Raw genomic sequence first — 138,510 nt, 5'->3', positions numbered from 1 at the left:
TCATCAAATCTTCCCTCAGTATTTGTTGCTTCATAATGATGAAGTGAGCAAACTTTGGCATGAGCGATTTGGTCACTTAAACTATTGTCCTCCCTTTAGAATCTATGTAAAGAAAATATGGTGACAGGTCTTCCAATGGTATCTTGCAGAGATGGTGTTTGTTCCGGATGTGTACTCGGAAAACATCATCGGGACATTTTTGAAAAACGTGCCTCTTGGCACGCCTAAGCCCCTTTACATCTCGTGCATAGTGATTTATGTGGTCCACTTCCAGTTGCTTCATTCTCTGGCTACAAGTATTTTAACTTTCATTGATGATTTCTCCAGACGCACTTGGGTATACTTCTTAAAACTCAAGAGTGAAGTATTTAACATGTTCTTGGCCTTTAAGGCCTTTGTTGAAAAACAATCTAGACATCAAATTCTTAAGCTAAGATCTGATAATGGCGGAGAATATGTTAAAAACACATTCATCAACTTTTGCACTGAGAATGGAATTCAAATGCAACATACTGTTCCATATACTCCACAACAAAATGGTGTAGCTGAAAGGAAGAATCGCACCTTAAAGGAAATGGCTAATTGTATGCTTCAATCTAAAGGACTTAGTCTTAATTATTGGGCAGAAGCAATTAACTGTGCAAATTACATAATAAATCGCACTCCTACTAAGGTTTTAAAGAATATCACGCCAAAAGAAGCATGGAGCTCAATTAATCCAGATGTAAGTCACTTTCGTGTTTTTGGAAGTGAAGCATGGGCCCATATTCCAGATGAGAAACATAAAGCTTTAGAACCTAAGAGTGAAAAATGTATTTTTGTTGGATATTCTGAAGATGTCAAAGGATATAGACTTATTCCACTTAAGTCCAAAAATGTTATCATTAGAAGAGATGTAAAGTTTGCTAAAAATATATCGGCCTGCGAGCCTAGTTCGGCGGATGTGCCACCTCTCCCTACCTATTCTACTTTTGAAAATATTTCTTCTTCAAATGATGAAAGCGAGGATGAAAATCCTCCCCCACCTTCTCAGAATCCTCCTTCAGCTCCTCAACTTCCAAAATGGGTCCGTGCTACTCGGGATGCAGCATGTGATCTTGCCGGTGATCCTACAGATCAGCGACGTACATGTTCTCAGTTCAAGAGAGCCTCTTCTTTACTGGCTCAAGATTTAGTGAATTATGATCCTGACACCTTTGCATAAGCTTCAAGCCATCCAGATTGGGAAGCAGCTATGTATGAAGAATATCATTCATTATTGGCAAATGATACATGGGATCTTGTTCCTCTACCAAAGGGACGAAAACTTGTTAGATGAAAATGGGTTTACAGAACCAAGTATGGACCAGATGGGAAAGTTGATAAACATAAAGCTCGTCTTGTTGCTAAGGGTTTTTCACAAGTTGAAGGCATTGACTATACTGAAACCTTCTCCCCTGTTGCCAAAATGAACTCTATCTGCCTTGTTCTTTCCCTTGCTGCCTCTTTCAAATGGGAAGTCCATCAGATGGATGTTAAATCCACCTTCTTGCATGGGGACTTGCATGAAGAAATCTATATGGAACAACCTATTGGCTTTATACAAACAGACTCCAGCCTTGTATGTCGGCTTAAGAAATCCCTTTATGGTCTCAAGCAAGCTCCTCGAGCTTGGTATGCCAAAATGGATAACTTTCTTTGAGAAAATGGCTTTTCTAGGTGTCATTTTGACAATAATGTCTACACCAAGAAAGTGGGCAAGTCTCTTATCATTCTTGTTCTTTATGTTGATGATCTTATCCTGACTGGTAGTGATCCCAACCTTATAAACCATGTGAAGTCTAGCCTTAAAAGGAAGTTTGAAATGATAGACTTAGGACACTTACTTTATTTTCTTGGTCTTCAAGTCTTGCAATCCAAGGAAGGTATTTCCCTTTCCCAATCCAAGTATGCCTGTGATATTCTACACCATTTTCACATGGAAGACTGTAAGCCAGCCCTTTCTCCCTTTCAATCTGGAGTCAAACTTTCAGTCACTTGTACTTCTCCTGAAGTTGATGCTACCTTATACCGTCAACTTGTAGGAAAACTTTTGTATCTAACCCATACTCGTCCTGACCTTTCCTTTGTTGTTGGCCTTATTGCTCGGTTTATGCAAAACCCACATGAAAGTCATTGGTAAGCAGCTAAAAGAATACTTTGTTATGTTCGAGGTACAGTTCAGTTTGGGATTCATTACAGTGCCGAAGCATCTCCTCTATTGGTTGGTTTCACTGATTCCGATTGCGCTGGTGACCTTGATGATCGGAAGTCTACTGCAAGTTATGTGTTCACTCTTTTTTCAGGACCTATTACATGGGCTTGCAAGAAACAAGGTGTCATTTCTCTTTCTTCAGCAGAAGCAGAGTATCGTGGTGCTGTAGAAGCTAGTAAGGAAGCCTTGTGGCTTCGTCAGATCCTGTCAGAGTTTGGCTTTCAGCAACACCATCCGACTACACTTTGGTGTGATAATCAAAGTGCCATTCAACTATGCAAAGATCCAATCCAACATCAGCGCAACAAACACATTGAACTGCACATGCACTTCATTAGAAAGCTCATTCATGACCATGTTCTTGAAGTGCAATATTGTTCAACAGATGATCAAGTTGCAGACATCTTTACAAAGGCTCTCACAGAGGCGAAGTTCACTAAACTTCGATTTATGGTTGGAGTTCAGGAAGTTGTCACTAAGGGGGGATAGGCTCTAGTGCCTCCTTCCTTCTCCTATTGTGTCATATTTGTAAATCCTTCAATCCTATCCCAAGTTGTTCTTAAGGGGGGATGCTAGGATATTTCGACACATAGGAAATAGTTAAGTACAACTTGGTCTAGTGTAGAGTTAGGTAAAGTGTGTTTCTTTACTATGTACATTTTGTAACTTACAATCCGACGGTCACAATATGTAGTGATCCAACGGTTCATTCTCTCCTCGGTATTACCGACACTTGATCCGTGGCTTAATACCCAATTGGTCCATGATCTCTATTTAAAGAGCATGGAGGGTCATTTGTAGGTTAACCGTTCATGAGAGAAGCTTATGTAAATTTTTATTCTTTTATTAATAAATTGCCTAAAGTGGCCGCATTGGCTCAGGCCATGGACTGTTTCCCTCTTTGAGGGTTTTAACCACGTCAAAAGTACTGGTGTATTGATCTGCGATCTGTTTGTGAGCAGTGTCCTTTGGTGTTCTGTCTGAGGAACTTACCCTGTAAATTTCTACAAATATTAATAGGGACGACGACTGGAAAATTAGTAGTTGTTGGATTCTCACCCTCTCTTCTTAATTTTCTCCGGCCTATTGTCTCCCCCCCCCCCCCCGCCTTTTTTTTGGTTATCTATAATTGGTTATTTTATATATATATTGATATATAAACATTAATTATTAACATGCTGACAGAAATTGTTCTTGCATTATAAATAATTTTGTGGTTATATTAATATAAACATTAGTAATTTTAATATTAATATGAGTGTTTAATTTTTATACATAGGATTTATATATATTGTTTATATACAATTTAACATTAATATTATTTATTAATATGAATAGGTGTTTATTAAGAATCCTTTATATATATATATATATAATCGTTATCATTAGTTATAATTTATATATATATATATAAAAAAAGTAAAAAATGAATTGAATATTATTAACCCTAATATTAATTTAAATTAATATTAAATTTTATACCTAATGATTTATATATATATTGTTACTCTATATATATAATTTAACATTGATATTATTTATTAATATTAGGTGTTTATTAAGAATCTTTTATATTATTTTATTTATATATATATGATATATTTAATCATTATTATTAGTTTTAATCTTTAGTTATATATATATATATATATACTTTATCCAAATAAATAAATAAATAAATATATATATATATATATTTATTTATTTTGATTATATATATATATATATATATATATATATCGAATATTATCAGATATATCGGTTAGTTAGTTAACTAAAAGAATTAAAAATTATATATATAGATTATCAATCTGTCCCCTCTCCCTCCCATAGTCAAATATAGTCATTTTCTTCTAGCTGTGAGGTTGACCTATCTTCCTAACCCTCTCCCCAGATCAGTTTCTTCATCGTGTCCTGAATATGAACCACACTAGTTGGTTCGAAACGCATCGACCCAAATCTTCAATGTGACTTCTTCCTAAAAAAATTCTTATACCTTATGATATGGATCACAGAAGCTTGAATTCGAATATCACTACCTTGCACAGGAGGGCCATTACCATTAAAGTTCATATCTTTGAACGAGCACGCTTGCAGGTTTCTAAGATGAAGACAGATCTTGCTTCCTGAAGAGGTGTAGGGATTCGTCAGTTGTTCCTCTCTTTTCCCAGATTAAACATCACCTTAACAAGTCTGATACTCATCGAATATTTCTTAGTGCCAGTCTCGCCTTGATTCGTTCTGAGATTTTTAGGGTTAGAAGTAAGCTTGATTTTCTTTCTAGAAATCTTCTCTCATTACATCTAGCGCTGTCTAGTCTGTTGTCCCTAGAGCTTTGGGTCAGAATTGAAGCCTGCTTTGCATTAAAATCTAGGCGGATTGAGGAGATCTGGATAGAGAAGCAACGTGCTAAATTTTCCAAACTTTTGAACAAATCCTCTTTTGGCGGAGATTCTTCGATCCGATTTGGCTTCTACATCTTCTCCTCTAATAGTAGAATCAATAGTGATCAAGTTGCAGCCCTTAGCTCCTAGGTCCATGGCAATTCTAGTACTGATCGAACTACGCCAGCTTCCAGATCCAGAGAGGAAGACGGATTGGTATTTACAGGTTTCCCTTCCAGCGATGGAGTTGGTTCTGGGACTAAATATCAAACCCATCCTGAGCGCCCTACTTCTGGTTCCCTCCCCTCCGCAGATCTCTCGGCACCCCTTGTCTCAGACTCCTCCCCGATCTCCGCATCAAGGGTTGTTCCCCTACAATGGTCGTTGGCCTGTCCGTCTTCCACCTATGATCATATCACTACTCTAGCCGAGTGCCACTTCCCCTCTCCATCACGCTTCCCCATCTCCCACCGGTCTCCGTTGACCCCCCCGTCCAGCCTTCACTTCCCCTCTTCATCTTGAATCCCACATTTCCCCTCACCCATGCCCTTGACCTGGTTGCTTCCTGCGAAAGCCCAACTGAGGTCCCTCCCTCCCACTTGTGTGTTCCTCACTCGGTTCCCTCTTTGGCACCCTCCCCCCATCTCCCACCAGTCTCTGTGCCTCTGAACTATGTTACAACGAGGCTCAAGGGCCTTTTTATTGTTCAACATAAGAGCAAACCCTAAACAACCAAAACCCTAACCAGAGGAGATGTAAAACAATGATTTTATGGGTCTCGTTGGGGTTAGTTGGACAGCCAACTTCACGGAGTCGCAACTTGGTCATATTATCTCCGTTTGACGCTCATGATTCCCTATTAGAAAGATCTCTCTGAGGACTATGATGGAAAAGACAATTTTAGACATAGAATCAGTGATGGTAGATTTCCAAAAAAACATCATTTAGGGCCTCAAAACGGCTCCGGAAGTTTAGGACCCGAAAAACTGCTAAAAATAGTAAACTACGCTACAATTAAGGAAACTAAAAAGCCGAAAGAAACAATTGTGGGGGTCCAAGTGGAATTGGTGGGTGGCCACCAATATCCACCTAGATCATTCCTCCCTCCTTAGGAATCAATTGTCCCCATTACGTTGAGTTCCTCCATGAGATGAGGACACTTCTACTGAACTTGATCCCTGCTGAGCCACTTGCCTTGGTGAAGGAGTTGGCCTGCTTTGACAACTTAATACAGTTGGATTGTATGGAAGGTATTAGACAGTTCTAGGCTAAGTCATGTGTAGGTTTTGAGATTTTTATTTTCTAGGATTAATTTTGTAAATTTCAAAAAAAAATAAAACGCTACCAAAATTTTTGGTAGCGCCAGATTTTCTCGTTCACACAGTCTCCCCTATTTTTCGGACAACATTTCTGTTCTTGTTTTTTTTTTTTTTTACCTGATGCTACTGGAATTTCTGGTAGCGTTTTTTGTTTTTGTAAATAAAGCTAAAAACACAACCTTTTTCAGTTGTCCACGTGTCATAATGGTGGAATATCTAATCCAAATCATGAGGTTTCGTGATTGGATAGGTCTCAAACTTCAAGTCAAGTCAAATGGTAGTGGTTAATCATTTGGGTTGATCGTGTTTGCTAGGTGTCAGTCACATTCATTTCCTACCCCACACATCTTAAATAACTTATGTTTCCCAAAATTTTAAGTGTGTCTGCAATGTCAGTCTCAGCCAGTTGTTTGAATTCCGACAAGCGTTCTTTCTATTTCGCATGATGCTCTACCAGAATTTCTGGCCAATCCAAATTAATGCAGGAAAAGTTCCAAATTTGCAAAAAATCTCGTACAGCCACCTGTAGCAAATAATTTGGACTCTCCAAGGCAACTCGACTTCATCATTACTACTATGTGCTATCTATTATGACATGAAATATTATGTGATCATGAAGAATTATATGCATGGGAGATTGAACCATAGCTTCATCTCAAATATTCGATGTGAAGGAAATGTCACCATTTCGAATTTCTGAAGTGCAACTAAGGAGACACTGATTGAGGAAGTTAAGAACACATCCCAGATTTTCAGGTAGCCTAATTCAAGATAGTTGCAACAACGATTTGATAAACTTCCACACTTTGACACCTATTCTTCATAACCAACAAGCAGATATTATATGGCACCAAAGTCTAGGAAAGGTTGAAAGCTTAAAAGAATCGAACCTCAAGGAGTTGAGCTAGTTGATGTTAATCTGAAGGTCAGAAGGTTGTTTATTCAGGCAGGCTGGTATCCACTCTACACAAGGTTAGTAGACTCACATCAAGGTGTAGCCCGAGAATTTGCTCAAACTTTTGATGGACGGGAAGCTACTATATTCGGTCTCAGGTTGCAGGTTTTAGAACAATCAATTGCAGATGGTTTTAACCTTCCCCGGGAAGGAGAAAAGTGGTTTAAAGGACAGTTCATTACAAGAGGAGACCTCAATGCTTTTATCAGAGATGAATAAAAAGATCCTAATTGGGCCAAAGGAATTCCCAGTAATTATCTTAAGAAAGAATGGGAAGAAATAGTCAAACTGGTTAAGGTTTCTCTCACTTGTTAGAGAAGATATACAGTAGTTTTTCTTTACCATATGAGGTATATTTTTCATTTTGCAAGTGTGAGGACTCTTCATCTGCCTTATTTCATATTGAAGAGCCTGACCAAAATGGCAGCCAGGATTCAAACACATCAAGAAACATCAAAATACAGCCTGTATCATCAAGTAATTATCAAGGTTCTGGTTGAAGAAGAACTGAAAAACATAAACCAAACCTGGGACCATTTCTTGGTTTACAGGGTAGGCCAACCTCCACCAAAACCCCAAGAAATTTCTAAATATTCTTCAACATAGGTTCAAATAAAGAGGACATCAACTGTATCAGCTAAAGGAAGCTCCAAAAGAAAGACAAAGAGGGAAAGTGTGAGCAGAGGTGCCAAAAGCAGCAAAGAGAAACCCTTAGTTGCTGTATCTGAAAAGAGAAAGGAGCAAGGTGAAATCTCTTCTTCTCAGAAAACAAAACACTCAAAAATGGTTCCCCCTGTTAGACCTTTTCCTAAGGTTTACATATGAACTCAAAGAAAAAATCTTGCTATTGAAGAGAAATCTAAAGCGTAGGTGTTTCCTGAAATTCCAGAAGCATGTGAATAGCAACAAGAAAACCAGCCTCTTGATTCTGAAGAGGAAATATTGAAGGAAGCAAGGTATACAAGAACTAGTAAAAATAAGAAAGAAGATCTAAAACTTGTTGTTGGAACTAGGAGGAGACATACTAGGGAAAAGAATAAATACAGACTGAAATCAAAGGCCCTAAATAATCCTTGTTTACTTACTGAAATAATAGTTATAGAAGAACATCCAACAGAGTTGCAGACTGAGGATCCTTCAATTACAGAAATCAGAAGATCCTTGAAGAAGCAAAGAGGTAAAGCTCCCATGGACCAGCCATTAGAGCCTTCCAAAAGAAGAAAGATCCAAAAAGAAGCAGAAAAGAAAGAGGCCATCATCAAAGGAGAAACAACCAAAGTCACAAGGTCTAAATCTGCTACAATTAAAACAAATTTGGATAAGCTTGCAGACGCTGCAGCTCACATGGAATGAAGGATGAAGAGGTTTTATGTTACACCAAAACCCGCAGGTGTTGGTAAACGTTCCAAACCAGTAACTAGGATCCCCAGGGTGGAAATTAAGATTCCATAGAGGTGTGGTGATTCTTCCAACACCCCCCGCCCCAAACGCAACTCGGGGGAATCGAACCTGGGTCCAAGCTCTGATACCATGAAGAGGTTTTCCGTTACACAAAAACCCATAGGTGTTGGTAAACGTTCCAAACCAGTAACTAGGATCCCCACGATGGAAATTATAGATTCCATCGAGGTGCTATCATTCTTCCAACAAAAGGTATTTTCGAAGCATATCTGTTAAATTTTTTAAGTGGAAACGTTATCCTACCAAAATGTCGGAAGTGTTTCCATTTTTTTCGCTATTACAGGTATTACCGGAATTTCTGGTAGCACTTATCTCAACAGAAATATACAATTGTCAGCAGAAAACCTACGGGCTAGTTTTGGAAAGATAGCAACCCATAACAATATGGATAAGAAAGATAATGGATATGATATATTCAAGTGGTTGTTGAAGGTTGTATTTAATGAAGCCATATGGTCATTCAATAGTGAAGACCATAAAGAGAAAATTCAACAGCAAAAGGGGTAGCCAGTCAGTTTTTCCAACAGCAAAGTGTCATTCTACATCGTCTTCTCATATACACTTGTACTTTCTGTTGCAATTGGATGGGAGATGTTTTTAATATCTAAAAGACACCCATGTAATCAAGAAATAGTGGAACCACCAATTTAGGAGAGTTGAAGTTGGTGCCTCTCTCCCTATATATATCTTTTGTAAATATCATTTCCGGGTTGGATTTTGGTTCACCTAAAGACTCAACTTAATAAAATAGCTTTTTTTGCACTTCATGCTAAAGGATTTTATGATTCAAGTCATATCTAATGTGTGGTTTGTCTATTTCCTTGTTCCAATTTTCTAAATTATAAATTTGCAGTATCTAGTATAGTACGAGTGAGAATCATTAAGAGTATCTGATGATGACTTATCTACTATCCAGTTTTCTGTAAATTATAATATATGTTCAATTAGAACTTGTTAGTGAAGGTTTCACAAAGGATTTGTGAGATACTTTATATATGTTTTCTACTTTCTAGTTGTTGTCTCGTTTGCCAAACCTGTTTTAATATTTTAAATGACAAATTACAACATCTAGTATAGTATGAATGACAATCATTAAGAGGATCTAATGATGACTTATCTACTATCCAGTTTCCTATAAATCATAATATCAGTTCAAGTAGAAATTGTTAGTGAAGCTTTCACAAAGGATTTGTGAAATACTTTATACACTTTCTCACTTTCTAACTGTTATTTTATTTACCAAAAAACAGAGTTTGTTACAAGGTTTTATGTAGTTGAAGTGACTGCCTTAAGATACTTAGTTTCTTAGGATAATTATCAGCTACATGTTCCTTATCCTCTGCTCCCCTATATTACTCACTTAACCATGCAATTTATTATTGCCACAACTTGCCAAATGCATGAAAGTTAAAGAGGAACACAATCATTTCAAAAACTCCTTTAGAAGCCATCCCACCACTCAAAAAACCCTTTTAAATTTTGAAATGAAATCATGATGTGTAAGGCTTACTCCTTTTGTAGTATAGGAGTAATTCCTTGTGTTAACATCTTTGGTGTTGTTGCCGGGGAGGCGAATTGAAGTTTATCCCTGGGTAAATGACAAAGTTATAAGTCTGGTTTTGAGGTGTACAGTTCTAGTTGTGTTTTTAGACTGCTTTACACCTGGTGACTCCATTGTTGAAGTTATGGATCCAAGAAAGGCTAGAACCAGGGCAAACCCACATTCTCCTTTGAAAAACCAAGTCCCTGATCCTGAGAAGCTAATCAAGAAAAAGAGTAAGTGAAATCTTATTTCTTCTGCTTCTAGTTTTTCAAAAGCTATTCCTGAAAGTATATCAAATTTTGTCTCCTGATTTTACAAAAATATTTGTAGCTCTCTCGTTTTCCAGTCAACAAATAGCCTTTACATCGAGTGTTGGTGCTTCCTCATCTATTGTTCAAAATCCTCATATTGTTATTCCACAAATCCCAGTAACTCCAATTGTTATTCCACAAATTCTAGTAACTCACACTATGGCAGGTCCTAATCCACCCCCTAGCCAAATGGATGCAATTGTTGCTTCTAGGTATGCTCCTTTAGTTTTACCTCAGCCTATGAATGCATTACATGTAGAAGATTATCTCAAGTATATGCCTAAATTTAATGGTGAAGGGGAGGTAACAACTAAAGAAAATCTTGTTGATTTTTATGCTTATGCTGATAATCTGAACATTGACCATGAAGATGTTTGGATGAGAGTTTTTGTTCAGAGTCTGGAGGGTGATGTAAGGAAATGGTTCAAATATTTGACAGTTAGTAGCATCACTGGAATTGAAGTCCTAGATGATACATTTTTAAGAAAATTGGGTGACAAGAAAGATTTTTTGTATTATATCACAGAATTTGGTGTAATCAATAGAAAAGAAGAAGAATCAGTTTTTGATTTTTCTAAGAGATTAAATAAAATGTATAGAAAAATACCTACTGAAATCAAGCCTACTGAAGCTTAAGCTAAAATCACTTATGTTGGTGCTTTTGATCTTGACTTTTGTTTATTGTTGAGAGAAAGAAGATCTACTCTGCTATCACAAATGCAGTACAATGCACTGGAGGTAGAATCAAATATATTAGCAGCTAATAGACTCAGAGGAGGGATTGACAGAGAAAAAAGAAAACAAAAAGCTAAAGTTTCTACTTCGGGAACTTCTGACATAGATCCTAAGCTAGATGAGCTTACCAAGATGGTCAAATCATTGACTAATGATATTTCTAAGTTGAAGATGGAAGCAAGATCATCTACTACTAGAAAAGTTTCATTTGATTTGTGAAATAGACAGCAGTTTAGAAGACCTAATGCTCCTCAAATTCTGCAGATAGAAAGAAGAGATGTTGATGATCAAAAGGTGCAACCTCCTTTGTAGAATGTTATATTTGAAGATGAAGAAGAAGTTTAAGGATTGGAAAGAGGTGATGATATAAATTGTCTTAGAGACAAAGAAGGGATTATTCATCTTACACAAGCACAGTATGAAGACTTTATGTCATCTACTCATAATAATGAAGTGAGTCCTAATCATTCCATGATTGTAGCGAATCATCAAAGAAGATACAATCTTAGATCAAAGAGAATTGATGACACTTCTAAACCTGTTGCACAGCCAAAGAAGAATAAATATGTAGTTAACAATTTAGCTGAAAAATATGGCAGACTGGAAATTCCGGTACCATCTAATATTCCAACAAAGAAACAAGTGACCGAACTTGACAAACTGGAAATTCGGTAGAGTCTGATTTTCCTTCACTTGAGGTAAAAATTGCTCACAAACCACGCTTTGCCTTCAATTTTGAAAATGAGATTCAGAAGATCAAGATTCCTATTCCCCTTGCAGAGCTCATAAAAAATCAAGATTCCTATTCCCCTTGTAGAACTCATGAAAAAAATCAATATTTCAAAAATACTTTTATGAAAGCTTTGCAGCCTTCACCTACTAAAGTAGTCTCTGATTTTGTTAACCTTCAAGATGATAAGCCCACTATTATTTTAGGTCCATTGGTAGAAGACAAAGATGACTTTACCCCTCCCTTCTATTTGTCTCTAAATATTCATGAAAAGACCCTGCATAATTGTCTTATGGACTCTGGAGCTTCACATAATTTAATGCCCAAGGTAGTTATGGATGAACCAGGTCTTGAGATAACTGGAGAGCACCAAGATCTCTACTCTTTTGATTCTCAGATATTCCAATGCCTTGGTGTCAACAAAAACCTTGCAATAAGTCTTTTTTAGTTACCTATGAGAGGGATGGTAATGGATATTGTTGTAGCTGATATCCCTCCCAGATTTGGTATGTTACTTTCTAGGTCATGGATTAAAAGGTTGGGAGGAACCTTGCAGATGGATTTAACTTATGCTATTGTTCCTGTTTTTTGAGGAGAACAAATAAGACTTTACAGAGAAGCTTAGCTGGCATATATCATTAGTGACAACAAATGCCCTACTAATCATCTGATATATGATAGAGCAACTGGATTTGGTTAATCATTCTTCATATGGATGACTCTGCCTTGCCTACATAAAGTTTTCATATTTTAAAGCCTATTGAAAATCAAATCAATCATGAAGGATCAAGGTATGGTAAATGTTTTTTGATGGCTCATGTTCCAAAGAAGGTGTTGGTGCAGGGATTGTTCTTATTTCTCCTTTGAAGGAAAGTTTCACTTTTTCTTTAAAACTTGAATTTGAGACAAGTAATAATGTGGCTAAATATGAAGCTCTGTTAATTGGCTTTAAAAAGGAAAAAGATATGAATATATCAGAAATTTCTGTTTTTGGAGATGCTGAACTTATTATTCAGCAAATCAGAAATCTTTATCAGACTAAGCATCCTAGAATTAGAGATTACTGGAATGCAGTATGGGACATTGTAGAAGACTCTTCCTTGGCCTTTAACATTTCTTTTGTTCCAAGAGAAAGTAATATTCTAGCTGATTCACGCTCTATTTCGGCCAGCTCATTCAAAATTCCAATGTCGATAAAGTTGAAATATGAAGTGGAAGTTAGGTTTAGACCTAACATTCCTGATAATGTTAAGCATTGGAAAGTTTTTGAAGATGACCAGGAGATCAGAAAATTCATTGAAGTTGTTGAAGAGTTTGATGTTTTAAATATTGATAAAGAAGAATACCTACCACAAGTTGATGTTGATCATTAAGATTCCAGAAATATAAAAAAACAAATTTCTGATCAGCCTATCATATAGCTGCCTACCAATCATATTCCCAAGGGTTAATTCCACTTGAGAAACTTTTTGATCAAAATGATGTTGGTGTCAAGCAATGGTTAGATGAAGCAGATGTTGAATTAGAAGATTACAACTTGGGTACAACACAAGAACCAAGGTATGTAAAGTTTTCAAAAGATTTACTAGATGAAAGAAAGATGGAATATCACAAGTTGTTTTGTGAATTTATTGATGTTTTTTCCTGGAAATATGAAGATCTTAAGACATATGATACATCTATCATTGAGCATAGAATACCATTGAAAGATGGTACTAAACCTTTCCGACAGAAGTTTAGGCAAATCAATCCACTATTGCTACCAGTGATGGAAAAGGAAGTGAAGAAACTGTTGGATGCTAAAATCATTATTCCATTAAGATACTCAGATTGGGTTGCCAATCTAGTGTCAGTAAGAAAGAAAAGTGGTGAAATCAAATTGTGTGTGGATTTCAGAAATCTTAACAAAATCTGCAAGAAATATAACTATCCATTGCCGAAGATGGAGCATATTCTTCAAAAGGTGACTGGGTTAGAATAATTTCCATGTTAGATGGTTTTTTTGGGTATAATCAAATATCAATTTGGCCAGAAGATCGAGAGAAGACAACATTCACTACTCCTTGGGGTACATTCATGTATGCAAAGATGCCATTTGGGCTCATGAACGTCAGAGCTAATTTCCAACGTGCTATGGACTTTGCATTCATTGGAGAAAAGGACAAGTTCTTGGTCATCTATTTGGATGACATTACTGCTTTTTCAGCGTCAGATCAAGAACACCTTTAGCACTTGGGACAAGTATATTTTAAATACATAAGATATGGTATATCCTTGAATCCAAAGAAGTCTCATTTGGCTCTCAAATAAGGTAAGATGTTGGGTCACAAAGTTTCTAAAAGTGAAGTGAGGATTGATCCAAAAAGAATGATTACAATTCAAGATTTAACACTTCCAATATCCAAGAAAGAGATTCAATCTTTCCTTGATAAGATCGATTTTCTCATAATATTCATCCCAAATTTTGTTGAAGTGGTGAAACATATTACCTGTATGCTAAGGAAGGACAAAGAAGTCAAGCAGACAGTTGAATCCAGAAATTCATTTGAGATGATAAAAAAGGCTATCATTGAAGCACCTCAATTGGTAAGTCTTGAATATTCAAAACCTTTCTTAATCTTCTCATTTTCTTCTCAAGACACCATTGTTGCTATTTTGTTACAAAAATATTCAGAAAATAAAGAAGCACCCATAATAGTTTTCAGCAAAGCTCTTAGATATGGAGAATTAAAGCATGAAATGTTGGAAAAGCATGCTTATGCATTAGTTAAAGCTCTGAAAGCTTTTAGAGTTTATATTCTTCATGCTCAAGTGATATCGTATGTCCCTTCATCTGTTGTTAGAGAGATACTGCTTCAGCCTGATATTGATGGAAAGAGAAGTAAATGGGTGACTAAAGTTCTTGAATTTGATTTAGAGATAAAGCCTACTAAACTAATCAAAGGTCAAGGATTAGCTAAACTACTTGCTGAAGAAAATTGTAAAGTGTTGGGTTTGAATTTCATGGATGATAATCTAGAAGGGCAAATTTCAGAACCTATTGACAATATGGCAGTAGATTCAAAGCTTGCTGAGTGTAGCTGGTACAAAGATGTTGTTTATTTTATGAAATATTTTAAACCCCCTACAGAGTATGATAAAAGCAGAGTGAGATCTTTGAAGTTGAAAACCATTAAGTATTGCATCAAGGATAACTGTTTGTATTGGAAAGATCCTACATGAGTTTTTTTGAGATGAATTGATCCAGAGGAATCTAAAAAGGCCATATTTGAAATGCATAGTAGTGTTTGTGGAGGTCATCATTATTGGAGAACTACTGCATAAAAATATTGAGAGCTGGCTATTTTTGGCCTAGCTTATTTTATGATGTATGTGCTGAGGTGAGAGCATGTGAAAAATGTCAAAGGTTCATTGGTAAAAAGCATCTGAAGTCTTTACCTCTCAAGCCCATAATTTTTTCTGTTGTCTGCACCTTTCTAGCAATGGGGATTAGATTTCATTGGTGAAATTCATCCACCTTCAAGTGGGCAGCATCATTGGATTTTTGTTGCTATTAATTACTTCACCAAATGGATCGAAGCAATACCTACCAGGAATGCCACTCAGAAAGTTATCATTAACTTTCTGGAAGGAATCATAACCAAATTTGGATGCCCATCAAGACTAGTAGTAGATAATGTAGCTGCTTTTAAAGCCACACCATTGGTAAATTTCTGTGAAGATTATGTTATTCAAATTACTCATTCTACAGCTTACTATCCACAAGGGAATGGTTTAGTTGAATAATCTAATAAAAGTTTGGTAAGAATCATCACCAAGTTGCTTGAGCAAAACAAGAAAGCTTGGGACTCAAGGCTCAAATTTTATTTATGGGCTGATAGGGTGACAATCAAAAAGTCTATTAATACATCACCTTTTCAGATGGTTTATGGGATTGATGTTGTTTTTCTAGTCCAATTAGCTATTCATGTAGCCAAACTACTGCAATATCATGAAGCTAAACCAAATGACATGACCAGAAGAATGTATCAGATCATAGAAGTGCAACAAAAGAGAGAACAACAATATGATTTGGTAAGAAAATGTCAGCAAGTTGTGAAGGAAGTCTTTGATAAAGGGACTAAAAAAGAAGATTCTCATATTGGAGATCTGGTGTTGAAGTGGGATGCAAAACACTAAGATCCAGGTAAATACTCAAAATTTGATGCTTTATGGCTTGGTCCTTTCAAAATCTCAAATGTCTTGCAGAACAATACTTTTGAGTTGCAACATCTTGATGGGATAGAACTGTATGGAGGCCCATTTAATGAGTGTTTTCTCAAAAAATTCTTTTACTAAGGTTGTTGGTAGCCTCAGTTCAATGTAAATACCAGTGTGATTTCATAGTAAGGCTCCATAACCCAATGACAAGGCACTGAAACTGCAAAAAGTTCTTAGAGAATCGCAGGGAGAGCTATATCCCCTATGGAGCCAAGTTAGCACAGTTATAGGCTAAGTCATGAGTAGGTTTTGAAATTTTTATTTCTTAGGATTAATTTTGTAAATTTATAAAAAAAAAAAAAAACACTACTGAAAATTCCAGTAGCGCCCGATTTTCTCATTCAGACAGTCTCCCCTATTTTTTGCACAGTCTTTCCATTCTCGTGTTATTTCTTGTTTTTTTTTTTTTTTTTCTAATGCTACCGGAATTACCGGTAGCGTTTTTCGTTTTTTAAAATAAAGCCGAAAACACAACCGTTTTCAATTTTCCACGTGTCATAATGGCAGAATATCTAATCCAAATCATGAGGTTTTGTGATTGGATAGGTCTCAAACTTTAAGTCAAGTCAAATGGTAGTGGTTAATCATTTGGGTTGATTGTGTTTGCTAGGTGTCAGTCAGAGTCATTGCCTACCCCACCCATCTTAAATAACTTATGTTTCCCAAAATTTTAAGCGTGTCTGCACCATCAGTCTCTGCCAGTTGTTTGAAATCCGACAGCCATTCTTTCTGTTTCGTGTGATGCGCCACTGGAATTTCCGGCTAGTGCGAATTAATGCAGGAAAATTGCCATATTTACAAAAAATCTCGTACAACCACCTGTAGCAGATCAGCTGGACTCTCCAAGGCAACTCGACTTCATCATTATTACTACATGTTGTCCATTATGACATGAAACCTTATGTGATCATGAAAGATTATATGCATGGGAGATTGAACCATAACTTCATCTCAAATATTTGAAAGTGAAGGAAATGTCACCATTTCGAATTTCTGAAGTGCAGCTAAGGAGACACTGATTGAGGAAGTTAAGAACACATCCCAGATTTTCAGGCATCCTAATTCAAGATAGTTGCAAAAACTATTGGATAACCTTCCACACTTTGACACCTATTCTTCATAACGAGCAAGTAGATATTCTATGGCGCCAAAGTATAGGAAAGGTGGAAAGCTTAAGAGAATCAAACCTCAAGGAGATGAGCTAGTTGATGCTAATCCGAAGGTCAAAAGGTTGTTTATTCAGGCAGGCTGGTATCCGCTCTACAAAAGGTTAGGAGACTCACATCAAGGTGTAGCCCGAGAGTTTTCTCAAACTTTCGATGGACAGGAAGCTACTATCTTCCGTCTTAGGTTGTAGGTTTCAAAATGGTGAATTGCTGGGGATTTTAACCTTCCCCAAGAAGGAGAAAAGTGTTTTAAAGGAAAAATCATTGCAAGAGGATATCTCAACACTTTTATCAGAGATGAATATAGAGATCCTAACTTGGCCAAAGGAATTCCCAGCAATTATCTTAAGAAGGAATGGGAAGAAACAATCAAACTAGTTAAGATTTTTCTCACTTGTGAGAGAAGATATATAGTAGTTTTTTCTTTACCATATGAGGTTTCTTTTTCATTTTGCAGGTATGACGACTCTTCATCTGCCTTATTTCATATTGAAGAGCCTGACCAAAATGGCAACCATGATTCAAACACATCAGGAAGCATTAGAATATAGTCTGTATCATAAGGAAATTATCAACGTTTTGGTTGAAGAAGAACTAAAAAACAGAAACCAAACCTAGGACCATTTCTTGTTTACAGGGCAGGCCAACCTGCACCAAAACCCCAAGAAATTTCTAAATATTCTTCAACACAGGTTCAGACAAAGAGGACATCAACTGTATCAGTTGAAGAAACCTCCAAAAGAAAGACAAAGAGGGAAAGTGTGAGCAGAGGTGCCAAAAGCAGCAACGAGAAACCCTTAGTTGCTAAATCTGAAAAGAGAAAGGAGAAAGGTGAAATCTCTTCTGCCATGAAAACAAAAATCTCAAAAATGGTTCCCCCTATTAGACCTTTTCCTAAGGTTTACACAAGAACTCGGAGAAGAAAACTTGCAGCTAAAGAGAAATCTAAAGCACAAGTGTTTCCTGAAATTCTAGAAGCACATGAATAGCAACAAGAAAACCAGCATCTTGATTCTAATGAGGAAATACTGAAGGAAGAAGGGTATACAAGAACCAGTAAAAACAACAAATAAGAGCTCAAACTAGTTGATGGAACAAGGAGGAGACGTACTAAGGAAAATAATAAATACATACTGAAATCAAAGGCCATAAATAATCCTAGTTTACTGACTGAAATAACAGTTATAGAAGAACAACCAATAGAGTTGCAGATTGAGGATCCTTCAATTGTAGAAATCTGAATATCCTTGAAGAAGAAAAGAGGTAAATCTACCATGGACCAGCCATCAGAGCCTTCCAAAAGAAGAAAGATCCAAAAAGAAGCAGAAAAGAAAGAGGCCATCATCAAAGGAGAAACAACCAAAATCACAAGGTCTAAATCTGCTAGAATTAAAAAAAAATTGGATAAGCTCGCAGAGGTTGCAACTCACATGGAATGAAATGTATTTTTGAAGAATTTCTTTTAAAGTTTTGAAGTGGAAACGTTATCCTACCAAAAATGATGGAAGTGTTTCTAGTTTTTGCGCTATTACAAGTATTACTGGAATTTCCGGTAGCACCTGTCTCAACAGAAATATATAACTGTCAATAGAAAACCTCCGGGCCAGTTTTGGAAAGATAGAAAACCATAGCAATATGGATAAGAAAGATGATGGATATGAGATAGTTATGTGGTTGTTGAAGGTTGTATTTAATGAAGCCATATGGTCATTCAATAGTCAAGACCATAAAGAGAAAATTCAACAGCAAAAGGGGTAAGCAATCAGTTTTTCCAGCAGCAAAGTGTCATTCTTCCTCTTCTTCTCATCTACACCTATACTTTCTGTTGCAATTCGATGGGAGATGTTTTTAATATCTGAGGGACACCCATGTAATCAAGAAATAGTGGAACCACAAATTTAGGAGAGTTGAAGTTGGTGCCTCTCTCCCTATATATTTCTTTTGTAAATATCATTTCAGGGTTGGATTTTGGTTCACCTGAAGACTCAACTTAATCAAATAGCTTTTTCTGCACTTCATGTTGAACGATTTTGTGATTCTAGTCATATCTAATGTGTGGTTTGTCTATTTCCTTGTTCCAATTTTCTAAATTATAAATTTGCAGTATCTAGTATAGTATGAGTGAGAATCATTAAGAGGATCTGATGATGACTTATCTACTATCCATTTTTCTGTAAATTACAATATATTTTCAATTAGAACTTGTTAGTGAAGGTTTCATAAAGGATTTGTGAGATACTTTATATATGTTTTCTACTTTCTATTTGTTGTCTCGTTTGCCAAACCTGTTTTAATATTTTAAATGACAAATTACAACATCTAGTATAGTATGAATGAGAATCATTAAGAGGATCTAATGATGACTTATCTACTATCCAGTCTCCTGTAAATCATAATATCAGTTCAAGTAGAAATTGTTAGTGAAGCTTTCACAAAAGATTTGTGAAATACTTTATACACTTTCTCACTTTCTTGTTATTTTATTTACCAAAAAAACAGAGTTTGTTACAATTCTTTATGTAGTTGAAGTGACTGCCTTAAGATACTTAGTTTCTTAGGATAATTATCAGCTACCTGTTCCTTTTCCTCTGCTCCCCTATATTACTCAATTAACCATTGAATTTATGCTTTCCACAGCTTTCCAAATGCATGAAAGTTAAAGAGGAACACAATCATTTCAAAAACTCCTTCAGAAGCCATCCCACCACTCAAAAAACCCTTTGAAATTTTGAAATGTAATCATGATGCGTAAGGCTTACTCTTTTTGCAGTCTAGGAGTAACTCCTTGCGCTAACACAAGGCAACATTTCTGGCTCACACGAAGATCTCGTCTTTGGTGAAGCCACCCGATGGTGTATGGTTGTGGATGTGATGTGGTTGGTAAGCTCAAATGCTTCACGACCTCTGCTGAAATGAGGTTCTTTTGGCTCCCGCTATCGACAATGAACTATAGCGAGGAACCCTTTACCCAAATCTGGGAGTGGAAGAGATGCTCCTCCTCCTCTGGATCTTCGAGCTCCTCCTTCTAGATCTTCATGGTGGCAACGATGGTGTTGGGCTCCGCATCGATAATCTGCGTCCCTTTGTCATTCCCCTTGTCGGGTTCTGACTCAGAGTCAGAACATGCATCTGATTCCAAAGCCTTTAGCTCGGCCACCAGTGACTACTTGGCCTGACACTCACTTTTGTTGTGAGTGGAGCTCTTATGGAACTCACACCACTTTCTTGTGTCCTTCTTCGACTTCACGATGTTGTTCTTTGCTTGTGGATTTGGCGAGTTGTCTTGGGCCACCTCACTTTGGCTTTGTCCTTTGTTCTGCGGTTTGGGGGCACCTTTCCCTTACTTTGGATTCACAGATCCAAAGTCTTGCTTCTTTTGTTTAAACTTCTACTCAATCTTTACAGTGTATCGATACGTTGTGCCGAGCAAGGAGATGTCTAGGAACTCCATCTCGTCCTGGATGTACTTATGTAGGAAGCCGCGGTATTTAAGTACCAAATGCTGCTCAAAATCCTTGATAGCCAACTTTATGCGAAGGGTATGAAAAATATTGGTAAACTCCGACACGTCTTGGTCCCTTCCCTACTGCAGTGTGGTCCACTTTATGTATTTATCCTCATATCTTCTGATAGGGTAGTACTGCTCCATGATGGCATCCCAGAATGAGTTCCAATTGGGTGCCGCTGAAAATAGTGAATTTGTACTTTCATCCTTCTACTCACAATAGGTTTCCCACCAGTCCTTGACATGGGGGGTTGCTTTGAGAAGTGCAAAAGTGATATTTTCTCGACTGGAAAAATCATGAACGGAAAAATGTCCTTCTAGAAGATTTAACCATTTATCTACAGTGTCTGCATCTATCTGACCCTCAAATATGGGAATGTCAAAGTTAACTTGTACCTTAAAGGGTGTGGTGCTTCCAAAGTAGCTGCTAGAAGTAGATGCTTTTCCCTTGGGTAGCCATTGAAGGATCTGGGGAAAGTTGTCCATCATCGTGTTTCTTTGTCGCTCGAGCGCTTCTTCGAACATGATTTTGATAGGATCTCCTAAACCCTCGTCTTTCTTTTCATCTACCATGGGAGGCCGTCGAGATTTGCAAGGCTGGTCTTGCAAAGGTTCGACCAGTTCAAGCCCTAACTCCTTATATCTCGACCTCGTTGGGGACATGCAGAGAAAAATAGAGAAAGAGCAGACCGCTTTGATACCACTGATCCGGATTTAAACAAGAACGCAACAAATTACAGATATAACCATAAATACAAAGATGCAATAGAAATAACACTTCATTTCATTAATATCAAATACTGAAATATGCTTACAAACAAAATGGACATAAGATTAGCTCAGGCGATGGTAGCTTATCTTTGAGAAGAGATGTGGCGGCTACATTCCTCTGAACTACGTTACAATGAGGCTCAAGGGCCTTTTTATTGTTTAACAATAAGAGCAAACCCTAAACAACCAAAACCCTAACCCGAGGAGATGTAACACCAAGAGTTTATGGGCCTTGTTGGGGTTAGTTGGACAACCAACTTCCCGAGGTCACGACTTGGTCATATTATCTCTGTTTGACGCGCATGATACTCCATTGGAAAGATCTCTCTGAGGACTATGACGAAAAAGATGATTTTAGTTAGAAAATCATAAAAAAAACGTTGGTAGATTGCCAAAAAAAAAAAGTCGTTTAGGGCCTCAAAACGGCTCCAGAAGTTTAGGACCTGAAAAACTGCTAAAAATAGTAAACTGTGCTACAATTAAGGAAACTGAAAAACTGAAAGAAACAATGGTGGGGGTCCAAGTGGAATTGGCAAGTGGCCACCAATATCCACCTAGATCAGTAACTCAAGCATCTTCCTCTATAAAGTGGTTTTGCATAACCTAGTACAAGACTATGACACCTTTCATGAAGTCTACCCCAAGTCATAACACTTATCACTTACACCTACCATCTTAACCCAAGAATTGTTCCTCCCTTAAGGTTGGAAGTAGCTAATAGCATCATGTGATAGCCTTCCCATACCTAAGTAGAGTAACATGTATATAATCATAATCTCGTAACAAAAAATTGTGAAGATGATACTTGTGTGAAGTACTTTGATGACTTTACATTGAATATGGTCGTCCTTAATGCTTTTATGGCTCTTGTACCCATGATGTTGGTATCATTCAATTACTAGAATATGTGTTACATGGTGTTCCAAGTGTAGACAAGATCCCATGACAGATGATGTTTGACTTCTCCAACACTTCACAAAGGCTTCTCCACCACCTGCATTAATGACATTAGACACTTGATGGAGGACGTTGGGGTACATTGGAGTAGCATCGACTTTAATGACAACTTGGCATAGTGGATGACACCCTCCTCCAAAACCATGGCCATGGATGTTTACCTTTCAAGCTAGGGTATTGACTTGGAGACCATGTGCACCATAAAGATGACAGGGCACCCCTAGGCTAGCATTGTCCCTTCTTGATGGATTTTTCTCCTCTTCATGGTGATTGATGATGATTATCATTTGGGCCCCGTTTGAAGGGGTGAAACCACTTTCTACCTTGATGACATGAGCTCCTATCTTGGCAATGCCATCCTAGCACTCCATTTAACGATGATGTGAGATTTAGGAGGATGAAATAGGGCTTGAGAGGGATATTTGGTGAGGAGGCACCTAGTTTGGATGGAGAGGCATGACTGATGGGATAGCATACATCCCTTCAGCTATTCTTTGCATCGTTTCATGGAGAGATGTGCCTTTTAGATGATGACCTCACCCTTGAAAGTTTCTCTACTCGTGTGTGGACTAATTGAGGCTATTTTTCATGTTATATCATTTTAGAGGCTATGCTTAGGAGTCACCTTGATGACTTATCCACCTTGTATCATGGATTTAGGGATTTTAGCCTAATTGTGGGTTAAGTCACTCAGTTTCCCTAATATATATAAGGAAGTGATTTGTCTCATTGGATTCATTTGTCATACTTGGATCGTACATTCTCTTAATTAATATTATTCTCTCTTATACACTATGGATGCCTAGTTGAGTGACTTATCTTTGGGGGAATTGTGATGCAATGCGATCTCTTTTCATGGATGCTTATGGTGGATCTAGGATATTGCATGGTGAAGTAAACTAGTCTATTTGATTTAGCTTGATATTATGTTTCACGGGATGGACGTTCTTGTGCTAAGTTAGTTTATTTAGTATTCCTTTCATTGTCCCTTATTGAACTAAGTTTTTATTTCCCTTAATAATCTGGAAAATTGAAAACCTAAATCTTGAACCCTAAGGTAAGTTAGTTTATTGACCGTAACTTGTTTGGATTTAGTTTCACTCCAAGGAAACACTAGAATTGTTTGTATGCTAGACTCCATGTGTCCTAGATTGAGAAGGCACATCTAAGGAAACACTAGAATTGTTTGTATGCTAGACTCCATGTGTCTTATGGCATTCTTTTAAAATATAAAAGTCATTTTTCTTTTTTGTTTCATATTAAATTAGAATTATATTACAATAAAATCCTATATTTTCAACATTTAATGAGTCATTGATATATGCCTTAGAGTTAGATACTGTGTAAAAGTGCATTAGAGAAGAAAATTTGAAAAATTTCATGCATTTTTAGTCGTTTTATAGGATCGACATTAAGGTTACAATTGTTATTATATGTCTTATTAACCATTAAAAAATATTGTAACTTTGTCCCTAGTTTACTTTCTAATTAGACTATATTTTACAAAGCTTATTCACAATTTTCACAACTAAATTTGCTATTACTATAGACTATTGTGTTGTTGCAATTCACTAATTTAGATCCCTAGTTTATAGTGTCTTTAAGTAAGTTTATTGATTTGGTGTGTTCAAAAACCTATTTGAAACTCTTTAAGTCAACCATAGCGTTTAGATTGTCACATAGCTCCCTAAAACCCAAATATGGAATTTATTGCTTAATTCACCTCAAACCCTAATTAATTATGCCTTCATATGGTGGATTTATATTCTAAGATTCCTAGAGGGCAATAAACTTAAGATACTTGTATTAATTGATCCCTAAGAACTACCATGAAAGCTCCCTGTGTTGGATTGAAAGGTCACTGGTGTTGGATTGTATCCTTCACTAAAGAGAGGGAAATTGGTGTTGGATTGTATCCTTCACTAAAGAGAGGGGAGTAGGTATTAGGGTGAAAGTATTGACATTCTCGTGTGTTTGCAATAGCCTTCTAGATTTTGTTGTAACAAAGAACACAATGTAGTGGTTGAGATTAACAATATTAATATACACACCTCAATTAAAAATCTAATTAGACATTTTTTGGACAAGACAAATACATTGTCATGATAAAATTTATAAATGAAAATACCCATAAATGTAAATTAGCTGGTTTCTATGTGATGTAGATAATTAATTGTTATAAAATTGATTTAAAATTCAAACATTATAAAACTAGATCGAAAATGAAAATCACTTAAAATGATAATTTTATATTATTATGGTCAAAATTTGTGAAAAAAGTAATGGAGTGCTAGGATGGATGACAAAACAAATAGGGTATTATGACCAGGTTGATATATAAAACAATGGGGTACAAGAATGTTAAACAAATACAACGTTATGGTCGGGTTCCAATTGCAAAGCTGAGGCGATGACTCTCGTGGGTCTTCTAACTTTTTGCCTTTTCTTTAACATTCAGTCCGTTTCAATTTTCAGAGATTCCAAAGTCATGGTTGATTATGTATTGGAAAAGAACCATATCAGTAATCCTCACCTTGCAGGCTGGATGGACAGAATCATGTTCTTTTGGAGGACGATGGAAGGATGCTCCATCCAGCACATTTACAGAAAACCAACAAGCAAAAAACTTATCAAAGGCAGGTCTTCTATCATAAACAGGTATATGGAACTTGAAGGTAATATTTGACGAGGATATCTTCTCTATCCAGGAATTTTCCATCCTTGCCACTTAATTTCAATTTTGCTGAATCCAGGTATGCACTGTTATTTTGTTCTTTTTGCTTCTCTCCTCCCTACTGAATATTTCGGTCTATGTATGGTCAAAGTATGATTTGAAAATTTTTGAACAGTGTTGTTATAACTCAGAGGATCTTATTTTCCTTATTTCTCTTTCATGAGCTATGTAAAATCTTTTATTTGCAAACCTCTAGACAGCTCAAAAGGCTGTCTATCTTGATGGACATCTTATTTCTTTTTGCTTCCCATCTCATCTAGATATTTCTGGCACAGGTTGCTCCAACTTCCTATAGCCCTTATGATGTACTATATGTTCATGTACTATTTGTACCATTATATACTTTATATAATATAATTATGCTTTTTTCGCTTTGAAAAACTGTAGCAGTTATAAGGACAGACCAACTACTCTTGTCTTGAAGTGTTTGTATATAAAATTTAAGAGATATTGAAATTTATGAATGAAATAATGTTAATGGAAATTTTGCGTTACAGAGATTTTACTCCAAGTCGGGACTCGGAAATACATATTAAAAGATATTTAATGATATTCATCAAGTATTGAAAAGTTATTTAATGATACCAAAGTGAGTGTAAAAATATTGACTTGTCCTGAAGGTGGTGAACGGGGCAGACTTTTATATAATTCCCAACCATATATGCACATTGCATATTTAGTAGTTTATTTTCTTTAAGTTTGAAGTGCTTTTTGGTATATTTTGGGTATTATTTTGAATTAAATGTGTTTAGAAATTTCAGTTGTTATTTAATGATACTAAAGTGGCCATATGTTTTGAAAGTGGTGAATGGGATAGATTTTTATATTATGTTTTTTAAGATTTAGTAGTTAAATTACTGAGCAGAGGTGAGTTTTTTGGAGTCTTATATAACAATGTGGTGTCTAGCTTCACTTAGCAGTGACGTTAAAATTGGATAATAATAATAATAGTGAATCCAGTCTACTTTTTAAATGTTTTTGAACATTTTATTAATTTTATTTGACAGTGACCTTAAAATTGGATGATAATAATAATAATAATGAATCCAGTCTATTTTTTTAGAATGTTTGTGAATATTTTATTAACTTTATTTGAAATTTAATAAAATTAATTAATTAAATTTAAGTTTAATTTGTATAATATCTAAAATCTTCAATTTTCAATCAATTCAATTTATTTATTTAAAATAAGTTTCAAGTAAATTCACAATTTTGTGAGAATTTATATGGAAGATTTTGCAAAACAAATTGTTGGAGGCTACAAGATTCTTGAAAACAAAAAACAAAAACAAAAACAAAAACTTCCTTGAAATGTACCATTTTAATGTCTAGTCCATCATTGTACAGTGATCTGAAAATTAAATAATTATAATAATAATAATGAATCTAGTCTAATTTTTAAATATTTTTGAATATAAATTTTATTTGAAATTTAATAAAAAAATAATTTAATGCTAATTTGTATAATATACAGAATCTTAAATGTCCAATTGATTTAAAAATACATTTTAAGTAAATTCATGATCTTGTGAAAATCTGTATGGAAGATTTTGCCAAAAACATTTGCTAAAGCCTGCAAGATTTATGGAAAAATACATTTTTAGTAAATTCACAATCTTGTGAAAATCTGTATGGAAGATTTTGCCAAAAAAATAGCTAGAGCCTGCAAGATTCTCGGAAAAAAGAAACAAAGACCAAAAAAGCGTCCTTGGACTGCGCCCCTGTAATGTCCCGTGTCCATTCTTGTAATTATTATGTTTTCTCATCTGATGAGACGCCTTCTGTGACCTGTTACGGACCGTAGAGGTCTCAGTGAACCTTGCAGTGCCCTGCCCGTCCCGTCATCATCATTTTCCCGTGAATTTTCCCTCCCCGTCTTCCTCTATATATACAGCTCTATTATAATTCCTTCCACCAGACTTTAGATTTGGAGTTAAGATGGGTAGGTTTCAGGCTGGTTCTGCTGCTCTGCTATTGACAACGTCGCTACTTTTGGTTATGCCACTATTTTTCGCTGTAGAATCGCTTGCTTTCAAGCGCAGTATGCTATTAGGTACGTATGAGTGCACAGGCTGCATATGTTCATATTAGATATAGTTTCTAATTTATCATTTTCCCTGTTTAATTGAGATTGCAGATGTGGAGGGCCATGAACATCCAGTTTTGCATGGCACCCAATCTAGCAAATTAGCAGACCCTCCCAAGGTAAAGAATAATACACTTTTAATAACTATCATTTGGCCAGAAGCCAGGTGATCTGAAACCTTGATGAATATATGATACCTTGTTTTATTGTCTATGTGGAAAGATGTCAGATAGCTTGAGTCTTTTCTTATTATAATGAAGCAGATTACCTTTAAATGCTAGGAAAACAACCTTTCATCTTACAATGTGCAGATTACATTTAAAAGCTAGGAATGCACATTTAGGTTAAGAAAATTTATTTTAGGATTTGAAGCTACACTATTTTTTTCTCAGCACAAAAAAAACGTTATTTCTTTGCATTAAGAAAAAAAGTAGTACATTGTCATAGGTCTTTTTCTTCTCTATTTACTTACCAAAAAAATCTGACTTAGCTATTAACCGTTTAGTAAAGGACTGTTCAGTCACTTTTTTATCTTAATCATTTATGTTACATGTAACGTTAAAATTACATATTTCACATACTAGTATTAACTGAAAACAAAACAGATTATTATCATCACTTAAAAAAACAAAAAGTTCCATTGTCCTCTTTATGCCTGTCCTTCTTGGGTGGAAGTGGCATCATGCCTTTAACACTATGCAAAACAAAAAGTTCCATTGTCCTCTTTATACCTGTCCTTGGGTGGAAGTGGAATCCTGCCTTTAACACTATGCATAATTGATTCTTCCTGACTTGATCATCCACTCTGTTCAAATGCTGAGAAGAAAAGTTCCTCTGTTGACTTTTTCATCTCTCTTTGATAGCATGTTTATTATCCAATTCTGTTCCTTATATATGTTCAAAATGTATTTCTCTGGACATTGTAGTTAGCACTCTAATCTTGTTAATTCAATTTTTTAGAATGGATGGATTGAAATTTATATTATGTATTACCCATTCTATAATTTCCTTTGCATCCTCAAAGATCTAAATACTGTCTATCCTTTGCATCCTCAAAGATCTAGATACTGTCTATCCTAAACCATTTTGCTGCAATTAGAACTCCCCATAATGCTAAAAGTTCGGGCCTGCGATTTAATCTCTTAAATGAAAAGAACTTATCAGAACAGCAACCACAAAGTCTCTCTTTACATGCACCGTCAAAAAAGCTGACAAGATAACTGCCCCATATGTCTTTGTTCTTTGTATACCTTAAGCTTTTGTATCTGTGTTTCAACCCCATTTCCACATAGACGAAGATTATCTTGTATATATCTGTCTGAAGCTACACTATTTGCACCTGCAACAACATGTATACATCAATGTTACTTTCTGTTTTTCACATTATAATGAAGCAGATTCCCTTTAAATGTTAAGAAAGCATCCTTAGCTTCAGTAGCTGTAGCTGGGGTTTACAACTTTATACATGTGCATTTGGAAGGCATTTTTACGGAATAAAGTTAATGATTTACTTTGCACCTTACTCACTGGATACTGAAATCTGCAACAACCACATAAGCTCAGGATTATATGCATATTTAGGCATGGTACTTGGATATAAAGAAAATGGAGATGTGAATGTTTTAAAGATTCAAAATAAATTATTTTAAGGTAAGGAGTTGCTTCAATTGGTCAATGTTGAATTACAGGGAGATCAAGATTGAATTCATATAAATTAGAAACATTAATGTTTCCCAGTACTCCTCAGGAAGGAAAAAAACAGGACAATATTTTACTAATATATTAATTTTATTAGGATATTATAATAATAATTTAATATGAAATATGGATTATTTGTATAGCTATCTTGATCTTTATTGTAGATTTTCCCAAAATCATTTTGAAAGTTTGATTTTGTGGGGGAGGTTTGAAAATATTTTTAGATGTATGGTTTAATTTAATTTTTATTATCTGGTTAAACTAGTAAAATCTAATTCCAAAGGCTTCTAGGAGATTTGGGTTTAGAAAAGATAATAGCAACAAAAATTCGACTAACTAAACTACCCCTAAAACTTATTTAACTAGACTCCTATCCATCACATATCCAAAATATTCCTGGATCTAAAATTTATCCATAATATTCCTAGATCTAAAATTTATTGATGTTATTTGCCCAATCCTTCCCAACTTAATAGATTTAAGATGATGAATCTGTGCTAATACATAACATTGCTATGACATAATTCCATGGCATCATGGGATAATATGCAGGCCTTTGAGAAAGTTGGAGGCAATGTGCCATGCGAAAGCGTGGAGGGGGAGAAGGAGAAGTGTGAAGTTGACAGTGATAATGAGTTTGAGAACAGCGATTACATTTACACGAATTACAAGCCAGGCCATTAATAGAGAAGTTCAGTCAGTGTCACCAGTTTTACCGGCTATTAATAGAGCAGATCAGTCCGTGCCAGTAATAGAGAAGATCCGTCCATTTATGTTGAGTTCTACACTGTTAACTTGGTAGTTGATTGTTAATTTCTGTTGACTGCCGGATTGTTAATTTAATTAAAAACAATATTAACTTGTTTTTATTTTATAAATGGAGAATGGTGATTTATTATGTTATTAAAAAATATATATATTTAGCGATGTAATTGATTATTAATTTTTAGATTTCAATTTTTTCCAATTTTGTTGTTATTAATTTTTAGATTTGAATTTTTGTTAATTTTGTTGTTATAATTATTTTTTTGATTAGATGGTGCTTTATGCTAATTGAACATTTATTTACTTATTTATTGCTTTTAAGTAATGGGTTGAATACTTATGAATAATGAAAATTTTATAATTCAAGTTGAGATATTTTTTATATATTTAAATTTATTTATATATTTAAAAATTTATTTGAAATAGTAATAAAAAATTATAATTTCATCAAAGTAATTAAATTATTTTATCTTTATTTAATATGAAAAATAAGATTAAATTATTTTATCTTTATTTAATATGAAAAATAAGATTTATTCATTAAATATTGTTAAAAAATAAAATCTTTAATATTATTTTTTATTGTTCTATATAATTAAATATCTTAAATTGTTAAAATAATCATTTTTAACAAATTATATTGCAGAGTAGGAAGGAGATGTGTAATTCTTTTTGTGCCCAGTATGAGGGGATGTGTAATTCCTTCTGTGTGAGGGGATATGTAATTCTTTCTTGCCCAGTATGAGGGAGATGTGTAAATTCCTTTTGTGCCTAGTATGACGAAATGTGTAATTCCTTTTGTGCTGAAGCTCTAATTGATACTTATCCTTTTTAAAATAAAAATAAAATATTCTCAAAAACTTATCTATAATTAATAACAAAAATGAATATACATATTTGATTATTTTAATTAAAAACATTATAGACATAAATAATCTCATTCTTACTCTTATATATCACTGTATTGTTTATATTACCATTCTTACTCTAATGTATCATGTTATTGTTCATATCATAATGTAGTATGAAAAAAGTGTGGTAAAACTATATCAAAAAGAGATAAAGTTATATATCTATACAAATATATAATAAAATATTTCAATGACCAAGTAAAAAAGTAATAGAAAAAAAAATCAATATAATTCATTTAATTGTGGATTTTTTTTTTTTTTTTTTTTTTTTTTTTTCCGTAGAAAAAGTCGTAATTTATATTCATATTGAAATAAATTACATTTTGTAGATGCTTATAGATGTCCATGAAAAGGACCAGTATACTGATAAAAATAAAAAATGTTTACAAATACATCAAGCCTATACTTTTCTGCCCTTCTTCTTCTCCACCCTACGCCAACCTTGAGAGTCAGAAGGGGGGACAATGAGGGCCTGCGAGTACTCTTGTGTGTTCACTGGAGGTTCTTTGTCGGATTCTGATCCTTCAGATCCATGAGTTCTTTTGTTGCCACTAACTTCCAGCTGTGGAGTTTTCTGCTGCTTTAAATGGCCCTCCATTTGAGGGTCTGGTGCTTTTTCTTCCTGTGTGCCATTCTGTTCCATATTTGTATCGGGTTCCTCTTGGTTCACTGCGTGCCCTGGCTGAATGTCCTCTTCTTCCAGCGGTTCTGTATTCTGCCACCCATTTGGCTTTTTTTGTTGTTTCTTGTTTCCTTTTGGATTTTTTCTGGCCAGTGGGCAAGAATTTTGGAGGTGTCCTGTTTGCCGACAGCTGCGGCATCTGAATGCAGTGTTTTCATAGTCTAGGGGTTGTATCCACTCAGTGTTGTTATAGTTTAATGAAATTTTATCAGGCAGTCCCTGACTCAAATCCACTTCAACGCAAATTCTGGCAAAAGTGAATATTCCTCTGCTATATCTGTCTTCATCAATTTTTAGGAGTTTCCCCAAGGAATTCCCAATGGCAGTTAATACTGTATGGTGCCAGAAATGTAATGGGAGGTTGTGAAGCCTCACCCAAACAGGTGTTGTTGAGATTTTCATAGTGTTTGCGTCAAATTCAGCAAACCAAGGGGTAACAAAGAGGCCTGCATTACCCCAAAACCAAGGCCCCTCATTGATGATACTATCCCTTTCTTCCTCTGTATGGAAATTTACAATGAAAAAACCTTTTGAACATAGGTATATATCACATTCTGGTGTCCAGCGGGAATATATCCATTGATGTAAAGCATCGGATTTTGGCCAGTAACCATTAAATCTACATATGACAGCATGTTTAGAGAGGTCAGAGTGTAGTGTAATTACCTCTGGTATAGTTACTTTGAGCATGTAATATTCCAGTTTTTGTTCTACTATATGTGGCCCTGGTTGCTCTGGTGGTGACTCTGGTTTGTTCTGCTTTTTTCCTTTCCCCTTGACTGCATCACGAAAGGAGCCTGGAGTCTGTGATCCACTGGCTGCTGCACCTCCCCGAAGCCTCATGTTGACAATAATGTTAGATCCTTGCTTAATGTTGTAGTGGCCAATTGCCCTGTGATCTTGTATCGATCTGCCTTCTGAGAGCAGATGTTGATATCCTTCCGGGAGGCCGATGTGATTGGTAATGATTTTCTTCAGTTTAGAGACTTTATCTGAAGCTTGAACCCAGATTAGGGTTGATTTCCCAGAGGGGGGCTTTATAAAGATTTGGAAGCGTGGATCTGATGAGGATGCCGCTATAGAAAATGTGGGAACTATTCTCCTCATTTCTGTATTGAGGCTGTCATCCTGCCGTATAGCCCCTTCTGAAATCAGGGGGATCAGATTGTTGAGGAGGACCTGTTCAGGACCCTTCCCCGCTACCAAAATCGGTTTCTTGAATGCACAGTGTTTTGGGTTTTCCGCATCCCGGATCGGATAGCGTTTCGCAGGCCAGAGTTCCTGGGCATTTGGATCTTGTCGTTTCCTTTGTTTGTTGGGTAGATCCAGTCCAGATCTAGTCTGTTTGTATCTGATCTCAGCAGGAGGGGGTAGATCCGCCGCATGCAGCCAGCCTCTGTTGGTTTTAGCGCTAGATCCGGTGGAGAATCTAAACTCATCTTCAGACTTCGCAGTGTCTGCCGTCGTATCAAGCCCTCGACAGCCATTGTCAACAGCTTGAGTATTCCTCTGTACTTGGGCGAAAAAGCAAAGTCTGCTACCTTTGTAAAACACGTATTCCGGGCGCCGTAAACCAGCCAACTCAAATCGGCCTGACGGCGATGTGTTGGAGCCGATAACAGGTTTCCTGCGTCCAATGCAGACTGTCGCAGGGCTGGTGTTGTTTGTCATGGCCGCCATTCCTTCCGTTCCCCGTAATATACCCGTCTCTAAAAACCTGTAGCATTTAATTGTGGATATGGATATGTATAAATGATATATAGTATTTAAAAATATTAGCAATAATAATAATAATTCAAATTATGCTATAAATAAAATATTTTAACATTTGTTAAATAATATTAACATGTATTTAAAAATATTAATATTAATAAAAAAGATATTTTAATATGAACAAATTGTTTCATAAATAAAATATCTCAATACTTGTGTTAAGTAAAATATTTCACTATCAACTAGTATATCATTCAAAATAAATTAAAACATTTGTAGTAGTCTTACTATTTTAAATTTTCGTTTTTTCAGTGTATTTTTGTGTCAATTTTATTTAAGATTTAGCTAACATTTTTTAGAATTGTATTAAGGCATGTAGTTTAGAAAATCCAAGTGCTCAAGGACATTTTTGAGGTGTTTAATCTATTTCTGCATTCAAAAATGTAATTTAAATAATAAAAAATTTACACTGTGTATATAGAGTGTATATAGAGAGAGAATCCATATAAATCTATTTTAATCACAAATTTATCAAGAACTCAGGGATCAAATCTCTTCAAATACACTTTAAAAAATGTTTGCACCTCAAAAATTGAATCCCTCTCAACACTAACTAAATTCATGGTTAAGATGGATCTATATTAATTTTAATTTGCAAATCTTCATTATATAGGCTCTACTCTCCTATGTATACAACATATACAACCATATGGCTCACAACATAAGATGATTGATGCATTTTACTGGGTGATTAGACTTGTAATTAATAAAAACACGTATTAATGTAATAATCTTAAAATCCACCATTGGAAATTTAATTTATATTTTATCCTTCCATCTTTAATATTCAAAAACATATAATTTTGAGTTAATGTGTAAATTATTGTTGTAATGTCCCAACACATCCATCCAAAATCAATAGAGTTCTTTAAAATTATTAAACATTTTTTATTTAAATTAATGTGTATATACTAACTTTATGGTTGAAATGATATAAGATGCTCTACATTATTGCTCTAACTATGACAAACCCTCATGCATCATAAGATCAATTCAAAATTAATTAAACTAGCACAACCACATTAGTAAATGTGGTTGATATACGTTGAAGGCGTCATTTTCCACCATTTATATGCCAATCGGCTTTTATAAATGAGATCAATTAGTTTTTGAATTTTGAAAAACTTGTTGCTTTAGGTTTACAATGACATATCCATATCAAATTATTACCTTGTGAGTATGATAATAAGTAAATGTAGTCACTAGTTTTTTTCATGAGGAGAGAGAAGACGAAGCAGGAAGGAAACTGCGCAGAACTAGGGTTTGGAGCATAATACTGGAGTTGGGTACCATGGAGGGGCGAGAAGGGGAGAGTTCTACTCCCTCCTACAATCATGTAGTCTCTAATCGTTTCAAGAAGCCCATGGAAGTGGAAACTGGGTATACAGAAAGAGAAAAACAGGTAAACAACAGAGAACAGAAAATGGTAGCAATGCACGAGAAAGTAAGAAGGGAGAAATGTACAGAAGTAGACAGTAAGAAAGTTGACCCCAGAATTCGGACAGGACCATGTAAACCCAAAGCTTCCATCACACCCCGAGTGGTGTTAAGTGACCCAGCCCTCCAAGCGCACAGGGAGCACATGGCGAGTTATGCAGTAATTTGCAAATTCATGGGGTTATGGCCTACAGAGAAGACCCTACACGTATGGATAAAGAACCATTGGAAACCTAAGGGAGATATAGATCTGCACCTTGGATCCAATGGTTTCTTCACAGTTGTGTTTATAAAGCTCGAGGATAAGGACAGGATATTTGAAGGAGGACCCTACTTCTATGCGGCTGCAGGTCTCTATATGAGACCTTGGGTGATGAACTTCATCCCAGAGTGAGAAACATTTACTTCGGTGCTGGTATGGATAAGAATTTATTCCCTACCTCTATATTATTGGCTGTCGGAATCACTAAAAGCCATAGGTGATAAACTAGGGCATTTTATAAAAATATCAGAGGCCACACTACATAGGAAATATGCCTCCTTCGCCAAAATATGTGTGGAAATGGACCTTTCTGGGGCTTTGCTGGATGAAATAATTCTAGAAGTTTTTGATGAAGATTGGGTGCAAGCGGTGGATTACGAGCACATGCCCTTCAGATGCCGCAAATGCCATGAACACGGGCACCTCTCAAGAGACTGTCCTTTAAATAAAATGGAGAGCAGTTTCAAAGCAACCTCAAGTAAAGAGACTGAAAGCTTTACCAAAGCGGGAGGCAAAGGAAAAGGAGGAAGAAAGAACAAAAAAAAAATCTATGAGGAAAAACAGCCTAGTCATAATAAGTTCAAGATATTAGAAGAAGAAGAAGAAGGGGAGGAGAAAGTGAAACAAATTTTGAAGGACAATCCAACAGAGAAGGAAAAGGAGGACAACATGGAGGATAGACTCGACAAAAGTCAAGAAAAGGAGGATCAGCCCAGCATGATGGAACTTGATAGGGACCAAGAAATGACCTCAAGTGAAGTGGGAACGGAGGAACATGAACTGCAGGACATACTAGAAAGGGAACATCTCAATTTAGAAAAGTTCCTGGAGGAAGGAACTACCAGAGGAGTGGACTCGGTACCTCAAGAGGAATTTAACACAGTACAACAGCTCTTCCTCTAGAGAACTCAGGCAAAGGGATATGGGGTAAAAAGAAACCATGATAGTCAGGATAACGGAGGGGTCAAAACTATGGAGGCAACAGAGGGACAAGCTCCCAAGAACCCAAGAAGAAAAAGAGGAAGAAAAAGACAAAATGAGATACTGATTGAATGTAGAAAACTCATGATAAACTCAGGTAAGATGAAAGACCTAACTAGTTACTCATTCACAAATATTTCTTCATGAAGCTTACAACATGGAATATTAGAGGTCTAGGAAGTAAAAGGAAACATCGAAATCTCAGCAATAGAATGAAGGAAAAAAAACCATATTTGGTTTTTATCCAGGACACAAAATGTTTTGTAGACAAAATAAGGGAGATACACAGCAAGTGGCTTATTAAGTATGAATATCTAGAAGTTAAATCAAGCATCGCAGTAGGGGGAATTCTTATAATGTGGAACCCTAAAAAACTTGGCATCCTAGATGTTGATGCATCCAGGAACTACCTTTCAGTGGTCATCCAACTTTTAGGGGACAAGGAAGTTTATCTGATCACGAATGTCTATGGTCAACAAAAGCTTCAAAGATAAATTTAAGCTCCTAACCTCTCTAGAGCAACTAAGAGAAAGACATATGGGCATCCCTTGGATTCTGGGAGGGGATTTTAATATGATCAAATTTTTTTCAGGAAAAAAAAATGAGGGACTAGATCTCTAGGTAGAGATTTCATAGCTTTTAAGAACTTCATTACGAATATGAGGCTAGTAGATACAGAAACCTCCAATGGCATCTTCACCTAGAACAATAAAAGGGGAGGGGCTGCTCAAGTGGCCTCTAAACTTGATAGATTCATTATCTCTAAGGACCTCATCCTCTCAGGCCTTGACTTGTCAGTCGTGATTCTCCCTTTTGGAGGCTCAGACCACTGGCCCATTCAATTAAAAGCATCCTTTATAGGAACACCAAGAAATAGACCTTTCAGATTTGAAAATATTTGGCTTACCCACCCGAACTTCAACAACAATATTGAAAAATGGTGGACAGAAGATTTGAATGTTCAAGGTACTAAAATGTTCCTTCTGCAATGGAGGTTGAAACACATCAAACTCAGGCTTAAAGATTGGAACAAGAATGAGTTTGGCAATATCTTCGAAGCAAAAAAAATAGTTGAAGGAAAGCTTCAGGAAATTAACCAGGAGCTCATCACAAAGGGATTCACCGAGGAGGGTAAGAAGCAAGCTGATTTGCTTCATCAGGAATGGGAAGGCTTATGTAAGAAAGAGGAAATCTTCTGGAAATAGAAATCTAGAGTTCAATGGTTAAAGGAAGGAGACATGAATACAAGGTTTTTTCACAAATCCACTATGGATCATCGATCTCATAACAAGATTCTAAAATTGAAAGATACGTAAGGAAAATAGCTCAATACCCACAAGAAAAATAGAATCTGCTCTGGTTCAACATTTCCAAGGCATAGCAGAGGGGGCCCTCATAGATAGATCACATTTTATCAATAACTTCACTAAACAAATTCCTAGGCTTGTGACAAGAGAAGAAAATTATAATCTAAACAGGCCAGTGAATCAACAGGAGGTCAGCAAAGCCATCAAAGAAATGCAAAATGGGAAAGCTCCTGGCCTGGATGGTTTTAATGTTGACTTCTTCAAAACATGCTAGAACATAGTGAAGCAAGATATTTTGGAGGTGGTAGAGGACTCAAGGAAAAACAAAATTGTTTTGAAAGCGCTCAACACCTTTTTCATAGTCTTGATCCCAAAGCAGGAAAATGCTATGACACCAGATAGATTCAGACCCATAGAATTATGCAATGTGGTGTAAAAAATTATTTCCAATATAATCGTAAATAGGCTTAAGCCCCTTCTTCCAACTCTAGTGTTGGAGGAGCAAACAGGATATGTGGAAGATAGAAAAATTCTAAATAATATCGTTCAAGCTCACGAAGTGATCCATTCTTTGAAGAGCAATAAGCAGCCAGGCATGATCATACAACTTGACCTTGAAAAGGCTTATGACAATCTTAGTTGGGCTTACATCAGGGAAGTTCTAAAAGCTTATGGCTTTGACCATAACTGGATAAGATGGGTAATGGCCCTCATTTTTACCTCAAGCTTTTCAATTCTACTGAATGGCTCACCATCCAAAACCTTCAAGCCTACAAGAGGTCTTAGACAAGGAGATCCGCTCTCACCCTTCCTCTTTATTCTCATGATGGAAGGGCTGGGAAATGCAATCAAAGCTGCTAGAATAGAAGGAAAAATCCAAGGGCTCGAACTCACCATGAATGGGGATGCTTTGACTCACCAACAATTTGTGGATGACACCATGTTGCAGGGGACTCCTACGGTCAAAGAAGCTCTTGCATTCAAACAATTTCTGAAAGACTTTGCTTTGGCTGCTGGTACTAAGGTAAGCCTAACCAAATCAAAGATTTTCTTTTTTAATACTAATAATGCTATACAAAGAAATCTCACCAAAATTCTAGGTTTTCAAAGAGAATTATTACCCTCCAAATATTTGGGAGTTCCTCTAACAGACATACCTCTAAGCAAGATAGTTTGAGAGCCCGTTATTAATAAACTTCAGGACAGAATTCGGAAATGGACAAACAGGGCTTTGAATTTGGCAGGAAGACTAGTGCTTACAAAAGCCATCCTTCAGACTGTTCCTATTTTCATGTTTTTAGCACTTCCAGCTCCTAAAGAAGTGATGTAATGCATTAGAAATATTCAAAGAGATTTTCTTTGGGGAAGAGGGGAAGAGAAAAATAAATGGGCTTTGGTAGCCTAGGAAAAGATATGTAAACCTAAGACACATGGAGGTTTGGGACTAGATGACCCTAAAATCCTAAACAAAGTTTTGGGGGCTAAGCTCTGGTGGAGATGGCTAAAGGAATCAAATGCCCCTTGGACCAGGGTTTGGAAACATAAACATGCAAAAAATTGGCAAGAAAGGGAGCTCATTAGAATGTCTGGAATAATCAAAGGCTCCCACATCTGGAATAAAGCTTGGGAGAACAGAGCTATTGTTCAAAAACACAGTTTTTGGGAAATCAGAGATGGAAACCTTGCTTGGTTTTGGGAAGATAATTGGCAGCAGGAACCAAAACTGTTGAGAGAAGAGTTATACAATATTAAGATTGATACCGATGACAAAGGGTTACACAGAGTTAATGACTTTTGGGAGCATAACAGAAATGAAGGAAAATGGAGAGTATGGAAGACTCTGTTGTACAGTGAGGACTCTCCATTGAAGGCCCAGGTAGAAGCTCTCACAGCTATCTTGGAATAGAGAAATATTCTGATTTCAACTTCTTCTAACCAACTGAGATGGGGCAGAAACAATGAAGGTAACTCTAACCTTAAAGAGGCCAAGCGAATAGCCCTTGGGCTTGACTTCCCAAACCCTGATATGGTCTGGAAGGAATTGGGTAGCTTCAATCTTCAAACAGTCTGACGGGGACATTGGCAACATCAAAATCACTTTGAGGAATTGGAGGAGTAATTTCTCTGCTAATGATATCATCAACAAAGCTGGGGAACTCATTCCTGGCTTTCTGATTTGGGATGTATGGAGAGAGTGCATCAATAGAATCTTCAAGAATAAGAGTGGTTCTGCCCAAAGCATTATGGATCAGATCATAGGACAAATTAAAGAGACTGTCGGTAGCCTTATAAACCCCCCCTGAGAACTAACCTCATGAACAGGATAGGCAGATTCTGATCCAGTTGGGCCTTCAAGGGCTCTTCCCCCAGGGAATAACCAAGAATTTAAGTCATATATCAGCTGATAAGGATCTCTAGAAACCCCCTTGGATACATGAAGTGCAATATTGATGGGGCCTCAAAAGGAAACCCTGGCATTGCTGGATATGGAGGAGTAATAAGAGATGACCAGGGATTAATAAAAACCATCTTTCACAATCATCTGGGTAAAGCCACTAATAATATGGCAGAGCTCATGGCCCTGGAGCAATGCCTAGGTATCTTAAAGAACTCAAACTTACATAATACCATAATTGAAGCTAATTTTGAACTGATAATCAACTCAGTCAAGAAAATATGCAATGGATCAGGGCTAGACAAAGTCTCGGAAAACTGGAGATTACTGCAAGTCTATCATCTTATACAATCCCACCTGCGCACCATGAGAACCCTTAGGTTCACTCATGTGTGAAGAATTGCCAACAGGTTAGTGGATATTATGGCTAATGAGGGCGTTCTATGTGCCAAAAGCAACAAAATATATAAATGGTCAGAGACTCCACAGGGCCGATTGAGGGATGAGCGCCACAAACAGGCATCAGCAGACAGGGAGATCTACCAGAACAGAGGAAATTAGCAGGATGAGGTATAAGCAGGGTGTTCTGCATGTACAGAGGAATTTTAGTCAACATGAGGAAAAACTTGAGCAGGAGGTCAAAAGTGAACAGAGGGGTTTACTTTGTTTATCGGACAGGGATATGGTAGAGGAATTCTACAGTTTTCAGTTTAACAGGCGGGAAACTACTTACAGAATAAGTCTGCAGTTGAACAGGCGGGATACTATTGATAGAACAAGTCTTCAAAGCCTTTTAATGTTTAGTGCTGAGAACTTCACTAAAGAGTGGGCAGGTCAGCATAATCGCAAAGATATAATGCATTTCACACAACAAAATGCTCGGTGGTTAACCCTCCATTCAGACCCGAAATGTATTTCAGATTTAACTCTATAAGACTTCGGGTCTGAAGGCGTAGTTAAGCTCCGCGCTAGCTGGAGAGGCTTTTTGTGTCCGCTTGAATCTGGTGCATGTCGAGCGAATAAAATGCTTAAAGGTTATCATTCCATTCGGACCCGATATGGATATTAATGTCATTTATTACAATTTCGGGTATGTTTTTGCCATTATAGTGTGAGCATGTTGTTCACCCCTGGACCGTTAGATCTGCGGGGCGTGATCGAACGACCGTGTTTGGGCCCTAGGCTTGGTGTGTGGGCCCGGGGCATGGTCTGTAGGCCCGAGGCATGGTCTGTGGGCCCGAAGCTTGGGCTTGGCTTTAGCTTGGGTAATTGCACCCTTTTTGTATATTTTGTATCTTTTATTTGAATTGAAATAGAAGGACCTACGCTTGCTTTAGCAAAAAAAAAGTAAATGTAGTCACTATGTTCTTTTCTTACAAACCAATGTTTTTGCATTTATTTTCTTATAAACCTGTCGCTTCAAGTTTTCCATGACATATCCATACCGCTTCATAGTTTCTTTCTACTTTTTACAAATCCAAAATATAGAGAAGAAAAACAACATGGATGTCGATAAAATTAAATTGTCTATACCTTAGACTCCAATTTGCATTGTAGCAACTCTAGCTCACATTTTGTGCAACATCTGAATAGCCATCAATTGCAATGTGCGGATACTTAACTCGAAAGTATACCTTATAAACTTCACTAAACCCTCCTTTTCCAAGCATGTTGTTTCTATCAAAGTTCCCAATTGAATCTCTAAGAACCTTGTAACCAAAAGAGACTTGCCCAAAATCCACTTTGCATATAAATTATTATCTTTGCATAGCATCACGACAACAATTTTATTTAGAATGATTAAATCCAACTAAGTTATTTAAAAAAAAACACTAGAATTAAACATGGAAGTTATAATGCAATCATATATAATGACATGTTCTAACAAAGCTCTTCCACTATACACATCGATGGAATACCAAGCACAACATCACAATTAGAGTTGTTCTAACGACGCTTCCCAATACAATAGACATTATTTTCAATGTTGTTTTACCATAAGGGTGTGTCAAATTCCCAGAGTACAGTGTCAAAGGGCGTGGAAAATTCATTGATTTCGGTGGCATTGTAAAATTTTCCAACGACATTGTGAAATTCCTTGATCAGTGGCAACGTTGTCAAATTCTTTTATGTTGCCATTAAAATGAACCAATACCCACAACTAACATACCAATACTTGTTAACATCCCAAAACCCACTACAGCACCAACGAGAACGGTTGGAACATGTAATTATAACCCTCCAGGTCCCTACATGAGGATGGGTAGACGATGATGGTTGGAATCAAAACGCATATATTGTCCTTTCAAAACAATTGACATCGATGTTGCTGAAGAAGTTTAAATAAATTATAGTAGATTGTAACGACAACCACATTTCATTTTTTAATAAATTATAACACCATGTTTCATGAATTATTTTTTAATAAATTAAATAAGGAGTGGACCAAAGAAACTGCAATATTATTCACATACCTTCTATACTATTCATTATATTGTGTATTAGATGAATATTATGTTGGAATTATGGTTAATGTGTTGGCCTTGATGTCAACCTAGATGTTGACTTAGATATTGAACTTGGATACCTGGATGTCAACATTAGATTCTATCATCATGTTTAAGTGCAGAATTGTTATGCAGTGCAAAATTGATATGAATTGCAAGATTAATATGTCAACTTGTACATGTTTAGAGTAAGATTAATGGAAGATGTCATCTCAGTATGTCTACATGAAGGGTTATATGTTTATATACATGGATTGTTTGGTCATCTCATGAATTGTTTGTATGTTTACATGGAGTGTTCTTTTTAGAATTTGTAGTACAGGAAGAGATGCATGAGGTTACATAGGTTTATTGGGTGTTGCAGAGGCTACAATATATTATACAGGTGTTGTAGAGAAAGAGGCGGAAGTATGGAAAAGTTATGAATTGAAAGGAACAACTTTGGCTTAATTTAAGCCATGATTGTTGGGAGGTAGACCTCAACAATGCGACTATAGGGTATCAACCCATAGCAAGCCCATATAAACAAAGCGATTATAGTCGCTTACAATTATAGCCACAAAATCCAGTTATCGTCCTTGTAGCCATGCATGTAGGTGATGAAAATAAAAAAACAACGAGCCCAAGGTTTTTCCCATGGAATTTGTGCATGTGGGGTTGTATTGATATGGTCAATAATACCATCAATTAAAACCAATGGAAATTCCTGTGGTATTTTGGAGATCATATGGCTATAAAAGGAGGATTGATCTAGAGCAATGTGTGTATGCATTCGATGAGTTCTCTCTTGTTATTTGTCTTGAACCAGAGTGCACAAAGGTGCATGAGGAGGCTCAAATTTGTTTTTCATCAAGAGACCTGAAAGTATGAGCTGATGCTAGGGGGTACGATGGTGGATTTACTTGTATACTCATTCATTTAATTGCATATCTTATGCAAATCGAATTGATTTAAGAACAAAGAGATAGAGCAGCAAAAATCTTGTGTTATGATTTGTGTTTTTGCAGTGATTAGTAAATGAATTGTGGGTGCCATAGATCTGAGCATGGCAGAGAGTTATGTGATTTGAATTAAATAGATGAATTTTTATAGGTCATAGATGCACTACTAGAAGATATGATAAAGTCCATAGAATGGATGATTGTTGAATATTTTATAGCTACCAATAACATGTTCTTGCAGAAGTTATTCTTCATTGAAGTCTATTCATAGAGCCATATGTGCGCACTGAACATCCTTTCATAAGTTTACAGGGCAGAAATCTATGATAGAATTTTGGCAGAGATGAGTGGCTGAGACAAAGATTGTTTAATGTTAATTTGACATTGTGTTTTTTTAGCAGAGATACATCTTTGTTCAGATTGACAGGACCATTTGTGCTCTTTATTATGATCTTCTTAAGGGGTTATGCTACAAATACATAGAGCTTCCTTTATTAATGGTTAATTTTTCCTTGAATGACTGAGATAATCCTCTTCTATGTAGCAATGACTTGATAACTTATGTAGGGATCCATAATCAGTGAAGTCTTTGGTTGATTAACAAGAAAAAAAATTATGAGCATAATATTTGCTTGACAGTCTCGGCTTGTCATTTGACGAGGGTTTAGAAGTGATTGATGTAGGACAAAGGAAAAATATTTATGAGTCTAATAATATTGTTGCTTGTCTTATATTGAAGTTATTTTTCTATTCCTAAGAATTGTCCTTGCATTAGGGTTTGATGTAGAATTGCCACATGTCTGTGGGATGTATTTAGTTGTTGCATTGATTGAGATCCTTGTGACTTGATGGTTCATAAATTATATGATTTTATGCTTCATGGTGGTAATTTGGTGTGTCTAACCTATTTTTTTATGCAAAGAAGGGTTTGACAGTGTGAGTATGGCAGATCTAGTTGTTTTCTATATATAGAGAAGACTTTGATGAATATGTTGATGATTGATTTGAGTATGGTGGCTTGGCATTGATTAAGTAGACGATTCCTTATGGTTATTTGTCCATGAGAATTGCATGGTGAAGTATTGAATGGCTATTAATGCTATGGATCTATCAATTAAGAGGTCTTGTTGATGGTATTATGCTTGACAATGATGTTGCATATTGTTGTGATGGTTTCATTCAGTCCCATATTTAGAAATGATTTTGATATTGTTGAGAATTTAATGGCTTGTTGCAAAGATTTTTTAGATAGTCTTGGATGATTAGTTTTGATACTTGAAGCATGAAGAGCTAATGTTAATGGTTGGATATTATTGCACATTTAGAGATTATGTTTACAATAGAGAAGGCTTCGCATTTTGATGATACAATGAAAGTGATGGCTGATGTCTTATTAGGTATGTTGATGGATGAGATTTGTTTTTGAACCAAGTATATAGCTATGCATTTGACAATGTTGGTAAATTAGGGTTTGATGAGCATAAGTTTTGATTAGACTCGGTATTTGAAAGTGGTGATTTGGCTTGGTATGGCTTGACAATGTTATGGTTTGGTTGACTTGGCATTGATAGTATTTTTGAGAGGATTTGAATTGGTATATTGGTTTGATAAATGGTATGGTTGCAAAGGTGTAATTGGTATTCAATGATTCGGTGATTGAGATATTGATATTCAATTCTTTAGCTTGACAAGTGTTTAGTTTGAGCATATTGTTGGGTGTGGGTTCAGTTTGAAATTTTGATGAAAGGTGGTCTACAGGTTTTTGATGGTTGATTAAGATAGGTGGATCCAGTATGAAAATTTTGAAACATGGTCCACAAAGGTGTTTAAGGTTGGAGCCTTCAATGAGGGAGTAGTAGCTTCCTTTCAGACAAAGTTGGAGAATTTGTGGAGGTTGTAGCATCCTGCAGGTGGGAACCTGCATACTGGTAAGAGTCTGCTCCTATACAAGATGTAAAATATTTCTTTATAATAAGAAATAAGACAAAGATGACAACAATGGTGCTTTTCTCCCACATTGGGTTTCCACCTAAAAATTCGATTTCCTTATGTGTTGATGTGTTTTGCATTCTTAGATTCTTTTATACTTAATGTTTCTCAGTTGAAAATAATTAATATTATTTTGTATTACTGGAAATATGGTTACATAGTTGTAATGTATCTCCTTAGTTTAGGATTTGTTCCTCGAGTTTAGGAGTGTGGTTGCAACTTCCTGATTTCCAGAGTTTTATTTAATGATGTAATCTTTTCATTGATGATAATAGAGTGTACGAGAGTGATCTCTATGTTTTTTGAGTGTAGTCTCCGGGTGCAGGCCACACCTGTGAGCTACATCTCCTTCTTTTCAATTCTGTTCACATTTTATCTTGTTATCAGAGCTCAGATTGGGTGAGCCTGATATTTTATCACCTTTGTGGTTGAAGTGCCTTTGTAGCTAGCTTGCCTGTGTGGTAGAATTCTCTATGTGGCTTGAAGTGCCTTTGTGGTCACATGTACACAAGAGCTCTGTGCTCAATTGAGCAGGTGGACTGCAGAACACCTGGCTTGGACTCGGAATTTTTTTTATTTTTATTTTTTTTTTCTGAGTAGAAGGGAATTGGTGCGCTTTTCGTGCTGACAGTAGTGCCAAGAGGCGGAGTTGGTGCGAATGTTCAGGGATTAATCGTGCCAGAGCGCCAGAACACCCGATTGGCGCGGAATTTCACAGATTAATCGCGCCAACAAATTTACTCTAAGCGATTTTTAATTGGCACAGATTTTTCACTCGGGAAAGCGCCAATACGAACAGGAACGCGCTAATCTACCTTCAAGGGGATCTGCGGGAAGCCTCATCTTCGTTTGGAGATTTGCGACGGGTGCAGATTGGCGAAGTTGCAGATCTACCCGGGAGAGGCAGATCGGATCAATTTTGATTAGATCAATTCTTCGACTGTATTGAAAACACCGAATTTTCTCATCGGAGCGGGATTTCTAGACACTGTAGATCGGTGGCAAAGGTGACAGATCGATCTGACAGGTATCATTTTTTGTTGTTGGGTAGATTCATTTTGTAGATATGATCAGAATGAGTAATATGATGGAATCTTACCTTCACGATTCTGGTAAACTTGATGGATCTAACTTCACGAATTGGAAGTTTAAGATACAAACCTTGCTTGAGGATGCGAATGCTTGGTCCATAGTTACAGGCGATGAGCAGAAGCCGAACACAGGGCCACAGGAGCAAGACTGGGATAAACGAGAGAGTAAGGCGAAAGTTTTGTTGAAAATGTCTGTGAAGGACAACGTTATTGCACACATCAAAGACTGTAAAACGTCCGCGGAGATCAGGACGACAATAAAAAATCTGTATCAAACCTAGAACACAAGCCGAGTCTTGGCACTTAAGAGCAAGCTATTTTCGATGAGGATGAACGAAAATGAGATGGCTGCTGCATTTGTTGCGCGAATCAAAGATGTGAAAGACGGATTGGGGAACATCGGAGTGACGGTGTCTGACTCTGATCTTGTCGCAATCACACTGAACGGGATGTGAGATGAATTTCAAACGTTCATCACTGGATTGGCGGCAAGGGAGAAAGCGCCCACATTTGATGATCTGAAAGGGATCTTGCAGCAAGAGGAGGAGCGGCGACAGAACTTGAACCCCCAGAGTGATGATCTTGCACTGATGGCGAAACGACGATCATTCAAAGGAAAGCAGTCACAACAACAATCAAATCAGAAAGGAGGAACATCACATAAGAATTCACATTCACATAAAGGTATGCTTGCAAATCATTATGAAAAGAAATGTTATTATTGTGGAAAGAAGGGTCATATACAGAGTGAATGTTATAAGAAGCAGGCTGATGATGCAAAGAGGAAGCAGGAAAATGCAAAGCACAGAGGATACTTTGTTGAAGAATTTCGACTGTTCACAGTTGACTGTGCCCTCTCAGCATCTAATGAGGATGATATTTGGTATGTCGATTCCGGAACATCCTCTCACATGACAGGTAAAAAGGAATTTTTTGATAGTCTTGATAGTGAATAGTGGGTACGAGATTAAAGGTTATGGGGTGATTTCAGCGAAATTACCAAATGGAAAAATTAGTCACCTTAAAAATGTTTTATGTACCTGGAATTAAGAAAAATTTGATATCTGTATTCATGATGGTTGATCAAGATATGCAAGTCGAGTTCTTTAAGACTCATTGTGTGATAAAGGATTACAGGAATGAAATAGTTGCAACAGGCATGCGAGTTGGAAGCCTATACAGACTGGATGCAAAAAGTATACCAAAGCAAGCCATGGTTGCAGGAGGATCGACAGCCGAACAACTCTAGCATCAGAGGTTCGGTCACTTGAATTTGCAGGACCTCATGTTATTTCAAAAGAAAGGTATGGTTGAGGGGCTCCCTATCTTTCGTAATATTCAGTTAAATTGTGATGGTTGTGCCTTAGGAAAAATGCATAGAGAACAGTTTCTTGTGCATGATAGGACGAAGGAAACAGATATTTTAGAACTAGTGCACACTGATGTATGCGGACCTATGCAGACAAGGTCGCTAGGAGGAGCATATTATTTTTTGTTATCTACTGATGACTGCACTAGATATTCATGGGTTTATTTTTTGAACAAGAAAAGTCAGACTTTCATGTGCTTTTTAGAATTTAAAACCCTGGTGGAAAAACAGTTTGGTAAGAGTATAAAAATTCTCCGATCTGATCAAGGGGGAGAATACAAGCTAAGGGAATTCATGAAATTTTGCAAATCTCATGGGATTGTTCAGCAGTATACAGTGCCACACACACCACAGCAGAATGGAGTTACAGAGCGCAAAAACAGAACCTTGGTGGAGTGCGCAAGGAGCATGTTACAAGGTAAGGTTTTGTCTAATAGTTTTTGGGCAGAGGCTATTAACACTGCTGTATATTTGAAGAACAGAAGTCCTACCAGGTATCTTGGCTTCAAAACCCCTTTTGAGGCTCTATATGGATTTAAACCAACAGTAAACCATCTAAGAGTATTTGGGTCAAAAGCATTTGCCCATATACCCAAAGCTGATAGGAAGAAATTAGATCCTAAAGCAGTTAGATGCATCTTTGTTGGTTATGGCACAGAATTTAAAGCATATAAATTATACAATCCTATGAACAGGTACAGGAAGGGAAAGATGATGTTGGTGATGATTGGCACATTTCATTGTTGTTGGAGGAAAGCAGTGAGGATGAAAGAGAGTAGGAGCAGAAAGAAGAGCAAAAAGAAGAACAACAAGAAGGTGATAATGCAAGCCCAGTTGTAGCAGAAGAAAACAAATTTGAGGTAAGTCCCCTACCAAGGAGATCAGGTATGAAGACTCAATTACCATTAAAATTGAGAGATTATGCTTTGATGTCAAAGGTTTTGAACATTTTAGAACCCTCTAATTACAAAGAAGCTAGTCAATTTAAGGAATGGAGAGCTGTAATGAATGAAGAAATGGAATCAATTCTTAGAAATGATACTTGGGATTTAGTTGAGCTGCCTAAGAATAAAACACCCATAGGATGTAAATGGCTGTTTAAACCAAAAATGAATGTAGATGAAAGCATAGAGAAATTAAAAGCTAGGCTGGTTGCAAAAGGATATTCACAGCAGGAAGGTATAGATTTTGATGATACTTTTGCACCTGTAGCAAAGTTAAATACAATCAGAATGTTTATTGCTTTAGCTACTAAATGTAATTGGGAATTACACCAGCTTTATGTTAAATCTGCATTTTTAAATGGCGATTTAAAAGAGGAAATTTACTTAGTACAGCCAGAAGGATTTGTAAAGCAGGGGCAGGAACATCTTGTTTGCAGATTGAAAAAGGCTTTATATGGCTTAAAGCAAGCACCCCGGTCTTGGTACGAAAAGGTTGATTCTTTCTTTTTAGAGCATGGCTTTCATAGAAGTTTAAATTACCCAAATTTGTATACCAAGTACAATAATCAGGGGCAGATTATTTTGATTTCTTTGTATATGGATGACATGATTATAACAGGAGATGCAGATGACTTAATCAGAGGAATCAAAAGGCTTATGGCACAAGTTTTTGAGATGAAAGATCTCGAAAGTCTTCATTACTGTCTGGGATTAGAAGTATGCAGAGATACTGTGCAAACTTTTCTTACCCAAGGGAAGTATGCCAAAAATCTGTTAGAAAAGTTTGGTATGGATCAGTGTAGATCAGCAGCGACACCTTTGCAGCAGAGTCTGAAGTTGAGCAGTGACGATGGCACTAAAGAGGTTGATGATACAATGTACAGACAGCTGGTTGGAAGCTTGATATATATTACAACAACCAGACCTGACTTGGCATACTCTGTTAGTGTGTTGAGCCAATTCATGTCGAAACCGCTTGCAAGTCACTAGGTAGCAGCAAAAGGCGTGTTGAGGTATCTTTGTGGTACTATTAATTATGGTATTTTATACACTGACGCATCTGATGCTACTCTAGTAGGTTTTTAAGACTCAGACTAGGCAGGTAACTTGGATGATCGGAGGTCCATCATAGGTTACGCATTCAACATAGGATCCTGGGTCATAGCATGGAGCAACAAGAAGCAGAGTACTGTAGCTTTGTCTTCATGTGAAGCTGAGTATCAAGCATTGTGTGCAGCGACGTTTGAAGTGATCTGGTTTAGAAGTCTTCTCAAAGATGCATGGAAAGAATAGAAGAATCCCACTTCCATCAAAAGCGACAACCAGAGCACCATTAAATTGGCATACAATCCAGTGTTTCACAAAAACACCAAACATATAGACACTCAGTTCCATTTTGTTAGAGAGAAAATACAATCAAAATAAATTGTTGTTGAATATTGTAAAACTTGTGACAATGTGGCTGATATTTTTACAAAGCCTCTTGCACGAGTGAAATTTGAATTGTTTAGAGGGGTGTTAGGAGTTCAGGAGAACCCTTTCTGCATTAAGGGGGGGAGTTGAAAATAATTAATATTATTTTGTATTAATGGAGAAATGGTTACATAGTTGTAACATATCTCCTTAGTTTAGGATTTGTTCCTAGAGTTTAGGAGTGTGGTTGCAACTTCCTGATTTCCAAAGTTGTATTTAATGATGTAATCTTTTCATTGATGATAATAGAGTGTGCGAGAGTGATCTCTCTGTTTTGTGAGTGTAGTCTCTAGGTGCAGGTGACACCTGTGAACTACATCTCCTTCTTTTCAATTCTGTTCACATTTTATCTTTCTCATGGTTTATAAAACAATATCATCTTTGTTGTACCTTAAGAAACCAATTTCCTGGCTGTGGAGAAATTGTGCTTAAGACATTAATGATTATTGTTTGTTGTCACTTTATTGTTTGTTGTATTCTTAAATGAAGGACCTGGAAAACTTGGTCTTTAACCCTTAATACATATGTGACCAGAAAATCTCAGAATGCCATTTGTTGCTAGATATAAATGATGAATGAAGAAAGCTTGAAGGAGAAGTTTAAGATAATATGCTGCTTAACAAAGAACCTGCTATCCACCACTTAGAAGAATTATGAAAATGAGAACTAAATCATAAACAATATGTTGCTTGACACAGAAACTATTATCTGCAACCCTTGGAGAAGTTAAAGATAATACGTTGCCTTACACAAAAACTATTATCTATAACTTAGAAAGGAAGATGAAAACTTCAAGTATAGTAGGGATCTTTTAAGGAATTTTAACTTTATCTACATAAGCAAATAAAGACCTACAACTTCATTACTATACTTGAAAGAAGAAAACATAAGATGGCACATGACAGAGAAGTTACAAAATTATACCCAACAATTCATGGAAACTTCTGATTCTTTCATTAATCAACAGTTATATCAAGAATACAGTGGCCCAATCTCCAGGTTCTCCAAAATTCGAACAACACCCTTTACAATTCCCTTTTCAGGCTTTTATCTCTTCTATCAAATTAGTTTTGGAAACTGATTTCTTGAAACAGCTAATAAACTGCTTTATAACTATTATAAAACTACTTCCTATTTGAGATTATTCAACTTTATTGCATATAAAATATTGAAGCTCATAAAAACTACGCCAAAAGCTTTGAAAGGGGGCCGTATATATGTCGGGAGCGTTCTGATTGGCAAAACATAAATAAACCCGACCAATCACCTTTTCTTCGGATTCGGCTCTAACACTGCTTCTTCCCTTTACCCAGCGAAATTAATGCAAACCTTTGGTAACTGCGAAACTGAAAAAGAATTAACTCTGCTTCATAAATCCATCAGATCTGCCCATTCAATGTTCCCATATATACAATATCGCAAGTCGCAATCAGCGGAAGCGTTTTACCGCGTATAAATGCTCCCACTGCAATTTGCAATTGCAATTTGATTGCATCACTTTTACTGCTTGATCGCGCCTTTTAAACTCAAATGCCTTTTAAATAATGATGAGACTCATAGAACTGAAAATGAATCAATAATGCTTCAAAAACTTATCGCGTCTGCCCTTTCGCCTTTTTAATACGCCTTAATACCCTTACAAACTCAATTTGTCATAAATGTTAATTTAATAATTCATCGGGTCTGGAATCATTATCGTGGATCGTAATCAACAAAAGAACCAAGACATATGTGTTTGGTGCTTTACGAACCCACAGGCATTATAAAACATGGCATATATAATATCGGGTCCGGATAGCCATCGCAAATCGCAATCAGCGCTTTCAATTGGTGCTTGAACTCAAACCTTGCGATATTGCAGACCCGCCAAACTTATAAAGCACATCATATATAAACTATCGGGTCTAGCCATCGCATATCGCAATTGGCGTAAATCATATACATATAGCCTAGTCTTTCTTTTCTATCAAGACTTTATAACCCCTCTTCATTAATCCTTCAATTAATGTTTATTAACCCTTTGATTATGCTTTATGCCACATATATATATCCAAACCCCATAACCTTATTACTTTGGACTTAACTCACATAAACCTCCTATCACTGCTTATTTCTATTATAAACCATTCAAAAGGGAACTACACATAATACACACCTTTTTCCACTTATTTCGTGTCTATGCACATTTCTCGATGCAATCTTTATCGCTAATTGCAATTGCATCCTCTGAGGGTCACATTCACATACACCCCTCCAACTCCTCCTATATGCAAATAAACATAACCTTCCGGATTTCAAATATATCAAAGCCGCACTCAATATTTATTTTCGTCGATACAGGCCCCATGGATATTTGCGATGCAATCAAACTTTAAACAATGATTTAATTTTCCATTTCTTTTGATTTTTTGCTTTGTTTTGTGATAAAAATGATAAATAAAGCTTAAACACAATATAAGCTACAACATCTGGCTCCACTTAGGGATAGTTCTTTTGCCACAGAAGCACTACGAACCGTAGATCAGTGCCTTATCCATTGGGCATGGAGTCATATATTACTTCACCAAACTTAACTATGTGAAAATTTTGTACAGTGAGCCTACACCGATATCTGCAATAATAGGATGATTGTGCTTTGATAGAAAAATATTGAGAATTGTAGATCAGTAGCCTTAGTTGGGCATGGAGTCCAAAACTATGAAAACCCTGAAATTTGACAAACTGGAACCTGACACTCTAGAAGTCTAAAACCTCTGCAAACTGGTTTCCAACTGGAAAAGTCACCCTTATTCATCAACTAATATTAAACTGAAGAACTGCAACTGGAAACCAAATGCTCAACACCTGAGCTTATTTATGTACAAGTTCCTACATATGGACATGATTGATCTCCATCAGGTGAAGTCAATCTTCCAATGGTCCCAGGTTAGCATTTGGGTGCTTAATCTAGAACCATTTTGCCAGTGAAATTTTAAAAAACAATTCATCCTGAACGGAAAATAAACTATGCATAAAAGCAGCTCACAAGAAAAAGAAATTTTTTCTCATTACTATACGACATATGATCAACTTCAAATAGATTGTTTACCTCTAATCCATGGGCCTCATTATGTTCTTCAATGCAATGATACACAATCTCTTTATCAACTTTCTTTTTACATAAGATAACCTCTTTTGCTGATAGATGGCTCAATATATTGTTGTCCAACATATCCCACTTGTTGGTTTCTTCTAGTATGTTCAACACCTAACTGATGAACTTGAAGAGCTTCGCCCTGTTCCCCATTTAAACCATTTTCATTATAGATAGGAGGATCATCAAATTTAATAAAATAGGAAATCTGGGGATTTATTTGCAACTTAATTATTTCTTCTTCTTCTCGACTTCTGAGCAGAAATTCTTGATGCATTTTTGAATTTTCCTCCATCTGAATACTCTCTTGATTTCCTTTATTCACTTGTTTTGCAAGCTGAGATTCTTGTGGAGTTGCCTTTGGTGAGGAAGTTAAAACTTGTTGCTCACTTTCATTTTCTTGACTTCTTGATATTTTCCTCAATCTCAAGTCATATTTCTTATGTAGTTCAGTGTGCTTAAAATCAGAGAATTTCTTCCAATATTCATCAATTTTATTTTCATCATGAATGCCATATGTTTCGTCATATTCATACTCTTCTCCTTCGATACCAAGTTCATCTTCATCTACTGCATATAACATAAGTCTCTAAGAATTCTTATTTTCTAACTCTAGCTTATTAAACTTATCTGACAAAGTTTTAATTACATTACACATATCCTCCAATGTTTGACTTTGAGAGGATTCCATCTTTTCCTTTCCCTTGTCTTGGATAGGCTATTCTCTGGTGTTTTTCCTGCAACCACCAGATTTTCTTCTATCTCTAATGTGTTTGTTTTGATCTGATTAGTCTGGCTATAACCTCTCTGAATGCTTGATATATTATCAACAAAATCATTAGTTTCATCAACAAGATTATCTTGAGCCTTTAAAGTTTCTTTAGCATCATAATATTCACAACAACCTTCAAAAAGAAACTTGTGTGGATAATAAGTTCTACAATAAGAATTGAATACTGAATGGAAATATTTCAAAGATGAAATGCTTGAATGAGGCAGAGACCTGAACCAAACCCTAGCTTCTAGGTCCAAAGAAAACAAAAAAAACTTCATCTTCACGTCTTCATGAATGACGCCCTATTGCTCCATGCATTCATGAAACTCTTGGAGGTGTTGAGTTGGATCTTCATATTCCTTTCTACTGAGTTTTGGAAGATACTCATTCTGGACATAAAATGCAAACATATCATGAGGATAGCCAGTGATCCTAGTAAAATCAAATGGATCAAATTCATGGACTAAGAATGTAGGGAGAGCCATTAAAACCCAGAAAAGAAAACTTCAAAATGTAGTGGAGTCGCTAATCAATGTTGTAAGTGAAAATCACAGGTGTGAATGTACAACCAACTGCTGAAACTTGTCATTCTCAAGAATCAGCTTCAAACTTAATAAACCCAAGGAAAAGTGCTCTTATTCAATTGTTTTTATTCAAAACATCCAAATATTTCCTCCTCACTGAAAAACCAAAGGAAAATATTGAAAACCCAGGGAAAAATGTTCTTGTCTTCTCTCCCTGGCAGCGGCGCCAATTAATGTTGTACCTTAAGAAACCAATTTCCTGGCTATGGAGAAATTATGCTTAAGACATTAATGATTATTGTTTGTTGTCACCTATTTGTCACTTTATTGTTTGTTTTATTCTTAAATGAAGGACCTGGAAAACTTGGTCTTTAACCCTTAATACATATGTGATCAGAAAATCTCAAAATTCCATTTGTTGCTAGATATAAATGATGAATGAAGAAATCTTGAAGGAGAAGTTTAAGATAATATGTTGCTTAACACAAAACCTACTATCTGTCACTTAGAAGAATTATGAAAATGAGAACTGAATCATAGAAAATATGATGATGGACACATAAAATATTATCTGCGACCCTTAGAGAAGTTAAAGATAATATGCTGCCTTACACAAAAACTATTATCTATAACTTAGAAAGGAAGATGAACAATTCAAATATAGGAGCGCTCTTTTAAGGAATTTTAACTTTATCTACAAAAGCAAATAAAGACCTGCAACTTCATTACTATACTTGAAAGAAGAAAACATAAGATGACACATGACAGAGAAGTTACAAAATTATACCCAACAATTCATGGAAACTTCTGATTATTTCATTAATCAATAGTTATATCAAGGATACAGTGACCTAGTCTTCGAGTTCTCCAAAATTTGAACAACACCCTTTACAATTCCCTTTTCAGGCTTTTATCTCTTCTATCAAATCAGTTTTGGAAACTAATTTCTTGAAACAGCTAATAAATTACTTTATAACAATTATAAAACTACTTCCTATTTGAGATTATTCAACTTTATTACATATAAAATATTGAAACTCATAACAAATGTAAAACTGCGCCAAAAGCTTTGAAAGGGGGCCACATATATGTCGGGAGTGTTCTAATTGGTAAAACATAAATAAACCCAACAAATCACCTTTTCTTTGGATTCGGCTCTAACACTAATTCTTCCCTTTACCCAGCAAAATTAACGCAAACCTTTGGTAACTGCAGAACTGAAAAATAATTAACTCTGCTTCATAAATCCATAGGATCGACCCATTCAATGTTCCCATATATACAATATCATAAGTCGCAATTGGCGGGAGGGTATTACCTCGTATAAATGCTCCCACTGCAATTTGCGATTGCAATTTGATCGCATTGCTTTTACTGCTTGATCAAGCCTTTTAAACTCAAATGCCTTTTAAATAATGATGAGACTCATGGAACTAAAAATGAATCAATAATGCTTCAAAAAATTATCACGTCCACCCTTTCTCCTTTTTAATATGCCTTAATACCCTTACAGACTCAATTTGTCATAAATCTTAATTTAATAATTCATCGTGTTGAAAAATGTGCAACAAGAAATGTTAAATTTAGAATGTGCTATAAATAGAAGTCCTAAAAATAGCATGTACTAAAATAGCAATTTGGCTAGTGAGGTCATTGGCCACCGCAGGTATGAGGTGAAATTGCTAAAAATAGAAAGTTCTGAAAATAGTAGTTTTGGGTCCCTTCCTATTTATAGCAGTCCCTGGTCTATCTATAGGAAGTAAATTCGATTTTGGTCTCACCAGCAGTTTGGAATATTAATTAATTAATTCTCCATGAGTTAATTAGTTAAGAAAAAGCAAACTGAAGTCTTTGTGTGAACATGTAGTAATTTCTCCACTAATTGAGGAATTAAGGATGAGTTATATATTGAGAGGATGAACACTGTGGATTATCCGAATTCTATCTCTCAAAAACCACTCCACAGAAACCTGCAATCCAAAAAAAAAAAAATTGAGAGGATGAGTTGACTTAGTTTAAACTAGTCAAGTTCAGTTAGATTAGTTTAACAGGTTGTTAAATTAATGAGATATAGTTTGTTGATTCTTGCATGCATGTGACAACTATTATTTAAAATCATTGTGTATTCACTCATGGATAACTAATGCATGTTAGTTCTGTCAGAGACCCAGTTGAGATCAGATGTGGGACAATGTACTATCGATGCTTAGATCTTCCTTTGGAATATTCCTTGCATGCAGGAGGAACTAGTGTCCTCAAGGATTGCGTAGTAGGACCTGAGGTTGATAGCAGGTGTGATTAGATCAATATACATGTGTTTTGTAATTGAATTCCAATCAAATCTGGGCAAGGAAATAGGGGATTGGACTAGAGGAGCAGCCTTTATATACAGGGCTAGATTGGTTCATGATATAGATCACCAGAGTACAGAAAGAGCAGGATAGCTATTGAGCTGATTATTTTTGTATGTTGTTGAGGATTTCCACTTGATTGATAATACAGTGTTTGGTTTTTATGTTGGTGCTTTCCCCAGTGATATATTCTGTGTTATGTGATTGATTCCTTCTTATCAGTTATATGTGTTCATGCTTGATGTTTCTCATGGTTGATTAAGCTTCCGCTAAATTGTTTGTAGAAGTAGATCAAGTGTTTTTCTTTAGTACATTTCATTACCAGGTTGATCTACAGGTGGGAAATTTCTACATGGTATCAGAGCTAGCTAATTTGCAGAAAAATTCTACAAAATTCTACACATCGGGTCTGGAATCATTATCGCGGATTGCAATCAGCAAAAGAACCAAGACATATGCATTTGGTGCTTTGCGGACCCACCGGCATTATAAAACATGGCATATATAATATCGGGTCTGGATAACCGTCGCAAATCGCAATCGGCGCTTTCAATTGGTGCTTGAACTCAAACCTTGATATATTGCGAACCCGTCGAACTTATAAAGCACATCACATATAAACTATCAGGTCCGGCAATCGCATATCGCAATTGGCGTAAATCATATACATATAGCCTAGTCTTTCTTTTCTATCGGGACTTTATAACCCCTCTTCATTAATCCTTCGATTAATGTTTATTAACCCTTTTATTATGCTTTATGCCGCATATATATATCCAAACCCCATAACCTTATTACTTTGGACTTAACTCACATAAACCTCCTATCGTCGCTTATTTCTATTATAAACCATTCAAAAGGGAAATACACATAATACATACCTTTTTCCACTTATTCCGTGTCTGTGCACATTTCTCGATGTAATCTTTATCGCTAATCGCAATCGCATCCTCCGAGGGTCACATTCACATACGCCCCTCCAACTCCTCCGATATGCGAATAAACATAACCTTCCGAATTTCAAATATATCAAAGCCGTGCTCAATACTTTATCAGGTCCGCCATATCACATGTCATATGTATGTCCGCTGATACAGGTCCCATGGATATTTGCGATGCGATCAAACTTTAAACAACGATTTAATTTTCCATTTCTTTTGATTTTTTGCTTTGTTTTGTGATAAAACTGATAAATAAAGCTTAAACACAATATAAGCTACAACAATATTAATGAAGTAATGTTTCAAGATAAATGTGAAATGAAAGCATAAGTTAAGTAAATTTAAATTGGGCATGAAATATTGATTCACCCCCCCTACCAAAGTATTTCTAACAATTGATATCAAAGCAGGTCTCTCTAGTAAAGCTTAACCGCTTAAGAGTAGATTAAGGACAATGGGAAGGAAGCAAAAAAATAAGGAAACACAAAGGAAGATATCAAGTCAGGAAAGTTGTGACAATTATGTATCTGATGTCGTAGCAATATCAACAATAATATGCTAAGGACAACCAGTAGCGGAACTAGACAAGTCAGAAAGTATGGATAATAAAGGTATGCTCATACTTGTTGATGTTAATTATCAAGATTGGAAAGAAAACATGAAGTATAGTATAATGTTCCTTGGATCTGATGTTTCGCATTTATTCTGTAATGGTTATACTAAAACTCTGCCATTAGGACAAGAACTTCAGAAGAATAGTCAAGCGTTAAATGAAATATTTTGTAACGTACCTGATTCAATGTTAGAGAAAGTTATGCATTATGAAACCGTAAAGGAGGTATGCAGTAATTTGCAGGCCATCCATGAAGGATAAGGAAAACAAGTAAGGGAAGCTTGTTTAGGTAAACCAATAGTTAATTTTGTTTTTGAAACATTAAATTAATCTAAAGGACATTATGGTCTATCAGAAGATGAGAGTGATCATGAAATAACCTTTATTATATCATATGGAGTTATTGATTTAGAAGAAGACATGTTAGAAGAAGTATTTAAAATTAGAAGAAAACTTGGTTATGATTTCAAAAGGATTAACTTTTTTAGAATAAGTTGCAGGAATATGAAAACAGGTACCATGATGAAACAATACAACTTAAAGAAAGGAAACAAGATTGTGAAGGACTTGAAGCTGAGATCATATCCCTAAGATTGAATCTTGAAAATTCAAACAAATGAAATGAGGAGCTACTTCAAGTATTTGAAGAACAAGAGAATGATCTTAAAGAAAATATTATCAAATTAAGAACACAAATGGAAGAAGGAAGAAAGATTGAAGAAGGAATGAGAAAGCAGTATATGGAAAAGGAAGATCAATGTCAAACTCTGGAGGTTGGAGGCTGAGGTAAGCATTCTAAAAGGTAAATTAGAATAAAAAGACAAACATTTGAAAGTTCATGATTGTACCAAGATATTGGACAATCTTCTTAACAATGAAATATCCCTCCATCAAATCAAGCCTTGGCTTTCATGAAACTGTTAAGGGAGAATCTAGCCCACAAGCTTGTGCAAGCAATTTTGAGGTTAACAAAGCAAACTATGAAAACCTGGTAAAGAATTAAGAAGTCAATCAAACCAGCAACCGAGGAAAGTGAATATTCAAAGGAAATCATTTGCTCCCAATAATAGAAATAACAATCATTTCTCTCATTTGGTCAATGATATTAAATGTTTTATATATCATAACATTGGACACATTGTAGCTAATTGCATAAGCAGATTGTTCAGATCTCAAGCTAATAGTATCTCCACTAATAGATCATTGATTCCAAGGTACTCAAGCTTCTTTAAGGGGTATTATTTTACATGCAATGTTTTTGGCCACAAAGCTATAGATTGCAATAAGTGAAATATGAAGCAGGAATATTATGATTCTCTTGTGCCCTTCTCTGGTTATGTAAGGTTTTATACATGTAATAAGTTTTGACATGTAGCAAAAGAATGCAGGAATAAGACAATGAATTCATACAGACAACAAGTAGGTTCTCTTCAAAGCAAGCAACCAGACAAGAATATTGTTATCAAAATACCAAAAAGATGGATCCACAAGCACTCATATTAAGCAGAAGGAAGAGGAACAAGTGAGTGGCCTTTCTTTGTATGCATTTGAAGAAGAAGATCAATGGTACATAGATAGCAGATGGTCTCACCACATGTATGGAAATAAGAGAAAATTCATTTATCTCAAAAACAAAAGTGGTAAGGTTATTCTTGGAAATAGTTCACCTACAAGGGTGCTAGGAAAGGGTAATGTTGATCTTGGTGTTAAGGATAGAGAAGAAGCTACCGTATTATTGGTTGAAGGGATAAAGCAGAACATTCTAAGTTTAGACAAAATAGTTGATAAAGGTCATGTAATTGTATTTACATCAATTGGATGAAAAATTATATAATAATACATTGGAAAATTATAGCAAAATGATTCAAAAATGAAAACAAAATTTATATGTTCTATAGAAAAATCCAGGTAGGAAAAAAAAGACAAGTTCCTCCTCTTCAAATTCAGAGTAGGGGAAGCTAGTCCCCACTACAATCTATTATATCTTATGCTTATTTCTAAAAATACTGCAAAAGTTCAGATGAAACAAATGATAGTTTAATGACAATGACATCCACAAGATCATAGGTGCATGATCTTAGGGGGGCTATGCATTGCATTAATTTGATTTCATGTGTTATACTTGTGTTGGTAATGCTACTAATGATGCATTTGTGATTAGGCTTTGTGACGAAGAGTTGTCACAGGTTCAGGGGGAGCATCTCTTATGCTTCCAAGAGCTCATTGTTGGCATCATATTTTTGACATTGGTTTATTTCAAATTGTTGATCTGATGTTTGGCTGTGATGAGTTATGCATCTATTGTGATCAAGAATGAAGATGAAGGACCAACACAAGTTTAGGGGGATCATCTCCTATGCTTCCATTGGATCATTACGATTAGCATGAGCACTACTTATCTAATATGATCTATGGTTATTATTGTGGTGATCAGTCTTCTTATATTGGTTCTTCGATACATTGCTTGCTTTTGGAAGATAAATGTTGTTGTCACTATGTCATGGCTGGTGTCGATCTATAATGAGTTCATTGTTGTTGTTGTTCGGTCTTCTTGCATTTCTTACTCTTGATTGGCATCTAAGTCCTTGATAAGAAGGATATAATATGCCACTATTAATATGCCATGTTATTTGGGTTATTGTTATCTCTATTGTTTTTGGTTGGCATATTACTATGTTGATGGTATACTACATGGTTATGAATATTCTAGATGCTTCCAAGGATTTGCATTGAGATTACATCCATATATATGTCGTGTTGGCACTATGTCATGATCTTGCTTCAAAGAGGTCATTGTTGATGTTGATTGGTTCCTAATGGATTGTTAATGGCTTGAGATGCTTCAAAAAGTATTTCTTTCTATGAAGAAGCACCACTATGTTGATGTTGAAATATTGTGAATAGTCATCATGTATTTCACTTCTATTATTGATGGATACCATGTATTAACCATGCATATGTCAAGAAGAAACCCATGTTGGAAACAATGTAGAATTCAATCATGTTGCTTTGGGAGATTAAAGGTAAAATTGAGTCATTGGTTATGTTAGTCATGGTTATGGGAAAGATGTGCTTATGAATCATTGTACTTTTATTGCATATCACAAGAAGGTCTAGTATATGCTCAAGGGGAGCATGGTTAGTATGAGGAGTGGTCATAACTTGCAGTCAAATTCTTTGTTTCAGAAGAACAAATTTATAGTGTTGTGCACGTTAAGGGGAGTATTTCTCTCAACTTGGTCCTGCCTTTTGCCTTTGATGTCAAAGGGGGAGAGAAGAAATTGATGTTTTATAGGAGGTTTACATCAAGTCCAAAGTGGGAGATTATTGGCATTATGTCTAATGTTTTGGACTTGATGTCAACCTAGATGTTGACTTGGGCATTGAACTTGGAGACCTAGGTGTCAACATTAGATTCTATCATCCTGTTTAAGTGCAAAATTGATATGCAGTGCAGGATTGATAAGTTAACTTTTGCATGTTTTACTACAAGATTGATGGAATATGTCATCTTAGTATGTTTACATGGAGGGTTATTTTTTGTATAGATGGATTGTTTGGTCATCTTGTGAATCGCTTGTATGTCTACATGGAGTGTTTGTTGGTTAGCATTCGTAGTACATGAAGAGGTGCAGGGTTTGAGGCTTGTAGGGTGATACAGAGGCTACAATATGTTATACAAGTGCTACAAAGTAGGAGGCAGAAGTGTGGAAAAGTTATGGACTAAAAGGAGCAACTTTGGCCTAATTTAAGCCATAACAACTGGGAGGTAGACCCTAACAATGGGGTTGTAGGGTATCAGTAACTGGGAATCCCATATAAACAGAGTAGTTATAGCTATGAAATCTAGCTATCATCCCTGTGACCATAACTGTAGGGTGATGAAAATAAAAAACCATGAGCAAAACCAAGGTTTCACCCATGGAATTTGTGTGCGTGGGGTTGCATTGACATGTTCAATAATACCATCAACTAAAACCAATGGAAATGCATGTAGTATTTGGGAGATCATATGGCTATAAAAGGAGGATCGATCTAGAACAATGTGTGTGTGCATTTGATGAGTTCTCTCTTGTGATTTTTCTCGAACAAGAGTGCACAAGGGCACACGAGGAGGCTCATATTTTACTGTCATCAAGAGATCTAAAGGTATTCGCTAATGCTAGAGGGTATGGTGGTCGATTTACTTGTATACTCACTTGTTTAATTGTAAATCTGACACAATCGAATTGATTTGAGAACAGAGAGATAGAGAAGCCAAAATCTTGCGTTATGATTTGTGGTTTTGCAATGATTAAGAAATGAGTTGTGGGTGTCAGAGATCTAAGCATGGCATAGACTTATGTTATTTTAATTAAATAGAGGAATTTTTATAGGTCATATATACACTACTTGCAGATAGGATGAAGTGCATAGAATGGATGAGTGTTGAATATTTTATAGTTACCAATAACATGTTCTTGCAGGGGTTATTCTTCACTGAAGTCTATTCATAGACCCATATGTGAACACTGAATATCCTTTCATAAGTTTACACAGAAGAAATATATGATAGAATTTTGGCAGAGATCAGTGGTTGTGACGAAGGTTGTTTAATGTTGATTTAACATTGTGTTGTTTTCTATAGAGATAGATCTTTGTTCAGGTTGACAAGAGATTTTTTTCTTTGTATTATGATCTTCTAAAGTGTGTATTCTACATAGACAGAGAGCTTCTTGTGGAGTACTAAAAAGGTATGTTTTTAATGATCATTTTAGTGGCTTTTCAGCAGGACTTATGAATATTTTACATCATGAATGAGGAAAACAATAGAGAATTGTGGTAGAATACGTGGAATTAGTATACAAAGACTTATCCGCTGATAGTTGTCATTCTCCTGTGCAGGAAAGGGTAAAAACGAGGAGCTGATGTTCCAAAGAAGAAGATAAGAACAGGGTAACTGTTGTCCCTTTGACGAAGGACCGAGTGCAGACGAGGCAAAGAAAGCTGAAGCAAATCGGTCCGGAAAAGGAGGAGAAGGCACCAGCTCGGCGAAAGAGAAAGAAGTGATTAGGGATTAACAGTTTTGCGAATCCCTCAGGATCTTCGATCCTGAGGGATCGCTGCTTTATTTATCTCATCAATTAGACATCTTTGTCGTTACCCTTATATAAAGGGACGACACTGTTAGTCTGGAGGAGAGATGCTTTTATGTAACTTTTTGTTAAAGACTTAACTTTGATCATCGAGTCTCGTTGAACTTGGCTCATTGTACTTTCTGTTTTATGCATTAATATAAACTTGGTGATTATCTCATCTTCACGTCTGGATTAGCTTAAAGCGGTGTACCCTTGAGGCTAAGGGCCCGGCCCCGGAGGATACTTGCTTTTGTATCACTACAATTTGATTTCTGCGTGGTTTGCTTATCGTCACTAGTTGGTAATCTGATATGCTTTATAAGTTACATCACATGCTCTGCTAAGATTCGTTCATTAATGTTCTTTCCATTGACTCTGCATTATATTATCAATACTTTCAGAGTGGATGAAATCTTATTAGACTCAACTGCACATTGTTATCCTTGTGTTATGAAGCTTCTATGCTAAGTATGTGTGTTAAGGTAATTATCTGAAAGGTGTGTTCTTTATGATTCAGGATTCATGTTGTTCCATTTTGAAACACAATTATAATTCCTGTTGATGATTGGTATTAAATCAGATTACTTCCTTAGAGTGTTACGTGTGTATGATTTTCACATGCTGTTCCATAATTGAGAGTTATTGTTGTTCCTTTAGTTGGTTGTGTGATTTGCTTGGAGAATGAAAGATTGGAGTTTTGATTACAATGAGAGCTTTTGAGTTGATAGGATAAAGTTTGATTGTTACTCGCGAGGTTTAGTTATAGTGATTGCTGTTCCATTTCAGAATTGTTGTTCCATTTTAAGCATTGTTGTTCCTTTCTAGATTTACTGTTTAATTTCCTATTTGCCGTTCCATTTCTATCTGCCGTTTCATTTACTTGCATTTGGTGTGAGAGACGATCTGTGGCTGTAGTGAGCCTCCGCATTTACTGCCTTGCTCCCAGTCCGTGATCCATGCTCTAGTTTCTTTTCCATCAGTTTCCAAAGGGATGGACTACTACTATCGAACCCTTGACTGATAAAGTTGCTTAATGTTAAGAGTGTGTGCTTTAGTCATTTGAAGGAACTTAGTTATAGACAAGCATCAATTTACTCTTGTGTTTTGTAGGACGTTGTACTACTAGCATTACTCTGACAAATAGCCTCGGATTGAGTCACTCTTTGAAATAACCAAACGTTCTCGGATTGACATATTAATGTGAGGTAATTAGAGGTGAAAGAGACCCTTTTTATAGCTCTACATTTTGGCGCCGTTGCTGGGGAAAGAGTGTAGCCATTTGTTTTTTTCAGAGTAGTGTACGAACCTGCTAGGAAAGAGTTGGATTTTAAAAACGAAAGGTAAGAACCTACGTACGGAGCATGTAAAAGCCATGCTCCACTGTCCGCTTTCCTAAACAGATTTGCTTTTGCTTTGATTGAATAGAGTTTAGCAGTTTATTTGAGTGCATGACTAAGTAGAAAAAACCAGAAATGAATATCAAGCTTCCATCCAAACCTGAAAAAGCTAAGGGGTCGGTGACCCTTGGCCGAACACCTTTCATAGACGAAATCTATAAGAAAACATAATCTCAGCCATCAGTAGGTTTCAGGAAAACCATTTCTAAGTAGCCTACTAGTTCCCTTTAGGCCACAGGATCACCATCTGTAGCCTTTAACAATGTAAACTTTGAAACAAGAACTGATACTGTTACCTGTTTCATAGAGATAGCAAAAAAATGACCCGATTTTCAAAAGTGGTGATGCAGAATACACATGTTTTTTTAGAACATGGTTTTTGGAACTTTAATTTTTTTCATGTTCAAGGATGAAATCAAGTTTTAGAATGGTAGTGATTTTCATGCTAATTTTAAAAAGTGAGTATTTTGCATCACACCCTTTTTTTAAAAGACCTATTTTTTGACTTTAAATTTTCTAGTGTGTGAAATGTAAATAATTATTTCGTAACCCTTTTTTTAAAAGACCTATTTTTTGACTTTAAATTTTCTAATGTATGAAATGTAAATAATTATTTCGTAAATTTAATAATTTTGGAAGTAATCTTCTTCTTCAAATTTTGTATTTTGTATTTTTTTATTTTTATTTTTGTAGTGGGGCTTTTATTGATTTGCATATTTAAAGAAGAAGGTGGATATTTTACATTTTCGATATTCTACATATTTATACATCATTAATTAATTTTTCAATCCACATGAAATAATTGTCTCTAAAAAACAAATATAATATATATATATATATATATATATATATATATATATATATATATTAACAAAAACTAGGGAAAAAAAATAGAAACAAACTAGTTTAAAGAAAAAAATAGAAAAATAACGAAATTTTTTTAAAAAACTAGCGAAATTAATATTTAAAAAAAAAAAAACAAAAAATGTAAAAAAAAAAAAAATCTCATAAACCATAAAGAATTTGGAAAAAAGAAACAAAATTAATATATATATATATATATATATATATATATATATATATATGATGATGATGATGGTTAACGTCCGCTGAGACCAAATAATGATCTATCGGACCTAAAAAGATAAATTATTTATTTTGATTTAAGATTTTATTCCTATGCTCAAAAAGCTTGGAGAGAAGCCTCCCGAGTTCACTATAATTTTGGCATTGTAAAAGGCTAGGAAGGTCAGTATTGTAACAAAGGTTGTGAAATTGAGATCTAATGTGGTTGTATGCAGGGCACTCTAAGAGGAAGTGGTTTTCATCCTCGATGCTCCTATTCTCACAAATATGACAGATCCTTTCCATCCATGGTGTTTTAGGAACTGCCCAGCGGCCAGTTTCACTATGGAGCTCATGAGAATTCGTTCTAATCTTTGCTATATTAATTTTCTTTTTTGAGCTAGTTAGAATAGAGAGATGCTTTTGATCTTCAAGGGTGGGGTTGATGACCTTTTTATAATAACTTAATTTTCTTTTAGACGCTAAATCTTTCTCACACCACAATTTTTCTTTGAACTTAGAAGTAACAATATCTTTAATGTTATTTATGTTTTGCAAAGCATCATTTTCATTGATCTCCAATAGTTTAACCAGGCCCTTGTGTCCTTATGCCATCCTCGGTTAAGCCTTAGGTGATTTTGGTTGGATTTTAAAGCTAGCTTAGGAAGTCTATGATTGTCTATGTTATTGAGCTTGTGCTTGTACATCAGAAACCTGAGCATAGCTAGGCTCTCAATAAAAGTAGAAATAGAGAAATTAAAAAAAAAAAAAAAAAAAAAAAAAAAAAAAAAAAAACATTAGAAAAAACTAGGAAAAAAAATAAAAATAAAAACAAACTAGTTTAAAAAAAAAAATAGAAAATTAACGAAAAAAATAAAAAAAACTAGTAAAATTAATATTAAAAAAACAAAAATGAAATTAAATTATAAAAAAAAATAAACCAAAAAAATGGTTATTTTTTATTACAAAAAACAAAAATACAATTATCTTTTATTAAATATAGCTATTTTATTTAAAACTAAATAAATAATATTTTTTTTAAACAATCTTGTCTTTTATTAAAAAAAAAAAAAAAAAATTTAAACAATTTTTATTATTATTATTTTTTAATTTAAAAATTCAAATTATTAAAACTACATTTTATATTTTCAAAAAAAATAAAAAAAATTAAACCTACATTTTATGTTTAAAAAAAAAAATAATTTAAATTTACATTTTTTTTTAAACCATCTTTTTTAATTAAAAAAAAAATTATAATGTTTTTCTAAACAATCTGTTATTTATGTCACACAAAAAAAAAAAAATTAAACCAATTTTAATTTTTTAATTTAAAATTTATATTTTTTTTTTATTTATTAAAACAAATTTTTTAAAACATATTAAATTTTTTTAATTAATATTATTGTTTTATTTAAAAGAAAATTAAAGAAACAAAATCCCCGACCACCCGGCCCCCTCCGTCCACCCCTCCCTCCTTCCGCCCCCTCCCCGGCCTCCTCCACCCGCGCAGGGCCACCCCTGGGCTGCCCCGACCCGCCCTCCCCCGCCGCCCTGACCCGCCCTCCACCGCCCCCTCCTCGGCCGCCCCGCCCTCCTGCCGCCCCCTTCGCCCACCCCTCCCCCTCCACCCCCTCCCGGCCTCCTCCACCCGCGCAGGGCGACCCCCGGGCCGCCCCGCCCCGTCGACGAGTGGGCGGAAGGGGCCGGGGAGGGGGCGGGGTGAGCGGGGGGTGCCGGGGAGGGGGCGGGGGGAGGGAGGGACTGTGCGCACGGTTTTTTTTATTTTTTTTTTTAAATAAAACATTAATATTAAAGTAAGTGGCTGGGCGAGGCGGGATTAAAAAATTTTAATATGTTTTCAAAATTTTGTCTTAATAAATAAAAAATAAAAAAAAATTAATAATATTTTTTAATTTTTTTATACAACACATTATTATAATTAATTTTTTTAATATATTAATTTAAAAAAAAATATTAATTTTTTAAATTTTAAATTAAAAAATTAAAATTTGTTTTAAGAAAATTAATTTTTTTTTATTAATTTTTTTTAATAAATTAAAATTTAATAATTTTTATTGCTATGGTTTAATGAATTTTTTCTTTCAAAAAAAAAAAAAATTACATTTTAAAAAAAAATTATCTTTAATTTTTTTTTTTAAATAAATAATGAAAATTTAATAAAAAAATTTATTTATTTATTTATTCTTAAATTAAAAAGAATTTTTTTTGTAAGTTGAAAATGTTCTTTAATTTTTATTTTTAAAATTTCAATATTTTTTTTTTTTTTTTTTTAATAATTTGAACTTATTTTTGTCTTTTTATTTTTTTCTACATGTTTTTAATATTAATTTTACTAGTTTTTAATTTTATTTTTTTGTTAATTTTCTATTTTTGTTTAATTTAGTTTTTTTTTTTTTTTTTTCTTGGGCTAGTTTTTGTTAATGATTTTTTTAATCTTTATATTTTTACTTACTTAAATTTATATATATAAATTTTTTATTTTTTATTTTTTTTTCGAAATTCTTTTATGATTAAACAATTTTATTTTTTTTTTAGATTTTGTCTCATATATATGTATTTTTACATTTATTTTTTAAGTAATCATCATTTTAATCTTAATTTCACTAATTTTTATTTTTTATTTTTGGTTAATTTTCCGTTCTTTTTTTTTAAATCTAGTTTGCTTTTAATTTTAACTTTTTTTAGTTTTTTGTTAATGTTTTTTTTTTTTTTTTTTTTTTTACCTATTTAATTTTATAGTTTTTTAAATGTGTTTTTTCTTTTTTTTCCCAATTTTTTTTATGGTTTACATATTTGTTTTTTTCCCCAATTTTTTTTCAGATATGTTTTTTTACTATTTATTTGTTTATAATTTGTAATTTTTTTCTAGTTTTTTAATTCTTATTTTTTATAGGTTAATTTTGTTTTGTTGTTTTTTTTTTTTTACATTTTACATTTTTATGATTGATTTTATTTTTGATGTTTGATTTTTTTTGTTTTTTGTTTTTTATTTATGTTTTGTTTTTAGTATATATTTTTATTTATGTTTTGTTATTTTAATTTTTTAATTTTTTGTTTTGTGTTTTTTCATTGTTTTAATTTTAATTTTAATTTTTATTTTTATTTTTATTTTTTGAAATTTTAATGTTTTTCGGGGTCATGATAAAATATTTTATGCTATTATTTTGAAATGTTGAAATTTCACTCTTGAAAAAAAATTGTTATCCCAGCATCAACACTTTTTGTTTTGAGGGTGTTTTTTGCACAAAATTTACCATTGAGAAAAAAAAATGTTATTCGAACATCAACACTTCGTTTTGAGGGCGTTTTTTGGACAATTTTTGCACCAAAAATTGGTTTTCACTGTCATTTTTAAAACATGTTGAAAATTTAGCTTGGAAAAAAAAATGTTATTCCAGCATCAACACTTTTCGTTTTTAGCACTGTTTTTTCGGGGTTTTTTTGCCAGAGTTCCCGTTTTGAGTTTATAGTTCCCGTTTCAAAGTTTACATTGTTCTTTGCTGAGGTGCATAGTCAAACTGAAGAGCAGGACTTTCAGGAAATTGAAAATTCTACTCCATAACTATTGCATGAAGGGAATTTCAGTAACTTTTGTGAAGGAGAAGGAGAAACAGGGGAAACAGAAGAACCAAAATCTCCCATTGGAACAGATCAGCCATTAAACAGCCCAAATAAGGGGAGTGCTGCGAAAATCATTGTTGAAAGAATTCAATCTCCTCAGACATCAGGTATTCCTCTTATCCCAGATAAAGGAAGTGCCATTAAAACTATCCCTACTAAAATCGTTCCCTCTCAACCTAGGAATACCCTCCTAGATATCCCTTAAGGTTATTGGCACATATTTGATCCTAAGGCTCAGAATCAGCCAAATACTCAAACCTCTACATTACATTATCCTATAGTGGATTCTGCAGCAAATGCACCCATGAAAGCTATCCCTCTTCAACATATTCCAACCTTTTACGGTCTTACATCAGAAGATCCGGATGCATTTTTATTCGAATTTGATGTGTTGTGTAGGGGATATGATTACACCACCGATCCCCAGAAATTAAAATTATTCCCCTCAACATTAAAAGGGGCTGCTCTAAGATGGTTTATGGGACTAGGTGGTGGGGTCATCAACAATTGGGATCAGATGAAAGAATCCTTCTTAAAAAAATATTAGGATTATTGTAGGTCTAGAGAATTGAAAGATGAAATATTTCAAATGATAGCCAAACCAAACGAAACATTAGAGGAATATGTGGAACGTTTTCAATATAATTTACAAAGATCTCCTTATGCATCATTACCTTTACCTGATAATGTGTTAAAAAATGCATTGATAAGGGGCATGAAGGAACAGTTGATCGAAACATTAAACATTATGGGAAAAGGGGATATTTATCAAGAGAATTTTGCTGACATTATTGATTTATGCATCAGGAGTTCGAGAGGCAGCACAAGAATAAAACCGGCAGAATATGATCGGTTTGCAAGAGATAATAAGATAGCAACAGAAGGAGTAACGCATGTGGAGATTGGAAATTTATTAGAAAATTTTAAAACTGATATTCTAAGGACACTAACTACACAACTTGATATTATGCAAGCCAAGCAGAAGCAGATGGAGGCATAATAGAATTTGGCAATCTTCTGCCCCCGATGCAGAAAAAAACATAGCCACAAGGAGTGTCCACTAGATACAGTCCAAACATGTGCCATCTGTACAAACGATCATCTTACGGAAAGCTGCCCCTCACTTCCTGGATTAAAGGCAGTATATAAGGAAGCAGAGGAAGAACCAGAATCAATGTATTTGATCAACCAACGCCGCTAGTGGCAGCAAAGACAATCTAGTATGTTTTCAGACCCAACCTCTTCTTTTCAGCCTCCACAATATAACGCTCAACAATATAATATGTGGCAAAATCAGCCCCCACCCCCATTCCCAAATTGGTCACCACCACCGTTTCCTTCTTCAAACCCATGGCTGAATCATCCAAATCAATCTAGTTGGCCGAATTTCCCTTATAATTCACCATATTGGCAAAATAGCCCATATCCTCCGCAATGGACCCCCTCTACTTCACAAGGTTCATCCTGGCAGACAAACTGGCAAAGACCGATGCAACAGCCAGTAGGAACTATTCCGCTCCCTCAACCTACTCTGCCAGCTCTACAACAAAATCCCCAGTCTAATTTGAGACCGCAACTCCCAGCCCAACCCAACCCTAATCCAAATAACAGACCAGTTCAATCTCTTCAAATCATTGAATCACCAGAAATAGGACCTGACCTGCGGGAGTGCAATGATATTCAATTACGATCTGGACGTATCATTCAAAATGAGGGAGATAAAATAGTTCATAATGAAGATCAATTAGTAAGAGAACATCAGTTGCAATGAGAGGATGTAAATAATCAGCAGTCTCATAATCAAGCAACCACATCCTCTCCCCCATTCCCAGAACGATTAGTCATACCTCAACCTTTACAGTATCCTGACTTTGACATTCTGGGGGAATTACAAAATTTGTACATAAAAATTTCGTTCCTCCAAGCCATTCAAGATATTCCTATATATACAAAAACTATTAAAGGATTGTGCATAAAGAAACCAATGAGGAATATAACAACTAATCCAAGAGTCCAAGTAGTCGGTACTTTATCTAATATCTTATCTGGGAAAGAAACACCCATCAAATATGAAGACCCAGGAAACCCAATTGTAACTGTTCAAATTTACAGTCAGACCTTGTCTAATGCCTTAGTTGATCTAGGAGCTGCAATCAATATTTTAACAACCACCACCTGTCAAAAACTCGACATTACATCTGTAGAACCTACCTCTACTTTGTTAGAATTAGCTGACCGATCTGTGATTAGACCAGAAGGTACTCTACACGATGTCATGGTCTCTATAGACTCTTGGGAATATCCGACCGATTTCCTGATAATTAATCCAAAAACCCGACTTGATGGACACCCGCTAATCCTAGGAAGGCCTTGGCTTGCCACCGCCGATGCTTACATTGGTTGCCGGCAAGGAAATATGACCATAATGAAAGGACCCGATATTAAGAATTTGGTTTTATACCCTCCAGCGCAGCCAAGTCTTACAATAATTAAAACTAACAAGTATCCTGTATCATACCTTACTGATAACATTAGGTCTCCATTGACGTTGCAAGAGGCACTTGATTTTAAAGATCAAACAGAAGATGATGCCATTAATAATTTCATCAGTCAAATTGAAGCTGAATCCTGCACACAATGTCACATGATAGAAGCAGCATTTGATAATGAATTAGAAGAAGATCCTCTGAAAGACACACATGATCAAACAATACCTGTTACTTCTATCGCAAATAGTAAAATGGTGGAAATTGAACTGGGAAAAACTTTAAATATCAATGCCAACCTCACATCTGAACAAGAAACTAAGCTCATCCATGTATTAAGAAAATATCAACAGGCATTTGCATGGGATTACCCTGATATGAAAGGAATCGACCCACATTTGTGTACACACCACATCTATATAAAAAAATATGCTAGACCTGTCCGTCAACCGCAGAGAAGACTCAATCCTCATTTAAAAGATGTGGTTAAAGCGGAGCTTCAGAAACTGTTAGATGTTAATTTTATTTATTCTATTTCTGACAGTAAATGGGTCTCTCCACTCGTGGTCATACCAAAAAAGAATGGGAAATGGAGAATTTGTGTGGATTACAGGGAACTCAATAAAGCAACACAAAAAGACCATTTTCCACTCCCATTCATAGACCAAGTGCTAGATACTTTGGCGGGGAAAAAATTATTTTCCTTCCTGGATGGCTTCAGTGGATACAATCAGATTCAGATTGCCCCTGAAGACCAGGACAAAACAACTCTCACTTGTCCTTGGGGGACATTTGCCTACTGAGTCCTACCATTTGGCCTATGTAATGCTCCCGCCACATTCCAAAGGGCTATCCTTAGCATTTTTGCATATTTAATAAATGATGGACTTAAAGTGTATATGGATGACTTTACACCCTATGGAGATGATTTTGATCCAGCACTAAATACCCTAGAAAAAGTCCTACAACGCTGTATAGCTACCAGGCTTTGCTTAAGTCACGAAAAATGTTACATGATGATGACTGAAGGACTTATTCTAGGACACTATATTTTAGCAGCCAACATTCAGGTAGACCCGGCCAAAATCCAAATACTTTTGCTTATTCCCACTCCTACTACTCAAACAGAAGTACACAGCTTTCTTGGTTTTTCTGGATATTATAGACGATTTATAGAACATTATTCACATATTGCTGCACCTTTATATGCACTAACTGGTAATGTTGATTTTCTTTGGACAGACAAACGTGAACGTGCTTTCAAGGATTTAAAGAAGCTTGTATCCACAGCCCCAGTCCTGCGAGGACCAAACTGGGACCTGCCATTTCAAATATCAGCTGATGCCTCAGATACCGCAATTGGCACGGTCCTTGGGCAGGAAGAAGATAAAAAACCATATGCTATCTATTACATCAACAAAAAATTATCTCCTGCTGAATTAAATTACATTGTTACTGAAAAGGAATTCCTAGTTGTAATACATGTTGTCAATAAATTTAGACATTATATTACAGGCTATCCTGTTATTTTGTATATGGATCATTCCGACATAAAATACTTAGCAAATAAGTCTGTCACAAATGCCAGAATAACTAGATGGTTGATTTTATTGCAGGAATTCGATATCACAATCAAGGACCGACCTGGCAAAGAGAACCCTGTAGCCGATTTTCTCTCAAGAATGCCAAAGCCAGTTGATGCAGCAGCAGTTGAAGATCAATTTCCAGACGAACATCTGTTTGATGTTGCCGTTCGAACACCCTGGTATGCCGATGTTTCCAATTACCTTGTAGTAGGTAAACTACCAAAACACTTAACCCCTGATGAGCGAAAACAGATTGTTCAGAAGAGTACTCGATTTTCCTGGATTGGGGGCTATTTGTTTCATACATGGGCAGACATGCATATTAGGAGATGTGTTCGAGAAGATGAAATCTTTGACATCCTAAAAGCCTGTCACGATGGACCATGTGGGGGACACTTCGCTAAGCGTAGAACGAGACACAAAGTATTACAGACATGATATTACTGGCCCACGATTTTCAGAGATGCAAAGAAATTTGTCCAAGCCTGTGACAGCTGCCAGCGAGCAGGACGTCCTGGTCAAGCTGATGAGATGCCTCTCAAACCTCAGTTAGTCATCGAACCATTTGAGCGATGGGCTCTTGATTTCGTTGGACCCATCAACCCCTCATCAAATCAGAGAACATATATCTTGGTGGCAACAGAATATGTCACCAAGTGGGTTGAAGCAGAAGCATTTCCAAGAGCCACAGAGGACTCTGTTATACAGTTCCTCTTCCATCTATTTGTACGTTATGGCCTTCCAAGGGAAATAATCACAGACGGAGGACCACAATTTGCTGGCCATAGATTAGCAGCAACACTTAATAATTATCATGTCCAGCAGAAAATTACTACTCCATATCACCCACAAGCGAACGGACAAGTAGAAAGCAACAATAAGATAATATAATTGATTCTAACAAAAAACATTGCCTCACGTAGGCGTGATTGGGCTGCCCGACTACCTGAAGCACTTTGGGCCTATAGAACAACATGGAGAAGCACCACTGGTTACTCACCTTATCAATTAGTGTTTGGAAAACAACCCATTTTCCCTATAGAGTTTGAAATCCAAACATTACGAATAGCACAGGAAGTCGACTTAGATTTAACTGAGGCACAGATTAATCGACTACAACAGATCAATGAATTGGACGAAATCAGGCTCTCCGCACTACAAAATACAACATTGATTCAACAGCAGCGAGCTAAATGGCATGATGCCCTTATCAAAAACAAAGTCTTCCATGAGGGAAACTGGGCCCTATTATATGACTCTCGATTTCAGGATTTCCCTGGGAAACTCCAGACTCGTTGGTTAGGACCATACGAAATCCAGAAGGTACATGACAATGGGACCATCAGTTTAACTACCATTGACGGTTCTGGATATACCTTCAAAGTGAATGGCCACCAGGTTCGTCTCTATCATAAACCACTCACTCGATAATCCTTCTGCCAACAGCTACGCAGAGACGCTGATATGGAGATCTTAGGAGAGCAAGAGAAATCTTCCCCACCTGTAATTCATTAAGGAATTCATTTCTTTTCACAATTTGTACATAATCTCTTTTCTTCAAACTTGTTGTGCATACATAGATTTCAATTTTTCTTCCGTTCCTGAAACGAATGGCATTTGCATGTTTCTGATGTTCCTTTTCAAAAGGAATAGCACTTTTTGATTTTTTGTTGTTCCTTTTCAAAAGGAACATCACTTGTTGATTTTCTGTTGTTCCTTTTAAAAAGGAACATCACTTTTTGATTTTCTGTTATTCCTTTTCAAAAGGAACAACACTTTTTGATTTTCTGTTGTTCCTTTTCAAAAGGAACAACACTTTTTTATTGTACTTTTTGATTTTCTGTTGTTCCTTTTCAAAAGGAACAACATTTTTTGATTTTATGTTGTTCCTTTACAAAAAGAACAACACTTTTTGATTTTCTGTTGTTCCTTTTCAAAAGGAACAACACTTTTTGATTTTCTGCCGTTCCTTTTCAAAAGGAACAACACATTTTGATTTTCTGTTGTTCCTTTTCAAAAGGAACAACACTTTTTGATTTTCTGCTGTTCCTTTTCAAAATGAGCAACACATTTTGATTTTCTGTTGTTCCTTTTCAAAAGGAACAACACTTTTTGATTTTCTGCTATTCCTTTTCAAAAGTAACAGCACATTTTGATTTTCTGTTGTTCCTTTTCAAAAGGAACAACACATTTTGATTTTGTTGTTCCTTTTTCAAAAGGAACAACATTGCTGTGTTCTGCTATTTCTTTTTCAAAAGGAACGACATTTGCACTTTTCGAACTTATGCTCCTTTATTGATCTAGTATACTTCTTCTCTCTTTGTGACACAGCTAACCTCTTGCTGGTCCAAGTAAGGATGCTTCTTGCCCCTATTCTTTCAAAGTCTTTTAGAGACAAGCGATGCACTTATGCAATGAATCCAAAATCACAACACACTGAAATCAGGCAATTATAAATCGCTATCTTTATAAGGCTATGTATTGGTAGAGGATAGAAGGAAGGATGTACTTATCTTTTGTTGTCATTGTCTTACTAATCTTGCCCTGATTGGTTATCTTTTATCATGCCATTCTTTTCTTTGATTTTTGTTCAGGAATAAGAGCAAAGGGTTTATATCCTCCTATTGAGGTGATAAGACTTCTTCCACCATTCTTACACTTAAGGAGTGTTGAACCACCCTTTGTGGATATATAAGGAATAGTGCTTTATCAAAAAAAGAGAAAGAAAAAGCAAATGAATTATAAATTGTCAAATGCAGGATAGGGGGTCTCATCAAGAGCCAGCCTACCATGATCATGAGGATGGAAGCGAAGTGGCATTCCCACTATGGCCACCACACCAGGGATATGGTCCAAAAGGTATAGTAAAAGAAAAAACCTTGGAACAGGAGGTCTCATCACGAGCCGGCCTGCCCACTTTTCGCCCCCTCCTCGTGAATGGCATTATGGCTACCTGGTTACCAAGCCAGCATAATGGCCTACATTTTGACATCACATTCCTTAATATGCACATAAAGGATCATGGTTCTGGGGGTGAAATAAACAACTCTACCAAGGTTATGGACACCTGTCGGCAGCAGAGCACTGTTAATGGTATCGAAGTCACATTAATTACACCAATAGGTAGGATACTAATACTCTTTTGTTTCTTATATCCTAGGCACTAATCATGCATTATCTCCCGACTTATATACCGCATGGACATTTATTACACCAATCATGGCAAAGGAGGTGACAATGACCAAATAAGACTTGGCAAGTACGACAGACGTCCTATCCCCCGGCCTCGCATCATATCACAACAGCCTCTTACATAATACGCGATCTAACTTTATGCCTCGATTTCGGCAAACCGTTGTTTTTCTAAACATGGCATATTTTCATACGATGTTCCTTTATGACTTGGTTATAGATCGGGGTGTCGCTCCTTTCTTTGACGGCTGGGGCAGCCTATCGCATTGCGGGGGGGAGGTTCACCTCATGATTCCCCGGGTTATGTGTCAGCTCACTATTCGGGAAAGATAGCATACCAGGAAATGGCACGGTTTAACGGCATGACATTTCTATTTTTTCTATACAAGTTGTTGTTCATAACTCATTTATGTTGCATACTCTGTGTTTTTTTCCAAATCCGACAATCACTACTCTCTCTGTGTTTCAAACAGCACAAGCAGCTATTGTTCCATTGTGAATCCACAGTGAAACCATGGGAGGCAGGGTAGTTCGAAGTGAACCACAGAAGTTGACAATCTCCGCTACTGCTCGGGAGATCCTGGAAAGAGTAGGGTGGCTGACTTATCTCAGTCGCCTGAAGGAGTCTAATGAAACAGTAGCGTTGGAATTTCTGCAGAACCTACAGGAGGATCACTCCACGGTGCGGGGGAAGCGGATAGCAATCACCGACGATATAATTGCCGAAGTCTCGGGACTACCAGCCACCGGACCTGTATGGACATTGAAGAAGGAAAGACTCTAGAACATCATGGAAATTTTCCAGGACGAAGGCCAGAGCTTAACAATTAAAGGGAAGGGATTCCTGCTAGCAATGCTAGGAGAACCCAGGGCAGAATTAGCGAGAATAGTGCAAAGCTACATAGCCTGCGAGGGGAGAAAAGACGTGGTAAGGCCACGACACCTTAAACTCTTAGCTATTTTAAAGCAGAAATGCTCTGTAAACCTTCCTGCACTTTTGAATTCTTTTCTCCATGACGCTGCACGAAGCCTGAAAAAGGCACATTATGTAGAATCAGTTGTTAGCCACCATTGATTAATCCGACTAATAGTTAGTCATAGTCTCACCCAGCAGCAAAGCAGCTGGAAAGAATTAATTGCGATAATTGAGGGGAGAGCGACAACACCTTCTCCAAAATGTAAACATACTCTAAGCACACCAGAATGTCCGGAAAAACGCAGAGAATTAAGAAAACAAAAACCTGTTGCAAGCACATCCGAACGACCAAAAACCCGCCAGGAATCAGCAAAGCGTAAGCATGACACTGAGACACCGGAACAGCCAGAGAAACGCAAAAAATCAGTCCGGTTAGCCCGGATAAGAGGAAGGCTGGAAAAACTCCAGGAAAGCACTAGCCAGGCAGTGGTAATTGAGGATGAACAACCCTCACGACCAAGAATAGAAGAAGAACAAGTTGAAGGAGAAAAGGAAGGGGAGGCCAAGAAGGCTAAGCGATCCAAAGAAGAAAATGATGAAGTAGCTGAGCATTTGGAAATAGAAGCCGAGCCTCCTGAGACAGAAGCCAAGCCCCCTGAGACAGAAGTTGAACATCCTGAGATAGAAGCTGAGAACCCTGAAATGGAAATTGAGCATCCTGAGGCAGAAGATGGACAATCCAGGAAGGAGGAGGAAATGGGACAGCAGGTAGGTAGCCCACCACAGGACCCAGTGGGAGAAGAAGAATTGGCCGCAATCTTGGCCAATATGGGTGAGTATGGCCAACCTTCCACTCCACCATACCTCCACGAAAAACCCCGGAAGAAGATGCACCTGAAAAACCACATGCAGAAGAGGCAGAGGAAGGAAATCTGCCCGTTCATGATGAAAAAGAGATAGGAGATACTGAGAGGGAACAATCTGTTCCCACGACACCAGAAGAAATTCCAGAGGAAGTGAGAATAGAAAGCGAAGCCACAGAATCAGTTAGGGTTCTTACCCCGGAACAGCCAGCACAAAACAGTGAAGAAGTACCCCAGGAGAAAGATCAAGGGACTAGTCACGGCCCAGAACGCAACAAAAAGCCTGCTGTTCCTTCTAATAAAACATTGGAAATTAGAGAATTACGAAAGGAACAGCGGAGGTTATTGAGCATAATAGCCCAGCTCCACCAGCAGATCAGGATTCTGAAAGCGAGGCAGAGGACAAGGAAGACCGCCAGTAAGAAAAAGATGACCACTGCAGTAAGAAACCGCAGGATAAAACGGTGGAGGACTAAAAATCGCTCTGTTGATCAAAACCCTGCCCAAAATCCAACTGTTGTTCCAATTGAAGTTGAAGGCCCAGTTGTTGTTCCAAATGAAGCCAGAGGCCCAGCTGATGTTCCAAATCAAGCCGAAGGCCGAGCTGACATTCCAAATCAAGCTGAAGGCCCAGTTGTTGTTCCAAATGAGGCTGAAGGTCCATCTGCTGTTCCAAATGAAGCCGAGGGACAGACTGTTGTTCCATTTGAAAAGGAACAGCTGCTAGCCGGTATTCGTGTTAAAAAAGAAAAATACAACAATGAGATTCAAACATAGGCACCACCCTCAGGGGTGATAAGGGTTCTGAACTCAAAGCAACGCAATAAGAAAGTTCAGGTAAAACTCCCAGCCTCCACTGATGCATGGAAAAGAGATCCAAAGACAAGGACCTTGCACAAAGGATTGAAAGAGGCTCAGCAAGAAATGGAGAGGCTTAGAGAGCAGACAGTCCCTCGTGAGAAGTATGAAGAACTCCAACAGCAACTACGGAATGTCAATCAATCTGAAAGCCAGGCCTTTGAAGGGTGGCAAAAGGAACAGGAGAAAGTTGCAAAGGTAACCCGTAGGTTAGATACTGTTATCAAACAGATGGATACCTTGTGTTCTTTATACAATGACGTTTTAGCATGTAGGGCCCCTGCCAAAAACTATGCTTTGTTTTTATTGGAACGATACTTACAATTAAAGATAAAGGCTGTTAAAGCAGGTGCCCCGATACAAATTAATACTGTCAATGACTTTATAGATTGTTGTAAACATTATGGAGTGAAGGTCCAGAGATTGCTATGTGAATTCTATTTGCATAACCTCGTGCTAGATCAGGAAACTGAGTTGAACCCTGGCCCTTTTGTTGGGGACATTCAATTGCAAGCATTCATCTCATTCGGGGTCAATCAGATTAAATGGCTCAAAGCCTATAACACTTTTCAGAGACAGGAAAATGGCCTAGATTTGTGGGTAAGGGCTGAGCCTAGGGACCCAGAACAGCTATGGAGAGCACATAGAAACCTTGTGAGAACTCCGGGTGTCATTGAAACGTTAGGACCCATGCACAAGGCACTCATTCGACAAATTTTAGAATATTTTCTTTCTATTAAAGACCTCGCCATTGATGCAGCCAAATTCCGGTACCGAACCTCTAATCCAAACATCCAGCTCAGGGAGCCATTTAAGTATGAGAATTTTCAGTTAGCCGCCAATCGTTTGAACCTATATGGCGAAAGCATTTTGAGGGCAGGACCATCCTGGTTAGGATATAGATTCCGCAGTCCAATTATCTGGCATCCTGCACCCAGATATCAAGCCCTATATGAGATGCCTGAGGGTCAAACAAGCCAATTATTTGACTACCTAGTCACTCACCATGGCTATAGGCCTCTGCATGAGATTCCTTCTCTAGCCTACTCTCTCACTGCTTTGCATGTCAACTACAACGTTTTCATGAGGGCATGAAACAGGGTAAGCAGGGGGGTGTGTGGAGTACTAAAAAGGTATGTTTTTAATGATCATTTTAGTGGTTTTTTAGTAGGACTTATGAATCTTTTACATCATGAATGAGGAAAATAATAGAGAATTGTGGTAGAATACATGGAATTAGTATGCAAAGACTTATCCGCTGATAGTTGTCATTCTCATGTGCAAGAAAGGGTAAAAACGAGGAACTGATGTTCCAAAGAAGAAGATAAGAATAGGGTAACTGTTGTCCCTTTGACGAAGGACCGAGTGCAGACGAGGCAAAGCAAGCTGAAGCAAACCGGTCCGGAAAAGGAGGAGAAGGCACCAGCTCAGCGGAAGAGAAAGAAGTGATTAGGGATTAACAGTTTTGCAAATCCCTCAGGATCGAAGATCCTGAGGGATCGCTGCTTTATTTATCTTATCACTTAGACATCTCCGCCGTTACCCTTATATAAAGGGACGACACTGTTAGTCTGGAGGAGAGATGCTTTTATGTAACTTTTTGTTAAAGACTTAACTTTGATCATCGAGTCTCGTTGAACTTGGCTCATTGTACTTTCTGTTTTATGCATTAATATAAACTTGGTGATTATCTCATCTTCGCGTCTGGATTAGCTTAAAGCAGTGTACCCTTGAGGCTAAGGGCCCAGCGCCGGAGGACACTTGCTTTTGTATCACTACGATTTTATTTCTGCGTGGTTTGCTTATCGTCACTAGTTGGTAATCTGATATGCTTTATAAGTTACATCACATGCTCTGTTAAGATTCATTCATTAATGTTCTTTCCATTGACTCTGCATTATATTATCAATACTTTCAGAGTGGATGAAATCTTATTAGACTCAACTGCATAGTGTTATCCTTGTGTTATGAAGCTTCTATGCTAAGTATGTGTGTTAAGGTAATTATCTGAAAGGTGTGTTCTTTATGATTCAGGATTCATGCTGTTCCATTTTGAAACACAATTATAATTCCTATTGATGATTGGTATTAAATCAGATTACTTCTTTAGAGTGTTACGTGTGTATGATTTTCACATGTTGTTCCATAATTGAGAGTTATTGTTGTTCCTTTAGTTGGTTGTGTGATTTTCTTGGAGAATGAAAGATTGGAGTTTTGATTACAATTAGAGCTTTTGAGTTGATAGGATAAAGTTTGATCGTTACTCGCGAGGTTTAGTTATAGTAATTGTTGTTCCATTTCAGAATTGTTGTTCCATTTTAAGCATTGTTGTTCCTTTTTAGATTTACTGTTTAATTTCCTATTTGTCGTTCCATTTCTATCTGTCGTTTCATTTACTTGCATTTGGTGTGAGAGACGATTTGTGGCTGTAGTGAGCCTCCGCATTTACTGCCTTGCTCCCAGACCCGTGATCCATGCTCTAGTTTCTTTTCCATCAGTTTCCAAAGGGATGGACTACTGTTGTCGAACCCTTGACTGATAAAGTTGCTTAATGTTAAGAGTGTGTGCTTTAGTCATTTGAAGGAACTTAGTTATAGACAAGCATCAGTTTACTCTTGTGTTTTGTAGGACGCTGTAATACTAGTATTACTCTGACAAATAGCCTCGGATTGAGTCACTCTTTGAAATAACCAAACGTTCCCGGATTGGCATATTAATGTGAGGTAATTAGAGGTGAAAGAGACCCTTTTTATAGCTCTACACTTCCTTGATTAATGTTGAATGTGTCCTTTATTGACTAAGATAATCCTCTTGTATGCAACAGTGACTTGATAAATTGTGCAAGGCTCCATAACTAGTGAAGTATTTGGTTGGTTGACAACAAATATTTTTTATGAGCATAAGATTTGCTTGACAGTCTTAGCGTAGCATTTGACAAGGGTTTAGAAGTGATTGATGCGAAACAAAGGAAAAATATTTATGAGTCTAATAATGTTGTTTTTTGTCTTGTAGGGTTTAAACCTATACAGAAATTACCTGCAGACCAATTCTAGAAACATAAAATAAAAAATGACGAGAATATAAAACAAATACACAGAGATTTTCTGTGGATCCCAAAACTGGGACTACCAGATTGATTTTTTAATATGTTCCTTTCAATGTTACAATGCATATATATACATGTTGAAGCATTCATATACCCCAATCCATTCCTGGATTAGAACTTAACCGTAGTTCCCTTGAGTAGATCTACAAAATACCATGGGAAGAAAACTATCATGCCCAAAATCATGTGAAAAACACATGCACAAAACCATAGGTAAGTCTACCCACCTAATATAGGGTCCAAAAAAAAATTCTCAGGGCCTTGCTCTAGATCCCATGTAGGGGGGCTAACGCCCCCCTAAAATCCCCCTCGCATGTCACTAATCATGGAAAGAATATAACACACACCCAACATTCTCCCACTTGTTTTATTTTCCAAATAGAGGGTGACATGAGAGATTTGTCATTTTTCTAACCCTACAACACCCATTGTTTCTCTACTCCAAGAAAACTTTTTAGCGCTCACAAACTTCATCAATGCATCTACAACATTCTTCAAAGTGTCCACCTTTACCAATAACACTTTTTTGTCCTCAACCATATCCCTCACAAAGTGATATTGAACATCAATGTGCTTTGTCTTTTAATGATAAGTAGGTTCTTTGCCAAGAAAATTGCACTTTGGCTGTCACAGTCTATCCTTATAGCTCGTTGTAGCAACCCCATACTTGAACAAAATGTCTGCAAGCAAACTGCTTCCTTGCTTGCATGAGTGGTTGTCATGTATTCTTCCTCTACAATTGAAAGTGCCACTACAGACTGTCTCTTTCTCATCCAACTCACTGCAGCTCCAAATAGGTTAAACACATACCCACTGGTAGATCTTCTTCGATCCAGTTCTCTAACCTATTCTACATCAACAATGCCACAGATTTCCAAGACTTTGTCCAATCCTAGTCTTCCTTGGTAGCACAGACCATAATCACTAGTGCCACACAAATACCTAAAAACCCGCTTCAATGTTGTCCAATTCTCCTTCCCTAGTTTTGACTTAAACCTGCCCAATATGCCCACTTCATGTGAAATGTATAGCCTAGTACAGACCATTGCATACATCAGGCTACCGACTGCACTTGCGGATAGAACACGAGACATGTCCTCTTACTCTTCTTATGTCTTGGGACACTATTTAGCAGATAACTTTACACCCACAGGAATAGGAACCTTCACCGGTTTACTATCCTACACATTAAACCTCTGTAATATTGTCTCAACATACTTCCTTTGGTTTAACCAGAGCTTCCTCTTTACCTGATATTGTTTAATTTCCATGCCCAAAATCTAGTTTGCAGCACCAAGATCCTTCATATCGAATTTGGAGGGCAATTGGGTCTTCAAATCCTAGATAATTTTTTTGTCATTTCCAACCAACAATATATCATCGACATACAAGACCAGATAAATAACACAGTCACCAATTGATTTAAAATACACATAGTGATCCGCTTTCTTTTGTTGAAGCCAATTCCCCATATATATGCATCAAATTTTTGATACCGCATCCTTGGTGATTGTTTTAACACATACAAAGACTTTTTTAACCTGCTTACCAGTTCTTTCTTTCCCTTCACCGCAAAGCCTTCAGGTTGCTTCATGTAGATCTATTCTTCTAGATTCCCATGAAGAAATGTTGTCTTCACATCCATCTGTTCTACCTCAAAATCAAAAGCAGTAGCAACAGATAAAAGTAATCTAATAGAAGCTACCTTGGCAACATGAGGAAAAATATCACCAAAATAAATTCCCGACACCTGGGAATAACCTTTTGCTACCAACCGAGCTTTGTATTTCTCCACCTTGCCTTCTGCATTCATATTCTTCTTAAAGCCCCATTTTCTTCCAATCGGTTTCCCTCCAAATGGCAACTCCACCAGATCCCAAGCCTCATTTTTGTCCAAATATGCCATTTCATCAACCATGGTCTTTTTCCAGAGTTTTCCATCCTCTGAATCTATTGCCTCCCTGATAGTTATGGGATCATCATTAGTAATAAATAAAGAAAAATTTGAACAAAAAGCAAATGGAATATACCTTTATGGTTTCCTTCTTTCTTAAACTAATCTTCTCACAGCTGGAGTTTGTGGCTCTTCATCTTCTGATTCATGTTCTGCTGTAGATTTTGATTCTTCCTCATTTAGCTCAAACTCTATCTTGTCAGGTTCCTTTGGTAGGACTTCATGTTTAATAACATATTTCACCTCTCTAAACACCACATCTCGGTTGTACACAACCTTCCTTATTTCTCGGTTCCAAATCTTATAACCTCTTAAACCATCCTTGTACCCAATAAAGATGCACCTTTCAGATTTAGTATCCAACTTGGTTCTTTTCTCCATTGGAACATGTACATATGCATCACAGCCAAATACCCTCAGATATGAAAGAGAGGATTTCTTACTAGTCCATACCTCATGTGAAGTCTTGTCCTCAAACACTGACGAAGGTGATCTATTAACCAGGTAACATGTAGTCTCCACCACCTCTGCCAGAATTCTTGTCCTAACCTGACACCACTGAGCATGCTTCTTTCATTTTTTATCAATGTCTTGTTCATTCTTTATGCAACTATGTTTTGTTGAGGTGTATATGGAGTAGTCTTTTGTCGTGCTATACCACACTTCTTACAAAACTCTTCAAATTCCTTCTTGCAGAAATCTCCACCACTATCTGTCCTCGGCACCTTTATATTTTTCTTCACCTGGTTTCCCACCAGAGCCTTAAATTCTTTAAACCTATCAAAGACTTCAGATTTCTTCCTGAGGAAATATATCCATGTATTCCTTGAGAATTCATCTATAAATGATACATAGTACACAAACTTACATAGTGATGGAATCGACATAGGTCCAAACACATCATTTTGCACAAGCTATTCCTTTCACCCTCTTGGCACGAGAGGGGAAACTCACCAGAGTATGCTTCCCATATACACAATGTTCACAGAATTCGAACTCCAGAGAGAAATTAGGCATGCATTCTACCATACCATTACCATGAAGTATCTAAAGTCCCTTCTCTCCAATATGTCCAAGCCTTTGATGCCATAGCATGGTCTTTTCTCCAGAGACCACTAGATTTTCTGCTCCACTTTCAAGAACCACAGAACTATTGCACCCATTAATAGTAGTACTACCCAGAACCTTGTATAGAGTTCCAATCTGAACTCTCTACATTTTTTATTATGTTCATTTCAATGTTACAATACATATATATACATGTCGAAGCATTCATAAACCCCAGTCCATTAACCCTATATTAGAACATAATTATAATTCCCTTGGTCAAATCTACAATATACCATGGGCAGAAAACCATCATGCCCAAAACCATGTGTAAAACCCATGCACAAAACCATAGGTTGGTCCGCCTACCTAACATAGGATCCAAAAATAAATTCACATGGTCCTCCCTCGAACCTCGTGTAGGGGAGTCACCACCCCCCTGAAACCCCTTATAGGGGGGTTGCGCCCCCCTATGAACCCCCTGCTATGCCTAACACAATGAACAAGGGGGGCTATCTCCCCCCCTGTGACCCCCCTGGGCATGCGACTAGTCGTAGAAAGAATATAACACACACCCAACATGTCTTCTATTGAAGTTCCTTGTTTATTGCTAAGAATTGTGCTTGCATTAGGGTTTTATGGAGAATAGTCACATGTCTGTAGGATGTATTTAGTTGTTGAATTGATTGAGATCCTTGTAACTTGATGGTTCATGAATTATATGAGTTTATGTTTCATGGTGGTAATGTGATGTGTCTAAGCTATTTGTTTATGCAAAGAAGAGTTTGTTAGTGACTGAGTATGGCAGATCTAGTTGTATTCTATATACAGAGATGGCTTTGATGAATATGTTAACGATTGATTTGAGTATAATGACTTGACATTGATTAAGTAGACAATTCCTTAAATGTTTATTTTTCCATGAGCATTGTATGGTGAAATCTTGGATGGCTATTAATGTTATGGATCTATGAATTAAGAGATCTTGTTGATGGTATTATGCTTGACAATGATGTTGCATAATGTTGTGATGCTTGCATTCAGTCCCATATTCAGAAAGGATTATGATATTGTTGAGAATTGAATGGATTATTGCAAAGATTTTTGTGATAGGCTTGGACGATTAGTTTTGATACTTGAAGCATGAAGAGCTAATCCTAATGATTGATATTGCTGTAGATTCAGAGATTGTGTTTATAGAAAAGAGGGCTTGCCATTTTGATGATACAATGAATGTGATGGATGATGTCTTGTTAACTATGTTGATGGATGAGATTTGTTTTTGAACTAAGTATATGGCTAGGAATTTGACAGTGTTGGTCAATTAAATTTTGATGAGTATAAGATCTTATTAGACTTGATACTTGACAGTGGTGATTTAGCTTGGTATGGCTTGAAAGTGTTATGGCTTGGTTGACTAGGTATTGATAGTATTGTTGAGATGGTTTGCATTGGCATATTGGTTTGATTAGTGATATGGTTGCAGAGGTGTAATTGGTATTCAATGATTGATATGTTGGTACTCAGTTATTCATCTTGATCAGTGTTTGGTTTGAGCATATTGTTAGGTGTGGGTTCAGTTTGAAAATTTGATGAAAGATGACCTACAAGGTTTTGATGGTTGATTGAGACAAGTGGATCCAATATGAAAATTTTGAAACGTGTTCCATAAAAGTGTTGAGGATTGAATCCTTCAATGAGGGAGTAGGAGCTTCTTTCTGGTAGGAGTCGGTAAACTTGATTAAGGAGTAGTATCTTCCTTCCAACCGGAGCTGGAGAATTTGTGGAGGTTGTAGCCCCCTACAGGTAGGAATTTGCATACTAGTAAGAGTTCGTGCTTGTATAAGATGTAAAATATTTTCTTTATAATAAGAAAGAAGATAAAGACAACAACGATAACAGGTTTCTCCCACATTGGGTTTCCACCTAAAAATCTGGTGTCCTTATGTGTTGATGTGTTTTGCATTCTTATATGGTTTTATACCTAATGTTGCTCATAGTTTGTAACACAATATGTTGCTAATGAAGTAATGGTTCAAGATAACTGTGAAATAAAAACATAAGTTAAGTAAATTTAAATTGGACATGAAATATTATTCACCCCTGAATGTTTCTAACATAATATTCCCAAATTATCAAATCTTAACCATTCATAATTTAAAATTTTGAAATTGAAATATTTGAAATATTAGTTTTTATTTTTTATTGCTAAATTGTAATTTTTAATATTAAAATATTGAAATTAATTTAAAATTACAAATTACACAATTTTATATTAAATTAAATAAATTCAATTAATTAAAAACAAAGAAAGTTTTTATTTTTTACCCAATTTTGCATAAGTTAAATAAATTCAAGAAAGTTTTGCAGGTTAGTTTTTATTAGCAATTTTGCATAAATTAAATAAAATTAATTGGGATTATTTATGAAAGAAAATATATGGTATAATTTAACAAGCTTTTTTTTTGGTTTAATGTGATTATATCATTATAATTACATTATATTTTTAATGAAAAAAATTAATATCATGAAAAAACTTTTAAAACATTTAAATGGTGGATCTCCAAATGTCACGGATAACTTTGAAACCCTGCTCACAACGAAAGAAGTGTTCTCATTAGAAGACATTGATTTTGGGGTTAATTGCTCGGCTAATGGGAAAGCTAAGGACATTGAAGCTTACCAAGCGGAAATCTTAAAAATTGGAGGTCCTGTCCTCATCCTCCACATTCACAAGCTTTTCAATCAAGCAGTCAAGCAAGGGTTGCCTAAACCATGGACTCAAAGCCTCATTATCCCTATTTTTAAAAGTTTGGATACAAATAACCCCTCTAATTATCGGACAATTATGATCAGCCCTATCCTAGCCAAGTTATATGGTATTATTTTGGAAAGGAAGTTGAGAATATGGCTTGAAAGTGAAGGTAAGCAGGCTTAAGGCCAAGCGGGTTTTAGGAAGTAGCACTCAACAACAGACCACCTTGTTACGCTTAGGATCATTGTGGAGGAATGACGCAATGATAAATCCAATCTCTTTTGTTGCTTTGTGGACTTTAGAAAGGCTTTCGATACGATTCCTAGAAACAACCTTTGGAATGGATTAGAAGAGCTAAAGGTTCCTTTTGAGTTGAGAGTTGCCACTATAAGGTTATACAATAATGTAATTGCCAAGTTAAAGAGCAATGAGGGGTGTTCGAAAGATATTAAGTGTAATATCGGAGTTAAACAAGGTTTCCCCCTCTTCCCTACCCTATTTGGCATTTACATCGACAAGCTAGAAGGTTGTTTAGAGGAAGCAAGATGTGCTGGCATGATCTTAGCTGGGATAGTCATCATCCTTCTTATCTACACTGACGATATTGTTCTTCTCGCAAGGTGCCCATCTGATCTTGATAAGAAACTTATACTTCTTAAGGATTTCTGCTCTACCATGGGTATGATTGTTAACATTGACAAAAAAATGTTTTGATTATCAAATCCAAGAAGGACACTTATGCTAATTTTATGTATGACAATTGTAACTTGGAGAAAGCGTCTTCCTACAAGTACCTAGGAATTGATATTCATCACAAGCTCAACTGGAACTATAGCATTGAGAAAAGGATTAATGGGGGATGGAAAGCTTATTTTGGTCTTGAAAATAATTGTAAAACAGCAAACCTCGTAATGTGAGATAGAAATAAGTTCCTCTTTGAAAATTTAGTCACTCTAATTATCTTATATGGATGTGAGGTTTGGGGTTGTAGCATCTCTAGAGAATCCTGGAGAAAGATTGAGCACATCCAAAAGCGTTTTATAACGTATAACCTCAAAATTAAAAGCAACATACCCTATCTTATTCTCCTTATAGAAGTGGTTATTTCCCCTATCTAGAGCCTACCTATGACTAAGCTTCTATTCTACAGGCACAAACTCAATAGCATAGGAGACCATAGACTTCCTAAGCTTGCTTTAAATTCTAGCCAAAACCACCTAAGGCTCAAACGAGATTGGTATAAAGACATCAGGGCCTGGTTAAGCCATTGGGAGATCGATGAGAATGTTTCATTGCAAAACATTAGTAACATTAAAAATATTGTTACTTCTAAGTTCAAAGAAAAAATGTGGTGTGAGAAAGATTTAGCAGCTAAAATAAAATTAAGATATTATAAGGAGGTCATCAACCCCACCCTAGAAGATCAAAAGTATCTCTCTGTTTTAACTAACTCAAAGAAGAAAATTAATATAGCCAAGATTAGAACAAACTCTCATGAGCTCCATAGTGAAACGGGTCATTGGGCAGTTCCTAAAATACCATGGATGGAAAGGTTTTGCCATCTCTGTGAGAATACGAACATCAAGGATGCAAATCACTTCCTCTTAGAGTGCCTTGCGTACAATCACATTAGATCTCAGTTTCAATATCTTTGTTGCAATACTGACATTCCTAGCCTCTTATGTTGTCAAAATCACAGTGAACTGGGGAGGCTTCTCTCCAAGCTTTTTGAGCATAGGAATAAAATCTTAAATCAAACTAAATAATTCTTTTCTTTAGGTCCGATAGACCAAAGTTTGGTCTCAGTGGACATTAACCACCACCACCATCATCATCATCATCAATTTAAAATTAAGATTAACTTAATTTTTAATTATATTAAATTGTAATCTTCGATATCCAAAAAACATTGGAGCATTAAAATTAATTTAAAATTACAATTTACAACTAAAAGTGTGCATTAAATAAAAACGAAATTAAAACCATCGAAGTAAGTATCAAAACTATTTCATGTTCACTTTAAATCACTTTCATTTAATTAGGCAAAATATTAGTACGACTTAGTTTAACAAAGCTCACATTTACAAAAAAAAATATTAGAATTTGGTATACAATTTTTAGTAAGATGGTAATTCTCGCTAAGATTCCTCATTTTCATCATCGTAAGTTTAGGGAAGCCATTCAAATTGAGAGGTCTTCTAGTAATATTAATAGGGACGACGGCTGGAAAATTAGTAGTTGTTGGATTCTCGCCCTCTCTTCTTAATTTTCTCCGACCTATTGTTCCCCCCCCGGCACCTTTTTTTTGGTTATCTATAATTGGTTATTATATATATATATATAGATATATATCTATATATATATATATATATATATATATATAGATATATATATATATATATATATATATATATATATATATATATATATATATATATATATATATATATATATATATATATTGATAAAGTAAAAAATGAATTGAATATTATTAACCCTAATATTAATTTAAATTAATATTAATTTTTATACCTAATGATTTATATATTGTTACTATATATATATAAGTCAGAAGTATATATTATAATACAAAATATGTTACAAAAAATATGTCATTTTAGGTCGAGGCCTGAGAAAGACAAGTTCACAGACACAAGATGCAGGCCCTGACCGTTCAGACAACAAAAACTACCCGCACACCACGCAGGGTGGCCAGACTAAATAGCGATTACATATTACAAAGACACCAACAAAAACTTAGACTGCGACATAGTTACATTAAAAAAGATTTTAGAAAAATATTGCATTTGACTGAATGCGGTAGATTAAACAGTGGCAAATTACTACGGTGGCATCCCAAACCGGCTGACAGTGTCCAGACCCTGCTCCAAGGCATGCTTATCTACTCTTGCCTGCATGGAATGATAGTCATGAACTTCCTTCGAAGTTGCCTGCTGCTGACCATCATAGAGTGGAAGATCCGAGCTTAGCGTCTGCCTTAGAAGTTTAATGAGCAGAGTCAGCTTTTTGTTTACAGACTCCACCACCTCATGCACTGCCGAGATTTTGAGATCCAATGTTTACAGACTATTCAGTTGAGCCTCAGAGAGGGAGTCCTCCCTTTTAGAATGCTGCTTCTTTTCTTCCCTAGAGTCTAAGGCTCTCGCTAGCAGGGTTTTAATCCTCCAGCTTTCCACCTGCGTGCGCACGAACTGTGTTGCTTGCTTGGAGGTTGTGCCCGGGTCCTTCAGCCAGTCGACCTCCCCTGCAATGTCTTCCTCTGTGCGCGGCAATTCCTCCTCCTTAACCGAAGCTTCCATATCAACAATCTTTCGCTTATTCTTCACCGCAGTTCGGGTCTCATACATCTTCTTCGCTGTTTGAAGCTCCCGGTTTGCAGTTAAACTTCTGCAGCTTCCCGTCTCCATAATGCTACCACTGTCCTTCTCTTGATGACCAGATCGCAACCAAGAAATACAACAACCCAGAGAGATGCCCGGAGAAAATGTAATGGATGCAGTGCCTTGGCTGGCTAATAAATAACCTTTCTCCATTAGGTTGCTCATGATACGCTTGTCCTTTCGAAGCGAAGTGGTAGTACTATCACCATAATTTTTTAGGAGAGCCGTGAATCCCAAGTGATGCCTCCAGATTTTAAAATGAATGTTGTTGTTTTCTTCCTGAGTGCGTTCGTGCCAAGTGTCCCTCCTTCCTGAGATACGACGGCGATGGACTCTGCGGCATAACCTGTCATAAAACCATTCTATCTCCGCCTTTTGTTGCCATAAATGTTTCCGCTGCGCCTGTCCTTTCGTCCGGCGCCAACGATCAAAACTCATCACACTTCCGGCTAGTCCCATCATGCGTTGTCGTGAATCCCTGCCCTTTATCGGTCACGCCCAGTCTGTGTTGCCTAGGTCCTGTTAGGCCAGCTGTAAGCACTTTTCCTTAAGGCTCAGACAGTCCACCTGTTGCCAAAAACTGTCCCATTCCCCTTCTTGGTTATCAATACCAAAGTTTGCTAAGTAATCCGCCAGCCCATTAGCTTTACATCTGACCGCCTGAAAGACTAACCCGTTCATTCCAGCAATCAACTTTGCAATATTCTCCGTCACCTTGGCTAGCCTCCAGTGTTTCGTGGCTCTGCTTGCCTTAGTACCTCCATAGATTTTCTTTGCGACTGAGATAACCAGAGACAAATCGCCTTCCACTATCGCCTTGCTTGTCTGTAGATTCTTTAGGATTCTTAGCCCCTGCTCTAGCGCCACGAACTCCATCTCGTTGTTCGTGCTTTCTCCCAGCTCTCTGCAATAGATATGAAGAATTTCGCCAACCTGGTTCCTTATAACACCTCCTATACCTGCCAGCCCGGGGTTTCCTCTGGACGCACCATCAAAATTCAGCTTCAAACCTCCCTCCGGCGGGCAGTTCCATCTATTGGCCTCCGGATTTGGTTGTTGTTGGTGTCTCGGCATCGTAATGTTGTGGATAGCTTCCAATTGAAAGCTCTTCAAGATAAGTAAGTCTCGATCTGATGGCTTTTCTTTAGGATCCACTTTACATTTTGTCTGAATTAACTGTTTGATGTTTGTTAATATAGTTTCTTTGGAATGCTCCGCATTTCTGTATTCATCCTGGAATATTCTTCTATTGCGTTCTTTCCATATTGTCCACAATAAGAAGCCTGGAAAATTTTTCCAGATGCTGTTGACTCTTTGGTTATTGGAGAAGTTACTTTGCCAATTCAGGATGGTATTATGTATTGATCCTCTGTCTCTGTTGGAATCTCTTAGAATTCCCTCCATCCAATTCCATAGGTGATTCGCCCACTCAAAATAATTACACAAGTGGTTTATTGTTTCTTCTTCGACTAAGCACATTGGGCATCTGGAAGGTCCATTGAATCCTTTTTGCATAAGTTATCCCAAGTTAGGGTTTTGTTTCGCATCAGAAGCCAGAGGAAAGTCTTAATTTTCGGCCAAAATAGGTTGTCCCATACCTTGTTACACCAGGGCACTGCCTCCTCCTGTTCACCCTTTTCTATTATGTCCCTTGCTTCTTTTAATGTGAAGTTACCACTCCCTTTCATACCCCATCTCAGCTGATCTTCTTCTTCTGTCTTCCGAATCTTTCTTTTTAGTATCTGATCATTGACTTGCTGTATGCTTTCATTTCTTTCAATGTTGTTGCCGCAATTGAGTTTTATCCATTCCCTCCAGTTTGGATCCCTGCTGTTCTGATTCCAGTAATGGTGGACTCTGTACCTGCCTTCATTCTGGCTGAATAGTTTAAGAGCGGATAGTTCTGGGGTACCCAGTTTTGGGAGTTGCTGCCAGGCATCTTCCCAAAATAGGGCGAGCCTTCCATTGCGTATTTCCCAAAAGCTATTCTCTTGCACTAAGATCCGGTTTTTTCTCACGAAGTTCCAAATGGGTGAGCCCTCTGGGACCTCTTGCAGTCTTACAAGATCTTGATTGTTGCAGTCGGGAATGTATTTTTCTTTCCAATGTCTAGGCCACGGCAAATTGGGCTCTTTAATCCATCTCCACCATAATTTTGCACCACAGGTCATGTTGACGATTGAAGAATCCACAAGATTTAGTCCCCCCATAGATTTCGGCTTGCATAACTTATTCCAAGCTACCAGCGCTCATTTTTTCTTATCCCCATTACCATTCCATAGGAAGGATCTCTGTATGGTTCTAATTTGTTGTAGAATCCCCTTGGGTGCTGGTAGAATAGATAGTAAGTATTGTGGTATAGCCTGTAACACAACCTTAGTTAGGATTAATCTGCCAGCAAAGTTAAGTGCCCTGTGCGTCCAGTGTTTACATTTTTTCTCCATGTTGGCTATAATCTTCTCCCAGTGCACTTTCTGCCCAGGTTTGAGAGTTAGGGGAGCCCCTAGATACTTTGATGGTAGATTGCCTATCCTGAATCCAAGAAGTCGAGATAGATGAGCCTGAATATTCGGATGAGTATGGAAGAAGAAGATCGTCAATTTGGAGAAATTTATTTCCATTCCTGATGCTTTGCTAAAAAGATCTAAGATATTCCTGAATGCCAAGGCCTCTTTTACTGTGGGGATTCCGTGTAACATGGTGTCGTCCACAAACTGTTGATGAGTGGTGGCAGGTAAGGAACGTATTGGTTGAAGACCCTTAATAGTTCCTTCAGCTTTCTTCTTGGCTATGATTCTGCTGAGACCCTCCATGAGGATGACGAAAAGGAAAGGGGACAAAGGATCACCCTGTCTTATTCCACGCGAGGGTGAGAAAGGTTCAGAGGGAGCTCCATTAACAAGGATCGAGAACCTTGTGGATTTGATGAGGGCTAGAATCCAGCTGATCCATTGCCTGCAGAAACTGAAAGCATCCAATATAGCTTCTAGGTACCTCCAGCTCACCTTGTCATATGCTTTTGAAAGATCGAGCTGCATTAACATCCCTGCTTCTTTCCTTGAGTGGAGGGTATGGATCATCTCCTGAGCAAGGAGGATATTGTCTAATATCTGCCTTCCCTCGACATAGCCCGATTGCTCTGCTGAAATGATGCTCGAAAGAATTGACTTCAATCTATTGGCTATGACTTTTGATATTATTTTATAAATGACATTGCAGAGGGCAATAGGTCTGAACTTTTTAGGGGTATTGGCTTCTTCAACCTTAGGTATGAGCGCTATAAAGGTTGAATTAATGGATTTTAGAATTGTTCTAGAGCGTCTAGAGTCCTCAACAACATCCCATACTTCCTGCTTCACAATGTGCCAACAAGCCTTGTAAAAGTTGATGGTGAACCCATCCGGTCCTGGGGCTTTGTCATTTGGCATGCTTTTCACAGCTTCCTCCACCTCTTCCAATGTGATTTCCCTGCAGAGGGTCCAATTCTGATCAGAGTTGATAGATTTGGGTATGGCTTTTAGAAGTTCCTTGATAGATTCCTCTCTATTTATCTGTGGTTCCTGTGCTATGGAGTTGAAATGTTCTTGGAGCAGCGCTAATATATCGTGGTGGTTCTTCAGTGGCTCCCCATATTTATTTTTTATCTCAAGAATTTTGTTTGCACTTCTGTAGTCTAGAGCAGATCTGTGAAAAAATTTGGTATTCTGCTCTCCTTCTTTTAGCCATTGAATTCTTGATTTTTGTTTCCAGAGAGTTTCTTCTTGCCTACATCTATTGTGCCACTGTTGAGTTAGAAATTTCTCCTGCTCCGCAGATTCCTCATTAATGTTCCCAGCTGCCCAGTCTTTGTGAATCTGTTCCAATTTCTCTTCTATTATGGTTTTCTCCTTAAAGATGTCCCCAAATACCGTTTGGTTCCACTCCTTTATCTTATCTTTGATAATTCTTAACTTCTTCTGTAGATTAAACATTTTGGAACCTTTGCCTTCCAGGGGTTCTGACCACCATTTCTCCACCAGCTTGAGGAAGTTAGGGTGATCCAGCCAAAATTTTTCAAATCTGAATGGTTTATTCCTTGGAGTACCCTGAACCGCAACTGTGATCGAAATTGGCCAATGGTCCGATCCTCCACTTGGAAGGATGTCTGACTCTACGATGATGCCATCCATTATGATATTTTCAGAAATCAAAAATCTATCCAAGCGAGAGGCAATCATCCTTTCTCCCCCTCTCCTGTTATTCCAAGTGATGTTGCCACTCTTGGGGAGAATTTCTACCATTTTGACATTAGCAACGAAACTTGTGAAAGCCTCTGCATCCCTATTAAGTTTCCTTAGACCCCCTCTCTTCTCCAGAAGGGTTGTTATCATGTTGAAATCTCCCCCCAGAATACATTTGGACATTGGATATCTAGCAATAAGTCTATGTAAGGAATTTAAGAAACTTATTTTATCTTCTTTTCTTTGTGGTCCATATACATTAACACATAAGAATGATTCATAATTACGTGTGGGTTGAACTTCCATAGCGATGAAGTGTTTGTTCGCTTCTGCAGAGATCACCTGAATATCTCTTGTGTCCCACAACGTTGCTAGGCCGCCTTCTCGGCCCTGACTTTCAACTTCTAGATAGTTTATGTTCCTTCCTATCTTCCTGCTTATCGTGGCCATGCTGGAGCTGCTGCATTTGGTTTCTTGTAAGAACATGATTTCCGGTTTGTATTTCTGAAATTTGCGCTTCAATATTCTGTGCTTTGCTTGGCTGTTAAGCCCTCTTGCATTCCATGATGTGATCTTCATGACTAACTTTTGATTTTATTGATAGGTCGGGAAGGCGCTGAGCGCCTTCATCTTCCGTGAGTTTATCATTATCATACCTAGCTCCTGCAAAGCTTCACCACTTGTCCTTCGGCCTCTTCTTTTCTTTTGTTTGGAGCTGGATGAGTTCCATAGAAGACTCTTTGAATGGATGTCATTACCTCTTGCTATACCTAGCTTCCTGTTCTACCTTTCTAAATCTACTTTCTGCCGTGCTATGAACAAATCATTGACCTTCTTGATTTCTTCCTCCGGTACATTTTCTATGCCTTGAGTTTTCCAGTTCTCAGCTATAACTGGTAGATTCATCCCTTCCTTGGCTAGTACCTCCTCCAGCTCGAAATCCTCGCTTCCTCCATCGCTGGTTAGCATGTCTACGTCCTCCTCCGGCTCTTCTGGTCGCTCCTGCATTTGGACTTCGTTGGTGTTCTTGTCCTCTTCCGCTTCTTTCCTGGTTCGTTCTTCCTCTTCCTTACGCCCCTTATTTGATGTTAGGGTTCTGTGCCCATCCTCTGAGTCTGTTTCTAGATCCAAGATTTCAAAGGTATTACTGTAGTTGTTTCTGTCTGTTCCTGCTTTGTTTATTCTTCTTCTATTGGCTCTCTGCCTTGACTTTGGTGTTATGAAGTTATCTTTGCCTTTGTTTACCTGCTCTGTTTTAGTGTCTTCTTCCTTCCTGTTCATTGGACATTCCCTTATTAAATGTCCATGTTCATGACATTTACGGCATCGAAATGGGATCTGCTCATAGTCTATTGCCTGAAAGTAGTCTTCATCCCTGTATTCGAGCCATAGCCCCTCATGCAGTGCCCCCGATACATCCATTTCTACACATATTCTTGCGCATGAGGTGTATTTCTTTTGCAAAGTTGCCTCCGAGGCTTTGATAAAAGTTCCCAGCTGATCTCCAATTTGTTTTAGAGCATTCAGACCCCAATAATCTATTGGGAGAGAGAATAAACGAATCCACACTGGAACTTGAGTAAAGGATTCTTTTTCTGGAGCGAAGTTTGATTTCCATGGTCGCATGTACAGACCAGCAGAAGCCATGAAATATGGGCCTCCATCAAAAATCCTATCCTTATCTTCCAGGTTGGTAAACACAACTGTGAAGAAACCTTTGGCTCCCAAGTGCAGTTTGACAGCCCCTTTGGGCTTCCAATGCTGTCTAATCCATTGACATAAGGCCCTTTCAGTTGGCCACATACCCATAAACTTGCATATGACTACATGTTCTGTCATGTGCTCTAAGTAAGCTTGAATCTCCGGATCCATGATTACAACCCTGAGATTCTCAGTTTTTATTGGTTTGCAGATCCCGTTCATTGTTGGTTGTCTATTGGGTCTCGAGCTTGTGTCCCCTTTCTTTTCTTTATTCTCCCGCCTATTTTCTTCGTTCCCCCTACCTTCTTCTGATTGTCTTTCCTTGTTTTCTGTTAGTTTTTGTCCTGAAGTGTTTTTATTTTCACTATTTTCCAGACCCTCATCCTCTGTTCCTTTGACCTCTGTATTGTTGTCTAGTTCATTGTCTTCCACTTGTTTTTTCTTCTTGTTTGTCCCGCCACTCTTCTTGAAATCGTCATACCCCGAGATCCTGACTCCTTCCTTCACGTTCTTCCTCTGTTTCTGCATTATTATTTGTTTATATGTAGGGGTCCCAATGGACCCCTCTGCACCCATCCGGACGGTCAGCTCTTGACCCTTTCTGAACAGTGCTGCTATCCGAGATCTGTGCACTTCCAGGTCTGAAGCAATTTTAGTGTTTCAGAAACCCTCGTTTCACTCCTGCTCTCCCGAATCCGATCACTTCCTACATTTTCTATTACTATATATATATAATTTAACATTGATATTATTTATTAATATTAGGTGTTTATTAAGAATTCTTTATATTATTTTTTATATATATGATATATTTAATCGTTATTATTAGTTTTAATCTTTAGTTAGTTATATATATATATATATATATATATATATATATATATCAATCTGTCCCCTCTCCCTCCCATAGTCAAATATAGTCATTTTCTTCTAGCTGTGAGGTTGACCTATCTTCCTATTTAACCCTCTCCCTGGATCAGTTTCTTCATCGTGTCCTGAATATGAACCACACTAGTTGGTTCGAAATGCATCGACCCAAATCTTCAATGTGAATTCTTCCAAAAACAACTCCTTATACATTATGATATGGATCACAGAAGCTTGAATTCGAATATCACTACCCTGCACAGGAGGGCCATTACCATTAAAGTTCAAATCTTTGAACGAGCACGCTTGCAGGTTTCTAAGATGAAGATAGATCTTTCTTCCTGAAGAAGTGTAGGGATTCGTTAGTTGTTCCTCTCTTTTCCCAGATTAAACATCACCTGAACAAGTTCGGTACTCATCGAATATTTCTTAATGCCAGTATCGCCTTGATTCGTTCTGAGATTTTTAGGGTTAGAAGTAAGCTTGATTTTCTTTTCTAGAAATCTTCTCTCATTACATCTGGCATTGTATAGTCTGTTGTCCCTAGAGCTTTGGGTCATAATTGAAGCCTGCTTTGCATTAAAATCTAGGTGGATTGAGGAGATCTGAATAGAGTAGCAACGTGCTAAATTTTCCAAACTTTCGAACAGATCCTCTTCTAGCGGAGATTCTTCGATCCGATCTGGCTTCTACATCTTCTCCTCTAATAGTAGAATCAATAGTGATCAAGTTGTGGCCCTTAGCTCCTAGGTCCATGGCAATTCTAGCACTGATCGAACTACAACAGCTTCCAGATACAGAGAGGAAGACGGATTGGTATTTACAGGTTTCCCTTCCAGCGATGGAGCTGGTTCCGGGATTGAATATCAAACCCATCCTGAGCGCCCTACTTCTGGTTCCCTCCACTCCGCAGATCTCTCGGCACCTCTTGTCTCAGACTCCTCCCCGATCTCCGTGTCAAGGATTGTTCCCCTTCAATGGTCACTGGCTTGTCCGTCTTCCACCTACGATCATATCACTGCTCCAGCCGAGCATCGCTTCCCCTCTCCATCACGCTTCCCCCATCTCCCACCGGTCTCCGTTGACCCCCCCGTCCAGCCTTCACTTCCCCTCTTTGTCCTGAATCCCACATTTCCCCTCACCCATGCCCTTGACCTAGTTGCTTCCTGCGAAAGCCCAACCGAGGTCCCTCCCTCCCACTTTTGTGTTCCTCGCTCGGTTCCCTCTCTGGCACCCTTCCCCCATCTACCACCGGTCTCTGTGCCTCTGAACTACGTTACAACGAGGCTCAAGGGCCTTTTTATTGCTCAACAATAAGAGCAAACCCTAAACAACCAAAACCATAACCAGAGGAGATGTAACATAATGAGTTTATGGGTCCCGTTGGGGTTAGTTGGACAACCAACTTCACGGAGTCGCAACTTGGTAATATTATCTCTGTTTGACACTCATGATTCCCCATTGGAAAGATCTCTCTGAGGACTACGATGGAAAAGACGTTTTTGACATCGAATCAGTGATGGTAGATTGCCAAAAAAACATCGTTTAGGGCCTCAAAATGACTCCAGAAGTTCAGGACCTGAAAAACTGCTAAAAATAGTAAACTACGCTACAATTAAGGAAACTAAAAAACTGAAAGAAACAATGGTGGGGGTCCAAGTGGAACTGGCGGGTGACCACCAATATCCACCTGGATCATTCCTCCCTTCTTAGGAATCAATGGTCCCCATTATGTTGAGTTCCTCCATGAGATGAGGACACTTCTACTGAACTTGATCCCTGGTGAGCCACTTGCCCTGGTGAAGGAGTTGGCCTGCTTTGACAACTCAATACAGTTGGATTGTATGGAAGGTGTTAGACAGTTCTAGGCTAAGTCATGTGTAGGTTTTGAAATTTTTATTTTCTAGGATTAATTTTATAAATTTCAAAAAAAATGAAACACTACCAGAATTTCTGGTAGCACCCAATTTTCTTGTTCACACAGTCTCCCCTATTTTTCGGACAATCTTTCCGTTCTTGTTTTTTTTTTCTTTACCTGATGCTACTAGAATTTCTGGTAGCGTTTTTCGTTTTTTTAAATAAATCTAAAAACAAAACCTTTTTCAGTTGTCCACATGTCATAATGGTGGAATATCGACTCCAAAACATGAGGTTTCGTGATTGGATAGGTCTCAAACTTCAAGTCAAGTCAAATGGTAGTGGTTAATCATTTGGGTTGATCGTGTTTGCTAGGTGTCAGTCACATTCATTGCCTACCCCACCCATCTTAAATAACTTATGTTTCCCAAAATTTTAAGTGTGTCTGCAATGTCAGTCTCAGCCAGTTGTTTTAATTCTGATGAGCGTTCTTTCTATTTCACATGATGCTCTACCATAATTTCCGGCCAATTCGAATTAATGCAGGAAAATTTCCAGATTTGCAAAAAATCTCGTACAGCCACCTTTAGCAAATCAGCTGGACTCTCCAAGGCAACTCGACTTCATCATTACTACTATGTGTTATCTATTATGACATGAAATATTATGTGATCATGAAGAATCACATGCATGGGAGATTGAACCATAGCTTCATCTCAAATATTCGAAAGTGAAGGAAATGTCACCATTTCTAATTTCTGAAGTGCAGCTAAGGAGACACTGATTGAGGAAGTTAAGAACACATCCCAGATTTTCAGGCAGCCTAATTCAAGATAGTTGCAACAGCTATTTGATAACCTTCCACACTTTGACACCTATTCTTCATAACCAACAAGCAAATATTATATGGCACCAAAGTCTAGGAAAGGTTGAAAGCTTAAAAGAATCGAACCTCAAGGAGTTGAGCTAGTTGATGTTAATCTGAAGGTCAGAAGGTTGTTTATTTAGGCAGGCTGGTATCCACTCTACACAAGATTAGTAGACTCACATCAATGTGTAGCCTGATAGTTTGCTCAAACTTTCTATGGATGGGAAGCTACTATCTTCGATCTCAAGTTGCAGGTTTTAGAACAGTCAATTGCAGATGCTTTTAACCTTCCCTGGGAAGGAGAAAAGTGGTTTAAAGGAAAGTTCATTACAGGAGGAGACCTCAATGCGTTTATCAGAGATGAATACAGAGATCCTAACTGGGCCAAAGGAATTCCCAGTAATTATCTTAAGAAAGAATGAGAAGAAATAGTCAAACTGGTTAAGGTTTTTCTCACTTGTTAGAGAAGATATACAGTAGTTTTTCTTTACCATATGAGGTTTATTTTTCATTTTGCAGGTATGAGGACTCTTCATCTGCCTTATTTCATATTGAAGAGCCTGACCAAAATGGCAGCCAGGATTCAAACACATCAAGAAACATCAAAATACAACCTGTATCATCAAGTAATTATCAAGGTTCTGGTTGAAGAAGAACTGAAAAACAAAAACCAAACCTGGGACCATTTCTTGGTTTACATGGTAGGCCAACCTGCACCAAAACCCCAAGAAATTTCTAAATATTCCTCAACATAGGTTCAAACAAAGAGGACATCAACTGTATCAGCTAAAGGAAGCTCCAAAAGAAAGACAAAGAGGGAAAGTGTGAGCAGAGGTGCCAAAAGTAGCAAAGAGAAACCCTTAGTTGCTGAATCTGAAAAGAGAAAGGAGCAAGGTGAAATCTCTTCTTCTCAGAAAACAAAAAACTCAAAAATGGTTCCCCCCGTTAGACCTTTTCCTAAGGTTTACATATGAACTCAAAGAAAAAATCTTGCTGTTGAAGAGAAATCTAAAGCGTAGGTGTTTCCTGAAATTCCAGAAGCACGTGAATAGCAACAAGAAAACCAGCCTCTTGATTCTGAAGAGGAAATACTGAAGGAAGCAAGGTATACAAGAACCAGTAAAAATAAGAAAGAAGATCTAAAACTAGTTGCTAGAACTAGGAGGAGACATACTAGGGAAAAGAATAAATACATACTGAAATCAAAGGCCCTAAATAATCCTTGTTTACTTACTGAAATAATAGTTATAGAAGAACATCCAACAGAGTTGCGGACTTTGGATCCTTCAATTACAGAAATCAGAAGATCCTTGAAGAAGAAAAGAGGTAAAGCTCCCATGGACCAGCCATTAGAGCCTTCCAAAAGAAGAAAGATCCAAAAAGAAGCAGAAAAGAAACATGCCATCATCAAAGGATAAACAACCAAAATCACAAGGTCTAAATCTGCTACAATTAAAACAAATTTGGATAAGCTTGCAGAGGCTACAGCTCACATGGAATGAAAGATGAAGAGGTTTTATGTTACACCAAAACCCGTAGGTGTTCGTAAACGTTCCAAACCAGTAACTAGGATCCCCAGGGTGGAAATTACAGATTCCATAGAGGTGCAGTGATTCTTCCAACACCCCCCCCCCCCCCCCCCCCCCCAAATGCAACTCGGGGGAATCGAACTTGGGTCCAGGCTTTGATACCATGAAGAGGTTTTCCATTACACCAAAACCCATAGGTGTTGGTAAATGTTCCAAACCAGTAACTAGGATCCCCACGGTGGAAATTATAGATTCCATAGAGGTGCTATGATTCTTCCAACAAAAGGTATTTTCGAAGCATATCTGTTAAATTTTTTAAGTGGAAACATTATCCTACCAAAATGTCGGAAGTGTTTCCATTTTTTTCGCTATTACAGGTATTACCGGAATTTTCGGTAGCACTTATCTCAACAGAAATATACATTTGTCAACAGAAAACCTACGGGCTAGTTTTGGAAAGAGAGAAACCCATAAAAATATGGATAAGAAAGATAATGGATATGAGATATTCAGGTGGTTGTTGAAGGCTGTATTTAATGAAGCCATATGGTCATTCAATAGTCAAGACCATAAAGAGAAAATTCAACAGCAAAAGGGGTAGCCAGTCAGTTTTTCCAACAGCGAAGTGTCATTCTTCATCTTCTTCTCATATACACTTGTACTTTTTGTTGCAATTCAATGCGAGATGTTTTTAATATCTGAAAGACACCCATGTAATCAGGAAATAGTGGAACCACAAATTTAGGAGAGTTGAAGTTGGTGCCTCTCTCCCTATATATATCTTTTGTAAATATCATTTCCGGGTTGGATTTGGTTCACCTAAAGACTCAAATTAATAAAATAGCTTTTTATGCACTTCATGCTGAAGGATTTTATGATTCAAGTCATATCTAATGTGTGGTTTGTCTATTTCCTTGTTCCAATTTTCTAAATTATAAATTTGCAGTATCTAGTATAGTATGAGTGAGAATCATTAAGAGGATCTGATGATGACTTATCTACTATCAAGTTTTCTGTAAATTATAATATATGTTCAATTAGAACTTGTTAGTGAAGGTTTCACAAAGGATTTGTGAGATACTTTATATATGTTTTCTACTTTCTAGTTGTTGTCTCGTTTTCCAAACCTATTTTAATATTTTAAATGAAAAATTACAACATCTAGTATAGTATGAATGAGAATCATTAAGAGGATCTAATGATGACTTATCTACTATCCAGTCTCTTGTAAATCATAATATCAATTCAAGTAGAAATTGTTAGTGAAGCTTTCACAAAGGATTTGTGAAATAATTTATACACTTTCTCACTTTCTAACTGTTATTTTATTTACCAAAAAAAGAGAGTTTGTTACAAGGCTTTATGTAGTTGAAGTGACTGCCTTAAGATACTTAGTTTCTTAGGATAATTATCAGCTACTTGTTCCTTATCCTCTGCTCCTCTATATTACTCACTTAACCACGCAATTTATGCTTGCCACAACTTGCCAAACGTATGAAAGTTAAAGAGGAACACAATCATTTCAAAAACTCCTTTAGAAGCCATCCCACCACTCAAAAAACCCTTTTAAATTTTGAAATGAAATCATGATGTGTAAGGCTTACTCCTTTTGCAGTCTAGGAGTAACTCCTTGTGTTAACATCTTTGGTGTTGTTGCCGGGGAGGCGAATTGAAGTTTATCCTTGGGTAAATGACAAAGTTATAAGTCTGGTTCTGAGGTGTATAGTTCTAGCTGTATTTTTAGACTTCTTTACACCTGGTGACTCCATTGTTGAAGTTATGGCTCCAAGAAAGGCTAGAACCAGGGCAAACCCACATTCTCCTTTGAAAAACCAAGTCCCTGATCCTGAGAAGCTAATCATGAAAAAGAGTAAGTGAAAGCTTGTTTCTTCTACTTCTAGTTTTTCAAAAGCTATTCCTGAAAAGTATATCAAATTTTGTCTCCTGATTTTACAAAAATATTTGTAGCTCTCTCGTTTTCCAGTCAACAAATAACCTCTACATCGAGTGTTCGTGCTTCCTCATCTACTGTTCAAAATCCTCATATTGTTATTCCACAAATTCCAGTAACTGACACTATGGCAGGTCCTAATCCACCCCCTAGCCGAATGGATGCAATTGTTGCTTCTAAGTATGCTTTAGTTTTTCCTCAGCCTATGAATGCATTACCCGTAGAAGATTATCTCAAGTATATACCTAAATTTAATGGTGAAGGGGAGGTAACAACTAAAGAAAATCTTGTTGATTTTTATGCTTATGCTGATAATCTGAACATTGAGCATGAAGATGTTTGGATGAGAGTTTTTGTTCAGAGTCTGGAGGGTGATGTAATGAAATGGTTCAGATATTTTACAGTTGGTAGCATCACTGGAATTGAAGTCCTAGATGATACATTTTTAAGAAAATGGGGTGAAAAGAAAGATTTTTTCCATTATATCACATAATTTGGTGCAATCAAAACAAAAGAAGAAGAATCAGTTTATGATTTTTCTAAGAGATTCAATAAAATGTATAGAAAAATACCTACTGAAATCAAGCCTACTGAAGCTTAAGCTAAAATCACTTATGCTGGTGCTTTTGATCCTGACTTTTGTTTATTGTTGAGAGAAAGAAGATCTACTATGCTATCACAAATGCAGGACAATGCACTGGAGGTAGAATCAAATATATTAGTAGCTAATAGACTCAGAGGAGGGATTGACAGAGAAAAAAGAAAACAAAAAGCTGAAGTTTCTACTTCGGGAACTTCTGACATAGATCCTAAGCTAGATGAGCTTACCAAGATGGTCAAATCATTGACTAATGATATTTCTAAGTTGAATATGGAAGCAAGATCATCTACTACCAGAAATGTTTCATTTGATTTGTGAAATAGACAGCAGTTTAGAAGACCTAATGCTCCTCAAATTCTGCAGAGAGAAATAAGAGATGTTAATGATCAAAAGGTGCAACCTCCTTTGTAGAATGTTATATTTGAAGATGAAGAAGAAGTTTAAGGATTGGAAAGAGGTGATGATATAAATTGTCTTAGAGACAAAGAAGGGATTATTCATCTTACACAAGCACAGTATGAAGACTTTATGTCATCTACTCATAATAATGAAGTGAGTCCTAATCATTCCATGATTGCAGCGAATCATCAAAGAAGATACAATATTAGATCAAAGAGAATTGATGACACTTCTAAGCCTGTTGCACAGCCAAAGAAGAATAAATATGTCGTTAACATTTTAGCTGAAAAATATGGCAGACTGGAAATTCCAGTAGCATCTGATATTCCAATAGAGAAACAAGTGACCGAACTTGACAAACTAGAAATTCGGTAGCGTCTGATTTTCCTTCACTTGAGGTAAAAATTGCTCATAAACCACACTTTGCCATCAATTTTGAAAATGAGATTCAGAAGATCAATATTCCTATTCCCCTTGTAGAACTCATGAAAAATCAAGATTCCTATTCCCCTTTTAGAACTCATGAAAAATCAATATTTCAAAAATACTTTTGTAAAAGCTTTGCAGCCTTCACCTACTAAAGTAGTCTCTGATTTTGTTAACCTTCAAGATGATAAGCCCACTATTATTTTAGGTCCATTTGTAGAAGACAAAGATGACTCTACCCCTCCCTTCTATTTTTCTCTGAATATTCATGAAAAGACCCTACATAATTGTCTTATGGACTCTGGAGCTTCACATAATTTAATGCCCAAGGTAGTTATGGATGAAGTAGGTCTTGAGATAATTGGAGAGTACCAAGATCTCTATTCTTTTGATTCTCAGAAATTCCAATGCCTTGGTGTCAACAAAAACCTTGCAGTAAGTCTTTTTCAGTTACCTATGAGAGAGATGGTAATGGATATTGTTGTAGCTGATATCCCTCCCAGATTTGCTATGTTACTTTCTAGGTCATGGATTAAAAGGTTGGGAGGAACCTTGTAGATGGATTTAACTTATGCTATTGTTCCTGTTTTTTGAGGAGATCAAAGAAGACTTTACAGAGAAGCTTAGCTGGCATATATCATTAGTGACAACAAATACCCTACTAATCATCCGATATATGATAGAACAACTGGATTTGGTTCAAGCATTCTACATATGGATGACTCTGCCTTGCCTACAAAAAGTTTTCAGATTTTAAAGCCTACTGCAAATCAAATCAATCATGAAGGATCAAGGTATGGTAAATGTTTTTTGATGGCTCATGTTCCAAAGAAGGTGTTGGTGCAGGGATTGTTCTTATTTCTCCTTTGAAGGAAAGTTTCACTTTTTCTTTCAAACTTGAATTTGAGACAACTAATAATGTGGCTAAATATGAAGCTATGTTAATTGGCTTTAAAAAGGCGAAAGATATGAATATATCATAAATTTCTGTTTTTGGAGATGCTGAACTTATTATTCAACAAATCAGAAATCTTTATCAGACTAAGCATTCTAGAATCAGAGATTACTGGAATGCAGTATGGGACATTGTAGAAGACTCCTTCCTAGCCTTTAACATTTATTTTGTTCCAAGAGAAAGTAATATTCTAGCTTATTCACTCTCTATTTCGGCCAGCTCATTCAAAATTCCAATGCCGATAAAGTTGAAATATGAAGTGGAAGTTAGGTTTAGACCTAACATTCCTGATAATGTTAAGCATTGGAAAGTTTTTGAAGATGACCAGGAGATTAGAAAATTCATTGAAGTTGCTGAAGAGTTTGATGTTTTAAATATTGATAAAGAAGAATACCTACCACAAGTTGATGTTGATCACTAAGATTCCAGAAATCTAAAAAAAGAAATTTCTTATCAGCCTATCATACAGCTGCCTACCAATCATATTCCCAAGGGGTTAATTCCACTTGAGAAACCTTTTGATCAAAATGATGTTGGTGTCAAGCCATGGTTAGCTGAAGCAGATGTTGAATTAGAAGATTACAACTTGGGTACAACACAAGAACCAAGGTATGTAAAGTTTTCAAAAGATTTACTAGATGAAAGAAAGATGGAATATCACAAGTTGTTTTGTGAATTTATTGATGTTTTTTCCTGGAAATATGAAGATCTTAAGACATATGATACATATATCATTGAGCATAGAATACCATTGAAATATGGTACTAAACCTTTCCGGCAGAAGTTTAGGCAAATCAATCCACTATTGCTACCAGTGATGGAAAAGGAAGTGAAGAAACTGTTGGATGCTAAAATCATTATTCCATTAAGATACTCAGATTGGGTTGCCAATCTAGTTTCAGTAAGAAAGAAAAGTGGTGAAATCAAATTGTGTGTGGATTTCAGAAATCTAAACAAAATCTCCAAGAAAGATAACTATCCATTGCCGAAGATGGATCATATTCTTCAAAAGGTGATTGGGTTAGATGGAATTTCCATGTTAGATGGTTTTTTTGGGTATAATCAAATATCTGTTTGGCCAGAAGATCAAGAGAAGGAAACATTCACTACTCCTTGGGGTACATTCATGTATGCAAAGATTCCATTTGGGCTCATTAACATCGGAGCTACTTTCCAACGTGCTATGGACTTTGCATTCATTGGAGAAAAGGACAAGTTCTTGGTCATCTATTTGGATGACATTACTGCTTTTTTAGCGTCAGATCAAGAACACCTTCAGCACTTGAGACAAGTATTTGTTAAATGCATAAAATATGGTTTATCCTTGAATCCGAAGAAGTCTCATTTTTCTCTCAAAGAAGGTAAGATGTTGGGTCACAAAGTTTCTAAAAATGGGGTGAGGATTGATCCAAAAAGAATGATTACAATTCAATATTTAACACTTCCAATATCCAAGAAAGAGATTCAATCTTTCCTTGGTAAGATCAATTTTCTCATAATATTCATCCCAAATTTTGCTGAAGTGGTGAAACATATTATCTGTATCCTAAGGAAGGACAAAGAAGTCAAGTGGACAGTTGAATCCAGAAATTCATTTGAGATGATAAAAATGGCTATCATTGAAGCACCTCAATTGGTAAGTCCTGAATATTCAAAACCTTTCTTAATCTTCTCATTTGCTTCTCAAGACACCATTGTTGCTATTTTGTTACAAAAATATTCAGAAAATAAAGAAGCACCCATAATATTTTTCAGCAGAGCTCTTAGATATGGAGAATTAAAGTATGAAATGTTGGAAAAGCATGCTTATGCATTAGTTAAAGCTCTGAAAGCTTTTAGAGTTTATATTCTTCATGCTCAAGTGATATCTTATGTCCCTTCATCTGTTGTTAGAGAGATACTGCTTCAGTCTAATATTGATGGAAAGAGAAGTAAATGAGTGACTAAAGTTCTTGAATTTGATTTAGAGATAAAGCCTACTAAACTAATCAAAGGTAAAGGATTAGCTAAACTACTTGCTGAAGAAAATTGTAAAGTGTTGGGTTTGAATTTCATGGATGATAATCTAGAAGGGAAAATTTCAGAACCTGTTGACAATATGGCAGTAGATTCAAAGCTTGCTGAGTGTAGCTGGTACAAAGATGTTGTTTATTTTATGAAATATTTTAATCCCCCTACAGAGTATGATAAAAGAAGAGTGAGATCTTTGAAGTTTAAAACCATTAAGTATTGCATCAAGGATAACTGTTTGTATTGGAAAGATCCTACATGAGTTTTTTTGAGATGAATTGATCTAAAGGAATCTAAAAAGGCCATATTTGAAATGCATAGTAGTGTTTGTGGAGGTCATCATTATTGGAGAACTACTGCATAAAAATATTGAGAGCTGGTTATTTTTGGCGTAGCTTATTTTATGATGTATGTGCTGAGGTGAGAGCATGTGAAAAATGTCAAAGGTTCATTGGTAAAAAGCATCTGAAGTCTTTACCTCTCAAGCCCATAATTGTTTCTGATGTTTGCACCTTTCTAGCAATGGGGATTAGATTTCATTGGTGAAATTCATCCACCTTCAAGTGGGCAGCATCATTGGATTCTTGTTGCTAGTGATTACTTCACCAAATGGATCGAAGCAATACCTACCAGGAATGCCACTCATAAAGTTATCATTAACTTTCTGGAAGGAATCATAACCAAATTTGGATGCCCATCAAGACTAGTAGTAGATAATGCAGCTGCTTTTAAAGCCACGCCATTGGTAAATTTATGTGAAGATTATGTTATTCAACTTACTCATTCTACAGCTTACTATCCACAAGGGAATGGTTTAGCTGAATCATCTAATAAAAGTTTGGTAAGAATCATCACCAAGTTGCTGGAGCAAAACAAGAAAGCTTGGGACTCAAAACTCAAATTTTCTTTATGGGTTGATAGGGTGACAATCAAAAAGTCTATTAATACATCACCTTTTCAGATGGTTTATGGGATTGATGTTGTTTTTCTAGTCCAATTAGCTATTCATGTAGCCAAACTACTGCAATATCATGAAGCTGAACCAAATGACATGACCAGAAGAATGTATCAGATCATAGAAGTGCAGCAAAAGAGAGAACAACAATATGATTTGGTAAGAAAATATCAGCAAGTTGTGAAGGAAGTCTTTGATAAAGGGACTAAAAAAGAAGATTCTCAGATTGGAGATCTGGTGTTGAAGTGGGATGCACAGCACCAAGATCCAGGTAAATATTCAAAATTTGATGCTTTATGGCTTGGTCCTTTCAAAATCTCAAATGTCTTGCAGAACAATACTTTTGAGTTGCAGCATCTTGATGGGACAGAATTGTATGGAGGCCCATTTAATGAGTGTTTTCTCAAAAAATTCTTTTACTACAGTTGTTGGTAGCCTCAGTTCAATGTAAATACCTGTGTGATTTCATAGTAAGACTCCATAGCCCAATGACAAGGCACTGAAACTGCAAAAATTTCTTAGAGAATCGCAGGGAGAGCTATATCCCCTATGGAGCCAAGTTAGCACAGTTATAGGCTAAGTCATGAGTAGGTTTTGAAATTTTTATTTCTTAGGATTAATTTTGTAAATTTATAAAAAAAATAAAACACTACCGAAATTTCCAGTAGCGCCCGATTTTCTCATTCAGACAGTCTCCCCTATTTTTTGCACGGTCTTTCCGTTCTCGTGTTATTTATTGTTTTTTTTTAATTTTCTGATGCTACCGGAATTACCGGTAGCATTTTTCGTTTTTTAAAATAAAGCCAAAAACACAACCATTTTCAATTGTCCACGTGTCATAATGGCAGAATATCTAATGCAAATCACGAGGTTTCGTGATTGGATAGGTCTCAAAATTTAAGTCAAGTCTGTTAGCGCTTGGAATTTCACCTCAGGCTGAGAAAGGTAAACTCCAAGGCAACATCAAACCACTTAGCCTCGTAGCTAGCCCTACGGGGCAGGAGAGGGCTCTCTCCGGTCTATCTCAGTAAAGATCTTCAATGGGCGAGATGACCAATAGGGAAACACTGATTTTAGGCTAGTAAACTGATCAAGAGGTTTAATTTGGGATTTTTAGGTTTTTGGTGGAAAATTGGGGAATGGCAATTTTGGGTGCGGGGATTGGACACAGTTTCTGCAGGGGGTTCTTTGGGGCGAGGTAGGAAACAGTATTGATGCCTTTGATAGAGGTGGATGGATGAGAATGACTGGTGAGGAGTTAAGGAGAGCAAGCAATAACCTTGAATTCCCCTTAAACAGTTGAAAACATTGATATTAAGCAAACTTAAAAGCAGAGCATGACAGTCATGAATTCTACTTTAACACTTCATTTGCCTAATTTGCAGAAGGAAAAGTAAGGAAATGATTCACATAACACACTTACAAGTACAAAGAGAAACACACCATCAATACATGTGACCACAAGAATCCCAAAAAGGACTGCAAAACCCTAGTCTTCCTTTGCCAAAAATTGCAGAGATACAGTGAGTAATACAATAAGAGCTTTTCCCTCAAGAGTCCAACCATGAAAATGAGCAATAAAGTACATAATATAGATCATCTAACCTCTTTCCCTGCCTCCATGGGTCGAGCTCACTATCCTAGGAGCTGTTTCAACCACTTCTAAACTAAGCACTGAAAATTAGGCAGTCAAAACAACTTGCCTCTATAAGCTAGGAAACCAATTCATTCATTTAATTTTCACCTATTTCATGAATGAATCTTCTAGAAGAGGTACATAAGAGTAAAAGTGTCATAAAAGTACATTAATTACATCAAAGAGGATAATAATCCACCCCAAAAAGTCAAACAGGGTCAAATTGCATTTTTCTGAGCTGTACACTGAAATTTGGAGAAATTTGCCTGATGGGTCGCGCGCCTCTGCCTGACGGGTCGCGCGCCTATGGGACCACTTTTGGGGCACTTCCAGGTGTCCAAATTGAGCAAGAGTAGGCTTGTTGGAAAGGTCTGTGAGTCTAATTTCCAACCCAACTAGAATTTCGGAATTTGGTGGTCATTTGCCCCTCCAAAATTGCAATCTCCCAAGACTGCTTTCTGTGTCTCAAAAATGTGGCAGAAAGTCATTTTTTGCTTGTTTTTTGACTTTCTGGAGGCCCAAAACTTCATAAAATCTCTTGGCCATGGATGAGCATATGTAACTTCTCATGAAAAATCTGGAAATGTTGAGTTTTTGCAAAATGGAGTTGCCAGGATGAAGGGTCGCGCGGGGGGTGAGACCCGTTAATGAAGAAAACCTGTAAATTGCCTGAAAAAACCAAAATTTACCAAAAATGCTCAAAATTTGTTGGGATTTGTGTTGGGGCTGATCTATTTAGTGCCATGCTCATTCAAAGAGGCTTTGGCCAAAATTTGGAGTGGATCGGGCCTTTTCCGTCGTTTTAGTGCCTTGGCCAACCTCCTTGGATCCGACGATTGTAATTTTGACATTTCTCTAAAAAAATGACACCTGTGAAAAACGTGAAGGAGGTTTTTCTTCTTTGGCATGTTATGGACAAAAACCTCTCTCATCTTTCCAAAATTCATCTTTTATTGCTCTGGAACATCATTTGAGTGCGACTTGTCCCGATGTGTGAAACAAGGAATTTTGTCGAAATGGAGCGAAATGAAGGGGATAGGGGGCTTCTAAATTCTTGGGGAAATTTTTGGGAGTGGGGAGGGATGTTAGGAAGTAGGGGAAAGTGGAATCTCAGAGATTGAGTGAGGGGAAGGGGTCCAAAAGGGCAAACATAGGCCCAACCTAGAAAATTGCCAGGTTGTAGCTAGAAACTAGGGTTTGTGCAAAAATGAGGATTTTGGGGGATCGCAGTGATGGGAAGCATTTGATAAGGTATATGAAGGATAGGGGAAGGTGTATGAACATCTGGATACAAGTTTTGCCGATAATTTGACTGTCCAAGAGAAATTGCCTTCAAAACCCTAGGAGAGGGAAATGACCTTACCTAGGCGCAACTGAAGCATGAACAAGGTGTAAAATGACTCATTAGACACTGAGATGATAATGAAAACCCTATGAATGATGATAGACTCAGCTGAATGATGACATGGACTGACATTTGGACAACTTTAGAAGGAGTGAAAGCAAACCCTAGACCTAATGCCTAGCAACCAAATTTTGCTTGAAGACTCATTGAAATGACAAAATTTGAACTTGACACTTTAAAATCACTTTGTAAGAGCATATTTGATCACTGGAGGAAGACTGGAAATACTGACACTAACAAACTCAAATGGTAGTGGTTAATCGTTTGGGTTGATTGTGTTTGCTAGGTGCCAGTCAGAGTCATTGCCTACCCCACCCATCTTAAATAACTTATGTTTCCCAAAATTTTAAGCGTGTCTGCACCATCAGTCTCTACCAGTTGTTTGAAATCCGACAACCGTTCTTTCTGTTTCGTGTGATGCGCCACTGGAATTTCCGGCCAGCCCGAATTAATGCAGGAAAATTGCCATATTTACAAAAAATCTCGTACAACCTTTAGCAGATCAGCTGAACTCTCCATGGCAACTCAACTTCATCATTATTACTACATGTTGTCCATTATGACATGAAATCTTATGTGATCATGAAATATTATATGCCTGGGAGATTGAACCATAACTTCACCTCAAATATTTGAAAGTGAAGGAAATGTCACCATTTCGAATTTCTGAAGTGCAGCTAAGGAGACACTGATTGAGGAAGTTAAGAACACATCCCAGATTTTCAGGCAGCCTAATTCAAGATAGTTGCAAAAACTATTGGATAACCTTCCACACTTTGACACCTATTCTTCATAATGAACAAGCAGATATTCTATGGTGCCAAAGTATAGGAAAGGTGGAAAGCTTAAGAGAATCGAACGTCAAGGAGATGAGCTAGTTGATGCTAATCCGAAGGTCAGAAGGTTGTTTATTCAGGCAGGCTGGTATCCACTCTACACAAGGTTAGGAGACTCACATCAAGGTGTAGCCCGAGAGTTTTCTCAAACTTTCGATGGACAGGAAGCTACTATCTTCGGTATCAGGTTGCAGGTTTCAGAACGGTGAATTGCAGGGGCTTTTAACCTTCCCCAGGAAGGAGAAAAGTGGTTTAAAGGACAACTCATTATAGGAGGAGATCTCAACACTTTTATCAGAGATGAATATAGAGATCCTAACTTGGCCAAAGAAATTCCCAGCAATTATCTTAAGAAGGAATGGGAAGAAACAATCAAACTGGTTAAGATTTTTCTCACTTGTGAGAGAAGATATATAGTAGTTTTTTCTTTACCATATGAGGTTTCTTTTTCATTTTTCAGGTATGAGGACTCTTCATCTGCCTTATTTCATATTGAAGAGCCTGACCAAAATGGCAGCCATGATTCAAACACATCAGGAAGCATCAGAATACAGCCTGTATCATAAGGCAATTATCAACGTTTTGGTTGAAGAAGAACTAAAAAATAGAAACCAAACCTAGGACCATTTCTTGTTTTACAAGGCAGGCCAACCTGCACCAAAACCCCAAGAAATTTCTAAATCTTCTTCAACACAGGTTCAGACAAAGAGGACATCAACTGTATCAGTTGAAGAAAGCTCCAAAAGAAAGACAAAGAGGGAAAGTGTGAGCAGAGGTGCCAAAAGCAGCAACGAGAAACCCTTAGTTGCTAAATCTGAAAAGAGAAAGGAGCAAGGTGAAATCTCTTCTGCCAAGAAAACAAAAATCTCAAAAATGGTTCCCCCTGTTAGACCTTTCCCTAAGGTTTACACAAGAACTCAGAGAAGAAAACTTGCAGCTAAAGAGAAATCTAAAGCACAGGTGTTTCCTAAAATTCTGGAAGCACATGAATAGCAACAAGAAAACCAGCATCTTGATTCTGATGAGGAAATACTGAAGGAAGAAGGCTATACAAGAACCAGTAAAAACAAGAAAGAAGAGCTCAAACTAGTTGATGGAACTAGGAGGAGATGTACTAGGGAAAATAATAAATACAGACTGAAATCAAAGGCCATAAATAATCCTAGTTTACTGACTGAAATAATAGTTATAGAAGAACAACCAACAGAGTTGCAGACTGAGGATCCTTCAATTGTAGAAATCAAAACATCCTTGAAGAAGCAAAGAGGTAAATCTCCCATGGACCAGCCATCAGAGCCTTCCAAAAGAAGAAAGATCCAAAAAGTAGCAGAAAAGAAAGAGGCCATCACCAAAGGAGAAACAACCAAAATCACAAGGTCTAAATCTGCTAGAATTAAAAAAAATAAAATTGGATAAGCTCGCAGAGGTTGCAACTCACATGGAATGAAAAGTATTTTTGAAGAATTTCTTTTAAAATTTTGAAGTGGAAACGTTATCCTACCAAAAATGTTGGAAGTGTTTCTAGTTTTTTCGCTATTACAGGTATTACCGGAATTTCCAGTAGCACCTGTCTCAACAGAAATATATAACTATCAATAGAAAACCTCCAGGCCAGTTTTGGAAAGATAGAAAACCATAGCAATATGGATAAGAAAGATGATGGATATGAGATAGTTATGTGGTTGTTGAAGGTTGTATTTAATGAAGCCATATGGTCATTCAATAGTCAAGACCATAAAGAGAAAATTCAGCAGCAAAAGGGGTAGGCAGTCAGTTTTTCCAACAGCAAAGTGTCATTCTTCCTCTTCTTCTCATCTACACCTATACTTTCTGTTGCAATTCGATGGGAGATGTTTTTAATATCTGAAAGACACCCATGTAATCAAGAAATAGTGGAACCACGAATTTAGGAGAGTTGAAGTTGGTGCCTCTCTCCCTATATATTTCTTTTGTAAATATCATTTCAGGGTTGGATTTTGGTTTACCTGAAGACTCAACTTAATCAAATAGCTTTTTCTGCACTTCATGTTGAAGGATTTTGTGATTCTAGTCATATCTAATGTGTGGTTTGTCTATTTCCTTGTTCCAATTTTCTAAATTATAAATTTGCAATATCTAGTATAGTATGAGTGGGAATCATTAAGAGGATCTGATGATGACTTATCTACCATCCAATTTTCTGTAAATTATAATATATTTTCAATTAGAACTTGTTAGTGAAGGTTTCACAAAGGATTTGTGAGATACTTTATATATGTTTTCTACTTTCTAGTTGTTGTCTCGTTTGCCAAACCTGTTTTAATATTTTAAATGACAAATTACAACATATAGTATAGTATGAATGAGAATCATTAAGAGGATCTAATGATGACTTATCTACTATCCAGTCTCCTGTTAATCATAATATCAGTTCAAGTAGAAATTGTTAGTGAAGCTTTCACAAAGGATTTGTGAAATACTTTATACACTTTCTCACTTTCTAACTGTTATTTTATTTACCAAAAAAACAGAGTTTGTTACAAGGCTTTATGTAGTTGAAGTGACTGCCTTAAGATACTTAGTTTCTTAGGATAATTATCAGCTACCTGTTCCTTTTCCTCTGCTCCCATATATTACTCAATTAACCATTGAATTTATGCTTGCCACAGCTTGCCAAATGCATGAAAGTTAAAGAGGAACACAATCATTTCAAAAACTCCTTCAGAAGCCATCCCACCACTCAAAAAACCCTTTGAAATTTTGAAATGAAATCATGATGCATAAGGCTTACTCTTTTTGCAGTCTAGGAGTAACTCCTTGCGCTAACACAAGGCGACATTGCTGGCTCACACGAAGATCTCGTCCTTGGTGAAGCCACCCGATGGTGTATGGTTGTGGATGTGATGTGGTTGGTAAGCCCAGCCACTTCACGACCTCTGCTGAAATGAGGTTCTTTTGGCTCCCGTTGTTGACAATGAAATATAGCGAGGAACCCTTTACCCACATCTAGGAGTGGAAGAGATGCTCCTACTCCTATGGATCTTTGAGTTCCTCCTTCTAGATCTTCATGGTGGCAACGATGGTGTTGGGCTCCGCATCGATAATCTGCTTCCCTTTGTCATTCCCCTTGTCGAGTTCTGACTCAGAGTCAAAACATGCATCTGATTCCAAAGCCTTTAGCTCGGCCACCAGTGACTACTTGGCCTGACACTCACTTTTTTTGTGAGTGGAGCTCTTGTGGAACTCACACTACTTTCCTATGTCCTTCTTCGACTTCGCAGTGTTGTTCTTTGCTTGCGGATTTGGCGGGTTGTCTTGGGCCACCTCGCCTTGCCTTTGTCCTTTGTTCTGTGGCTTAGGGGCACCTTTCCCTTACTTTGGATTCGCAGATCCAAAGTCTCGCTTCTTCTGTTTAAACTTCTACTTAATCTTTACAGTGTATCAATACGTCGTGTCGAGCAAGGAGATGTGTAGGAACTCCATCTCGTCCTGGATGTACTTATGTAGGAAGCCGCGGTATTTGAGTACCAAGTTCTGCTCAAAATCCTTGATAGCCAACTTTATGCGAAGGGTATGAAAAATATTGGTAAACTCCGGCACGTCTTGGTCCCTTCCCTACTACAGCGTGGTCCACTTTATGTATTTATCCTCATATCTCGTGATAGGGTAGTACTGCTCCATGATGGCATCCCGGAATGAGTTCCAATTGGGTGCGGCTGAAAATAGTGAGTTTGTACTTTCATCCTTCTACTCACAGTAGGTTTCCCACCAGTCCTTGACGTGGGGGGCTGCTTTGAGAAGTGCAAAAGTGATATTTTCCCGACTGGAAAAATCATGAATGGAAAAATGTCCTTCTAGCAGATTTAACCATTTATCTACAGTGTCTGCATCTATCTAACCCTCAAATATGGGAATGTCAAAGTTAACTTGTACCTTAAAGGGTGTGGCGCTTCTAGAGTAACTGCTAGAAGTAGATGCTTTTCCCTTGGGTAGTCGTTGAATGATCTGGGGAAAGTTGTCCATCATCGTGTTTCTTTGTCGCTCGAGCGCTTCTTCGAACATGATTTTGATAGGATCTCCTAAACCCTCATATTTCTTTTCATCTACCATGGGAGGCCATCGGGATTTACGAGGCTGGTCTTGCAAAGGTTCGACCAGTTCAAGCCCTAACTCCTTATATCTCAACCTCGTTGGGGACATGCAAAGAAAAACAGAGAAAGAGAAGACCGCTTTGATACCACTGATCCGGATTTAAACAAGAACACAAAAAATTACAGATATAACCATAAATACAAAGATGCAATAGAACTAACACTTCATTTATATGCTTACAAACAAAATGGACATAAGACTAGCTCAGGCGATGGTAGCTTATCTATAAGAAGAGATGTGGCGGCTACATGCCTCTGAACTGCGTTACAATGAGGCTCATTGGCCCTTTTATTGTTTAACAATAAGAGCAAACCCTAAACAACCAAAACCCTAACCTGAGGAGATGTAACACCAAGAGTTTATGGGTTAGCTGTAGAACCAACTTCCCGACGTCACAACTGGGTCATATTATCTCCGTTTGACGCACATGATACTCCATTGGAAAGATCTCTCTGAGGGCTATGACGAAAAATATGATTTTAGTTAGAAAATTATAAAAAAAATTGGCATATTGCCAAAATAAAAAAGTCGTTTAGGGTCTCAAAACAGCTCCGAAAGTTTAGGACCTGAAAAACTGCTAAAAATAGTAAATTGTGCTACAATTAAGGAAACTGAAAAACTGAAAGAAACAATAGTGGGGGTCCAAGTGGAATTGGCAAGTGGCCACCAATATCCACCTAGATCAGTAACTCAAGCATCTTCCTGTATAAAGTGGTTTTGCATAACCTAGTACAAGACTATGACACCTTTCATGAAGTCTACCCCAAGTCATAACACTTATCACTTACACCTACCATCTTAACCCAAGAATTGTTCCTCCCTTAAGGTTGGAAGTAGATAATAGCATCATGTGATAGCCTTCCCATACCTAAGTAGAGTAACATGTATAGAATCATAATCTCGTAACAAAAAATTGTGAAGATGATACTTGTGTGAAGTAATTTGATGAATTTACATTGAATATGGTCGTCCTTAAGGCTTTTATGGCTCTTGTACCCACGATGTTGGTATCATTCAATTATTAGAATATGTGTTACATGGTGTTCCAAGTGTAGACAAGATCCCATGACAGATGATGTTTGACTTCTCCAACACTTCACAAAGGCTTCTCCACCACTTGCATTAATGAAAGTAGACACTTTATGGAGGACGTTGGGGTACAGTGGAGTGGCATCGACTTTAATGACAACTTGGCATAGTGGATGACACCCTCCTCCAAAACCATGGCCATGGATGTTTACCTTTCAAGCTACGGTATTGACTTGGAGACCAAGTGCACCATAAAGATGACAGGGCACCCCTAGGCTAGCATTGTCCCTTCTTGATGGATTTTTCTCCTCTTCATGGTGATTGATGATGATTATCATTTGGGCCTCATTTGAAGGGGTGAAACCGCTTTCTACCTTGATAACATGAGCTCCTATCTTGGCAACGCCATCCTAGCGCTCCATTTAACGATGATGTGAGATTTAGGAGGATGAAATAGGGATTGAGAGGGATATTTGGTGAGGAGGCACCTAGTTTGGATGGAGAGGCATGACTAATGGGATAGCATACATCCCTTCAGCTATTCTTTGCATCGTTTCATGGAGAGATGTGCCTTTTAGATGATGACCTCACCCTTGAAAGTTTCTCTACTCGTGTGTGGACTAATTGAGGCTATTTTTCATGTTATATCATTTTAGAGGCTATGTTTAGGAGTCACCTTGATGACTTATCCACCTTGTATCATGGATTTAGGGATTTTAGCCTAATTGTGGGTTAAGTCACTCAGTTTCCCTAATATATATAAGGAAGTGATTTGTCTCATTGGATTCATTTGTCATACTTGGATCGTACATTCTCTTAATTAATATTATTCTCTCTTATACACTATGGATGCTTAGTTAAGTGACTTCTCTTTGGTGGAATTGTGATGCGATGCGATCTCTTTTCATGGATGCTTACGGTGGATCTAGGATATTGCATGGTGAAGTAAACTAGTCTATTTGATTTAGCTTGATATTATGTTTCACGGGATGGATGTTCTTGTGCTAAGTTAGCTTATTTAGTATTCTTTTCATTGTCCCTTATTGAACTAAGTTTTTATTTCCCTTAATAATCTGGAAAATTGAAAATATAAATGTTGAACCCTAAGGTAAGTTTGTTTATTGACCGTAACTTGTTTGGATTTAGTGTCACTCCAAGGAAACACTAGAATTGTTTGTATGCTAGACTCCATGTGCCCTAGATTGAGAAGGCACTAGTCTATCTCTCTTATGGCATTCTTTTAAAATATAAAAGTCATTTTTCTTTTTTGTTTCATATTAAATTAGAATTATATTACAATAAAATCCTATATTTTCAACATTTAATGAGTCATTGATATATGCCTTAGAGTTAGATATTATGTAAAAGTGCATTAGAGAAGAAAATTTGAAAAATTTCATGCATTTTTAGTCATTTTCTAGGATCGACAATAAGGTTACAATTGTTATTATATGTCTTATTAACCATTAAAAAATATTGTAACTTTGTCCCTAGTTTACTTTCTAATTAGACTATATTTTACAAAGCTTATTCACAATTTTCACAACTAAATTTGCTATTATTATAGACTATTGTGTTGTTGCAATTCACTAATTTAGATCCCTAGTTTATAGCATCTTTAAGTAATTTTATTGATTTGGTGTGTTCAAAAACCTATTTGAAACTCTTTAAGTCAACCATAGCGTTTAGATTGTCACATAGCTCCCAAAAAACCCAAATATGGAATTTATTGCTTAATTCACCTCAAACCCTAATTAACTATGCCTTCATATGGTGGATTTATATTCTAATATTCCTAGAGGGCAATAAACGTAAGATACTTGTATTAATTGATCCCTAAGAACTACCACGAAAGCTCCCTGTGTTGGATTGAAAGCTCACTGGTGTTGGATTGTATCCTTCACTAAAGAGAGGGAAGTTGGTGTTGGATTGTATCCTTCACTAAAGAGAGGGGAGTAGGTATTAGGGTGAAAGTATTGACATTCTCGTGTGTTTGCAATAGCCTTCTAGATTTTGTTGTAACAAAGAACCCAATGTAGTGGTTGAGATTAACAATATTAATATACACACCTCAATTAAAAATCTAATTAGACATTTTTTGGACAAGACAAATACATTGTCATGATAAAATTTATAAATGAAAATACCCATAAATGTAAATTAGTTGGTTTCTATGTGATGTAGATAATTAATTTTTATAAAATTGATTTAAAATTCAAACATTATAAAACTAGATTGAAAATGAAAATCACTTAAAATGAAAATGTTATATTATTATGGTCAAAATTTGTGAAAAAAGTAATGGAGTGCTAGGATGGATGACAAAACAAATAGGGTATTATGACCAGGTTGATATATAAAACAATGGATTACAAGAATGTTAAACAAATACAACGTCCAATTGCAAAGCTAAGGCGATGGCTCTCGCGGGTCTTCTAAATTTTTGCCTTTTCTTTAACATTCAATCCGTTTCAATTTTCAGAGATTCCAAAGTCATGGTTGATTATGTATTGGAAAAGAACCATATCAGTAATCCTCACCTTGCAGGCTGGATGGACAGAATCATGTTCTTTTGGAGGACGATGGAAGGATGCTCCATCCAGCACATTTACAGAGAACCAACAAGCAGAAAACTTATCAAAGGCAGGTCTTCTATCAGAAACAGGTATCTGGAACATGAAGGTAATATTTGACGAGGAAATCTTCTCTATCCAGGAATTTTCCATCCCTACCACTTAATTTCAATTTTGCTGAATCGAGGTATGCACTGTTATTTTGTTCTTTTTGCTTCTCTCCTCCCTACTGAATATTTCGGTCTATGTATGCTCAAAGTATGATTTGAAAAAATTTTAACAGTGTTGTTACACATCAGAGGATCTTATTTTCCTTATTTCTCTTTCATGAGCTATGTAAAATCTTTTATTTGCAAACCTCTAGACAGCTCAAAAGGTTGTCTATCTTGATGGACACCTTATTTCTTTTTGCTTCCCATCTCATCTAGATATTTTTGGCACAAATTGCTCCAGCTTCCTATAGCCCTTATGATGTACTATTTGTTCATGTACTATCTGTTTCATTATATACTTTATATAATATAATTATGCTTTTTTCGCTCTGAAAAACTGTAGCAGTTATAAGGACAGGCCAGCTACTCTTGTCTTGAAGTGTTTGTATATAAAATTTAAGAGATATTGAAATTTATGAATGAAATAATGTTAATGGAAATTTTTCGTTACAGACATTTTACTCCAAGTCACGACTCGGAAATACATATTAAAAGATATTTAATGATATTCATCGAGTATTGAAAAGTTATCTAATGATACCAAAGTGAGTGTAAAAATATTGACTTGTCCTGAACGTGGTGAATGGGGCAGACTTTTATATAATTCCAAACCATATATGCACATTACATATTTCGTAGTTTATTTGCTTTAAGTTTGAAGTGCTTTTTGGTATATTTTGGGTATTATTTTGAATTAAATGTGTTTAGAAATTTCAGTTGTTATTTAATGATACTAAAGTGGCCATATGTTTTGAAAGTGGTGAATGGGATAGATTTTTATATTATGTTTTTTTAAGATTTAATAGTTAAATCATTGAGCAGAGGTGAGTTATTTGGAGTCTTATATAACAATGTGGTGTTTAGCCTAGCTTAGTAGTGACTTTAAAATTGGATAATAATAATAATAGTGAATCCAGTCTACTTTTTAAATGTTTTTGAACATTTTATTAATTTTATTGGACAATGACCTTAAAATTAAATGATAATAATAATAATAATGAATCCAATCTATTTTTTAAAATGTTTTTGAATATTTTATTAATTTTATTTGAAATTTAATAAAATTAATTAATTAAATTTAAGTTTAATTTGTATAATATATAAAATCTTCAATTTTCAATCAATTCAATTTATTTATTTAAAATAAGTTTCAAGTAAATTCACAATTTTGTGAGAATTTATATGGAAGATTTTGCAAAACAAATTGTTGGAGGCTGCAAGATTCTTAAAAACAGAAAACAAAAACAAAAACTTCCTTGAAATGTACCCTTTTAATGTCTAGTCCATCATTGTACAGTGATCTGAAAATTGGATAATTATAATAATAATAATGAATCTAGTCTAATTTTTAAATATTTTATTTAGCAGTGACTTTAAAATTAGATAATAATAATATTGAATCCAAATTATTTTTAAATGTTTTGGAACATTTTATTAACTTTATTTGAAATTTGTTTTGGAACATTTTATTAATTTTATTTGAAATTTAGCCCATTGGACTTTGAATTGACACATGCACTATTAAGGCACTCCTTACCATAAATCATTGGTTCAAATTCCCCTGACCTACCAAAAAAACTTTATTTGAAATTTAATAATAATAAATAAATCTAACTCTATAAAACTTTATTTGAAATTTAATAAATAAATAAAAAATAATAAATCACTGGTTCAAATTCCCGTTACCTACCCAAAAAAAACTTTATTTGAAATTTAATAATAATAAATAAATAAATAAATTTAAGTCTATAAAACTTTATTTGAAATTTAATAAATAAATAAAATTAATTTAATTCTAATTTGTATAATATACAGAATCTTAAATGTCCAATTGATTTAAAAATACATTTTAAGTAAATTCATGATCTTGTGAAAATCTGTATGGAAGATTTTGCCAAAAACATTTGCTAAAGCCTGCAAGATTTTTGAAAAAATACATTTTAAGTAAATTCACAATCTTGTGAAAATCTGTATGGAAGATTTTGCCAAAAAAATAGCTAGAGCCTGCAAGATTCTCGGAAAAAAGAAACAAAGACCAAAAAAGCGTCCTTGGACTGCGCCCCTGTAATGTCCCGTGTCCATTCTTGTAATTATTATGTTTTCTCATCTGATGAGACGCCTTCTGTGACCTGTTACGGACCGTAGAGGTCTCAGTGAACCTTGCAGTGCCCTGCCCGTCCCGTCATCATCATTTTCCCGTGAATTGTTCTTCCCTCCCCGTCTTCCTCTATATATACAGCTCTATTATAATTCCTTCCACCAGACTTTAGATTTGGAGTTAAGATGGGTAGGTTTCAGGCTGTTTCTGCTGCTCTGCTATTGACAACGTCGCTACTTTTGGTTATGCCACTGTTTTTCGCTGTAGAATCGCTTGCTTTCAAGCGCAGTATGCTATTAGGTACGTATGAGTGCACAGGCTGCATATGTTCATATTAGATATAGTTTCTAATTTATCATTTTCCCTGTTTAATTGAGATTGCAGATGTGGAGGGCCATGAACATCCAGTTCTGGTACCCAATCCATCAAATTAGCAGACCATCCCAAGATAAGGAATAATACACTTTTAATAACTATTATTTGGCGAGAAGCCAGGTGATCTGCAACCTTGGTGAATATATGATACTTTGTGTTTTTGTCTATGTGGAAAGATGTCTGTTAGTTTGAGTTTTTTCTTATTATAATGATGCACATTACCTTTAAATGCTAGGAAAACACCCTTTCATTTTACAATGTGCAGATTACATTTAAAAGCTAGGAATGCACATTTAGGTTAAGAAATTTTATTTTAGGATTTGAAGCTACACTATTTTTTTTCTCAGCAGGAAAAAAAACGTTATTTCTTTGCATTAAGGAAAAAGTAGTACATTGTCCTAAGTCTTTTTCTTCTCCATTTACTTTGCATTAAGAAAAAAAAGTAGTACATTGTCATAGGTCTTTTTCTTCTCCATTTACTTACAAAAAACTGACTGGATCCATCTAAGCTATTAACTGTTTAGTAAAGCACTGTTCAGTCACTTTTTGATCTTAATCATTTATGTTACATGTAACTTTAAAATTACATATTTCATAACTGAAAACAAAACAGATTATTATCATCACTTAGAAAAAAACAGAAAGTTCCATTGTCCTCTTTATGCCTGTCCTTCTTGGGTGGAAGTGGCATCATGCCTTTAACACTATGCAAGACAAAAAGTTCCATTGTCCTCTTTATACCTGTCCTTCTTGGGTGGAAGTGGAATCCTGCCTTTAACACTATGCATAATTGATTCTTCCTGACTTGATCATCCACTCTGTTCAAATGCTGAGAAGAAAAGTTCCTCAGTTGACTTTTTCATCTCTCTTTGATAGCATGTTTATTATCCAATTCTGTTGCTTATATATGTTCAAAATGTAAAAAATTTAGAATGGATGGATTGAAATTTATATTATGTATTACCCATTCTATAATTTCCTTTGCATCCTCAAAGATCTAAATACTGTCTATCCTTTGCATCCTCAAAGATCTAGATACTCTCTATCCTAAACCATTTTGCTGCAATTAGAACTCCCCAAAATGCTAAAAGTTCGGCCCTGCTATTTAATCCCTTACCACCTTCTCACCAGAAATGAAAAGAACTTATCAGAACAGCAACCACTAAGTCTCTCTTTACATGCACCGTCAAAAAAGCTGACAAGATAACTGCCCCATATGTCTTCGTTCTTTGTATACCTTAAGCTTTTGTATCTGTGTTTCAACCCCATTTCCACATAGACGAATACTATCTTGTATATATCTGTCTGAAGCTACACTATTTGCACCTGCAACAACATCTATACATCTATGTTACTTTGTAATGAAGCAGATTCCCTTTAAATGTTAAGAAAGCATCCTTAGCTTCAGTAGCTGTAGCTGGGGTTTACAACTTTATACATGTGCATTCGGAAGGCATTTTTACGGAATAAAGTTAATGATTTACTTTGCACCTTACTCACTGGATACTGAAATCTGCAACAACCACATAAGCTCAGAATTATATGCATATTTATGCATGGTACTTGGATATAAAGAAAATGGAGATGTGAATGTTTTAAAGATTCATAATAAATTATTTTAAGGTAAGGAGTTGCTTCAATTGGTCAATGTAATAATTACAGGGAGATCAAGATTGAATTCATGTAAATTAGAAACATTAATTTTTCCCACAGTCACAGTACTCCTCAGGAAGGAAAAAAACAGGACAGTATTTTACTAACGTGTTAATTTTATTAGAATATTATAATAATAATTTAATATGAAATATGGATTATTTGTATATTTTTAAATATATAGTTTAATTTAATTTTTATTATCTGGTTAAATTAGTAAAACCTAATTCCAAGGGTTTAGAGGAGATTTGACTCATGTTCAATTGACAAAATAATAACAACAAAAATTCGACCAATTAAACTATCCCTAAAATTAATCTAACTAGACTCCTATATATCACATATCCAAAATATTCCTAGATCTAAAATTTATCCAAAATATTCCTAAATCTAAAACCTATTAATTTTTTTTGCCAAATCCTTCCCAACTTAATAGATTTAAGGTGATGAATCTATGCTAATACATAACATTTCTATGACATAATTCCATGGCATCATGTTATAATATGCAGGCCTTTGAGAAAGTTGGAGGCAGTGTGCAATGCGAAAGCGTGGAGGCGGAGAAGGAGAAGTGTGAAGTTGACAGTGATAATGAGTTTGAGAACGGTGATTACATTTACACGACTTACAAGCCGGGCCATTAATAGAGAAGTTCAGTCAGTGTCATGACCAGTTTTACTGGCTAAAAGTCATGCTGGAACATAATAATTTTCTTTCCGAAAAAATTATCATCTTCTGCATTGTTAAATTTACAAGTATTTCATCCCAAATGAAGTGTTCAGTCCGAACATATAGTTCAGTGTGCTACTTGCTTTTATCGATCTATGTTTGGTGAGCATATAAAGAACCCAGAATTTATATTGAACGGAAAAACTCTGTATAAATATTGATCCGTCCATTTCTGTTGAGTTCTACACTGTTAACTTGGTAGTTGATTGTTAATTTCTGTTGAACTCCGGATTGTTAATTTAATTAAAAAGAATATTAACTTGTTTTTATTTTATAAATGGAGAATGGTGATTTATTATGTTATTAAAAAAAATATTTAGCGATGTAATTGATTATTAATTTTTAGATTTGAATTTTCTCCAATTTTGTTGTTATTAATTTTTAGATTTGAATTTTTGTTAATTTTATTGTTATAATTATCTTTTTTTTATTAGATGGTGCTTTATATTAATTGAATATTTATTTAATTATTTATTGTTTTTAAGTGATGCGTTGAATACTTATGAATAATGAAAAATTTATAATTCAAGTTGAGATATTTTTTATATATTTAAAAATGTATTTTAAATAATAATAAAAATTTATAATTTCATCCCAGTGATTAAATTATTTTATCTCTATTTAATATGGAAAATAATATTTATTCATTAAATATTGTTAAAAAATAAAATCTTTAATATTATTTTTTATTGTTCTATACAATTAAAAAAAATATTTAGCGATGTAATTGATTATTAATTTTTAGATTTGAATTTTTGTTAATTTTATTGTTATAATTATCTTTTTTTGATTAGATGGTGCTTTATACTAATTGAACATTTATTTAATTATTTATTGTTTTTAAGTGATGGGTTGAATACTTATGAATAATGAAAAATTTATAATTCAAGTTGAGATATTTTTTATATATTTAAAAATGCATTTTAAATAATAATAAAAAATTATAATTTCATTCCAGTGATTAAATTATTTTATCTCTATTTAATATGAAAAATAATATTTATTCATCAAATATTGTTAAAAAATAAAATCTTTAATATTATTTTTTATTGTTCTATACAATTAAATATTTCAAATTGTTAAAATAATTATTTTTAACAAATTATATTGCAAAGTGGGAAGGAGATTTGTAATTCTTTTCTGCCCAGTATGAGGGGATGTGTAATTCCTTCTATGTGAGGGGATATGTAATTCTTTCTTGTCCAGTATGAGGGAGATGTGTAAATTCCTTTTGTGCCTAGTATGAGGAGATGTGTAATTCCTTTTGTGCTCAAGCTCTAATTGATACTTATCCTTTTTAAAATAAAAATAAAATATTCTCAAAAACTTATCTATAATTAAAAGCAAAAATGAATATATATATTTGATCATTTTAATTAAAAACATTATAGACATAAATAATCTCATTCTTACTCTTATATATCACTGTATTGTTTATATTACCATTCTTACTCTAATGTATCATTTTATTGTTCATATTACAATGTAATATGAAAAAAAAAGTGGTAAAACTATATCAACAAGAGATCAAGTGATATATATATATATATATATATATATATATATATATATATATATATATATATATATATATATATATATATATATATATATAACATAATAACATAATAAAATATTTCAATGACCAAACTAAAAAAGTAATAGAAAAAAAAAAAATCAATATATAATTCATTTAATTGTGGATATGTATAAATGATATATAGTATTCAAAATATTAACATTAATTATAATAATTCAAATTATGCTATAAATAAAATATTTTAATATGTGTTAAATAATATTAACATGTATTTAAAAATATTAATATTAATAAAAAAGATATTTTAATATGAACAAATTGTTTCATAAATAAAATATCTCAATACTTGTGTTAAGTAAAATATTTCACTATCAACTAGTATATCATTCAAAATAAATTAAAACATTTGTAGTAGTCTTACTATTTTAAATTTTAGTTTTTTCAGCATATTTTTGGGTCAATTTTATTTAAGATTTAGCTAACATTTTTTAGAATTGTATTAAAGCATGTAGTTTAGAAAATCCAAGTGCTCAAAGACATTTTTGAGGTCTTTAATCTATTTGTGCATTCAAAAATGTAATTTAAATGATAAAAATTTACATTGTGTATATAGTGTATTTAGAGAGAGAATCCATATAAATCTATTTTAATCACAAATTTATCAAGAACTCAGGGATCAAATCTCTTCAAATACACTTTAAAAAATGTTTGCACCTCAAAAATTGAATCCCTCTCAACACTTACTAAATGCATGGTTAAGATGGATCTATATTAATTTTAATTTGCAAATCTTCATTATATAGGCTCTACTCTCCTATATATACAACATATACAACCATATGGCTCACAACATAAGATGATTGATGCATTTTCCTGGGTGATTAGACTTGTAATTAATAAAAACACGTATTAATGTAATAATCTTAAAATCCACCATTGGAAATTTAATTTTATATTTTATCCTTCCATCTTTAATATTCAAATCCATATAATTTTGAGTTAATGTGTAAATTATTGTTGTAATGTCCCAACACATCCATCCAAAATCAATAGAGTTCTTTAAAATTATTAAACATTTTTTATTTAAATTAATCTCTATATACTAACTTTATGGTTGAAATGATATAAGATGCTCTACATTATTGCTCTAACTATGACAAACCCTCATGCATCATAAGGTCAATTCACAATTAATTAAACTAGCACAACCACATTAGTAAATGTGATTGATATACGTTGAAGGCATCATTTTCCACCATTTATATGCCAATCATCTTTTATAAATGACATCAATTAGTTTCTGAATTTTAAAAAACTTGTTGCTTTAGGTTTACCATGACATATCCATATCAAATTATTACCCTGTGAGTATGATAATAAGTAAATGTAGTCACTAGTTTTTTTCACGAGGAGAGCGAAGACGGAGCAGGAAGGAAACTGCACAGAACTAGGGTTTGGAGTAGAATACTGGAGTTGGGTACCATGGAGGGGTGAGAAGAGGGGAGTTCTACTCCCTCCTATAGTGATGTAGTCTCTAATCATTTCAAGAAGCCCATGGAAGTGGAAACCGGGTATACAGAAAGAGGAAAACAGGTAAACAACAGAGAACAGAAGATGGCAGAAACGCAGGAGGAAGTCAGAAGGGAGAAACATATAGAAGTAGAGAGTAAGAAAGTTGACCCCAGAATTCGAACAAGACCATGTAAACCCAAGGCTTCCATCACACCTCGAGTGTTGTTAAGTGACCTAGCCCTCCAAGCGCACATGGAGCACATGGTGAGTTATGCAGTAATTTGCAAATTCATGGGGTTATGGCCTATAGAGAAGACCCTACACGTATGGATAAAGAACCATTGGAAACTTATGGGAGATATAGATCTGCACCTTGGATCCAAGGGTTTCTTCACAGTTGTGTTTATAAACCTCGAGGATAAGGACAGGATATTTGAAGGAGGACCCTACTTCTATGTGGCTGCAGGTCTCTATATGAGACCTTGGGTGATGAACTTCGTCCCGGAGTGAGAAACATTTACTTCGGTGCCGGTATGGATAAGACTTTATTCCCTACCTCTAGATTATTGGCTGCCGGAATCACTAAAAGCCATAGGTGATAAACTAGGGCATTTTATAAAAATATCAGAGGCCACACTGTGTAGGAAATATACCTCCTTCGCCAAAATATGTGTGGAAATGGACCTTTCTGGGGCTTTGCCGGATGAAATAATTCTATAAGTTTTTGATGAAGATTGGGTGCAGGCGGTGGATTACGAGCACATGCCCTTCAGATGTCGCAAATGCCATGAACACATGCACCTCTTCAGAGACTGTCCTTTAAATAAAATGGAGAGCAGTTTCAAAGAAACCTCAAATAAATAGACTGAAAGCTTTACCAAAGCAAGAGGCAAAGGAAAAGGAGGAAGAAAGAACCAAAAAAAAATCTATGAGGAAAAATAGCCTAGTCATAATAAGTTCAAGATATTAGAAGAAGAAGAAGGGGAGGAGAAAGCGAAACAAGTTTTGAAGGACAATCCAGTAGAGAAGGAAAAGGAGGACAACATGGAGGATAGACTCGACAAAAGTCAAAAAAAGGAGGATTAGCCCAGCACGATGGAACTTGATAGGGACCAAGAAATGACCTCAAGCGAAGTGGGAATGGAGGAACATGAACTGCAGGACATACTAGAAAGGGAACATCTCAATTTAGAAAAGTTCCTGGAGGAAGGAACTACTAAAGGAGTGGACTCACTACCTCAAGAGTAATTTAACATAGTACAACATCTCTTCCTCTGGAGAACTTAGGCAAAGTATTCTGGGGTAAAAAGAAACCATGATAGTCAGGATAATGGAGGGGTCAAAACTATGGAGGAAATAGAGGGACAAGCTCCCAAGAACCCAGGAAGAAAAAGAGGAAGAAAAAGACAAAATGAGCTACTGATTGAATGTGGAAAACTCATGATAAACTCAGGTAAGATGAAAGACCTAACTAGTTACTCATTTACAAATATTTCTTAATGAAGCTTACAACATGGAATATTAGAGGTCTAGGAAGTAAAAGGAAACAACAAAATCTCAGTAATAGAATGAAGGAAGAAAAACCATATTTGGTTTTTATCCAAGAAACAAAATGTTCTGTAGACAAAATAAGAGAGATACACAGCAAGTGGCTTATTAAGTATGAATATCTAGAAGTTAAAGCAGACAACGCAGCAGGGGGAATTCTTACAATGTGGAACCCTAAAAAACTTGGCATCCTAGATGCTGAAGCATCTAGGAACTACCTTTTAGTGGTCATCCAACCTTTGGGGGACAAGGAAGTTTATTTGATCACGAATGTCTATGGTCCACAAAAGCTTGAAGATAAATTTAAGCTCCTAACCTCTCTGGAGGAACTAAGAGAAAGACATATGGGCATCCCATGGATTCTGGGAGGGGATTTTAATATGATCAAATCTCTTTCGGAAAAAAAAGGAGGGACTCAATCTCTAGGCAGAGATTCCATAGCTTTTCAGAACTTCATTACCAATATGAGGCTAGTAGATACAGAAACCTCCAATGGCATCTTCACCTGGAACAATAAAAGGGGAGGGGCTGCTCAAGTGGCCTCTAAACTTGATAGATTCATTATCTCTGAGGACCTTATCCTCTCAGGCCTTGACTTGTCAGCCATGATTCTCCCTTTTGGAGGCTCGGACCACTGGGCCATTCAATTAAAAGCATCCTTTATAGGAACACCAAGAAATAGACCTTTTAGATTTGAAAATATTTGGCTTACCCACCCAAACTTCAACAACAATATTGAAAAATGGTGGACAGAAGATTTGAATGTTCAAGGTACTAAAAGGTTCCTTCTGCAACGAAGTTTGAAACACATCAAACTTGGGCTTAAAGATTGGAACAAGAATGAGTTTGGCAATATCTTCGAAGCAAAAAAAATAGTTGAAGGAAAGCTTCAGGAAATTAACCAGGAGCTCATCACAAAGGGATTCACCGAGGAGGGTGAGAAGCAAGCTGATTTTCTTCATCAGGAATGGGAAGGCTTATGTAAGCAAGAGGAAATCTTCTAGAAACAAAAATCTAGAGTTCAATGGTTAAAGGAAGGAGACATGAATACAAGGTTTTTTCACAAATCCACTATGGATCGTCGATCTCATAACATGATTCTAAAATTGAAAGATACGCAAGGAAAACAACTCAATACCCATAAAGAAATAGAATCTTCTCTAGTTCAACATTTCCAAGGGATAGCAGAGGGGGCCCTCATAGATAGATCACATTTTATCAATGACTTCACTAAACACATTCCTAGGCTTGTGACAAGAGAATATAATTATAATCTAAACAGGCCAGTGAATGAACAGGAGGTTAGCGAAGTCATCAAAGAAATGCAAAATGGGAAAGCTCCTGGCCCGGACGGTTTTAATGTTGACTTCTTCAAAGCATGCTGGAACATAGTCAAGAAAGACATTTTGGAGGTGGTAGAGGACTCAAGGAAAAACAAAATTGTTTTGAAAGCACTCAACACCTCTTTCATAGCCTTGATCCCAAAGCAAGAAAATGCTATGACACTAGATAGATTCAAACCCATAGCATTATGCAATGTGGTGTACAAAATTATTTCCAATATAATTGTAAATAGGCTTAAGCCCCTTCTTCCAACTCTAGTGTCGAAGGAGCAAACGGGATATGCAGAAGGTAGACAAATTCTAAATAATATCATTCAAGATCACGAAGTGATCCATTCTTTGAAGAGTAATAAGCAGCCAGGCATGATCATACAACTTGACCTTGAAAAGGCTTATGACAATCTTAGTTGGGCTTACATCAGGGAAGCTCTAAAAGCTTATGGCTTTGACCATAACTAGATAAGATGGGTAATGGCCCTCATTTCCACCTCAAGCTTTTCAATTCTAATGAATGGCTCACCATCCAAAACCGTCAACCTACAAGAGGCCTTAGACAAGGAGATCTGCTCTCACCCTTCCTCTTTATTCTCATGATGGAAGGGCTGGGAAATGCAATCACAACTGCTAGAATAGAAGGCAAAATCCAAGGGCTCAAACTCACCATGAATGGGGATGCTTTGACTCACCAACAATTTGTGGATGACACCATGCTGCAAGGGACTCCTACAGTCAAAGAAGCTCTTGCATTCAAACAAATTCTAAAAGACTTTGTTTTGGCTGTTGGTACTGAGGTAAGCCTAACCAAATCAAAGATTTTCTTTTTTAATATTGATAATGCTATACAGAGAAACCTCACCAGAATTCTAGGTTTTCAAAGAGAATTATTACCCTCCAAATATTTGGGAGTTCCTCTAACAGACATACCTCTAAGCAAGATAGTTTGGGAGCCCGTTATTAATAAACTTCAGGACAGAATTTGGAAATGGACAAATAGGGCTTTGAATTTGGCAGGAAGACTAGTGCTTACAAAAGCCATCCTTCAAATTGTTCCTATTTTCATGTTTTCAACACTTCCAGCTCCTAAAGAAGTGATGCAACACATTAGAAATATTCAAAGAGATTTTCTTTGGGGAAGAGGGGAAGAGAAAAAGAAATGGGCTCTGGTAGCCTAGGAAAAGATATGTAAACCTAAGACACATGGAGGTTTGGGACTAGATGACCCTGAAATCCTAAACAAAGTTTTGGGGGCTAAACTCTGGTGGAGATGGCTAAAGGAATCAGATGCCCCTTGGGCCAAGGTTTGGAAACAAAAATATGCAAAAAATTGGCAAGAAAGGGAGCTCATTAGAATGTTTGGAATAATCAAAGGCTCCCACATCTGGAACAAAGCTTGGGAGAACAAAGATATTGTTAAAAAACACAGTTTTTGGGAAATCAGAGATGGAAACCTTGCTTTGTTTTGGGAAGATAATTTGCAACAGGAACCAAAACTGTTGAGAGAAGATCTTGACAATATTAAGAATGATACTGATGAAAAAGGGTTACACAGGGTTAATGACTTTTGGGAGCATAACAGAAATGAAGGAAAATGGAGAGTATGGAAGACTCTATTGTACAGTGAGGACTCTCCGTTGAAGGCCCGGGCAGAGGCTCTCACAGCTATCTTGGAACAGAGAAAGATTCTGACTTCAACTTCTTCTGACCAACTGAGATGGGGTAGAAACAATGAAGGTAACTTTAACCTTAAAGAGGCCAAGCGAATAGCCCTTGGGCTTGACTTCCTAAACCCTGATATCGTCTAGAAGGACCTATGGAAGAATCAAATTTGGATGAAAATAGAACTGTTCATGTGGTTGGTGCAACATAAAAAGATATTAACTTGGTAAAACCTGAGGAAAAGAGGGGTAATTGGGCCATCAAGATGCCAGCTTTGCAAATTACAAGAAGAAACTATGGAACACCTTCTCAACCTATGCCCATTCACCTCTATCTTGTGGAATTGGGTAGCTTCAATCTTCAAACAGTCTGACAGGGACATTGGCAACATCAAAATCACTTTGAGGAATTGGAGGAGTAATTTCTCTGCTAATGAGATCATCAACAAAGCTTGGGAACTCGTTCCTGGCTTTCTGATTTGGGATGTATGGAAAGAGTGCAACAATAGAATCTTCAAGAACAGGAGTGGTTCTGCCCAGAGAATTATGGATCAGATCATAGGACAGATTAAAGAGACTGTTGGTAGCCTTATAAAAACCCCCCTGAGAACCAACCTCATGAACAAGATAGGCAGATTCTGATCCAGTTGGGCCTTCAAGGGCTCTTTCCCTAGGGAATAACCAAGAATGTAAGTCATATATCAGCTGATAAGGATCTCTGGCAACCCCACCTCTGGATACATGAAGTGCAATATTGATGGGGCCTTAAAAGGAAACCCTGGCATTGCTGGATATGGAGGAGTAATAAGAGATGTCCAGGGATTAATAAAAACCATCTTTCACAATCATCTGGGTAAAGCCACTAATAATATGGCAAAGCCCATGACCCTGGAGCAATGCCTAGGTATATTAAAGAACTCAAACTTACATAATACCATAATTGAAGCTGATTCTGAACTAATAATCAACTCAGTCAAGAAAATATGCAATGGATCAGGGCCAGAAAAATTTTCGAAACACTGGAGATTACTGCAAGTCTATCATCTTATACAATCCCACCTGTGCACCATGAGAACCCTTAGGTTCATTCATGTGCGAAGAACTGCCAACAGGTTAGCATATACTACAGCTAATGAGGGTGTTCTATGTGCCAAAAGCAATAAAATATATAAATGGTCAGAGACTCCACAGGGTTGTTTGAGGGATGAATGCCACAAACAAGTATCAGTATACATGGAGATCTACCAGAACAGAGGAAATTAGCAGGATGAGGTATAAGCAGGGTGTTCTACATGTACAGAGGAATTTTAGTTGACATGAGGAAAAACTTGAGCATGAGGTCAAAAGTGAACACAGGGGTTTACTCTGTTTATTGGACAGGGATATGGTAGAGCAATTCTACAGTTTTCAGTTTAACAGGAGGGAAACTACTGACATAATAAGTCTGTAGTTGAACAGGCGGGATACTATTGACAGAACAAGTCTTAAAAGCCTTTTAATGTTTAATGCCGAGAACTTCACTAAAGAATGGGAAGGTCAGTATAATCGCGAAAATATAATGCAGTTCGCATAGCAAAATGCTCAGTGCTTAACCCTCCATTCGGACCCGAAATGTATTTCAAATTTAACTCTATAAGGTTTCAGGTCTGAAGGTGCAGTTAAGCTCCGCGCTAGGTGGAGAGGCTTTTTGTGTCTGCTTGCATCTGGTGCATGTCGAGTAGATAAAATTCCTGAAGTTTATCATTCCATTCGGACCCGATATGGATATTAATGTCGTTTTATTATAATTTTGGGTCCATTTTTGGCATTATAATGTGAGCATGTTGTTCACCCGATATTCCCCTGGATTGTTAGATTTGCAGGGCATGATCGAACGACCATGTTTGGGCCCGAGGCTTGGTATGTGGGCCCGAGGCATGGTCTGTGGGTCCGAAGCTTGGGCTTGGCTTTAGCTTGGGCAATTGTGCCCTTTTTGTATATTTTGTATCTTTTATTTGAATTGAAATAGAAGGACCTACGCTTGCTTTAGAAAAAAAAAGTAAATGCGGTCACTATGTTCTTTTCTTACAAACTAGTGTTTTTGCATTTATTTTCTTATAAACAAGTCGCTTCAAGTTTTCCATGACATATCCATACCACTTCATAGTTTCTTTCTACATTTTACAAATCCAAAATATAGAGAAGCAAAACAACATGGATGTCAATAAAATTAAATTGTCTATACCTTAGACTCCAATTTGCATTGTAGCAACTCTAGCTCACATTTTGTGCAACATCTAAATACCCATCGATTGTAATGTGCAGATATTTAACTGGAAAGTATACCTTATAAACTTCACTAAACCCTCCTTTGCCAAGCATGTTGTTTCTATCAAAGTTCCCAATTTAATCTCTAAGAACCTTGTAACCAAAAGAGACTTGCCCAAATTCCACTTTGCATATAAATTATCATGTTTGCATAGCATCACGACAACAGTTTTATTTAGAATGACTAAATCCAACTAAGTTATTTAAAAAAAAAACACCAGAATTCAACATGGAAGTTCTAATGCAATCATATATAATGGCATGTTCTAACAAAGCTCTTCCACTATACACATCGATGGAATACCAAGCACAACATCACAATTAGAGTTGTTCTAACGACGCTTCCCAATACTATAGACATTATTTTCAATGTTGTTTTACCATAAGGGTGTTTCAAATTCCTAGAGTACGGTGTCAAAGGGCATGGAAAATTCATTGATTTCGGCAACATTGTAAAATTTTCCAACGACATTGTGAAATTCCTTGATCAGCGGAGACGTTGTCAAATTCTTTGATGTTGCCATTAAAACGAACCAATACCCACAACTAACATCCCAATACCCGTTAACATCCCAAAACCCACTACAACACCAACGAGAACGGTTGGAACATGTAATTAGAACCCTCCAGGTCCCTACATGAGGATGGGTAGATGATGGTGGTTGGAATCAAAACACATATATTGTCCTTTCAAAACAATTGACATCGACGTTGTTGAAGAAGTTTAAATAAATTATAGTAGATTGTAGCAACAACCACATTTCATTTTTTAATAAATTATAACACCATGTTTCATGAATTATTTTTTAATAAATTAAATAAAGGGGTGGACCAAAGAAACTACAATATTATTCACATACCTTCTATACTATTCATTGTATTGTGTATTAGATGAAGATTATGTTGGAATTATGGCTAATGTGTTGGCCTTGATGTCAACCTAGATGTTGACTTGGATACTGAACTTAGATCCCTCGATGTCAACATTAGATTCTATCATCATGTTTAAGTGCATAATTGATATGCAGTGAAAAATTGATATGAATTGCAAGATTAATATGTCAACTTGTGCATGTTTAGAGTAAGATTAATGGAAGATGTCATCTCAGTATGTCTACATGAAGGGTTATATGTTTATATACATGGATTGTTTGGTCATCTCATGAATTGCTTGTATGTCTACATGGAGTGTTTTTTTAGCATTTTTTAGTACAGGAAGAGATGCATGAGGTTACATAGGTTTATTGGGTGTTGCAGAGGCTACAATCTATTATACAAGTGTTTGCAAAGAAATAGGTGGAAGTATGGAAAAGTTACGGATTGAAAGGAACAACTTTGGCCTAATTTAAGCCACGATTGTTGGGAGGTAGACCTCAAAAATGCGACTATAGGGTATCAACCCCCGGCAAGCCCATATAAACAGAGCGATTATAGTCGCCTATGGTTATAGCCACAAAATCCAGCTATTTGCTCTGTGGCCATACATGTAGGTGATGAAAATAAAAAAACAACGAGCCCAAGGCTTTTCCCATGGAACTTATGCCCGTGGGTTGTATTGATATGGTTAATAATACCATCAGTTAAAACCAATGGAAATTCCTATGGTATTTGGGAGATCATATGGCTATAAAAGGAGGATCGATCTAGAGCAATGTGTGTATGCATTCGATGAGTTCTCTCTTGTTATTTGTCTTGAACAAGAGTGCACAAAGGTGCATGAGGAGGCTCAGATTTGTCTGTCATCAAGAGACCTGAAAGTATGAGCTGATGCTAGGGGGTACGATGGTGGATTTACTTATATACTCACTCATTTAATTGCATATCTTATGCAAATCGAATTGATTTAAGAACAAAGAGATAGAGCAGCAAAAATCTTGTGTTATGATTTGTGTTTTTGCAGTGATTAGTAAATGAGTTGTGGGTGCCATAGATCTGAGCATGGCAGAGAGTTATGTGATTTGAATTAAATAGATGGATTTTTATAGGTCATAGATGCACTGCTGGTAGATATGATGAAGTGCATAGAATGGATGACTGTTGAATATTTTATAGCTACCAATAACATGTTCTTGCAGAAGTTATTCTTTATTGAAGTCTATTCATAGACCCATATGTGCGCACTAAATATCCTTTCATAAGTTTACAAGGAAGAAATCTATGATAGAGTTTTGGCAGAGATGAGTGGTTGAGAC

The 138,510-nt window shown here is 36.3% G+C and overlaps 1 protein-coding gene across 2 annotated transcripts; it reads left to right on the top strand.

Moving 5' to 3' along the window:
- Positions 1-26,977: 26,977 nt before the first annotated feature.
- Positions 26,978-126,536, top strand: LOC149155580 (uncharacterized). 2 transcript variants are annotated; one of them, XM_089445029.1, is made up of 3 exons: positions 26,978-27,117; positions 27,202-27,269; positions 126,197-126,536. In XM_089445029.1, exons 1-3 carry the CDS (start codon positions 27,003-27,005, stop codon positions 126,326-126,328), a joined length of 315 nt encoding a protein of 104 aa, XP_089301155.1. In that variant the 5' UTR covers positions 26,978-27,002; the 3' UTR covers positions 126,329-126,536. The 2 variants fall into 2 exon arrangements, with proteins under 2 accessions (XP_089301155.1, XP_089301154.1); XM_089445028.1 differs by lacking the exon at positions 126,197-126,536 and adding an exon at positions 29,401-29,564.
- Positions 126,537-138,510: the final 11,974 nt, after the last annotated feature.

Source organism: Pinus tabuliformis, chromosome 9 (assembly GCF_031772625.1).
Source record: "Pinus tabuliformis cultivar Carrire ecotype Pingquan chromosome 9, CPIR1, whole genome shotgun sequence".
NCBI lineage: Eukaryota > Viridiplantae > Streptophyta > Pinopsida > Pinales > Pinaceae > Pinus > Pinus tabuliformis.
Note: the sequence above shows the minus strand (reverse complement) of the source record. Positions and strands in the feature narration are given on the sequence as shown.

Excerpts from the sequence above, each read along its gene's own strand:
- LOC149155580 (XM_089445029.1), top strand. The coding sequence starts at position 27,003 with ATGGGTAGGTTTCAGGCTGGTTCTGCTGCTCTGCTATTGACAACGTCG. Across the intron at positions 27,118-27,201 it reads CAAGCGCAGTATGCTATTAG|ATGTGGAGGGCCATGAACAT; the intron begins GTACGTATGAGT and ends TTGAGATTGCAG. Across the intron at positions 27,270-126,196 it reads AATTAGCAGACCCTCCCAAG|GCCTTTGAGAAAGTTGGAGG; the intron begins GTAAAGAATAAT and ends TATAATATGCAG.